We start from the raw sequence: 120,000 nt of genomic DNA, 5'->3' as shown, positions 1-120,000 counted from the left end.
TATTTGTTGTGTTGATTGTTAATTAGACAATTAAATGCAGTTACGGACTGAAATATAATTAGCCGGTTTTCAGATTAAACAACAGAGTACAGAATATTGACAATATGTGGAAACAGCATTTACATTTTACATACTTTTATATGTTTTGCCCCCTAAAAACATTGTATTGGGCAAAGTAAGAGGCTGTGTGTGTGTGTGTGTGTGTGTGTGTGTGTGTGTGTGTGTGTGTGTGTGTGTGTGTGTGTGTGTGTGTGTTGGTAGGTAGACCTCACCCTTTCTCACCCCTCTCTGCCATCTCCCTGTGTTGACGTCAGAGCCCTTTGATCCCACACTCCACTACACACACACACACACACACACACACAAACACACACACACACACACACACACACACACACACACACACACACACACACACACACACACACACACACACACACACACACACACACACACACACACACACACACACACACACACACACACCACACAGATGGTCTGTAATTTGTGTCTGTGGTTTAATAAACTGCTGACGGATGGATGAACTGATCCGCTGGTTGGACACAATCTTTACACATAAAACAACTTCAGATACCTCATGCTGTATAAGCATATATGTGCTGTATGTAGCAGGTCATATTATATTCTATCATTTGTTATAACACCTAATCATTAAAACGACATTGTCATACCATTGAACTACAGTAACATGCCAAACAACTGCATAATCATACGACTGATCTAGTACTGCATTGTAATACCATATACCTCCATTATCATACCATTGAACTCAATTTGAATACCGTAAAGCCAAATTGTCAAACCATGTAACAATGTATATATAAGAGCGTCTTGATGAAAGCTGAACAAACGGCATCTGCTTTATGGTCAAAACCTCAGGAAAAAGCGAGTGTGTGGATCTGGAGTTTTCCGATTTTTTCCGAAGTTAAGAATAAACTTAAACAACCAACTAATTACACTGCCTGGCACCACTTTTCGTAATGCTCTCTTATGTAGTACAGGCGATGTTCTGACACCTGAGAGGAGGTTCATCTCTGTTGATCAGAACACATTTGGAAATGGATTAAACATTCACTTCACAACCGGAGGCTTGTTGAGAGAAGCTGTTTATTTGTGTAAAAGGTGTCATATTCTTATTAGACTCTAATAAACCATTTTCCACTCAGATGAGCAGCACTGACAATTGTTCTCTAAATTCAGTGTACCCAAATCAAGGGGGAATACATAGTTCCCAGATAGAGATCAAACCAACCGTTTTGTATTCCTCATGATCTTCAGATTTTCATGCATCTCTTCCTCTCTTGTTGGGTTTTCTTTTCTCACCTCGCTCGCTCATCAGAGGTGAAAATGTAACCAAAGGGAGTCTCTCTCTCGTCTTCACACCTTCCTCATCAGTTCTGCCAAGTTTCCCCCAAAGGTGTGCTGCGGCTCGCTGACTCGCTGCAGGAAATAATAACGAGATGACGATAACGAAGACGATTTTATCACCTGTTTCCAACTGTTTATTTTCCAACTCGGAGGCTAAGCGGGTTTGTTTAAGGAAAATAAACCCACGTATTGCTTTCATTGTTGCATTTCTTTTCTTCTTTTTAAAGGTCCCCTATTATAATGTTTTTCATCAATATTACAGGTCTCAGAAATATACAAAACATGTCTCTGAAGTGTTTGGCTCCAAACACCAAACAGATCATTGCAGCATTACCCATAATCCCCTCTGTTTCAGCCCTGTTTCAAAAGTGCTGATTCTCTGGCCGTTTCTCAATCGCGAGGATACTGGCTTGGGAGTCTCATACTTCCAAGTCACTTCCTTCAGAAACGAAGCAAGTAATCTTCCAAGCCACGGGTTCGGAAAACAAAGGAGAATGGAACAGGCTAACAAGTGTGCCATTCTTTCTAACGGTTTCAACATAAACTGTACCGAAAATAAATACCTCACGATGTCTATCTAATTATGAACTTGCTTTACTTTCACGGAACACATTTTTGGTGATAACAAATGTAAGAAAGTAACATATTTAACACATGTTCTACGCCACTACATACTTACATTTAAATGTGTGGTGCGTCGGTTCAGCCACTCTCCGCAAGGGTTTTTGAAATTGGTCCGTGCGCAAAGCATTGTGGGGATTTGAAGGACGCAAAGTCTACCCATGTGCTGCCTCGAAATTTCCCTCAAACTAAGGACACGGCCTCGGTGGAATTCCAAGTATGCTGGAGATTGGAACAGTCCTTCAGCGGCACTCGATGACGTAGTATCCTTGAAATATTGGCTTGGAAGCCAGTTTCCTCGAGATTGAGAAACGGCCTCTGTCTGTTACACAATTCAACCTCATATTCTAATTGGCAGACTTTTAGAACAATTTGAAATAAGCAATAATCTTATGGGCTGGATTCTTGATTTTTTAACCAATAGGACACAAAGAGTGAGGGTGAATGGGACCTTATCTGATCAAGTCAGCTCCTCCACTGGCTCCCCACAAGGATGTGTCCTTTCACCACTATTATTTATACTTTACACTAATATGTGTCAAAGTAGGTGGGAAAATAGGATTATTTTAAAGTATGCAGACGACTCTGTAATTGTTAGTAGGCTCCAGGACAATGAGAACAGCCACGACCCTGTCATTGACGACTTTGTCAGGTGGCGTGAGGAGTCCTATCTACAACTGAACATAAGCAAAACCAAGGACATGATCATTGATTTTAGAAGACATCCCCAGATACATGAAGTCTTAACAATCCAGAATCAGAAAATTTGTGCAATCATACAAATATCTCGGGATAATTATTGACTCAAAATGGAGCTCTGATCCAAACTGTGAAGCTGTGTGCAAAAGGGGGCACCAGCGTTTGTACTGTCTTAGGAAATGTTCCTATTTTAACATTGACAAAACCATGACGATTATGTTTTATCGTGCTTTTATTGAGTCAATTCTGTCTTTTTCACTAATGTCATGGTAACCTGACTTTAAAGAGCAGAAACTCTCTGAGTCAGATCATAAAGTGGTCCAGCAGACTGATTGGTGAGCCACAGCTAAACCTGGAGACCCTGTATCTCAGGCAGTTACAGTGGTTATCCACGATGACTCCCCACCCTCTGCACTCAGAATTCAAGCTTCTTCCTTCGGGCCGGAGGTTACTCGTCCCAAGGAGTAGAACGAAGCGGTATAAAAACAGTTTTATCCCAGCAGCTATTGCACAAATTAACACATCATAGGAGTGTCACACAGATGCCTATTTTTATTTATTTATTTATTTAATTTTGAATTTTGAATGTCCATGTTTTTACTAGTGTTTTCCTTCTTAAAATGTTTTTTAAATATTTTGAGATTTGGTTGAGCAGGGTATACAAATAAATAACCTGAACCTGAACCTGAACCTGTTACTTTAGATGAAAATAAGGAGCCCCTCCCCACGCCCCTCTGACAGAATTTGGTTACAAAGAACTCAATGGTGCTCTAGGAGGAGATTCAGGTGATAGGGGGGGGGGGGGGGGGGGTCACACAAGCCAAAACATCGTTATGACATCACAAAGTGGCCAAAATCTGATCAGCTCATTTTCAGACAGGTTTTTATAGAAATGGATCAGGACAAAAAGAGAGAGAATCTTTGTTCCTGAAACTTTCAGAGTCTCTTTCCACAGAGGGGACAAATGTTGATGTAGAAGAGACATGAAGAAGAGGGGACACATGTTGTTGTAGAAGAGACATGGAGAAGAGGATTTTGCATAATAGGTGACCTTTAACACTATAGTTGTTTGAATGGTTATTGAATCATACATTTAAAGGTGGGGTAGGTAAGTTTGAGAAACCAGCTCGAGTGCGCTAGAATTTGAAAATACACAACCGGAAAAAATAAGCCACTTCCTTACAGAGCCCCTCCTCCAACACACACGAACGCGCACATGACCAATGAGGGCACGAGATAAGTTTGTGCACAGATGGAAGGCTGACAGGCAGGTAGGCCATCCAGTTACTTTAGCCGGGTCGGCTCAGATGATTGGTCGTGCTTTTTACAGCGCCACGGCTTCCACAGATGACATTTTGTTATGGATTTGTTGTCAAAGCACTTCAGATATTCATTGCTATCGGGATGTTAAGAGCATTATATAACAAAAAGTGTATCTCGAGCCGGTTTCTCAAACTTACCTACCCCACCTTTAAGTATCTCCAAAGGCAAGCTTTCGAAATCTATATTTCAAGTTTCTATAGCTTTCTACTCTGCTACCCTGACTTTAAAGAACTGATTGAATCATCCATAGAGTTCGGGATGATCATTTTGAAGTTTGAACGACTGCTAAACGTTTGATTTTTTTGTTTTGTTAGAAAGAGGCTGTTAAATCCTCACTTTCACAGCTTTTGTCTTCTTGCTACTCATCCTCTCATGCTGCTGTCGCTCCTTGCTGTCGTTAATGTAATTAATATGTCAGTGGGAGTTCATCCGAGCCTCCCAAGTTAGAATGTGTTTTCTATACTTCTCTGTGAATTGGATTGTTCCTGTAATTACCTATTATGCTCTTGGGTGTGTTAGTGTGCTGTGTGAGTGTGTCAAAGGACTTAATGAAATGGAATTGAATCACAGCTAAGTAAAATAGTTTAGGGTGAGGAGCAAGAACGAGGATACGGAGGCTAACGGCTGGCTGTGTTCTCGATGGGAAGCCTTTTTCGTATAGTTGCAGGTGTCAGAATCAGGACGAGATTGAATCACAAGCAGAATTCTTTATTTATCTCGAGGGAAATTAGGTTTCGTATCAGACTTTTGCGAGACCCAGTAACAAGACATATAATCATTCTGGTGTAGATGTTTTGGTCTGTTGTGGTCCTAAAAGTGCCTTTAGTGATGTCACTTGGGTCAGCGTTGGTAGGGTCCAAGCGCTTCAAGTGTAAAACTGATATAAACCTGGGGTTGTTACAAAGAAGTCAGTTAATCCGATTATTGTATAACGCTCTGCATACAGTATGACGCAAGCTAGTTGGTCGCGTCGTCAACATTAGCTGCGACCAACATAAGCTGCGAACAACATAACACCAAACATTTCAACTGAATAGCCACTGGTATATTTGCATTGTGGGTAATGACTAAAAGATAAAAGAAGATATTTCTGGTTTTGCTGCATCAAATCTGACAATGTAACGGGACTGCAAATCTACATGGGTGGTTACTCTTTTAACCACACCATAATTGCCACACAGGGAATATTGGAGAAGTAAATTATATAAAGAAGTAAAATATATAAACTCACATGTAAAGTGTCATTTCCCGCAGGGCAGAAAAAATGCACTGTGTTGTACCCCCCCCCCCCCTCCTCCCTTTCTCCCTGACAGAAGCAGCTCTGTGAACGCACACCTCAAAATAGGTCTTAATTGCCTGTGTTGACTTTTAATTACACTGCTTTGTTCCCTGCTGAAAGCTGGAGTGTGAAAGGAGACATACATGTCTACACAGAGGAGGTGTGTGTGTGTGTGTGTGTGTGTGTGTGTGTGTGTGTGTGTGTGTGTGTGTGTGTGTGTGTGTGTGTGTGTGTGTGTGTGTGTGTGTGTGTGTGTGTGTGTGTGTGTGTGTGTGTGTGTGTGTGTGTGTGTGTGTGTGTGTGTGTGTGTGTGTGTGTGTGTGTGTGTGTGTACGATTCCAAGAGATGCTCATTACCTGTTTCCTGACAAGGAGTCTTGTGTACTCTGAGAAAAGGCTACCATTTAACAAGGTCACTAATAAAAACAACTGATGTAAGTGAATCCCGTATCAACAAAACATCGCTACACAAAGCTCCATTGTTGCCTTCATCCATCATTTCTCTGTTTTCATTATCCCTGTGTTTATTTAGGGATACAGTTGTTCTTTGTTGTGTAGTTCTGTCTATCTTTCATCCAACTTACTGTAACCTTTGGTCATTTTCTTTCATTTCAGTATTAAAAGTTTTTTTTTTTTCATAGAATGTTCCTTCCAGTTCTTTAATGTGTGGGTCAGTGGGCCAGCAAATAGGGAAATTTCAGTTTTATGATATTTCGTGTGTGTGTGTGTGTTATTTTGTGTGTGTGTGCGTGCGTGTGCGTGTGTGTGTGCGTGTGTGCGTCCAGGCTGAAGCAGGTTGAAGGAATCTGCATTTCATTAACTACTTTAGCTTCGTACCCAGCGTTCCTCTCACCCTGTTTTTGGTGCACTGATGCTTACAACCTGCCACACAGCCACATCTGCTTGTTCAAAGGACCCAGTGTGTGTGTGTGTGAGTGTGTGCGTCTGTGCGTGTGTTTGTGTGCGCGCTAGCTAAGGTATTTTCCCAGCAGCTGTCTGCAATCTCTGCAAAGTGCTTTGGTGTCTCTCTCTTACACACCAACACCAACAAACACCACAACATTATTAAAACCATTAGTCGCTGTGATACAAGGCTTTTCTTAGGCCCTACAGCAGTAATATATGTGTATATACAGTAAAGTGTGTGTGTGTGTGTGGGGGGGGGGGGGATGCACATGCTAACCTATAAAAGTTAAAGGTTAATGAGGAGCAGACATTTTTGCCATGTTCTGTTGCACATTTGCAGTAAAACAACTTGGTATTTAAGGTATTAAAACTTAATCTACGCCTTTTAAGTAAGTCCAAAATATGTACTGTTGCTTTTAAGACATGCTCAAAGCGTGGCTCTATTAGGGCAAAACTTCCAACGGATCCACACAGTTAATGGGGAAAACATTTAGAAACCTTGGGGAGAGCAACAGAGGAGGGATCCCTCTCCTAGGACGGACAGTTATTGGAGTTTTGTTATTATTATTTCTATATAATCCCCATATAATTGTTGCTTTATAACTTTGAGGATGGCTTGACTTCTAGCACCACAATCAGGTGAAAACATCAAGAGACAGAACACAGGTGTGTGTGTGTGTGTGTGTGTGTGTGTGTGTGTGTGTGTGTGTGTGTGTGTGTGTGTGTGTGTGTGTGTGTGTGTGTGTGTGTGTGTGTGTGTGTGTGTGTGTGTGTGTGTGTGTGTACAGAGTATTTGTGTGACCAAGAGACTTAACGTGTGTGTCTGTCAGAAGGTCAGTAGTGTTTTTTTTATAAAGAAAGATAATTGGTAAGAGTTCAGTTTCAGCGTGAACCAGGGCGACAGGGTTTGGTGGTTTACCTCTTGTCCTTGTGAGGACCAATTAGAGCTATACACTTTGATAGTGAGGAAATTTTGGCTGTTGCTCACTCAATGGGGCTGTCAGAGGCTTTAAGGGTCAGTTCTCCCAAATGTCTAAAACATTTATCTCACCTACCTCTAGTGGTTTCTAGTCATACTGAGTATTTTGGCTTTATTTGTCCAGATTTGAGATATCTATCTTGATTAAACCCTTTATTTACTGGAAACCATTTCGATTTGGATTATATCTCTTACATACATTCATGAATTCTGTCATTTGGATAACGCCTTGAAGGCCTCATCATATGGTATGAATTATTTCCTAAGGTGATTCAAAAATGCAGAGTCTTTGGTTTATTGGTTCTGAGCAAGCCCCCAGGAAGTGCGCCGGACTCAGAGGAAAATATTCGTTGTGGCCAAACGGCGGTACTACACTTCCATATCAGTTGCTGGACCCAGAAACACTTTTCCCCATTGACTTACATTGGGAAAGAGACGTCTGTAAATCGTTGGATAATTTTTTTTAAAGTAAATAAACTACCCAGTATGAACATTTGTATTGCCCTTATTATAAACATTCGGTCCTCAAGTAGTAAAATCTGCTAATAACGTTATTCTGAGAGTTATTTCCCTCGGCATTATGAACGCGCACCTAACCCACGGGACCGCGCCGCCCGGCACGTTCATGTGACGTGTTTAGTACAACATGAGTTTTACCTTTACCCATGGACGCACAATAAGAACGGATTATATGATTATATTAATACTTTCGTGACGTTTCGCTCTCTCAAAAATTGGGCCATTTTGTCTTCACGCGCCAATGAGCAAGGCAAGGCAAGGCAAGTTTATTTATATAGCACCTTTCAACACAAGGCAATTCAAAGTGCTTTACAAAAAATGAAAGACATTAAGAAAATGGCATTTAAAATCAGTAATTAAAAAGAAAAGATAATAAAAGAAACATTAAAAGAAAAAATACATGGATAAAAGTTACAGTGCAGTTTAGGATGTGAATAGTCCAATTAAAAGCAGCGACAAAAAGAAAAGTCTTCAGCCTGGATTTAAAAGTAGTAAGAGTTGCAGCAGACCTGCAGGTTTCTGGGATTTTGTTCCAGATATTTGGAGCATAATAACTGAACGCTGCTTTACCATGTTTAGTTCTGACTCTGGGGACAGAAAGCTGACCAGTCCCTGAAGACCTGAGAGACTTGTATGGTTCATAATTTAGCAGGAGGTCAGAAATGTATTTAGGGCCTAAACCATTCAGTGCTTTATAAACCAGCAGCAGTATTTTGAAATCTATTCTTTGACACACAGGAAGCCAGTGTAAAGACTTCAGAACAGGAGTGATGTGATCCACTTTCTTAGTGTTAGTGAGGAACCAGTGTAAAGACTTCAGAACTGGAGCGATGTGATCCACTTTCTTAGTGTTAGTGAGGACTCGAGCAGCGGCGTTCTGAATCAGCTGAAGCTTTCTGCAGTAGTCCAGTCTACTGAAGATAAAAGCCTGGACAAGTTCTTCCAAATCCTGCTGTGACATTAGTCTTTTAATCCTAGATATGTTCTTTAGGTGATAGTAAGCTGATTTAGTAACTGTTTTAATGTGACTGTTGAAACTCAGGTCAGAGTCCATGACTACACCTAGATTTCTGGCTTTATCTGTTGTTTTGAACATTGCAGACTGAAGCTCAGCGCTAACTTTTATACGTTCTGCCTTGGCTCCAAAAACCATTACCTCAGTTTTGTCTTTGTTTAATTGGAGAAAGTTCTGACACATCCAGTCATTGATTTGTTCAATGCACTTACTCAGTGTTTTAACTGGAGAATAGTCTCCTGGTGAAATGGTTATGTAATTGTGTGTGTCATCCATAACTATGGTAACTTATTTTGTTGTTTTTCATTATCTGAGCCAGCGGTAGCATGTAGACGTTAAAGAGAAGAGCCCCCAAGATGGAGCCTTGAGGAACCCCACATGTCATATTTGTCAACTCAGATTTGTATTTACCTATAGAAACAAAGTTGTTTCTGTCCTTTAAGTAGGATTCAAACCAATTTAGAACTGTTGATGAAAGTCCCACCCGGTTTTCCAGTCGGTCTAGTAATATGTTGTGGTCAACAGTGTCAAACGCAGCACTGAGATCTAATAATACTAACACTGAAGTTCTGCCACTGTCTGTGTTTAACTGGACATTTTCAAGAGCAGTCTCAGTACTATGGTTTGGACAAAAGCCTGACTGGAACACATCGAAACAGTTATTTAAATACAAGAAATGACTCAACTGTTGAAAAACAACTTTTTCTATGATTTTACCTAGAAATGGCAGGTTTGATATGGGCCCGTAATTGTTCATTACTGAAGCGACTCTAGATTATGCTTTTTTAAGAGCGGTTTAACGACTGCAGTTTTCAGGGCCTGTGGAAAGACACCAGAGTGAAGAGACTTGTTTACTATATGATGTAGATCTGAGACCATGCAATGAAAAACATTTTTCTAAGAACCCTGTTGGAATAATATCAAGGCAGCAGGAGGAGGATTTCAGAAGTTGAATAATGTCCTCTAGGTTTTTATCATTAATCTGATGGAATTGTGTCATCGTGTTTGAATTGATTTTAAGTGGACACAGAGACAAAACATTTGCTGTACCTGATGCAGAGGCACTGACTGCTTGTCTGATTATCTGAATTTTGTCAGTGAAGAAGGCAAAGTCATTGCACGCCCTGGTGGATAGAAATTCAGAGGCTACTGACACTCGGGGGTTAGTTAGTCTGTCGACGGTAGCAAACAAGGCACGTAAGTTGTTTTTGTTTTTGGCAATGATATCAGAGAAGAAAGACTGTCGGGCAATTTTCTCCAGAAAACCTCATGTTCTACTGATAAGCGACAATATATTATATCAATATAATGAGGATATACAGGAGCATAACACTACTTGAACTAGAAAGAAAATGCTACCTGTGAACACAATTGTCATAACATAAATAAGTGATTATAATTTCACCCAAGCCATGTAGGAGATAACACACTTCGAGCCTCGAGGTAATTAAGAACCCGATAACCCTATCTGGATTGCTTTCGCTAAAATGTCCGGCTTGCAGCATAATATCCCACTATTTACATTGCTACTTACTAAATAAATAAATAAATTGAAACAATATATTGTTTGAAAATGATTTTATTGATGATGATTCGCTAAGAAAAGTAGTCTGTTTCACTGCGGTTGGAACTGCGGCGATAGCAATGTTACTTTTCTGCCTGACTCTTTTTCTATTCTTTACTGGGAAGATTGAGTATTCAAAAAATATAAAAATTGAGTATTCAGAAAAAAACTCTTAGGTTTTCTGATGAAATTAAGCCTGACCCAACTAATTGTTTTTTTTGGACACAGCTGACATTAAATTGACCAGACTTTTTTCTGAGGATTGATATGGTCAATGATCAGAGCGGCCTTGAGCCTGCAATCAAAAAAGGGCAGACCCATTGAACGTCCAAATTGACCAATCGAAATCAAGTATTTAACTAGGTTGTTTTAAAAATGGCTTAAACGTGAATGTTAAAGACGGATCCATAAGTGATACTGGTTGTAGTCAGAAGTCTGCTTTTTGTTTTGGTGTTATGTTACTCTTAAGGTTAGCATTATGTTTGGGTTTAGGCTAAGGTGGTGGGGGGGCTAAGGACACATTTTATCAAGTGCAAGCTATGTTGGGGTTTCTGACTTTGAAGAAAATAAAGGAAAGGAAGGAAAAGAGTGGACGAGTTGATCTCCACTTGCAATCCAATATTACATAACATAATGGTATTAACTTTAAAGTGGCTTTGCTTTTCTTATTTCACATAATTTTACAGTGCACATTCAGCCGGATGAAGCTGAGCGACCCTGATAATTACGAAAAAGTCTAAATGTAATTAATGAGAATTATTTCAGTGTGGGAACTGATGGTCAGAAAAAAGGATCAACAGGAGATTATACTGCAATCTGCTCAATGAGGACACACACACACACACACACACACACACACACACACACACACACACACACACACACACACACACACACAAATATTCTGATTAGATTTTGGAAGCTGAGCTTTCCAACAATAAATGACCTTTTGTTTAAATATCAGCTCACAGAAGGTGCTCAGGCTCACAGCTGCCCCATAATTTGGAGTTTGTTCATTAAGATGGGTGTTCAATATAAGAGAGACGAAATTAAGTAATATATACATATTTCCTTTGATGGTCCAACAGTGGTAGGTTCAAACAAACTGCCTATTGCCTTACACAACACAGCTGCTGTGATCATTTATTACAGTGTGGCACTTAAATATAGCGTAATTGTAACAAACATGAAAGTGAAAGGCAGAAAAAAGGAAAGCAGTTCATTAAAATACTAACAATTCAAAGACCTTCACTTTGTTTGTTCACCAAAGTTGAACTTGAGATAAAACATCTGTGTGGATTTATCGCTGCAAGTCCATTGGACATTGGATGAAACATAGTTCAAAACAGTGAGTAGACCCAAAGGACAGCAGTGTGTGTGTACTTGTGATACGCCTTTAAAAACACACTACTTGCATTTGAGCCTGAGCATCGTGACTGAAGTGGTTCTGTTCTTTTTATACAGCATCTGAGCAGACCACAGCGCCACACACACACACACACACACACACACACACACACACACACACACACACACACACACACACACACACACACACACACACACACACACACACACACACACACACACACACACACACACACGCAAACACGCACGCACGCACACACACACACACTCACCCTCAGATGGATGAAGAGAGGCTGCTTCATTTTGCCAACACATGCAACCAAGCAACGGGTGCCGCTGATGTCTGCTTTTTATGGTGACTGTGTGTGTGTGTGTGAGTGTGTGTGTGTGTGTGTGTGTGTGTGTGTGTGTGTGTGTGTGTGTGTGTGTGTGTGTGTGTGTGTGTGTGTGTGTGTGTGTGTGTGTGTGTGTGTGACTGTGTTGATTTGAGTTTGGTAGAAAACCAACAAATCCCCGGTTTAGCCCGATCCCCATCTTACTCCCTTAACCCTCCCTCTTCTTCTTCTTCTTCTTCTTCTTCTTCTTCTTCTTCTTCTTCTTCTTCTTCTTCTTCTTCTTCTTCTTCTTCTTCTTCTTCTCTATTTTTACTTTTCTTCCTTCCTCCCTCCCCCCCTCTCTCTCTCTCTCTTTCTGTAGGTCAATCTTTTACTCGCTCTCTCCCAGAATATCTCTCAACTTTACCCTCTCTCTCCTTGCTTTTTGCTGACTCTGCAACTCTGCCTTCCTTTTAAACCTCTCAACACAACCACACACGCACGCACGCACGCACAAACACACACACACACACACACACACACACACACACACACACACACAACCACACACACATACACACACACACACACACACAACCACACCCACACCCACACCCACACCCACACACATACTCCCCTTAACACTGCACTTAAGCACAATAGTAATATTCAGATGTGGTCCCACACGGCGGCTGTGAGTCGTCAGCAGAAGTTGAAGTCGAACACGGCAACCTACATTTGTGGTTAATAAATCAAAAGAAGGTAAAAATAATAAACCGTTACGTTTGTTAAGATCATATTTAGGATATATTTTATGGTTATACCTGCTTTATAGGAGTGGACTCAGCAGATAGGAATGTTTGGAGAGGCATCTTTTTATTTAATAATTCATATGAACAATGGTATACAGTGATCATCGTGATGTTGTTGATGATGATGATGATGATGATGATGATGATGATGATGATGATGATGATGATGATATGAAAGTTGAGTGACATTAAGCAATATCCATCTTATTGCACAGAAATAAATTAAACCGGTAACTTGACTTCATACATTAAGTGCATTTTGCTGATATACCTACTTCTACTTAAATACACTTTTTTGTTTAGAACTTTAAATGTAATGGAATATTTTATGACAATTGTATCTTTACTTTTACTTAAGTATCAGCAACGGTTGATTAAATTCATCGACTTATAATCGGGCCGTCAAAGTAAGAAGATTTATTTTGTATGATCTATAAAGGTTTTGAAGTACTGAAAATTACGTTTTATTGGCAAAGTCAACATGCACATAAGCTGAACCGAGAACAGCTTTTCCTTTAAACTTTACTATAAACAGAAGGACGTGGCCTGAACCTGACCCTAGCTGCCTCCCTCTGCCCCTCACACACACACACGCACGCGCACACACACACACATACATACACGCACACGCACACACACGCACACGCAAACACACACACAGACACCTGTGTAAACCAGCTGCTTGGCACCCGCCTCCTTATCCCAAAAAACAGCCAGGCCAGGGATAACACACACACACACAAACATCCACCCTGCACCAACCGAGAATTTAGCAAAGGAGAAGCTTACAGGCGTGAGATTTGACACCTGCTGAGCTTCGCCGGCTGAGAAGAACTTCAGTTACTGCTCAGGTCTTCAACTGTTAATAATCCTCACTTTACCTGAGTGAACAGGTGGGGTAGCCGTGCCACACGCCACTCAGATCTGGAGCCTGGAAATGTGTAGTTCACTGCTAAAAATTGTGTAGAACTGCGTCAACTGTATTAATTCAACTTCATAGAAGAAGAATGGCTGCCACTTAGACCATTGAAATGCATGTATTACTGTTCACCATGTTAGGGTTAGCGTCAGTGGTGTTTTAGAGTTGAAATAATAAAAAAATACTTTGTTTGCAAGTAAAAGTCCTACATTCAAAATATTATCTGTGTAAAAGTTCTTAAGTAAGTCATGCCATTAAACTATACTTAAAATACCAATAGGAAAAGTACTTATTGTGCATGATAGCCCTGTTTACAATCATATAATTATTGGATCATGAAGTACCCAATATTGTACTTATATACAGTACTTGAGTACATTTACTTGACTGAATTACACCAGTGGTTGTGTTTATGTTGACAAACTTAGCAATAGGCGCTTTCTGTTTTTATTTCTTCATTTTGTGCATCCTGCCAGGTCTTAATAGAGTGAATGTTCCTAACGTGCAGAAAGACTCAGGGGAAGCTGTCAGAACTGCTGAACTGTAGAAGTTGCTGTGCCAAAATATGCCAATAAAAATCACAAGGTCTAAGGTCTCGCTAGTGACCTATCCGACCGGCCCACATCGTCCGACCGGCCCACTTCAGTACCGGCCCATCGGGATTCGTCCCGGGTGTAAATAGCATTGTTAGCTAAGGACACCCGGGTGTAAATAGTATTGTTAGCTACGGACACCCGGGTGTAAATAGCATTGTTAGCTACGGACACCCGGGTGTAAATAGCATTGTTAGCTACGGACACCCGGTTGTAAATAGCATTGTTAGCTACAGACACCCGGGTGTAAATAGCATTGTTAGCTACGGACACCCGGTTGTAAATAGCATTGTTAGCTACAGACACCCGGGTGTAAATAGCATTGTTAGCTACAGACACCCGGGTGTAAATAGCATTGTTAGCTACGGACACCCGGGTGTAAATAGCATTGTTAGCTACGGACACCCGGTTGTAAATAGCATTGTTAGCTACAGACACCCGGGTGTAAATAGCATTGTTAGCTACGGACACCCGGTTGTAAATAGCATTGTTAGCTACAGACACCCGGGTGTAAATAGCATTGTTAGCTACAGACACCCGGGTGTAAATAGCATTGTTAGCTACGGACACCCGGGTGTAAATAGCATTGTTAGCTACGGACACCCGGTTGTAAATAGCATTGTTAGCTACAGACACCCGGGTGTAAATAGCATTGTTAGCTACGGACACCCGGTTGTAAATAGCATTGTTAGCTACAGACACCCGGGTGTAAATAGCATTGTTAGCTACGGACACCCGGTTGTAAATAGCATTGTTAGCTACAGACACCCGGGTGTAAATAGCATTGTTAGCTACGGACACCCGGGTGTAAATAGCATTGTTAGCTACAGACACCCGGGTGTAAATAGCATTGTTAGCTACGGACACCCGGGTGTAAATAGCATTGTTAGCTACAGACACCCGGGTGTAAATAGCATTGTTAGCTACGGACACCCGGGTGTAAATAGCATTGTTAGCTACGGACACCCGGTTGTAAATAGCATTGTTAGCTACAGACACCCGGGTGTAAATAGCATTGTTAGCTACGGACACCCGGGTGTAAATAGCATTGTTAGCTACGGACACCCGGGTGTAAATAGCATTGTTAGCTACGGACACCCGGGTGTAAATAGCATTGTTAGCTACGGACACCCGGGTGTAAATAGCATCTGCCTTTTTTTATTTACTGCATTATTTATGCAGCGCTTTTAGTAAATACTGCGCACGTTTCATCAAGTCGGTTTTCTTAATTTGCATGTCTTTTAGCTCCTTTGTTTTTTCATATTTGCAGCATGTTTTTTCCTAATGGCCACCGTAGTTCATGGCTAAAAACAAACACAAAGTGAAAGCAGCTTCTTCCTCTGCGGTGGATGGTTTGACAGTTTTTAGGAAGAGGGCGCTCGATGGGTTCAGCTGGGGGAGGATACAGGAATTTTCCGGAATGCCGATACCGAGGACAGATTATACACAACACACACACACGCATCCACGCACACATCGCAAAAAAACACAAAACAAACTTCAGCCAGCTCTCATCCACTCTCTCGCTCTTCTTCCCTCCCTCTCTTTCTCTCCAATCTCCAAGAGCACTCACACTGTTACACACTCACACACACTTATACACACACAAACACACACTCAGTGATCCGGGTGGAATCAAAGGGTATTAGCTGTGCAGTGCTCAGTTCCCCCGGTCCTTTCCCAGCATTCTCCACAGCTGTACGATTACACAGGTGTTTGGCAAAAACACACTGTTTGAGACCGCAGAGGGCTGAGTGTGTGTGTTTGTGTGTGTGTGTGTGTGTGTGTGTGTGTGTGTGTGTGTGTGTGTGTGTGTGTGTGTGTGTGTGTGAGACAGAAAAAAAATGAATATGTAAGTGTGGTTGAATGTGTTGAGTGTGTGTGTGTGTGTGTGCTTGCACAGCTTCCCTGCAGGAGTGTGTGTATATGTGTGTGTTTATAGCATTAATTCCTCCCAGTGAGTCAGTCCTGCCATTTCCTTGACCGCAACCATCACATTCTAAATTCTCTCTCCGCCGTTCTCTGTCTTTATTCATTCACATGTCTTGTGACAAATCATTAGGGTCTAGGTTTTTACATAACTTCATAAATCTAATACTTAAAGGTCCCATGTCATGCTTTTCTGGTTATTACCTGTCCCTTTCTGTGTTATGAAGGTTTTTATGCATGTAAACGGTCTGCAGAGTCACAAACCCTCAAAGTACACCCTGTAGCGAGTTAAACTCTAACACAGAAAATACCTGTCTATGCTGCCCCAGAACGCCTCGTTGGACATTTCTCTTTTTCCATTTGCTCCCGAACCAAAATGGACCAATCCGCGGAGCTCCTCACACACCAGGACCCCTTGGCGTCATTATCAAACGCAGTGGGGGGACCTTTAGCGTACATTTTCAACTAACAGGGAGTCCCATTGACTTGCATAGAGCTCCCTGGTTGGTAATAGACGAGTTGGGATCGCGGAGAAATGCTCTCTGCAGACCCATTCTCACAGGTTATAAACCTTTTTCTTACTCAATATCAAGCCACACTTATTGTTTTTACTTCGGCTGTGAGTGTTTGTGTGTGCTGAGGATGAGTTTTGCGCTGTCTCGCTGTATCGCCAACCCGGAAACCACACCAGTAAGCCAGCTCACTGAGCGGCGGGCCTCGCAACATCCCGACCAATCAGAGCACATTGGGCTCACAGGGTGGGTGGGGGGCAGGAGCTCCAACAAGCCGTTTAGGACAGAGAGTGAATACACATACTATACAGAGATGCTGTATGAGAAACCAATGTGAGTTTGGAAAATTGCACAATATACATTTATTTTAGTAGACCTCAACAATGGAATTATGATCAGTGGAAATGGCCATGACATGGGACCTTTAAGTAAACTGCTTCTAGAAAAGTTGCCAGAAGTTGTGAGATCTTACTGTCTTTAAGAGACTTTTATTTTGAAGGGCGACTTGGTTGTTCAGTGGTGTAAGGTTGAAATCAGGCGTTATAAATAACAGGTAGAATGTTCACCATATCAACATTTTAGTTTTTATCAAGAGCAAAACACACTGTATAGCTGAGGCTGATGGAATGTCATTTTTTCGGAGTGATTTGTTCATAAAACCAAATAGTTGGACGCTTTTAAGTTTAACCTAATGGTGTTTCTAGAAAGGTGAGGAGATCACCAAAGTTATATCAATAAGTCATGAAGATAGAGAACAAATCTCAATGCAATTTAAGAATAACACAAACAGTAAACAGAAGTTGTTCAGGCCTCTAGTGGGGGCTTTAATGCGAACAGCCCGACTTGAGTAACTTGAGTCCTGGTGCTCCAAGTGCTGACTATATTTTTAAATAAGCCAAGCTACAATATTGAACTTATCATATCAGAACTAAACATAGAGATGCAGCGTTCAGTTATAATGCTCCAAATATCTGGAACAAACTCTCAGAAACCTGCAGATCCGCTGCAACTCGTACTACTTTTAAATCCAGCCAGAAAACTTTAATTTTTGCCGCTGCTTTTAATGGATATATTCATATCTTAAACTGAACTGTAACTTTCGTTATATTTGCTTTTTAATGCAATTTCCTTAATATCTTTCATTTTTGTAAAGCACTTTGAATTGCCTTGAGTCCCCTCAAAGGTAGTTAAAGTCAATATTGGGGTTAAAGTCCCCTACGTGTGCCATTTTGGGTTTAAGACCCTGGTTCGCGGAGGACACCAAAAAGGTCCTAGAAAAGACAACTTAAACTTAAAGGTGACCTATCATGCAAAATGCACTTTTGTACGTCTTGTATACATGAATATGTGTCCCCGGTGTTCCAGGGAACTCACCAAGTGTCAGAAAACACAACCCTCTCTATTTCCCTCCATACCCAAATATCTTAAAAAGGGGCTGCAACGGATCTGACACAGACTGATCCAGATTTGAACACTTCTATGACGTCACAGAAGTGGCGCTACGGCTATTGGGCCAACTCCACCAATCAGGAGGAGACAGCCACGGACATTGCCGTTGGAAAGCGATGGAGACGCTGTAGTACATATGCCAGGCCTGTAGATGGTGCTGTTCTCACAGAATCAGCCCATGATGCAAAGACAGTGTTCAATTAAGCGAAATGAGGAATGGCTAAAATACATGATCTGTTTGGTATTTTGAAAAATAAAAAAGTATAAATATGCCTTATATAGGTATGGTCCTACACTATATTATTCAAATATAGCATGATAGGTCCACTTTAACTAATGTGCATTTAAAGAAAAGAGGAATAGTTTTGGCGAAAAGAAAAAAAGGCACCATGGGAATTAGTTTTGGTTTCAAGACCCTGGTTCACGGAGGAAACCAAAAAAGTCCTAGAAAGACAAGGTAAACTTAACATTTAAAAATAAAAAAGAGGAATAGTTTCGGCGAAAACTAAAAGGTACCATGGGGTCAGATCATAGTTTTCCAAAGGGGGGTTCGTTCAGATGTGTGTATCTCACACTGCACTGTAACTGCAATTCATGTATCTTTGCTTTTTAAATTAGTGTTTTTAAATGCCATTTTATAATATGGTTCTTAATGCTATTAATGTCCTTCATTTTTGTAAATCACTTTGAATTGCCTTGTGTTGAAATGTGCTATATAAATAAACTTGCCTTGCCTATCATTTGCATTGCATTGTCTCATAGAAACTCAACATTCACTGTCTTTCCCTTTGCCCACTTCGTATTTAAGACCTCTGACCTAAAGCAATACAATTTCCTTAAAATGTAATTGTTAGTTTAAATGCTATATACATCTATATTTAAGTTTTACAGTGTTACATTTTAATCCAAATGTGACAAACGGTGTCCTCTAAGTAAGCATTTTTACAATTCACCTGGTATGTACTTATGTTTAAGTATTTTTTCTTGTGATATGTATTCTTGCTGGTGCTTTCAAATGATCCATTTATTCCAATACCTGAGTCACACCAGGGAAAATTGACCCCCCTCCCCCTCCCCCTCTCCTGCTCATCATGTAATAACCTCTACATGTATCTGTGGAGGATGAGTTTTGCAGCTCAGGTTTGACCCAGATGTGACAGACGTTCTGTGTCGGAGCGTTACTGTGCATTCCTGCTCCGTTTCAAGGTGAGATCACTCAGACTAAACCAGGATGTGTTGTTGGAATCTTATACTCTTTCCTGAGTTCACATGGTGATAATGAAAGAAACAAAGTGACAGCTCAGCTTGGCTTCTTGTTGAATCAAAGATGAGTTAAGGTCATACAGTCCCAGGAGAAAGTGAGGAATACTAAAAAAGAGAAATGCTTGTAATAATATTCATATATTTAATTAGCCACAGAGAAAATAACTCAAGGCATGACAACATGTTTGAAGTTATTCCAAAACTTTATCATTGTTGAGATGTCATAAGTTTAATAATCAAAGTGACCTCTCAATGACCAGTAGGGAACATATTAAGTGGCTTGACCAAACTAAATAAGTGCTCACTAAGATGGACACAGAGTACAATGCAAATGACTAAGCCTAAATCCCCCCCCCCCCCCCCCCCCTTGACATGGGCACCAAATGGTTTGGCCCAATTTGCTGCTTCTAGGCTTTACGAGTTCTCAGGCTATGGCCACACCTGTTGCTCAACCAGGAAGTAACCGCCCCAAACAATAAGGTAACTCAAAGGTTGCGTTTGAATAGTCCATTTAGCTTAGGAACCTTCCTAACCGAGTGAAATGACCCGGAAGTCCCTCAGTGGCAGCCATGATAAGTGCCGTTCCAATTCTCTAGAATGATAGGAAAGGATCTCAAACTTCCTTTATAACCTCCTTTAGCTTAGGAACCACTGGACCTCCCTTACCGAAAGGAGAGGAGAAAATGCTGCCCCACAATGCCTTGCAGCCGCAGCATTTGACGTCACACAACAGTCGGCCGTTCACGGAAACAAACGATTATGACGGAGAAATGATATCATGAAAGTTACGGTGCTTATTAAGCATTTTAAAACGTATGTGGTAAGTTGCCAAAGTGCTTTTCTTTTTAACGTTCATCAGTATTATAATCAAAAAGAGAAATATGAACGTTAGTTTTTACTGAAATGATCAAATAAAGTCAACATTTCACTGAGCTGTGTGGGGTTTGTTCAACTTTTAAAAGATGTTTGAATGGTGATATACGTAGTGATAGGTGTTAAAGACTAACGTTTATAATAAATACATTTGTATTGATTTTAAGATATGTTCATAGTTCATACAATCATACGTATTGCGATCATTTGTATTAATGTGGACCGGAGGGAGAGGGTGATGAGCATAAGTTTCACTTTTTTATTTCAATTCCAACTTTGGTCATGAAGAATATGTTTCTCTGTTGTTCATAAAGCATAAAGCAACAGCATCAGAGCACGGTGCAGAGTCTCTCGATGAGTCCCTCATTCTTATTAAACATCCATGTTGTAGTCCGTTGTATAGAAAACTGTAGTTTCCATAGTTTCCCCACAGCAGCAGACGCACATTCAGGACGTCCGCTGGCGCATCATAAACACGTCAGATAGTGAAAGTGCATTCGGATTCTCTAAAGTACCGCAGTCTCTTCTCCTAAGTCCTTTTGAATTCTCCTATTCACTATCCCTTAACCCCGTGACGTTTCACTCAGAGGTCAAGGAATAGGAGATAGGGTCAGAACTATAGGAGCTCATTTTTAAACTATCCGAACGCAACCAAAGACTTAGAACAAATAATTAAGACAGTAAATGGGGTTTGCAGCTCTAACTACTCATTAACTTTAAGAATTTAATTTTGGTTTCTTTTAACTGTGAAAATGTGTTGAATCCAAGTAGTTTTAGTTGCATAAACTCTAAAACAGTGCTGGTCTACTTCATCTCAGGTCTTCTAATGATTTCAGTGATGTTTGCATGTTGTCCATTAACTTTGTTGTATGTCTAACCTTTGTATTACTTTACAAAAGGACATTTTAGATTGATCTCCTTTCAGACAGCTAATGGTTTCAATCGTTCGTCAAATACCGACTTTTGTCAAGTGCCTTGGTGTCTGATCCAACTCACAAGGCACTCTTTAGCATTGAAATGAGTCGCATCGGGAATTTAACTCAAACCCAAACAATTGTCAACAATATTGTAAGCTCAGAGGTGTCGATGAATGGTTGGATTGGACCACAGGACTTTCACTCAGAGAAATGCAGCTTGTGTTCCTTGTAAAGTTGACTTGCATTTGGAGGGTTGATTTTTAGACAGTTGATTTATATTAATTTACGAACGCAAGTTACCTATATAGTGTTTTAAAGTTGCGCATGTAACAAACAAACTTATTTTAAGCCCAAACCTTCATTTATTCCTAAAATGAATCAAGCTGTTCTGTTGCATGTACTCGAGTGAGACCAAAGCGTCATGACCAATCATCTGTACCTGACTAGTTTTTGATTTAAAGTTTTTTGTTATTGTGTTCTAACAACCTTCAGAATGAGGTACAACCAAAACAAACCATTTATTTTAACCGAATCCATGTGTTTATTTTTCTTGTTTTGACATGACAACCTAGCCTAGCTATTTTTTTTTTGTTTGGTTGGTTTGTGACTCACACTGACAATTTTGACAATATTCCCTCAGTTTATATCTTTTGTCATTGGAAACAATGTGTGGTGTGATGGGTTTTTTGTGGGAAATAAAAGGCTTGGGCTGGCAAGACTGTCAAAAAAGTGTTGTTGGACATTTGGACAAGACAGGGCCACAGTATACGCTACACAGGACCTGCTTTAGTTTACATTATGCATTTCAAATGAATTTAATTGACTGAATAAACAATTTAAACAAATGATTGAGATAAATAAATCTTAGTATTTTGGGGCTTGTAACTGGTAAAAAATAAACACATTACAGAGAGTCGTGGTGTGTTTACTGTCCTACATGTCTGACGATATCAACGCTTTTAACATGGACCGTTGATAAAATACTCTGGTGTAAAGTAACTAAGTACATTTAATCAAGTACTTTACTTAAGACACATTTTGAGGGACTTGTACTTGACGTGAGTATTTCCATTTGATGCTTTGTACTTCTACTTCACTGCAATTCAGAGGTCAATGGTGTACTTTTTACTCCAGTGTATTTAATACCTTTATTTACTTTACAGATGTGGATGAATGATGTGAAATATAATCAAGTGTTAAATCAGACTTTAGTTCCACCTGGAGTAAATTCACAAGCTACCCTGCAGTATACAAAGTCATTCAAACTACTGTGGCTGCACCTGCAGAATAAAACTGTTAAACACCTGAACTTTTGAAACAACATCCATAACATTAATCTGGCTGCAATTTAGAAATTATGTATCTAATATCATATTCCAATAACTTGTATATAGACTCTTATTGCACTATTTCACTATTCTACCATTTTCTTTTGTATTTACTTACACCATTTTTTCTGTTTTTCTGTTTTATTGTGTATTGTGTTGGAGGAGCCTGTGACCTAAGATTTTCATCGACATAACTACACTGTAGCTATGCACGTATGACTAATAAAAGTCTTGAATCTTGATAATACTTTAATGCATCAATAATTATAAAACATATCTTATTCTGAAATGGACCAATCTGCACAATGACTACTTTTACTTTGGTACTTTAAAGGTCGTGTAGGTAAGTTTGAGAAACCGGCTTGAGATACATTTTTTGTTATATTCCATGGAATGCTCTTAACACCCGATAGCAATGAATTAAATAATGTCATCTGTGGAAGCCGTGGCGCTGTAAAAAGCACGACCAATCATCTGAGCCGGCCCGGCTAAAATAACTGGATGGCCTACCTGCCTGTCAGCCTTCCATCTGTGCACAAACTGATCTCGTGCCCTCATTGGTCATGTGCGCGTTCGTGTGTGTTGGAGGAGGGGCTCTGTAAGGAAGTGGCAGATTTTTTCCGGTTGTGTATTTTCTAATTCTAGCGCACTCGAGCTGGTTTCAACAAAATTACCTACCCCACCTTTAAGTTGTATTGACGCTAATACTTTTATTCGAGTAACATTTTGAATGCAGGACTTGTACTCGTAACAGAATATTCCTACACTCTAGTAGGCTACTTCTACTTTTACTCAAGTACAATATCTGAGTAGGCCTACTTCTCTGAAATCCACCTCAGCAGGAACAGATTTAAACATGCTTGCACGTGTGTGTTTTTAACAACAACGAGTGGGTCTGTGCTGTTCTTTATGAGCTGTTACACGGCTTTTAGTTAGTTTGAGAGGGAGAGGCATGAAGGGCCAGCAGGCAGGACCACTTTACACGGCAACAAATAAGCCTTTATGTCGTCCCTGCACCTGTGTGTGTTCTCTCACAGAAACCTGCACACACTGGTTGTAATTTGCAGAAATAGGCCAGTCATTTCATACCTGCAGGCACAGGGGGGAAAGCAAAAAAATAGGTGCTGCAAAGTATTTCCAGAGGTGGGTTTTGGTGCTGTTGTGGTTTAAGTGGTGAGGTGACCCATAGGGGGGGGGGGGGGGGGGGGGAGGTGGTACCATGCAGGTTGAACACTTGTTTAGTGCACTTGTTGTCTAACCAATACAAAAGCAATAGCTGAAATGCATATTGAGAGAGAGAGAGATGCATCGATACATAGGAAACATAGGAAAAAAGGCATGAAAAATCTATCGTAAATATGAAATGAACACATTCAAAAAAAGTTGTATTTAATGTATTTTTAAGCCTAATAATGATTCTCTGCATTCCAGAGGGGAAACAGAATCACCTTTCCCTGCCCCAATTAACCCGATCCAAAATGAAAGCAGCCAATCACCGCACCAATCATCCAATCAATCCAACCAACAATTTTTCTTTAAAATCTATTTCATTTTTCTACAGATTTCCGTGTGTTTGCTGTGTGAGCGGCGGTGCTGGGTGAGAGTATAAGCTAGGTGGCCGCACGAACACATTTATTACGCCGAGGCTGTGCCAGACGCACATGGGATCCGTGCTGCGTACCGGGGATCTTCAGCAACCCGCAGCCGAGCGGAGGGGACCTGAGCCCGGCGTGGAGCAGCACTCAACCTTCCTGGACTCTTCCTCTGACCCCACACTGGAGAACATCTCCACATTTCCGAGGTGATCTTTCCTCTCGGCGTGTTATTTATTTATATCCGGACCCTGACAGTCATCCGCGGCGGACGAACTGCGCCTTAACGCGGAGAGGTCGGACTTGTTTGGCTGGGGAACACACACCAACACACACGCGGAAACACTCCGGTCCTGTCGCCTCTCTTTCTTTTTTATTTCCTGCCAGCTTTTTTCTCGACATTTCTATCGAACCAGGAGCTCGGAGGATGAACTAGAATCGCGATCGCTTGTGTTTCACTGGATTTATTTCGCTGTGGAGGAAAAAAGAGATCCCGGAGAGGAGCGGTGCGCAAAAAGCCGAGGTGTTCCTCTTCTCTCCTCTCCCTCTTTATCTCCATCTATCAATCTGTCTACCTGTCCTCTCCTGTCCATCTGTCTCTTCATTTGTTTCCCCTGTTTGTAGGTCCGTGAGATTTTGCTAAAATGCATCATCAACAGCGGATGGCAGCTTTGGGAACGGACAAGGAACTGAGCGACTTATTGGATTTCAGCGCGGTAAGGACATGTTTTTACTTCTTGTTGATATGAGTATAACGAGTAGTATCGTGGCAGTACAAGCCGTAGAAGAGCATTCAACGGGTCCTTACAGCGACCACTGTTTACACTGTTAATATTGCACAGTAACCTGCATATTTCTAGCCCTTTAACTAAACATGTAAAGAGTAAAGTTGCAGAAAAGTCAGTGCATATTGTTGTTTTTTCATTTTTGTTTCTGTGTGTGTGTGTGCAGAGATTTGTGATGCTGCATTGGTAATTTTGTTGTCTTATAGATGCGAAACAGCGATTTGAAAATGTTCCCAACATCCATGGTAGTATATCTCATTTAAGTCCTTTTTTTCATTCATATGTCTACTGCTTTTTCTGCCCATGATTTAGAAAAGTGTTTGTATTTAAATCTGTTTGTGGGCTGCTCCATATACGCACCGGGAAGCTTAAGGCTCGACCATGAACCTGCAGGACAGAAAAGAGAGGAGAGTGTCACACGTTCTCTACGCAGTTTTAATGTGCAACTGCTTTTCAAAGTTTGTGTCTTTTTTAAAAAAGAAAGAAAAAGAGGTTAAAGGACAGTGTGTGTGGCGAACTTGACGGCAGGAAACAGTGTCCGGCTCTCGGCCATGTTTTCTGCGCGCCTCTCCTCCTCTGGGAGCAACTTTGGCCCGAAGAGGAGGAGGGGAAAAATGTAAAACATCCCAAAATGAGAAAAAAAAAACCCAGGCTGACATTAATATTGTTATTGAAAGAAAATATCACCACTACAGGAGTGATGCTGAATTAGAAATAGCAAATATAGGATTCAAAATCACCACATTTACGGCATTATTTTCATTCATAATGCAATAAATGCACAAGATCACAGCTGAGGCCTGCATGCACAATGTAACTGATCTAGGAGTTTCATTGTGGACACTGTTAACAATAAAAGGTTTTGATATAAGAGGAATCAGACTAGTGATGCTGCTCAAAATGCACATACATACGAAGTTAAAAACACATTTATGTAGCTTTCAATCTATACTCAATGGTAATGTGATAAACAGGTTTGATACGATCACAGCTGAGGCCTTCAGACACTGTACTGTAACTGACACTGAGAAGCATTGTAGAAATAAATCAAAGGAGATGTGAATTAAAAAGTTATTTAAACAACAAAACCTACACAATTACTTCCTATAGCTTTACTGTATTGATTTTGAATCAACCACTTCAGGTCATACAGTATTGATCAATTTAACATAAAACTTGATATTTCTGATTATCATGAGAATATTGTATGATTGTTTTATAATTATTTTTTTAATTGTCATGTTAAAATGTATAACCACAGGCACTTCATATTACTCTATGGCAATGTTTGTATTGTAATATGTGCTGTATTGGCTTTGTAGGCCTGTATATATCTTAAACACATTGTTTGATTACCCATAGAAATTAAAAAGCACAATTGTTTTCAACAAAATCCCTATTAACATCATTTAGTGGTACACTCATTATCTCCAGTAATTTAATACATAATTGAGAAGCAAAGAGACATATTAAATCTCTTTAGGAATATTGTAAATCTATTGATAGACTGGCAGCAATTATGTTTAAACAATAAATAATGTACAATGCTCTTTATTAATATTACTGGTAACAAAAATATCACTAAATCACCTTCAATCTTATTATGAGTGGAAGATTTATGTTCCAAAGATAATAATTATGGACAAAAGTTCAAAACAAAACCTCACAATATCATAATTTAGCAGCAGTAGAGCCGTTTGACACAAATATTAAACATTTAACCTGTGTTTGAATTTGAACAGATTTCCAAAAAATGTCAATCAGCCTGTCGTCAATTAAATGTCTTGAGAAAATATTCAAACAAAGGAGGGCAGCAGCAGCTAGAACGTGTCTCCTCTCATTATAAACGCAGGCCGGTCGCATTAATTTATGCGATCATCTGTCTCTGCACGCCCACAAGCTGACACCCGCAGCTCAGAGCGCTTCGGCTGGGATATCGATAGACCTGCTAATAATCCCAACTCCATCTTTTATCTCCCGAGCATTTTTTGTTCTCACGTTACCGCCGCGAGGGAGCAACCCCAGTATCCAACATACACATTACAGGCCCCGCATTAGGAACAATGACAGATCCAGCGTTTATTGTTGCAGTTTTAATTACCTATATTGTGTTTATTTCAAAAGACAAGAACAAATCCCGTAAATCCTGAAAAGGTTTTTTAACATCTGAAAGTGGGAGATCACTGAGATTTCACCATCAAACACGGCGACACACAGGCCTGGTGTTTTTTCCCCACAGAGGTTACCTAGCTGGGTCACATGTCTCACTTTGAACAGTTTGTTTTTGCTGTACAGTAGCTGGTACTTTAGAACAACAGGAATCAGTATGCAGTGTCCGTCGCAACGTGGGCTTATTTTCCTGTAGATGTGTAGAACAGATGGTAACGGATGATCTCATATGTTTAAGATATGAAGCAGATATGAAGGGTTTCAATCCAACCATCAGCCGTCCAACATTTGGCGAACGTTTGAATGACACAACATGTAGAGTAAAATTGAGCAGGTGATTTTAAAAGTGAGCCTGTTTTTATTTTTCACAGATGTTGAATGAGCAATTATAAAATGTTATTCTGCTCCCCCAACATTTTTCCCACAGTGTTTTGGACAAATGACTCTTCATATCTGTGTTCAACTCTGAGCTGAGTGATCATTAGGGCTTTTTGAGTACAGACAAAAAACGTGTTTATAGTGAATGAAAACAGTCTAGTATGGAAAGCTGGCTTCAAGAGGTGTGGACTCGAGTCAGGAGTCCGAATCAAGTTGTGAACCTTACTTAGGCCTTAACTGAAAATACAATGAAACACCTTGCAACTCAACCTTTACCGTCCCCCGATGACTACTGTTTGACTAAATATTGTTATCGAGCAAAATATGAAAATCTGAAATAAGTCAATCTTCATTTTTGGATACATTTCAAATCAACCCGACAGCAGACGATACATCTTCGTAAAGAAAGCTAAAGTCAATACAAGGAAAAACAACAGCTTATATTAAAAAATATATTTGGCTTAGAATTGAAAAACCATCACAGCAATAACTAACAATGTTTGATTAATCAGTGAAATATGACATTTGGTGATGTTTTAAAAACAGTCGTTGGATTATATATTTTGTCCCAAACTGACTGTTTCTTTTTTAAACATTTATATAGGATAAGATCGGTCAAATGGCACAAACTGACATGTTTAGGAAAGACAAATGAAAAGCAGTTGGACCTGGTTATGAACTTGTTGGTACTGACTCACCTCTTTTACCTGGATATCTTTTATGGTGTGGAGCCTTTCTCTGGATTCACCTGCACTGGGACCTGTCTCCTCACAGGAAATGGGATTGACCCGTTTCTCTCATGTTACAAAGGGGTCTTGCCTCTCTTGACTCTGGACTTGTTAGTCTTGATTTAGGACTTTTTGACATAGGACTTGATGCGTTATGTTTCCCTCTTGACCTGGGACTTGACGTTGGTTTCTTGACGTTGATTTACACCTTGAGTCTGGACTTGTTTGCCTTGATATGGGGCTTGATTTAGACCTTGTTGGACTTCTCTTAGGACTTTACTCTGGACTTAACACTGGACTTATTGATGTTGATCTGGGATATAAATTAGGGCCTTACTGTTCTTGATTGGTGACCTGACTTGTTGATCATGAGTTGGGACTTACCTGCGACTTGTAAACAAGTGACTGTCCCACCTCTTTAGGCAATAATTCCTTTGGTTATTCTTTGATCAGTAAGTCCCCATATATCAATCAAAAATGTGCCGACTCCAGATTACAGTATTCACTGATAATCTTGTGCTTAAAAAAACACTCACAAGTCGAAGAATTTGGCAATTTCTTTAATGGAAACGTTTTCAAATGATAGTTATATATAGGGGAGCAAAAACAATTTAGTATGAGTACCAAAACTTAAATATCTAGGGTTGCAGTGACACCCAGCCCGATTGATACTTAGCCCTTTGTGTTCTTGGTAAATATCCATGAAGAGTTTCTTTCCAAAACGAGATTGGGTTAAAAAGAGACATTAGTTCTTTATATTTAAGAGATTTCTTGGATTTTAAAGTGACGAGCAGCATCTTTCAACCAAATGCTGCCCTGTGTTTTGGAATGAAGCTTTTCATGGCTCTATGATAATGTGTAGAGATGTTTCTTTCTGTCAGTGCTCTCGGAGATAATGTGCGCTCTGTTTGTCTTGTAGATGTTTTCCCCTCCTGTTGGCAGTGGAAAGAACGGACCGCCGTCCCTGGGGAGCGGACATTTCTCCGGCTCAAGTACGTCAGCTTTTTCTTTATTCCTCTTTCAACCCTCCCTCAGCCCCCTCCCGTCCTTCCTCTTACACCTGCTCTCTGATGCTTCGCTTGCTGTTTGAATGTTCTTCTGAGGGTAACCATGTTCTGCACATGCAGATGCAGATTTGGGGTTTTTTGCTTTGTGGAGTACTTTTTATTTTTAGGAGACATTTTGTTTAATATACCGTTTGCTCATGTTTTCTTTGAATACTCTGTTCTTGTTGAGCTGGTGGTTTTCTGTACTAAAGTTTTAGCCAAAATGTTACGTCACTCAAACAATGAGTTGGCCTGATCTGATTAAATGGCTTGATTATTGGAAAGCCTATCAGTTAATACTTACCTGTCCGTGGCACCCAATCCCAACACCAATTGATTCCCAATGAAATCTCTAAAGACAGAATACAAATTGATGGTTTTATTTCAAACAAGTGTCAGTCATTTCCTAAAAAAGCAATCGCTGCTCAACTAAATTCTGTTGAAATCCCTTGGAATATTCCTGGGTGACGTGTACTTTTTCTACTAGTTTGTACGTGTTAGTTCCTGCTTCATGACGCAGTAACTGATGTAATGTTGGCGTGTACAATACAGCCATAAGACGATGATGTCATGTTTATTTACTTTTGGGCAACAATTATGTTATCAGCTTCTAAAAGTCAACCCCGAAGGAGACTTCCTGTTTTTCAAAGTTCACTGCCCTGATTAGTGTGTGTGTGTGTGTGTGTGTGTGTGTGTGTGTGTGTGTGTGTGTGTGTGTGTGTGTGTGTGTGTGTGTGTGTGTGTGTGTGTGTGTGTGTGTGTGTGTGTGTGTGTGTGTGTGTGTGTGTGTGTGTGTGTGTGTGTGTGTGTGTGTGTGTGTGTGTGTGTGTGTGTGTGTGTGTGTGTGTGTGTGTGTGTGTGTGTGTGTGTGTGTGTGTGTGTGTGTGTGTGTGTGTGTGTGTGTGTGTGTGTGTGTGTGTGTGTGTGTGTGTGTGTGTGTGTGTGTGTGTGTCTACACGGTGGTGTTGTTGGGGTCAAAAAGTCAGTTCGGTGTAAACGATGGACGAACATGATGGCTTTCTATTTGACATGCTAGTTTGATCAAACTAATATTGGGGGAGGGAGTTGCTAAAGTTGCTTCATGCTAGTGAACCATTATTTTACTAAAACCCCAAGGCTTTTATTTAATTGATTCATTCGTCCAGTCAGGCTGTAACTAATCAGTGTGTCAGAGCCTGAACTAAACAAATGACTGGCTGGCTTTATCACACATCCATTTGAATGAGGCCAGTTTAAAAATGGCATCTCGGTTCAGCGTCAGAAAGACTGAATGAGACATCTAGCGGAAAGGTTGTGTTTCAGCTAAAAAGTGCAAGCTTACATTTCTTTGTCAATGACTTAATAATGATATTGCTACAGTTGGGTTGATTAACGGTTTTCCTGGTTCCAGCATTTGTCATTATGATGCGATCTGGCAGTTAAAAGTAGCTTCCCCAACCTGACGAATGCCTCACTCTGCTCAATCCATCCGGGGTTGCATCAGTTGTGGTATCAAAACGTATTTGAAATAATGTCTTTCTGTAAAAGGATGAACTTTATTAGTATTAGTGTTGAGGCATTCTACCACCACTTTAGGACAGCAACAAGTGGGAGAAAACTGAACAGTACAGGGGAGATGAAGAAGATGAGTTCGTTGTGTTTGTTTACTTAAAAGTTATTTTGTCTTTTGGGTCTTAAAGAATATGGCACCAAAATGGAAACACTTTCAAATTTGAAGATGCTGAAAGAAGTGAGCCAAGGCATAGTCGACGTACATATTAGAGAAAGCAGGAAGTTGACAATCATATCTCCGTGTCATCTGCAGTTCTATACTGTAGATTACCTCTTTGCAGTGATTGTACATCAGGTTGTAGACCATGATGCATTTCCCTCATTTATTATCAAGCATTTTAATATACTATATGTATTTTATATTTCACGACATCTTCAGTCTGTATGCAACCATCTGGAGCACTGAGTGATTCCGTCTTAAAATCTTTTCCGGAAGCTCTTCCCATTGTCAGCCGGGTCATTTCTGATTCTCCCGCTCGTGTCGTTTTCCTCTAAACGCCGTCGGGAAGCCATTTTGTTTGTTGGCTGTAAAACAGAGAGATGCCACAGACGTCTCCTTTGTTTACTGCTCCGTTGTGCTGTTGTTGTTGTTTGTTCTCTGCGACTTCGGTGCTGTTGTTTGCTCCCTTGCCTTGCATACAAATGGGAGGAAGGACAACAAATGTCCCGATGTGGAACACAAAAAAAAGGCCCAGTCTTTGTGGAACCAGTAGCGGTTGTTGGGCCCTCAGTTTACGGTTGCGATGTGTATCTCTATTTTGTGATTGTTTTTTTTGGTGTGATCTTTAGATGCAGCAACTCACACTGGTGTCACATGCACTCGTCCCTGTGCACAAATCACACACACACACACACACACACACACACACACACACACACACACACACACACACACACACACACACACACACACACACACACACACACACACACACACACACACACACACACACACACACACACACACACACACACACACACACACACACACACACACACACACACACACACACACACACACACACACACACACACACACACACACTCACAAACACTCTCCTCACCCCTGCTGTGGCTTTCTGCAGGCCTCGGCATTTTGATGAGCCCGGCGCTGTTTGTGAATGCAGCTAATTAGAACTCTATAGACCTACACAACCATGAGAGCAGCGGCTTCCAAAGGCAGGGGCGAGGAGAGAGGCTGGGACATGCCGACACTGAGCCACACACACATGCACATGCACACACACACACTGAGCTCTGCAACAGTCATGACTTTGGGTTAGAGAAGGTACCAAAAAACATATTCACCCGTTTAGTGATTTTTTTCTATCCTTTTTGTTCAATATCTTAATTTCCTGCATGGGATTCATTTATTGTAACGTGTCTCATCAGTCAATACCAAATGATGTAGGATTTTCAAAACTTAAAACAAAGCAGCGTTGGTTCAATCCATAAACAGAGTTAGCATCTGCTCAGGGGCCACCACGGGACGAAAAGGGGAATAAACCATTTATGACCTTAAGGGTTCAAAAAGTGTCTTGAATTGAGAAGCGACTCTGGAACTCATGATGATGGGTGTTACATGCAGGTGATGCAATTCAAGAACTATAATAACTCTTCTTAAACTAAGGTTGGGAAAGATTCACGAGCTGCCACTTTAACTTCATTCATTAATGGGTGCGTCGAGGTGGCTACTCTTTTTTTTAAAACCGTTTCCAACATTTTTTTTATTAACCAATCCTTCTAACACATTTCCTTTCATTACCATGTTTTTAAAGTTATTTGCTACTTTTTTTTTTAAACCATTCCTTTTTCTTTTGTATGAAGTTAATGTCATATTTTGGACATTACTGTCAGTTCGACCTGATATGCAGTATTTGAATAGGTGAGCTGCAGCCTCACCGTGGGACAGGACGTGGCTTTTTCTTTGTTACCTGATTGGAAGACTTTTCGTTTAATTGGAAAAGTAAACATTAATTTCTGATTGTTAATTATTGGGCCATTCAATCCCCAAAGTTCGGCCTTATTCTAATGAATCGATTAAACAATATGATTGGAATTGATGGTCCACCACGTTTAGCGGTTACAGCTCAAGAGGCAATAAAGTGCATTTCCATTCACCAGTTTTTAGTCCATTTGAAATTAGTATATAACAACACTTGAGTTTTTGCTTGGGTAAGATTAAAAAGTCAACGTTTTGATTTATTAAATCAATATAGTGAGACATTTTTGAGCGTACTTGTATGATTCTTGTGTTTTGGTCCGGATGACAAAACAATAAAGTTTTTAAGACTTTGAAACTGATCAAAAATTAAGTATGTAGGTTTTCTACCCAGCCCTTCTCTACTACACAGAGATTTACATTTTATCAACAACTCTTTTGCCACAACGCAGAAATGTTGTTAACAGAAAAAATGTAGATTTTTGCCAAACAAACACAACATCAAATCAAAATTCGAACACAAAGGAGACACGAGCATGAAACCGTGTGTAAAAATAACATGTCACTCAGAATAAAAACAGGTTTTAGGATTTGCTTCATCTGATGCTTTTGAGGATAGGTAGTGACATTCCTCCAAACATGTCGAATTTGAAAATGACATCCTTCGCACAATGCTGTGAATAAATTCAGGTTTTTTTTCTTCTTCTCAATCCTCATATTTTGGCCGATAAATTCACCTTCAAAACACAAAAGCGTCTAAAGCACAATCCCCACGAGTCCCGACTGACACGCTCAGCCCACGGTCATCATCACCAACCAGGAAGTGGATTAGGCGTTTTAATTATTGGGAGATTTCACCATTGTTTTTATTTTGGGATCATCCCTGGAAAGATAATGCACACTTCAAACTCTGTGTGTGTTTCTAATCTCCTGCTGGATGGAGCCGTTCAGATCCACTCTGCCTGTCAAACCCCACCGACACTCGTCTATTTCAGGCCTTGGCTGGTTGTGCGGATTTTCATTTTTTTTATTTAACGCATAACCTCTCAGATCTGCTGTTTGTCTCCCTGTCAATGGTGTTGGAAAGGGACGGAGGTAGGTGTGTGTGAGAGTGCGTGTTCTTAGGAGAATTTGTTGAGCTTGAAAATGTGTGTGTTTAGATTTGTGTGTGTGTGTGTGCGTGTGTGTGTGATTTGTATATATGTGTTCGAAAGACATGGGAGGGCTTTGGGGGCGGGAGGGCAAACCATCATCCTCGTTGCCATGGAACAAAAAGTTGGCAAAGAGAGGTGGAGGAAATGTTTCCTCACGTGTCAGCAGGAAGAAACAAAGAAAAGGATGGAGGAAAGAAAAAAGGAAACAGATAGGAGGTAAAAATTGAGGGTAAGGAATGAAGGAACTGAAGAAGAGAGGAAAGAAGGAAGGACAAGAAAAGAAGGAAAGATAAGAAGGGAACTGAAGACCAAAAGGAAAGGAGGAAGGAAAGGTTAGAAGGAAGAATTAAGGAAAGGAAAGAAGGAAAAGAAGGAAGGACTAGGGAAACAAAAATGTCCAAAAAGAGGAAATTAAGATGGAAGAAGAGAATGAAGGAGCTGTTAGATATTTATAAAGTGTTATCATGAAATATTTAAACAGATATTTGCAATATCTATCTCATAATATGTCACCCTTGTGTAACAGTAAGTATTTAAGTGCTGCTGGCAGTTTTCAGTCACGTTTCACCAAAGAAAGCACTGCTTTATTTTGAAGGGTCACAAGCTAAAACTACACTCCACTATCCTTTTTTTATTAGATTTTTGTTCCATCTTCCTTCCTTTCCTATTCCTCTTTTTCTTTACTGTCAGATCCGAACAGAGGAACTCAGCGGCGCTGCCAGCCAGCTTCACGCATTAGCAGAGAAATTTGGGCGAGGATAGATACAGCCCCGATGGCATGCCCGATTTTTGTTCCCCTAATTGGCATAGCTTATTAAGTCACAGTTCATAGCGGAGAAAAAAGGGGGTTGCTTTAATAATACCCTCTCTCCCGTTTGATTTGATGCACTTGTACCGAGACAGATAAGCGCTTCAACGCGGCGAACAACGCCCCCATCGACACCCTCTTGTCTCTATCCAGTCAAATCTGCCCGTGTTACGCCTGTCACTCAAGAACACTCTGGCTGATCGCTTTCAAAATAGAGATGGAGAGCAGGAGCCAGGCTCTTTATACCTCGCCCTCCCACCCCCTCTGCCTCTGAGGCTCTTAAATTGTTCCATTTCCTTGGAAAGAACATGCAGAACGACTCACAAAAACACGCAGCCATGCTCTTAATTGTGGTGCGGATTAGGGATTAATATGCGTTTTTAGCCATAATGGCAAATATTATTAGCCCCATTTGCTTTTCTAATGCTAATAATGACTCCGCTAATAATGGCAGTGATTTCAAGGTTAGTGTCTGTGAGAACTCGATGTGGGTTTGGGATTTTCTTTAAAGCTCAGGAGATTGACGTGCAGCTTGCTTCGGCGGGCCGAGTCGGAGCTCCATATGTTTTCCCCGAAGACAGTGCTGAGATGTGCTGAGTTGTTGAGTTTAAAATGGTTTATATTAAGTTCTCTTTGGTTGTTTTGACTTATAATTGTGTGAGTTGAGTTGTTAAGTTTGGCTTGTTAACTTTTGTAGTTGGTTTTGTGAGCAGGGCTGTGTTTTTCATTGAGTCGAGGAAGGTGTTGTCCCCCATTGACTTCTCGTTTTTGGTTATTTGGTCAAACATCATGGAAGCTTTGACACCGTGTGGCTCACTGTACGCAGGGCCGCCGCTTGCGGACAGGCAAGGCAGGCAACTGCTTGGGACCCCGGACCAGAAGGGGGCCCCCACAGAAGGTAGATCCACAGCAACGACAACATGAAAGCCCCTTTCATTTACTGCAACGACATTTCGGGAAACCCCTTCAAGGTTTGCCTAGGGCCCCCACAGACTCTAGAACCGGCACTGACTGTAAGACAGATATAGTCCACATGCCCTAATGCAGGACCAGTTTATATTACTTCCTTCTTTTATCCTCTGAAATCGAGGCTCCACCATTTTGAAAAAAACTACATAACCATCTTTGGAGAAACCAAAAAACTGCGAGGTCAGAATCCCGCCCCATCTGCCAATGTTAACATGCTAACACACTAACCTAAGGGGCTGAGAGGGGTAAACATTACACCTGCAAAACATCAGCAAGTGCTTTGTCATAGAGTTGTGCAGGAACGAGTCCTTAAACCCAGAAATGAGTTAGCATATTATCACTTTTGGTTCCCTTTTGGTTCCCTTGTCTTTTGGTTCCCTTTTGGTTCCCTAAAAGCATTAGCCGCCTTTAGCTTAGTGGTGGTGACACGCAGCCTGTGAACGTCATGGAGTTTGTTGATATCCTAGCATTAGCTTTTTACTTCTGGCACTTGTGATCTGTGCACTTATGCCTCAAAATCCATAAAGTAGTGTTGGTATGTGGCGATATTTCTAAACATGTGTTTGCCACGGAGCTTATTTTCTGCAATAATCTGAAATCCAAAAGATACATCCTATTGCTTTTTGTCGTTCAGTTCAAAAGTTCAAAGCCCCACTCTCTCGAAGTCTGTTATTAGTTGCATTCAAAAGTGTTTTTTCATTTCCTTTCGTCACACAATCTGCTAATTTCCTCTTTTCCAATCATTATAACCTGACTGAATACCTGCCTCCCCCCACCTGTAGTGAGCATGGTTTCATTCCTCGGTTTCTTTCGGTTAAACCTCATCGCCCCGGGCCGCCTCGTCACTTTTTAAACAGCTCTTCTTCTCTCGTCTCCGCGGTCGGTCTGTGACGTTGGCTAGGTGTCGTGTGTTTTGCCGCTCACTCCCACACCTGTTCGCTCGCACCGCGGCGATGGAAGCACCATCGCAACCACAGAGCCTAATTACCCAGTCCTTAAAAAATAAAGAGACGGGGAACGTCAACCAGCCTGCCTGGCAATTACAGCGGCGCTCAACACCTCTCTGCAACAAACACCACTCCAATTAGAGGCAGCCAACTTATTCTGGGAGGCGGCTGTGTGTATGTGTGTGTTTATGCCTGTAAGTGTGTTACAAGCTCAAATTGATTGGGGAGTTTAAGGTTGGCATCAAAACTTGTGTCTGCGGTGTGTGCGTGTGTGTGTGCGTCTGTGAGGAAAATGAGGGGTGAATTTGTGTTTGTTTAAGTGGCTAAAGTGAAGGCAGAAGTGGTGTGTTATGTGGAAATGGCGGCTGTTAATTGAGAAGAAGAAGGTCTGGGAATCAAATGTGACACAGCTGATTCCACCCACGTCTTCTTCCTCCTCTTTCTCCTCGTTGTTCTTACCCCATCACTACTCGTCGATCTGGCCTTCATGCTAATCCTTCTACCTTTCCCTTAAGCTTCCTACTAATTCCTTGTATTGTATGCATCTTCATCTTCATCTCAACGCTTCTCCTTACTTTTTGACACTTTCTTGCAAGGCACTGCTTTAATTTTCTTCCTCACTTATTCCATTTGCCCTTACGACCATATAGTGGCCTATGGAACTGGTCGAGGGCAGATAGCATTAGCAGCTAACGCTAGTGCTAGCTAACTAGTTTGCAGTACAGTAATTGTAATGTAACAGCTAATGCTATATTGCCAATCACAAACTGCCATTCTCTAAAGCATCAATCTGTACTGAATGATGCTTTAACCTAGCTAACTCATTAGAACATTTTAACTGAGGTTATAAATTAAGTGACAACTATGGTCATTTCCACATAAGGCGCTTTCACACCAAGTACTTTGCCGTACTTAGTTCATCAGAACGCGTTCACACCGGAATAAGTCCCTGAGGGAAGATTACGCAAATGAAGCCGCTGACGTCACTTCTTCTTCTTCTTCGGGTTTACTGGCAGGCCGCAAACAACTTCACGGCGTATACTGCCACCCGAAGTCCCCGGCCGGAAGTCCCCGGAGTTGGGGAAGGTCCCAGCAGCTTCTACTGAAGCCTTCCGAGTAAATCGCCAGAACGGCGACACCTCATCTTTTTTTTTGTGTTGCCATAAATTAGTCTCTCTCCGTTTGTGCGCTGGGCTAATGCTAATAATGCTAATGCCAGGAAATAAAATGGCGGCTTCACAAAACTTTTTGGGAGTTTTACGGGGCTCGGTTTGCAATCCGCCCAGCCAATCAGAAATGGGAACCTTTTTCTCCCATGAAAGTTCCTGCTCTCTAGCAGGGACTGAAAAGGGGGTGAAAAGGTTCTCATGAACTAAGTTCTAGTTCCGGATGTTTTTGGTGTGAACGCACATTTTCGGAACTAAATCGGAACTATACTGGGAAACGTACTCCGGTGTGACTTCCACACAATTGGCCTTCTTTCTGTAACCAGTGGAGTCGCCCCCTGCAGGCCAGTAGAGAGAAAGCAGGTTTAAAGCCCTTCCTCATCGGCTTCACCTTCCCAAAGCGGACGTTGCCCCTTGACTTTGGCATGTATTATGCAACTAAACACAAACTGCCAAGAGTTTAAAGGTTTTATTTTTCTTCTTCCTCTGAGAAATGGATTTGGAAAAGGAAAAGCCAATAAAGAGCAGGAAGAAATGGAGTGAGGATATGATGGAGATGGAGAGGAAGTCACACATGCTGGTCCCCAATGAAGACTGTTAAAAAAAAATGTAGTGTATCTTTCTTCCATTTCTTTTACCTCAAAAATCCAAAAAAGACATTTATATAATATAACACATTCTTCTCTATAAGAGTATTCCAAATGATCATTACATAATATAAATGTTTCCTTTTCTACCCTCCTCAAACTGAGATGGCACACATTTGCCAGCATACATTATCTTTGTATGTTGTCTGAATCTCTTTGTTAAAGGTGTTTAATGTAGGAATATGATGTGAGTTGACTTGCCAGAGACACACTGAACCTTCGCTCCGCAGAGATCAGCGGGTTAAACCATCTGTTTCAGAGTTAGGGGTGGGATAGAGAGGAGAGGAGTGCAATGGTTCATCCCAGCTTTTGTTTTATTCTCAGTCTTTGGCAGAGCTGGCACCAGAGTGGCACTGCCAAGTCTGTGTGTGTGTGTGTGTGTGTGTGTGTGTGTGTGTGTGTGTGTGTGTGTGTGTGTGTGTGTGTGTGTGTGTGTGTGTGTGTGTGTGTGTGTGTGTGTGTGTGTGTGTGTGTGTGTGTGTGTGTGTGTGTGTGTGTGTGTGTGTGTGTGTGTGTGTGTGTGTGTGTGTGTGTGTGTGTGTGTGTGTGTGTGTGTGTGTGTGTGTGTGTGTGTGTGTGTGTGTGTGTGTGTGTGTGTGTGTGTGTGTGTGTGTGTATTTTCCAACCATCCCCCCTTTACCTCGCACACAAATACTGACATACGTGCACTAACACACACATAGACTGTAAATTGCCTGGAACACCCCTAGTGCCATCTGCTCGTGTGACGGGCCAGACATAGTGTGTGTGTGTGTGTACGCGTGTCTTCATGGGGGGAGAAAATTGAGTGCAAAAGAGAGAAGTGTGCATGCATGTTAAGATTGTGTGTGTTTTTGTTCTTCCAAGTAAACCAAATGCAGAAAAATGCACTCTTTAAAAACACACACTTTCTCTCACACACAACACCATCAGCAGTATGCGACCGTCTCTGGCTGAGGTTTTGTTGATTTGGATCTTGTTCCCTGAAGTGTAATTGGTGTTTTAGTCCAGTGTGAAACTAGTTTGCCTTGATATGTTTCTAATGGAGTTATGCTGATAACGCCTGGCCCTACTGGAGTGCCCTTCAACAACACAACACACTTCATTAGTGCATCTCTGTAGCTGATCGTTTCAAACAGTTTTGTCACCAGATGATTCATTGGGATTGGCTGGAAGAAAGAGATTTGACAGGAAGTCACATTCACTTTATTTTCTTTGGTCTTTTGGTTTTCTTAATTAGTTTTTTTACATTGATTTCTTTAATCTGATGATTAACACACATACTGACACTTGGATGCTAACTTTTAGGTTAATATTTGTATTCTGTGTCTCTACTGGGACATGTCTCCATGCTTGAATGTTCAAAAACCTCTTTATCTCATACTGCCTGTGCTGCAGCACCTCTTTTCACCCTCTGTCTGAAACCAGAGCCCAGTCTGCTCTGATTGGTTAGCTGGCCGGCTCTGTTGTGATTGGCCAACCGCTTAGAGATGTCCCGGCCTTTATCACGTACAATGTGTTGGAGCGTAGGGCTGCTTGATTATGGCAAAAATCATTATCTCGATTATTTGGGTCAATAATTGTAATTGCGATTATTAAATGGAGAATGGATTTATTGGAGAATTTTTTTTTGAACAGTATGTTTTCGACAGTTGATTACCCTGAACTTTAAGTATAATTAAACTGAAAAACCCAAAAGAAGGGTAATAATAAAACAATTATCGTTTTATTTCGATTACGTTGTTTTCGTAATCGTTGCAAGCCATAATCGTAATCGCGATTTAAAATACAATTAAAATACGATTTAATTGAGCAGCCCTAGCGTTATCCTATAATACCGCGAGTGTTAGTGATGACATGTTACGGAAGTAAACAAAGTAGGGCTGTAGCGATACACTAATCTCACGATACGATACACGATATTTATCTCACGAAACGATATATATCACGATATTCAGCCAACGATACCATTCAATACGATTCGATATAATTCGATACACTTACATCATTTTCTGAAAGATTTTAAAGGGACAGTGTGATTTTGGTGACATCTTGTGAGTGTTCCATTGACTTGGATTGAATTAATTCAACTGAAAACTGAAAGCATCAATTATACAATATATGGCTCTGACTAGACAGAGAGTCTACAGCTTGCAAATGCTGGACGAAATGACTCAAAAGATGTGGTGAGAAAATTAGTTTCATTTATTGAAACAGTGCCAACTGTAGCTTACAAGCCTTTGAAACGTAAGTACATAAAGTGCAGTATCACAATGGACAATGGAGAATTAAAAGGTGCAGCAGGTGGCCTGTTCTGAACAGATTCTTTTACAGCATTTTTAGCTTAACACAGAATATGAGGTAGCCAATAATTCAAGTAACTAAGAACAACATTTAATGTAAAATGTACCTGCCAATAATTCAAGTCCAAAGGAGTAACATTTAAGCCAAAAACACTAAACAGAAAGGCTCCTCTCTACATAACTGCATCTACATTCTCTTCAGATTTTTGTTCAGGAATATAATCTGATCAACGTGGTCTGGGTGAAATGCTCTTCTCTGAGCAGTGACGATGGCCCATTCCCAAACCGCCCCCTACACCCTACCCCTCCGTTTGCGCGTTCACGCGGAGGGTCCGCCATATTGAGGGCTGTTGCAAAGCAACGAGTGTGGAGCGGTGTGGAGGGGGAGTGGGCTATCAAGCCCTCAAACAGCGAGTCTGCAGAGGTGCTAACTTGAGACCGGTCTCTACCTGACCGGAGTCACGCTGTGTGTGTCCGTCAGGAAACAAGCTGTTAACAAGTAGTTCCAGCAAACATCCACTGATAAACTGCGATGTTAACAACCTCATGATAACCTCATATGTTTTTAACTTAGGATCATAGCTGTGTTTAGTCTAGAAAAAGGTAAATGTGTGCATTTTACTATAAAGTTGTGTATATTTACAGACCGTTGCAAAAATTAAGAAGCTTATAAACATCAGGTTTAAAACTAAAAGAGCTTTGAAACACAATGAAAGATGTTAGGAGTTTTGTTTGAGTTATTAATTTAAACTTTTTGTCTAAGAGATGTTGATTTGAAACCGTTGTTACATACAGTTACGGCATTTCCTGTTTCTGCCGGAGAGAGGGGAGGCCGTCCCAAAGCTCGCTGCTGTATTTACTCCCTCCATCTGACAGGAGGGAGCCTCGTTGAGCTGCGAGTGTGGCTACAGACGGAGTGGTTTGGGATTGGGCCGATATCTCCGGCAGTAGAGAAGACCCTCTCCAGTGTGGTTAATGTTTGCCGCCATTCTCCTGAACCGCTTCGCACTCACTGCGAGAAGAAGACACCGGCGTCTGTGTATCTAGAAATGCTCTACAGCGACACACGGCTGGCTGACGTAACCGCTCTTCATGCAAAGCGAACGGGGGGGAATGGGCAGCAAGCAGAGTGCCAGGCGGAACACGGGGGATTTGAATGGGACTTAATGTATCGATACCCGCGGCTGAAATATCGATACTTTCTTGGGAAACAAAATATCGATATATATCGCAGGATCGATTAAATTGCAAAGCCCGAAAACAAAGAGTCCAATGGAGGCGTTTCAGGGGGGGGGGAGGGGAGTGAGGGAGAGAAACTCTTTGGAGGATTTGAACCCCTAACCATGGTGATGTTAGTGCCTTGTTCATGGTAATCAAACGTCTATCATAGTATGTGCCTTGCTCAGAGGGATTGAACCTCCACCTGTGGCAGGGATACTGACTAACACATGGGAACTGATCTCCAAACTGTGGACCTTTCATTGATAAAATGTAGGTTTTTGGCAAACATGCCCACAGTGAATGTACGAAGGAAGCCGAGGGGAGGACGACGGGCCTGATCTTGACTGTGTGTTTCTGTGTGTGACACATGTGGGTTGACCTGAGGAGACCAGACCGCTTCTTCCTCATTGGCTGGAGGACATCTGGCAGTCTCTGTGTGTGTGTGTATGTGTGTGTGTGTATATGTATGTGTGTGTGTGTATATGTATGTGTGTGTGTGTGTGTGTGTGTGTGTGTTCGTTCTTTGAGATACCGCATTGATCTCCCCCCTCACATTCCACACTGTCAGGGCTCTGAATAGCGAGAACTCCTCACTCCAAACATTTCTCTCCCTCCCGGACTTTCTCACTCCCTCACTTTTTCCTCTTTTCATTCTTAGTCGTGACTTTTCTCCCTCTCTTTTACTCCAAATTACACTTGATAACAAGCTGCCTTCTCTGTCACAATGGCACGTAGCTTATATCATGTTTACAATTAGAGTGAATATCAACATTAAGCAGTGGCGAACCGTGTCTATCACAACTGGACCTTCTGTAGACACCAGTGTTGGGACTAACGCGTTACAAAGTAACTCCGTTACACTTCCTGTGTCACATGCAGAGACGCGCTGTGTTTGTGTTTACTAACAAGACTATCATGGCGGAGGTGGAGCTCAAGTCGAGTTTCTCCGCCTGGAGATATTCTCACTATTTCACTTTTGTCGAGCACAAAGAAAAGAACGTTTTAGTTAAATGTAAGTTGTGTCTTGGCGGGTCAAAGATCCTATCTACTGCCCAAAACAGCAATTCAAATCTGTTGAAACATCTGCAGAAACAGCATGCTGGGACGAAGCTAGTAGCTAAGACCACAGACCCAGACTCATCCGACGCCACTCCACCTCCACCTGAGCAACAGCGGCTGGATTTTAACCGAGGGACTGCTAGCCAGGGAAAAGTTGATAAAGCCATTCCACGGTATGTTGTAGAATACATGCAGGCTATTTATACTATTGCTATTTCTTGATCAACAGATTGTATTATTCTCCAATGCAATAACATTACTGAAATGAAGGCTATAAGGGCATTAATGGGAGCCCTTTGTTTAAGTAACTAATGCGTTGCTGTTCACAGTAACGCATTACTTTTTGGTGTAAGTAATCAATAAAGTAACTGAGTTGCTTTTGAAATGAAATAACTAGTAATGGTAACTAGTTACTGGTTTTCAGTAACTAACACAACACTGATAGACACACACCCCCCCCGCCGCCGTTTGGTTGATCAAACTGTCAGTCCAAACGTATGCTCTCATTCAGTGCAACGGCCAGGGCATTCTATCAAGGATGTAGAATACCTTGGCTGAAGGATATTCTACGCAGAGACCCAGAACAAGATCTGATTGGTTGCTTTCTCTTCTAACACAAAACCACTGAAATACTTAAAGCATGGTCCGAGAAGGACAAACAAATCAACGTAACACTGTAATATTACAGATCAACAACACAGATACCATTCTCATTTATTCATTTATTACATTTTATTTATATAATTAAACCGTTTTTTTGTTTATTTGATCTGAGTGTTCCAGGGTTTTCTCTGAATACCTTGAAGGCCCCGACGGTTCGACACTGACATTAAGTGACCTTGAGACTGGACTTGAACTTCAGCCACAGAGTTTAGACATTGACCATCAAACCTTTGTCTCAGTGATGTAAAATAATAATTCAGCTTTTTAAGAATGGGATTTGACAAATATGTATTGGACAGCATATAAACACTGGAAAGGCTTGTATCATGGTGTCATTTATTCATGTAAACAAAGTACTTGACTTAGATTGCTCTTCAGGATTTGAGATATACTTGGAATTCCCTTTAAAAGTTGAAACCTTTGCTCTGATAAACACAAGCTGACTTTGATTTCTATAAGAATCTTTAGAGAATTGACTCAGACCTACCCAAAAAGACTTGCTAACTATAACTTGTCTAGAGTAACATTACAACTTACTTGACACTTGTTCTGACAAACAGGATACTTATTATACACACTTGTTTTGTGCAAATGTGCAAATACACATGGACTTCACTACCAACTGCACTAGGCATACTCTAAATGACTTTACTTGGACTGGTTTCACAATGACTTGACCTGAGGCTTGCTTTGTAAATGTCTTTAGACTTGAATTGTACTTACCTCAAAGAACTTCATCATCCTTGAACATTAAAGCATGGAAACATGTCACAGTAGAAGCGCAACATATAAATATGAACCTGAAACCCATCATATGTTCTCGTTGTATCGGACTAACCACATTTTCTTCGACGTGTCTTATATAATTTGAGACTTGACTTTGGCCCACCATGAGGTTTATAACTGAATATAACTTGTATGAAATAACTTGTAAGACATCACCTTACACTTGGTATCAAATCTCTTGGGACTTGACCTTTTTCTGACACACTTAAGACTTGACTTGGACTCGCTATTATATGCTTTGAAAAAACGTGTTATTGCTATAAAGAGACTGGCTTCAAAGTCAAAATAATGTGTTTTTTTAATCTTCTATACTGGCGGCATTTTGCTGAATTATCCATGCATCACAATGAATTGTTAATTGAAAAAGTAGAGAATTAGTGTTTTGTATTTTAGGCTGTTTCTCTTATTTGACAGCTTTGTGTCTGCAATAACTTCAGGGTGAAACCCTCTCTTCACCGTAGTGTGTTTAGCCTTTGGTTATGAGGATGTTAAAGAGGACATTAGTTTTTTTTCATTTTTCTTTCTCCCTCTAGTCTTTCCTCTTTTCTCCCATTTTCCGGCCTGCTGCCTGTTGGATGGCCATCCTCCGACAGCTTGAAGCCATTTGAAGGACCAATTATCCAATAAATGCGGCTTTATGAAGTTGTTTCCCTGCTGCTGTGTTCTTGGAAGGCAGAGGTGTATATCAAAAAGATTTACAACACTGGAGCTTTAAAAGAAATAACCACCATTTGGAAAAATGTGACACGTCCTTCTGCAAAACAAACATAAACAGATTTGCATTATTCTGCTTTATTGTCTTGGTTGCCAAATCAAAAGTCAGCGATTGGAAAAAGATGTAAACAAAGACTTGAGCTATAAAAACGCTAGAGAAATGTTCAATTGTATGAAGAGACCTTAACAATACCTCCATGTGTGATGATTAAACGTTTCATCCCAAAACCACAGACACGAATCTGCTGTCGTGAAGCCTTCCATCAGATGATAGCCCTGCTGCAGGGATTTATTTCAATAATGTTCCAAAAGTGGTGTTGCTTTTAAGGTCTGGCTCATAGTTGGTGTTTAAGTTCACTCCTAAGGACCAATAGCTTCTTTGTCTGGCAGGAAGGCGTTCTTAATATTTTTAACTTGAAGCGGTGGGAGCGGCCACAAAAAAAGCTTTTCTGAAAAGTTGAAATATTTTCAACTGCAACCGCACAGAGAGGGGATCGAAGCTGGCTGAAGTGATTTTTCTTGAAGCTGCCGCATGAGGAAGTATGTTCTCATTGGAATTAATTGAAAAAGTTGCTGGCGCTCAGAAAATGGCGCTATGTGCCTTAATGTGTTGGGTGGGGTTAAGTCAGAAAAAAAAAAACATCCAACACCTCCAGTGGTCGTCCATACTAGGGATGCCAGTGATTATTCGATTATTCGAATATTCGTTAAAGTCTCCATAATCGAATATTATTTTTAAAAATCGATTTTATTTATTTATATATATTTTTTTTTCTGGCTTAATTTCAACCAAAATATAGACTAATGCTAATAATAGTAATAGTATTAATAATTGTAAATGGCCATTGGTCACACCACCAGTTTGTTTTACTGTAAACTTGGAGGAAGCCTGCGTGCAGAGCAGACTGCTGCTGCAGCGCTACACACCGGCCCCGCCCCCACCCCCCCTCTCACTCACACGTGCGACTAAAGATGAACAAAACGGGAGGTAAAAAGAGTTCCTCCTCGTGGAACTACTTCGAACTTACAAGTCCAAAGGAAGTTAAATGAAACAAACAACGGACATCCTTTTGTCTGAGTTTTTTTTCTTTCTCTCCCGCGGGGGGGGGGGGCTCGGTGTCGGTCGGTCAAATAATCGATGATTATTCGCCAGGGCTGCCGAATAATCGATTTTGATCATGGTCAGTTTCTGGCAACCCTAGTCCATACTTGGAAAAACATGTCTTACTAAACCTGACTTTCTTTATTGGGACATTGTCATGTTACATAGTCGAAGCCAAGACTAACACCAGTCCTGTGTCGATGAACTGCAAGTAATATATACATATGAAACCACTTGTCTTATTCTCTTGGAAACATCAGCTGATAAAACATACTGTAGGACGTACATATAACTCAGGAGGATGTTCTTTTTTCCACTTGCGTAACTCTTTCAAACAGAAGGCCCTGGGTGCGGCCAGAGGTTTCAAATACTTCAGTCTTCACTGAGGAAGCAGAACTAATTGCTTCAGTGACTCTGTAAAGGGGAGAGCATGGATCTGTCACTTCAGCGCGCTTGTGTGTGTGTGTGTGTGTCAGATAATACATAGGAAAATCTGTGGGTGTAATCTGAGTCTATATCTGTGCGTTTTTTAATAGTGAAATTTAAATAAAACCACACTGTTGCGCTAAATGAATCAGTACTTCTAAAAAAAGGTATCATCTGAGACACATACTTGAACAGCACCACTTTCTGTAAACTGTTTCCTTGAACAAATGTTTAGGCTTTGAGAGGTGTGGAGTCTTTACCTTTTCTGGTGAACAGGATGTACCCTGAACTTCAGACATAACTGAGAACTTAACTTGTTGTTGAATTTGGACACAGTGAGGATGAAGACATTGGTAGCGTAACACAAAAACAGCACGCAACAACTATGATACTGTCTGATTTAGCTGTGCCATGTTTTATTCAGAGGTCTGTGTCTAGAAGAACTGCAAAAGGAAACAATTTGGTTTTAGCAGCAGTTAGCATTGAAGCTATCTCCTGACAAATATCAGAAATCCAGGGTGTCCACATACTTTTGGCCACCTGCTGTTATAACTTGAGGTGCATTCAAGTGCCAATGCAAAACCAAATATCCTTGTCAAGCTACTATGCTATGTAGACGTAGCGTGAGATCTGCATGAGCACAGACGGTCTCATTCGTCAGCCTGTCTGAAAAAATGTAACCTGAGACACACACACACACACACACACACACACACACACACACACACACACACACACACACACACACACACACACACACAGGCTTTTCCCACAGTACCTCTCCCTCCCTCCCTCCCTCCCTCAGATGTGAGCCTTTTGTCTGCCCTCCACCTTTTTTTCTTCTCCTCCTCCTCCCCACTCTTTGCAGGTGTTCATCATGAAGCAATAAAACAAGTAGTGACTGTTCTCCATCCCAAACCCAGGCGGCTGCAGACCCTCCACCCCAGCCCTGCTCCACACTCAGCTCTTTCTAATATGCAGCTCTGCATGTTTGAAATGTGTGTGTTAAATGGCTCATACACAGGTTAAATTAGCCTTACAGTATGTTGAGGTGACATGCTGTGTGTTGTGTCTGCACGGGACCAAACTGCCGCGAAGGAGCCGTGCAATAGGAACCTATAACTTTGCAGACCATGTACAGTACATGCACCAAAGCCTATAGAACACACTACAGCGAAGGGAAACTCCCTTTAAATCATTTTTTTGCGAGGAATCAGTATGAGTAATTTAACAGTTATTTTCCGATGACATTAAAGGCCAATGCCTCTGATTTGAGTGTGTGTGTGTGTGTGTGTGTGTGTGTGGGTAGGTAGGTAGGTAGGTAGGTAGGTAGGTAGGTAGGTAGGTAGGTAGGTAGGTAGGTAGGTAGGTACTGAACAGTCCTCTTAATAGTAATAATTTGAAATATAAAGCAGCAGGTTCTGGTCTCTGTTAACATAATGGCTGCAGTTATAGAGACACACACACACACTCTCACTCTCACTAAGACACATACATACCAGAGTTTACTGTCTATTATATAAACAGAAACGTCCTTTATCAACAGAAAGTAAAAGACATTTACAGTAGCAGAAGAATATTTCATAGCACCAGCACATGTTCCTACCCTTTACTTGCATTCTTAACTCATTTATGAAACCACAAAATAAAAATGTCTTGATAAATGAATCAATAGTATGCCAGAATAAAAACATAATGTCAAAAACTCAGTCATGCTTTATCAGGTCTGTCCTGAAAACCACTTAACGTATTAAGTGTATGTATCCATTTCTGATTGAACTACATCAGGAGGAAGGATATCTGACATTGCTTGTAAATGTTTCTTTAATAGTGGTCATTTATGGGGAAATCGCATTTTTTGGCAGAGTTCTTTCTTTTTTTTCTATTGTGTTGAGTGTGTCCTTTTATAATGGTCTGACCTTAGTGTCCTCACAGCCCTACTGTACATGTTATCTGTTTGTTTTGTTCAAGAGCTTAAGTTGAAAATCATCAGGAAGACCAGCGATCTGTTTACAACTTAATTCAGTTTTGTGTTTCGATGCCTGCTTTTGAACACACACACACACACACACACACACACACACACACACACACACACACACACACACACACACACACTTTAATGTGTTTAGAGCGTGCAGCAGAGCTCTCCGTCGTGCGTGCCCGGACATGTATTATGTGGTTTTCAAAGGGGAAGCCTTCACTTTAGTGTTTGTGTGTGTGTCTGTGTTTATGTCTGTGTTTCTGTGTGTGTTTGAAAATGGGTGAGGGTGTTTTCTTGAGATCAATAAAGTTATAGTGTGCAGCCGCTTCTGACTCCCCACACGCTCTCCAGCGAGGCCTGTTTTTAGTCAAGTGTCACGCTCTGCCCTCCTGACATCTGGTCCCCCAAACCTCTGGAGTCCCTGGGTTGTGTGTGTGTTTGTTACGAGTGTGTTGAAGTCTGTGTGCACGTCTGTGTTTGATTAACCAACCATTCCCTGTTGGTACAGACCCTGCCAATACACTTGTACTTATTGTAAACCGACCTCCATTGAGTGGTGCAGGAATGAGTCCTAAATCCCGGAAATGAATTAACATTTAAAACTTCCGGTTCTTTGTCTTGAAGTCAACGTGCTTTTATTTGGACGCCTGACTTAAGGTCTTTGGTTAACAAGAGCTGAAGAGATGTTCACGTTTTGTTCTGCGACAGAGAATATGTTAGTAAATACCCAGCGGTGAATGTCCAAAGTTGTTGTTTGTCATAAAAACGAGGCAAAGTGAGACTATAGATAGAAGTTACGCTTTGTACTTACTGTGAGTAACCTGATCATTCTATGCATTCACAAAGCAAATGTTGAGTTTTTGTAAATTAGGTAACGTCACATACCTAATTTATGTTGCGTACTGTATTCTGCCTACTAACAATATTTTTCTTCAATTAACAAAGTAGTTTCGTAGCGTAAGACTAAACAAATGTTTCCCTGTGAACACGTGTCTTTTTTTAAAACAATATTTTGAAATACTATTTTCCCAAAGTAAACGTTACTTTTTTGCGATTTTTTTTCTATTTCTATTAAAGGTGGGTTAGGTAAGTTTGAGAAACCGGTTCGAGATACATTTTTTGTTATATTCCATGGAATACTCTTAACATCCCGATAGCAATGAATATCTGAAGTGCTTTGAGAAAAAATCCATTAAAAAATCCCATCTGTGGAAGCCGTGGCGCTGTAAAAAGCACGACCAATCATCTGAGCCGGCCCGGCTAAAGTAACTGGATGGCCTACCTGCCTGTCAGCCTTCCATCTGTGCACAAACTTATCTCGTGCCCTCATTGGTCATGTGCGCGTTCGTGTGTGTTGGAGGAGGGGCTCTGTAAGGAAGTAGCAAATTATTTCCGGTTGTGTATTTTGAAATTCTCGCGCACTCGAGCTGGTTTCTCCAAAATTACCTACCCCAACTTTAAGTTACATTATATTCTCAAGTAAGATAACATAATAAACCTATGTGGCATACCAAAAGCAAATGTTGAACAAGGTAACGTACTGTAACAAACAACATGTATGTAGCGTACGTTAATTCCTTAAAGAAGAAAAAGCTATATTTTGATAATCAATAACCAAGTTATTTTGTTGAAACCAAATTGTTTCCTGTAAACACGAAAAGCTTACATTTAAAAGGCAAAGCACGCATATCACAAGCAGAGGAGGGTTTTCTGGCGCATTAGCAATATGGTATAATTGTAGACAATTATCTTGAGTCAAATATCTTCTGATAGTGGCCTTTTGTCTCAAATTGTATTTTATTTAAACTTTAAAGACCTTAAACACTGTTGAAGCAAGGACTATGGCTGTGTTTCACCTCATCGTTTAACCTGCAATCCCCCCCGAGGATTATCTCTGGCTGTTTTCTCCCTGTGGATATTTTTTGAAATCACTGCAGCCCAGTGAAATAGCAGCAGGCCCTCAGAGGGTGTAAAACTCTCACACATGTGTAGCATGTTAAGTGTGAATTAATTGGATTGCTGCTTTTGTCAGCCACACTTTATATAAGTCTCATTTGTGGTGGGATGTGGAGTTTGCAACAATTCAAATTGCCCTAATGGCAAACAAACTGGAGCGAATTAGCACTTCAAGTTTGTACCTGCTTCCTTAACAACCTTCAGAACACTCTGTGGGAGTGTTTCACCTATCACCGTAACAGCTTCTCATTGTGTGTGTGTGTGTGTGTGTGTGTGTGTGTGTGTGTGTGTGTGTGTGTGTGTGTGTGTGTGTGTGTGTGTGTGTGTGTGTGTGTGTGTGTGTGTGTGTGTGTTTTAAGGGACAACCGTTTTGTATGAATGGGAACAAATAATAAAAGCTGTTCTTGTCCATGCAGAATATATATTTATACTTGAACTGATACCACCTATCCATCCCCCTTAAGGCTGGCCGATTTATAGAAAATCATAAATTACAATATTTTTCCTTTATACCTCATTATTGATGTTGTGACGATTTCGGACCATTTCTGCTTTCCCAACATTTTTACAAAATGAGATTTTTCATAAATAATGATCTGTTATGTGGATTTAATGACTAAGTTTGCAGAGGCAAGCAATAGAAATGCTAGAACAGTCTGTTCAATAAAAAAAACAAATGTCATCACTTTACTTTAACACTGCCTCTTTGCATTATCCAAAAGCACAATATCTAATCTTGTATCAGGATATCAATTTAATAACGATGGTTTCCCAGCTAGAGCTACAGTATCAGTAGTACAGTCTTTTTGCTGTAACAATGTAAATAAAGGTTTTCCGTTATGTAAAAAGACCTGCATGACCTGGCACATATAGCATTGCCCAGTTTGTTCTAGTGTTGTCACGATACCAACATTTTGGTTTCGATACCAAGTCAAGAATTGCGATCCGATTATTTTTCGATACTTTTCTTAAAAAAAGGGAAACAGTCTTAAATGTAATTATTGTGCTTTATTTCACACCAGAACCATAGCCACATCGGTAAGTTAGCTAAAAAGATAGCCATATTAGACAGTTATCATTGCCATTAATTGCCTCGGCAAACTATGAAAATGTTCATTTGTCAATAAATTACACTGGTTTGACTTAGATTTGAGGGCATGGGCTTGAGCATGATGTAATTATGTTATCTATCACATTCGCTAACCTGTCTGGATGCCGGTCGGCGAGGTGCTTAGCAAAGTTTGATGTGTTGCCTCCCTTGGTTTGCAGGGATCTAAAACATGTTTCACAGACAGGCCTCGTGGTGTCCGGAGGCTTGCCCTCACTGTCAGAGATATAGCTAAAATACTTCCAAATGTCGCTTCTGGCTCTTTTTTTGTCAACAAGACGAGGCGCAGCGGCAGTTGCACTCCCACTTGCAGCCATGCTTCTCTTTTTCTCACATGCTCTGGCAGCTAGCGCGTGCACGAGAGAGGGGAGGGACTTAGAGCGTGCTTTAGAGGGGAGGGACTGCAGGCACGGCTGCAGTGCAGGGAGTGGAAGCAGAGCGCTGAACACACACGGCTCTTTCTCACCGGAGCACTTTTCCCGGTCATTCTTAAAGTACCGATACTAATGATACGGACGAATCGTAACGTTTTTAACGGCAGGGTATCGCGGTACCTTTCAAGTGTCGGTACAACGTGCAACACTAGTTGGTTCAAAGAACAACATTCCGGTACATCACCCATAGGTTTCTGTAATTTGTAATATTTGGCTATTTAAAAAAGGTGTATTGATTGATAGGCTTAAATAACCATGGTTAACTGTATGTTCACTTGTGCCATTTAGATTTTTTATGCATCACACCTTCCCAATGTGGCCTCTTCATTCTCCCCTCCTAAAATTCCTCGAACATCAACATCTTAAATTACGACCGGTTAGACCTTCTAAAGTATGCACTCTTTTCAAACATTAAAAAAAATTGTGTTATGATTAATGTAATACACTATCTATCACATTAGCTGTAGAAAGAATAAATACACTACCTGTGTGATTTATATATGTTTCTGACTTCTCTGATGGATGTCTTTTTCTGGCACTCAATGTGATCTCCCTTTGCACACAGTACATTATGTTCAGTGTCAGTCACATGGTTGTTTTCAGAGAAGCGGGGGGGTTTCGGGACGTCCCAGGGGCCCTTCAGATGTTTCCAAGGGACTTGCAGAATAAAATGAGGAACAAGATGAACAGAGAGCGAGAAACATGTTTGTGTATCTATTTTCAACACCGATTTATTTTTACATCCGTTAAAGAGAAATGCCTGATTTTTTTTTTTTTTTTTTTTAAACAGTCATCCAGTCCTCGGATGTTACTACTGAAAAGGGTAGAAGAGTGATGGAGGATGGAGAGATAAGAGGAGCAAGAAACAAATAGGGGAATGAATGAAGACGAGTACAGAAAAAGAAGAGAGGGAGGACATGTGTCACTGGGGGAGAAAGAGAGATCTCTCACTTTCTCTCCATTACATTCCACACATTAAAGCGGTATTATCTTGAAATATTTAAAGGTTAGATGAATGTCGATAATGGATCTCGACAGCCATTAAGCTGTAATTGCTCTCTAATGTAGTTAGTGAAAGACATGGGACACCATTTTTCAGCACACACAGAGGGTGGGGGGTGTAGAGAGACAGAGAGTGCAGAGAGAGATAGAGACTGATTATTTATGAATTACTATTATTATTAATTATCATTATAAGCTGACACACATTGTGTTCCATACACAATGTGTGTCTCCCTTTTTTAAGCGTCACATTTCAGCCTGAAACCGATGGACTGTCCACTCCAATTAGGGAATGAGTCCTTACCCCAAGTGAAGGAGTTCAAGTATCTCGGGGTCTTGTTCTCGAGTGAGGGAACAATGGAGCGTGAGATGGGTCGGAGCAGCGGGAGCGGTACTGCAGTCGCTTTACCGCACCGTTGTGACGAAAAGGGAGCTGAGCCAGACCCTCATCCTACCCTCACCTATGGTCATGAATGATGGGTCATGACCGAAAGAACGAGATCGCGGATACAAGCGGCCGAGATGGGTTTTCGCCGCAGGGTGGCTGGCGTCTCCCTTAGGGATAAGGTGAGAAGTTCAGTCATCCGGGAGGGACTCGGAGTTGAACCGCTCCTCCTTCGCGTTGAAAGGAGCCAGTTGAGGTGGTTCGGGCACCTAGTTAGGATGCCACCTGGGCGCCTTCCTAGGGATTTCAGATTAACCAGAGTATCCAGCATGGTGATTCTGTAAAATACTTACTCTACTTTTTCTAATTTGTTGTGCATGTAAATGGTCTGCAAAGGCTAACATCCCTGTGTACCCTCCAGAGAAGTGTCTCTCCCACACACCTGGTGCATTGTACTGAGAGGTGCTTCTTGGGTAGTGTCTTTGAGAAAAAGGCGCCAGACCCAGGGCTAAGTGTATCGATAGTTATATGCAGAAACTAAATGTCAAGGTCCTGTGGTTACGTTACTTGACAATTCTAATTAAAGAGGAATTCATATCCTCCATTACATGTCCATATTGACTCTACCCTGGTAAAAGGGGATGCCAAGGGGTCCGTATGTGAAAGGGTTTTCATAGTTTTACAAGTGAAGTACTCCCTTTGAATGCACAGTTCCCAGTAGAGTGGTCCCTACAGGAGGAATTTGTAACATGAGGAGGGTCCTCAGGCTGTGAGGTGTTCAGGTCAGAGCCTGGTTTCTGGGTTTCAGCCCCCTCAGCTTCTGGTGGGGGGTTAGGGTCCACAAGCAACCTGTTCATCCTGCTATGATTCTGTCTGTGTCGTGGGACGATACAGAAGACTGAATACATGTTTCTTTAATGTATTATTTATAAAATCTATCTTGAAATGTCCCTGAATACAACCTTCAGGTGTCGAGTTAATGAAGAACACACTCTTCTTCTGCTGAGATCTGATCAACAAGTGCTCCGAGACTGATGGAGTGTGTGTGTGTGTGTGTGTGTGTGTGTGTGTGTGTGTGTGTGTGTGTGTGTGTGTGTGTGTGTGTGTGTGTGTGTGTGTGTGTGTGTGTGTGTGTGTGTGTGTGTGTGTGTGTGTGTGTGTGTGTGTGTGTGTGTGTGTGTGTGTGTGTGTGTGTGTGTGTGTGTGTGTGTGTGTGTGTGTGTGTGTGTGTGTGTGTGTGTGTGTGTGTGTGTGTGTGTGTGTGTGTGTGTGTGTGTGTGTGTGTGTGTGTCCCTGCAGACTTGCACCCATGTAGCTCGTTAGCGGCTTCTCACTCCTTGTTTCCAGAAAAAGGAGGTGCCATCCAGGTGGCAATCCCACAATGCACCTCTCTCCCATCGGTGTTAACGGTCGCTGTTGGTAACAACCTCGTCAGGGGAGAAAACAGGGAATCTGCATTTTACAGAAAGGAAGGATTCATATACTCTCTATCTCTGTGTCACCTTTTAATAATCACTCACAAATACTAATCAGTATCTGTAATCATCTAAATTCTTGTCAGAATTCCCAACATTTTCCCAAATGCCAAATGTAACAAGCTGAATAGATTATATTTAAAAAATTCTATTTACCAAGTGCTTTCCAAATAAGATTGCAGGTGAATGCAATGATAACATGTCCGTTTTTATACAATAAAAAAAATAAGGGATGACTAAAAATACACTATTATACGTGCAGTTTCACATATTTGAATATTTTTCTCAGCAGGAAACCAGAAACAGGAAGTAGAGACAACATCATACAGTACAGTCATATTGTGAACATGTACACAGCAGTAAGGGCTTACTAATTGATGATCGTGCATGATATTTAATTAGGGATTTGATAACAGAATTACGTGCTGGTTTTTAGTGTTTGATAGAGGGAGAACATATGTTGTAAAGTTTTGGTTTAAATACGTTTGTTTGATAGGAAAAAGTTACAATTCACAAACACAATTTGAGGATTAAACTGAGATAATCTTCTGAAATATTGACACATGTTTCTGTCCTGAATATGTCAGTAAAAAGTCTAGTGGAAATCCTGAAACCAGAAGAAAAGAAGTCTGTAATTTCAGTCGATCATATCAATGGCTTGGAATGAGACAATATCAGAAGTGGTGTAATGTTTTGTTGTCCACATACATTTTGGCTATTTAGTGAATAAGAGGAGGAGGAGGTGCAGATTCTCTCTCATCACATCTGTGCTGACAGAGATTTAAATAATTACTGGAAGAGAGAAACAGACAAACACATTAGTTTCAGTCTCACTTATAATCACTGTGTGCGTGTGTCGTCAAAATGAGCATAGTTTATACTTTATTCAACCACAGAGTCTTTCTATCAAACTTTCATTCCTCCTGTCTTCATGTATTTGGTTTTATCTTTGATCAGTAACTGCTGAATCAATAAGTCAATAGTCAGTTTGTTTTTAGACTGGACCGTCAAATGTTATTTGGATCCAGCGTCTTAATTGTGTTGATCTTGGGCTTTTTTCTGATTTGTAAGGTTGAAGAACTGTTTGTTAGACAAATCACAACATTTAAAAAGGTTACTTAGGCATCAATACTTTGTAACATTCTATAGACTTATTGATTGACCCATTAATAAAACAATGCTTTGTCTAAATGCTCTGCTTGTTTTGCTTGTACAGACCCACCAAACCTCGCTGTGTTTCTGGCACAGGCTGGTGACCTGCTGGTAGATAAACTGTTCTGTAACTGGAAGGTCACCGGTTCGATCCCCGGCTGGTTCACTTTGTCCTTCAACATCCATCTTCTGTCTGTCAGTGTGTCGTTGAGCGGTAACACAAACGGGGGTGTATTGATGGGGCGAAATAACAAACCATGGTGCATTCTTGTGTAACGGTCACAAATAAAATCCCAGATTGAGGGAATCCATTTTTTCTGTATCAGCGCATACAAACTAGAGAGTTATGTTCACAGATAAAAGTGCTGGTCCGAGTTGTATGATATTTAGTGGAAGGGTCTAGCATGGGCCATAGACAAACTCATTTCATTTTGGAGCACATCCGAATCACGTTATCAAAATGTCTCTCGGGATGGAGATGGAGGGACGGAGATGTTGAACAGTTAGTTTGATGGTTTGTTGGTTCGGCATTGAAATATCTGATTTGTAATATTGGCCTATACAATTCAAGTTTAATTGATTGAGTGATTGAACAACTGCTGTACGGCTGCTACATAACTTTGTACATATATTCATGGTCCCCATATACTTTTTCTTTTAACATAAGAAAAAACTTCTCAGATTTGAATCACCCATGAATCTCTCGTCCCTAAGTTATTCCAGAATCCGACCAGATTTGAGCCAGATCGGTTGTTTCTTCATGTGCAGTTTGAGGGGGTCACCTGATCAAGTGGCTGAACAATCAACAATCTGGCTGTGGGACAATCGATTTGGTGGAGCTGTGTGCAGTTTGGGCCGCTCCACAGCCTGATGTCCCACATGTCTGCTGTTCAAATAATCTTATAACTGTAGAGAGCTTGTTTTGATACATTTGGAGAAGCTAGTATTTTTCGTGCTGTGGCTAGTGCAGTCTTAAAACTGCTGTGATATCAAACTGAACTCCACTGCCGAACAGACCGAGCAGACTGTCTGTATCTCTTGGCCATCTGCGGCCACATGGAGAACACAGCCATCTTGTTTGAATAAACTTTATTGGACTTGTTACTGGACAGACCGCCTAGCATTTTATATGCACCCATTCAGTGAGAGCAGCCAAGTCTAGGCTTGTGAATTGATCAAGAGTCACAGGTTCTGAAAATTAGAACATCAATGAGAGTCATCCATTTTCATATAATCATTTGTCTTACATCAACATCCAAATCACACTGATGTTTGTAAACTTTTCTGTCTTTTTCATTATGCACATTTGTTGTCTGTCAGTCAAGCGTTGCATGGACACCTTACACGGTGAACATGGAAAACACCTATACGCTATGAAATCTTAACACGTTTGCATTGCCACTTTAACCATGTTACTATTTAGCCAAGTACTTCTAAGTATAATAATTTATAATAAACACTTATCTTGAATTGGAGAACGTTCATGAATTATACAGAAACAGTGCTAGCTCAAAAACACCTAACACTTACACAATACCCTTGAGAACCAATCTAAAGCTAAGTACAGTATGAAATGGTCCTAAAACATCAGACACATGACAAGGTCAAATAATGATACTTCTTTAATGCATTTCAGATTTGGGGTACGTGTTTCTAAGTTCCTATCCATTTAGTGTAGTCATGAGGGGGGATGAAGTGCATGAAACAGTCTGAAGTAACTGCTTCTGGGTCCAGGGTGTGCAGGGTTGTTTCTCTCCACACACAGTGACTCTGTGACAGTGATTTTTCGGTAAGTGGCTGCTCCACTGTGTTGGTTTCAGTGGTCATCTGTTTTCATGGAATTCACCTGAGCCTCGCTCTCACTTCCCCTTCAGCGCCACAAACCAACTGCTACATAACTAATGCACAGGGCTCTTCCTGTACAGGTGCATGTGGTGTCCCTGTGTGTGTACGCATGTGTTGCTATTTATAACCCAATCCCCACCGCAAAGATTCACAAAAGCCAAATGTATCATGTCACATTGTGTTAGCCGCTGCACATTTTTCTGCACTTCTCAGTCTGAGATTAAATATTCTGAAACATGATGTTCTTTTCATGTTCCAATTGTATAAACTCTAGTGGAGGGTGTAGAGGTGTAGGACGAGTCGTTTAATGACGTGTGTGAAGTACGATTTTTAATCGCCTACAATTATTCCAGGGAACCTTAACTTACATTTGAAGCTGGTGCAATGTTCATTGAAAACCAACAGTGTCAGCACTAGACGTGTGTGTATGAGTGCGTATTATCATGACTTGCCCTTATCTATACTCAGTAATGTCATCTATTGTAAATATGTACAATGGTATAACAATGTTGTGGTATTTTTATTATTGCTTTTAGGATGTCTATCACCATCTGGCAAAGGGACTATCGATGAAAACAAGCCTTTTGGCTAGTTCGAGTACTTTTACATGTTTTTAATATTTTGATTAATGTACACTGTCCCTTGTTTTAAATAAATCAATTCAACAGACAGAACACACCACACACTGATGGTTAAGATACTTTTGGAGCCTATTTAATTCAGTTTTTTTTGTTCAGGTCTATCACCATTGAGTTGTTCAAAAGAGGCTCTGTCATGCTTTTTAAGGTTTCCCCTTTCTTGTAGTGTCTTATGGCTCGTTTCCACTGCAACGCGGAGCTCGCTTTAAGCGTGCCGAGCCGTGCGGGGCCCGTTTTTGGTTGCGTTTCCACTTGGCCTAGTACCGGCTAGCAGGTCCTAATTCACAGTTTTTCTGGCCCAATGAAATCGTGGTTCTAGGGCCAGGAACAACCAGGCTGAGTCGGGCTGAGTATGCTAAACTAGAGAGAGAATTGCTGGCAAGGGGGCTACATTTACAACAAGATGAACATATTTGACCGTGATTTAATTGTAATACACGTTTCAAAATGATGCCGAAGTAACAACATACTGATACCGTTTAGTAAAAACCATGAATTAATGCTTTGACAAGTCTGCAGACAGACGGCAGGCGAAAAACCTTTTAAAATGCGTGTTTTCTGAATGGAGTTCGGCTAAGCTAACGTTGTATATGCTCCGACCGTCCACACTCACAACAACGGCCTACAGACATAAATAAACCAGCGACTGTATTCTCCATGACACAGACAGTCTGTGGTTTGGACTTGTTTAACTTTTGTCTAGTTTCTGAACAGATATGAGGAGCTGTGAGCTCTGAGGGCTAACAGCTAACGGCTGTGTTGTTTTTCTGAGGCTCTCATTGAAGATGACGTCACGGCTTCGCCTACACTGTGTTACTATAGATACTACCCCAGTTCCTAAAATGTAATGGAAATGCGCCTTTAAGTGAGCCAGTCCTAACGAGGCCTGGCCATACCATCATAACAGACAGAACACACCACACACTGATGGTTAAGCTAATTTTGGAACCTATTTAATTCAGGTTTCTTTTTGTTCTACTATCACTAAATCTACTGTTCAAAAGAAGCTCTGTCATGCTTTTTAGGGTTTCCCCTTTCTTGTAGTGTCTTATAGGTTTTTGGTGAATGGTCTGCAAAGGCTAAAATCTCTGTTTTCCCTCCAGAGCGAGTTTCTCTCCCACACACTCTGAAACGCCTTCATTGGACCCATTTGTTTACTTTTGTAGATTATGACATCACTATGTAACATTCGCGCTTCTATCGGCTATCTCTCCAACACATTGTATGTGAAAGAGTAAGGGGCGGGACATCTGTAAGCGATTGACCTATCACAACAGAGCCGGCCAGAGCTAACCAATCAGAGCAGACTGGGCTCTGGTTTCAGACAGAGGGTGAAAAGAGGTGCAGCAGCACAGGCATTAATGGCACAGAATACAATTATGAAACAGAAAATTAGCATAAGAGGGTCTCTTTAAACCCTTTAACTAATATTAAAAACTTCTCGAAAACACAATTTGTGTTTTGTTGAGTGTAGTACAAGTTTGTCATTCCATTTCAAACCCTATATGAAAAAACAAGCTCAAAGAAGCATTACCATGAAGTATTCTAAAATCAAAGCAGAGTTTAAGGAGAGAGAGTTTTCCTAATATCCTTTTTAAAGCAGATTCTTTTATGGATTTCTCTTCGCTGTTTATTTTTTTTTAAAGTCGTTGTCACTTCTTCCAGTGTCTGATTTCGTATTTGTTGAGCTCGGTGGTATCAGCGGGAGGGGCGAGACTGGAGGAGTGGAGCAGAGGAAGAGCAGATAGGACTCGCACCCCTCTGGCTCGGCGCTTAGTTGTGTTTACACTTGACGACAGGACACCATGAAAGAGAGAGGAGAGGCGGGAGATAAAAGGGAAGAAGAAAGAAAGTAAAGAGAGGCAGTGAGAGATGAAGGGAGGGGGAGGAGGCAGGGATGAGAGGGGAGAAGAAAGGGGAGAGGAGGAATAAAAGAAGTGTTTTTAGTGTTAATGAAATCAGAAAAGGGTGTGATCCAGGAACACTTTCAGATGGATTAACCTTTAAGACTCATGCCAACGTTTCATTCGGGGCCTCAGGTGAACCAACCTGCTGCCCTTTGTAGTGTTAGTCCTCATAAGAAATATAAACATGAAATACGGGCACTTGAGGTGTTGGTGGAACTTGGGTCCCAGGTCATTTCATCGTTGTTCATAGTTCAATCAGTCGAATATATAAAAAGACTATCCAATAGAGGGTCTTGTAAGTGATGCTCCTGCTTGCTGATTGGCTGTGTGTCATGAACCTGTTTGAACTACTTGTCTCGTTTTCATTGAGTTAATTTTATCTGCCAATAAAAGTTTTTTTCGAGATGTCAGTATAGGTGGTAATATGTATGGCTGCATTTAGGAATGTCCCGATCACCTTTTTTTGCTGCCGATCCGATTCCGATCATTTGATTTTGACAATTCGCCGATACCGATTTTTCCCGATCTGATCTTTATGCAATGCATTAAGAGAAAAAAAAAGAAAAAAAGCATTCAAGTTGTCCCTTAAGGTTATTTTTTTATTTAAATTGGATATTCTATCCAACATGGATATAGCTTCTTTCTTTCACAGCAGCATTGGATCAGTTCAGTTGTGCAGCATTGGATCAAAACAAAATAAAGCTTTCAGTACTCGTTAGCTTACTGCTACAATTAGACACTGCGCCCTGCCCACTCTGTTGCCAGATTTGAGAGAAATAAGCAACCAGGTCTATGAAAACAAGCCCCAAAGAAGCAACACATACATGATGTTCTGTAATTTGAAACCAAAACTAAGGCCTCAGGATGACTTTAAGACTTGAACATGGTCATTTTTGTTTTGTAACATTGAATACAAAATTAAAAAAAAAGTATTTAAAAAAAAAAAAAAAAAAAAATCCCGATTACCGATTTTTTTTCTCCCAATTCCGATCTTTTGAAAATCACGTGATCGGCTCCGATCACCGATCACGTGATCGGATCGGGACATCTCTAGCTGCATTCAATATGTGCTATGATGGGAATGTCCAAAAATCGTATTTGAAGAAAGACCAATTTAAAAAGATAGGCTACTTGGGCATGGTGATATTTTGTGGCTGAAATGAAAAAAACTTCATATATATTGTCGTGTGAAAGATCAGGCCTCACTGTAACATTGGTAATAAATGGTTATTACAGTGACTTGCTATCGTCCAGTATACTTCATAGCTTTGGAAAATATTCATATCTGTTTTCCTGTCAAGTTGGTCGAGGAAGCTTATAACCTCTTTTATGTCTGTTGGTAAACTTTGGAGTTTTAGTCGAGATTAGTAGCTTTGCTCTCTTCAAAGGTTAGAGTTAGGGTTGACGTTTAATGATGATGTCGCTGATAAGTGTTTTTTAATAATTGGCAACCCATAATTTCCTGGATATTTCCGGAAGTAGGGCTGTCCCAAATAGTCTTTATTTGGGCTCCGGAGTTTCAGGAATCATCATTAAATAATTGAACTTTGAAAGCAATGAGCCAGAAAATGTACCATCCCTAGCTGAGATGGATCCGAAATGCAAAGAATTCAGTGAAATAAAATGTATTCATTAATAGCCTACATTGAGTTCCTCGAATAAAACACACCCATGGTGAAACTGTGTGTGCAGCAGGTGAATTCTGGGAACTATTATGTGTGAAAAAGTGAATCAGTGTTTGCTAAAACATCGCAGCATTATGGGTAGACCAGCGATCCACCAAACAGGAAACAAATTGGAATTCAGAATGATAAGTTCAATCTACTTTTAGTATCCATTTTCATCACCAGGGGCGGAGAAGACGGGAGGAACTAGCCATTATTTTACTTCTGATGGAGGAAAAGAGAAGGGAAACATATGAAAACAAGATGTAGCGCTGTCTTGTATTTTCCCTGCTAATTAAAAGCAGATGTTCAGGTACTTTCTGAGAGCTTGTTCACCGCAGCACAACTGTTTCCTGATTCACTTTCTAGGCTTCTCTGCACTTGTTGAGAGACCATTTGGTTTCTCCACATCCAACCCACTGGACCTCCTCCAGTTTCAAATATCTCTCTCTCTCTCTCTCTCTCTCTCTCTGCCTGCATTAGCTCTAAGCTGGCAGGTGTCAATGAGATAGAGTTTTATGAAGCCGACAAACACAGAACCCTCCGCAGAGAGGAAAGAGCCCTAATTGAATTGTCAAACACAAATCTACCCAGAGAGAAAAACTCATCCGAAACACTTCCTGTCTGAGCGTGACTGTTTCTCTGTCTGACTGGTGATTGTAGTTGTGTTCACTGAATTTATTTTGACGACTCTTTAGAAAAAGTAGCTTCACGTAGGTGTTCACTTAAAGCAGGGGTGGGGAACCTTTTTCCTCTCAAGGGTCATTTCAATTTTTACAACATCCTCCGAGGGCCGTACAAATTATTGACCTCAACGTCTGCTTAAAAAACTAAAATCACAGCCCATTCATTTCTCCTTTCTTTCATGCTGTGCAAAGAAAAAGCAACCTCTTAATCCAGATATTTGAACATGACCCGCGCATGCATGCACCGTGGCATGACAACCAAAACAGAAATATATGGACACAAGATGTGTACAAATTTATTTAGTTTCATATCCATGTGGACATGATTTAAGTGGGGGTTTTTAAAAATTTTTTTTTTAATAATAACTTTTTTTTACTGTCATATTAGTATTTTATACATGTTTACTCTATTCTCTTATTTTTTTTATAACTATAATGATCATATAAAGATGTGCCTTAACTCACTGGTTGGAGAAAAAGCTTCTTATATTCGTTAGCATAGCTAGCTAACCAAATGCTAATAACAACAAAGTTATTGACTGTATGATCAGTATGACAGATGAACAGATCGCCACTGGGCTTACAACTAAAGACACAGCCACGCAAAAACTGCGGCATGTGTACGGCTCCTTATGGGTACTGCAATTTGTGAAGTCCCGGCCCGGAGCCGCGTTCTGGTGCTCTCCGTTAGAACTACACCCCTGTCAGACGCATATCAGACGAGACATATACCACGTGATGACACGTTCGTGTTGTGTTCAAGGACCCTGACCTTGGCCAGGAAAAACAGGCACTCGCTTGTTTAATTATTTTGCAGTCTAGATTTCTTGAATTTTTTTCTTTTTTGCGTGTGTTTATAAATTACCTCGAGGGCCGTACCAAATGATCTCGCGGAGGCCGGAGGTTCCCCACCCCTGACTTAAAGGGAGTAGCTTAAAGGGGCCCTATCAAATATGTTCAGGTTCATGTTTGTATGTAGTGTGTTTGGTCAACCGCTAGAGATGTCCCGCCCCTTAGCCTATCACGTACAATGTGTTGGTGGCTAGCCAATAGAAGCACAATTGTTACATAGTGGCGTTTCAGGCAGAGGGAGATACACTTTTAGCCTTTGCACACCATTTACATGCACCAACAAATTAAATAACACACTACAAGAAAGGGGAAACCCTAAAAATATAATAAGGCCTTTGTAATGTAGGGAAATGACACATTTAATCTAGAAAATAGAAACTGTGTACTTTTTTTAGCTGCCAATAACTGAAATAGTCAAACACCATTACTGCTTTTCTGAGTTTATAAAGCTATCTAGCATTTTTTGTGATATATTTTGAGTCATAGCTGTTCAGTCTTATAACATGTATTTGTGATGAAGATAATATCAAGTTATTTGAATGAATTCATTGGATTGTAGTTTGTATATATTGAAGTTATAGCTTTAACGAGAAATGGCAACATCTAAAAACCTTTAGTAGAATTAGAAACACTGATTTCTGCTTTTCATAACTTCCGGCTACAGAAAACAAAGTCATTACTTCCCAAGCACTAGTCTCTATTAAATCAGTAACCACTCCAATAAAACAAAATGTTTTCATACTGCTTACAACTGGTTTCCAGCCAGCCCTTTGGCTCCGAGCCTTCATCTGCATTGTTCTCACTTCGTCTTTATAAAAGTTTTGCTAACTCTGCTGCTTTTTAGCTTCTGACCAGTTTGCACACAGATTTTTCCTTTTGGTGAGTTTCCTTTTGTTCCTCTGCTTGTGATGGTGTGGGGAGATCTAAGCCACAGTTGGCTCGGCTTCACATGTGCCTGTGTGGAGAGACGAGGGGGTTTGTCAAAGGAATTCTTCCTCCACCACAGAGATGGAGAAAAAATAATAAAAACAAAAAGGAACTGCCTTCTTATTATCAATATTAATCTCCCTTTTTGGAAGGCCCTCTGTAGGATCTGAGCTCGGCTGTCTTTTAAAACACACACGGCTGATTCAAGAAAAACCATGTTTGAACTTGCTTTTTTTTTTCTCTCCTCGTACTTTTTCGGCCCTCCCTCCCTTTCTCTCCGTCTACATGAGCTATTCTCTCCCTCACTCTTCATTTAGCGTGCCATTAGCTCGCCAAGCTGTTGTTTGTTTTCTTGCTTTAATGTGCTTTTTTTTAACAAATCTGAAAAAAAAAGAATAACAAAAGACACAATTGACTGCTACATAAAGCATGCACAGTTGTGTGTGTGTGTGTGTGTGTGTGTGTGTGTGTGTGTGTGTGTGTGTGTGTGTGTGTGTGTGTGTGTGTGTGTGTGTGTGTGTGTGTGTGTGTGTGTGTGTGTGTGTGTGTGTGTGTGTGTGTGTGTGTGTGTGTGTGTGTGTGTGTGTGTGTGTGTGTGTGTGTGTGTGTGTGTGTGTGTGTGTGTGTGTGTGTGTCTTGGACTGCGTGTGTATTCGTATGCAAACTGTTGCATGTCATTGTGTGTGTGTGTATGTGTGTGTGTGTGTGTGTGTGTGTGTGTGTCTTGGACTGCATGTGTATGGTATGCAAACTGTTGCATGTCATTGTGTGTGTGTGTGTGTGTGTGTGTGTGTGTGTGTGTGTGTGTGTGTGTGTGTGAGTGCACTGGCACTAAACTTACTTGTGTCCAGATGTTCTAATTATAGAACAGCTCTGCTGCCTAATGACAGGAAACGCTGGCCTGTGTGTGTGTTTGCAGAAATGAGTTTCTGACAGACACACCGACACATTGAGTGAGTGTGCGTGAGACAGACGCATGAATGGAATTCTTGTAATTAACCTCTTGAACCCTGATTTCCTCCTTAAATGTTCCTTTAAGTAGCTTTTGGGTTTTTATTTAACAAATTTGCCTTTTTTTTAAGGGGAAATAATTGCAGCGCAGATACGTTCACTGACGACCTCTGTGCACGTCCTGGAGAGGTGACACATAATACTTTTTCTGAATGAACATGGATTTAAACTCATTGCTGGGGGTTGTAGTATTTCATTTCAGTCATTTTACCATTTCATCTCAAGTATTGTATCATGAATACAAAGAACATTTTTCCTCCATCGCTTTTTTTATGTAACAATGGCTAGAGTTCTCAAATACAAGTCTTATATAAATATTGAAGTGAGTTAAAAACTGTCTCTGTGAACAATGCCAACTTTCTATTTTGGACAGAAACAGAAACACATTGTCTCCAACCTTTTCCAACACAATGTGTTAGGAACACATTTTGGTAACATTTATGTTAAACACTCCCAAGTCACTGCTTTTTTTAATCAAATATGTTTTCAAGTTATTGTTATGCCACCTAGATTAGGTTTTCACCACAGATGGAAACCAAATCTGCAGAGTTCTTTGAATAACTTTTTTTTTTTAGCTGTGATCCAGAATTAAAATCACAGAATGGGCCGTGTGTTTTCTCACTTGTAATGTGAGCATAGAATATTTGGATAACAATCTATGGCAGGCCTCAAGGAGGTGAACTGGGACCTCTCAAAGTACCAGTCCACTCTCCATTTTATAGGTCCGGTCGGGGACTTGAACAAGCAACCCTACGATTCCCAGTCAATGTCTAACTGATAAAAGTTAAACTATAAAGTGACCTTTTACGATGTTTGCATCTTTTCAGTGTTAAGGTCAACTGTAATCAATAATAGGCTAAATATTCCCGCCTGTATCCACGGAAACCTTTTATCATATACATTAGTAGCTTTGGTGATGCAGTGCTGTCCCCTCTCTTTTTTTGGTTTCTATGGTAACAAGATGTCAATCGATGTGACTTCTCCAACTGTCCCCTCCATCAGAGCTCCGTAACCACGGCGACAGAGTGAAAGAAGAGTTTTTTTACTCGCAGCTTTTTGGTACGGAGGTTCAGACGGAGCTGCTGCCTGATGCTGTGCCTTGCTCAAAGGCTGTACAATGAGAAAAAGAAAGGCAGTGACAGCAAAAGAGGGGAGGAGAGAGATGGAGGGATATATAAAGATGGGGAAATCATCAGAAGAAAGAAAATAATTTGAGGGAAAAAAGTGGGAAGGAGGCAAGGAAAGGTTTAAAGAGAGGAAGAAATGAGAAACAGTAACTCAAACACAAAAACAACTCTGCACAAGGGAGAGAAGGAAAAGTAATGTAAGGGTTGAAGTAATAAATAGAAATAAGGACAAAAAAGAGGAGAGGTCAGACGAAAAGGAAACTAAAAATGAAGGAGGGGAAAAAGAGGGATGAAAGAATGAGTAAAAGAAGGAGAAGGAAACAAGAATTAAAATAATGAAACAAAGAAGATGCAGATAGTAAAAAGGTGGTAAGAATGAAAGCAGAAGTTTAAATGAGAGAAAAGAGGGGAAGGAAGGAAGGAAAATGGGGAGTAAGAGGGAAAGTAGTGAGAAGTGTAAATGAGGGAGGAAGAGGGAAAGAGAGGAAGAAGGAAGGAAGGGAAGGAAAGAAGGGGGCGAGCTGAGAGAGCCGAATCATGTAACAAAACAGGACATGGGTGACTTCCTGATCGTTACATCACTTCCTGTGCTTGTCCAGTCACACACACACACACACACACACACACACACACACACACACACACACACACACACACACACACACACACATGCGCGCGCAGGGATTGAGGGTGTTACAGTTTAAGCCGCTTTAAAGGATAAGATACAGAGACGTAATCTGACTCTTAATTCTTACTGTCTCATCTCTCTGTGTGTGTGTGTGTGTGTGTGTGTGTGTGTGTGTGTGTGTGTGTGTGTGTGTGTGTGTGTGTGTGTGTGTGTGTGTGTGTGTGTGTGTGTGTGTGTGTGTGTGTGTGTGTGTGTGTGTGTGTGTGTGTGTGTGTGTGTGTGTGTGTGTGTGTGTGTGTGTGTGTGTGTGTGTGTGTGTGTGTGTGTGTGTGTGAGATTACCCAGGATAATAACATGAATGTGGTCCAGTGAGTACAAGCAGCTTCTCTTTGCATTTCATAAAATGGGTTGGATATTTGTGTCTCAGTTGTCCTCCCTGTATTATTGCACCCTTTGTTTTCAATGCATCACAATAAGAGGGATTTTGTTTACCTCTCCTTAGTTCATCTTGATCATTCTCTGCTTACCTTAGTTCCTCTCTCCTTTCCTTTTCTTTCTCCACTTTCCTTTTCTTCTGAACGTTTCCTTCCTCTCCTCATTTCCTTATTTCTGCTTTTTCACTTACGTACCTTGCCCCCTACTGCTTTACTTGAGGGATTCAACTCATCATTATAATATTATTATTAACAGTAGTGGATTGAAAGAAGTAATCAAGTTAAGTAATACAATTTTTTTTAATCAATTTATATTTTTGCACAAAATATCTCAAGCAATTTAAATGGGTCATTTCTATTTCTCAAATTTAAATTCACAAAGTTTCTACGATGTCAAGGACCCGCTGTGGCTAGCATCAGAGTTCTTCTTCTGTGGTTTTTCTTTCCATCCTGTAGAGTAGACCTTGTAAACATGGCCGTGGTGACTTTGAAATCAGCCACAGATTTGTGAATGGATGGTTTAAAATCTTCAATTTGGTTTAAAATATATGAACTAGTTTTGGTGTTTTTATGTATTTTTCATCCCATCGATATCTCTATTGGAAGATATTGGAACATTTGTTATACACGATTACTCCGAGTTGCAGTTGATACGTTAAACCTTAAAAGGATTAAAATGGAGTTTGAAAAGGATTTTTTTGACACAATGTTTACACATAGTCAAGGCCAATATGTCAATTTCTGATGATCATTTTTACTCGAAGAACAAAACAAGTGTGTTTTTAATCACACATTTCAGTAACATTTCAGTTACCATGACACGTTTGAGTGTTTAATTTGAAGAAATTAGAAATATACCCAAACAGGTCTGATGACAGAACCCTTTCTGATCACCACACACTGTTTGAACTGTGTGTGTGTGTGTGTGTGTTGGGGGATGGGGAAGGCCCACGGTTAATTATAGAGTTTGGTTGGGCACCAGATGAGAACAGTGGGACTATAGAGCTCTCACAGGTGCACACACACTGGCGCTTGATGTTCTCTCAGCATGACCACTGTCCTCATTTCTGTCAATCAGAGAGCCCATTTATTAACTTAATCAACATGTGTTTGTGTAATGCTCTCACCAACGTTTTGGTTGAACAAGGGACAGTCTTTATGGTGGATGTCTGTTGCAGGTCTCACCATTTCAGTAGTCAGTAGGAAAATACTAAGCAAATTATAATACAAAACCCCAGAGTTTCTTTAAACGTCATATCTTGTAGTTAGAGAAAATGCCTAGTGTTTTCGTAAGAAGGCTTTTGGGGAATGTTTCTTCTTAACGTATATTTTTCTATGTGCTGTCCTTTTCTCTACATGCAAATGCACGTTTTAGGTCACTGAAATGGACATTTGTAAAAAGCCTTTCAGGTTTTATCTTGTTTTCAGTTTAGACAGAGAAAACGGACGAAGTGAATCTCATTCGTGAGGAAAGACAAACTAGGCAGAATGTTTTGCAATCGAGACGTGTTGAAAATAGTTAACGGTTAATGGTTCTAACCGTAGTTTACTAACAGGATTCTACAAATGTCCACAAATACACAGTTACTCTTAAACTTTTTTAAGAAACAGTGGGGTCAATCAGCGTCCGGAGGTCACTTAGTTCTACATTACATTACACTACATGTTACACGCTTTTATCCAAAGCAACTTACATACTCAATACTGTGGACAATCCCCACAGGAGCAATTTGGGGTGAAGTGTCTTATCCCAGGGGCACAACGACATGCTGACTGCAGTGGGATTTGAACCTGTGACCATACTTGCCAACCTTTAGACCTCAGAAATCGGGAGCATTTCAAAATCTAAAATGGGGGGGGGGGGGGGGCGGTGCTAGTGGATCACCGGAGCTGTTAGATTAACATTAACATGCTTATTGTATTTGTAAGTGCACTGCCTTGCGGCCTGTAGCACCGTCCTTGATGGAGCATATGTGTGGGCTGGACCTGTATTTTACAGGAAAGGAGTGAGCAGAGAGTAGAGTAGTTGTCGATTCTTGTTCTGTTTTCTGTGAATATCTGCCTCACCCTCTCAGACTTTGAGTTGCGCGCGCTACTAAAGAGACGTGTTACCATGGAAACCAAACAATGGTGTCGCTGTATTAAAGTCCGAGTGGAAACAGTCGTGTGTAAATCTGATTTTGTCAGAAATCGGGAGAAATGCGGGAGAAATATGAGCCCGGGAGGAAACCGGGAGAGGGCAATGAAATCGGGAGTCTCCCGCGAAAATCGGGAGGGTTGACAAGTATGCCGTGTGACCCCCTGATCCCAACACCTACGCACAACCCACTGCGCCACACACCTTTAGTTCTACATCCAACAATCCCACGACACAGACGGGCCATTTTCGACATGGTATCTTTGTGTTACTACTGTTTCGTCAGGATTCAGAGGCTCAAAATCTGAATTGTCTACTTTGCGGCCAAAATGACCTTAATTTTAGAGTTCTATCGCCACCTATTGGTTTGGCAGGCATTGCAGGGCTTGCCAGTGCTTACAATTTTGAGGAGGAAAAACCCTGTCTTCAAAAAAACCTGTGTACCTGAGGATAAGGCCTGAAATGTGACTGTAGTTTCCAATGAACTCTAGTGATCTTGCCCATTGGCATGCAATTGTTTAGACTGCGGTTCTGACCAAACAAACCCATGACATCACTTTAAAGGTGGGGTTATAGCTCCAGTAAGACTGTTGGGCGGTTTGATGTTAAAGCAAAGCAGAACAACCACAGGATTTTGTGACAATATACATGTGATTTTAGCAATAATTCCAAAGACAAAGTACCATTGGGTCCTTATGCAGTTCATGGAAACATAAAATGATAGAAGCACATCTATCTATATATCGTGCAATGTGTTCAGCATTGTAATAACGACATGAATCAGCAGGAGAATGCGGGGATTGTCCTTTCTACTGTACATCAAAAACCGAACAATTTGGCATTATCTTGACACTTCCTTATTAAAATCTGAATGAATGGACAGATGTTTTTGTATTCCGTTTAACCTGTGTGTAGTTAATAGATGGTATTCTTGACTAACATTGCTCACAATCATCTTTGTCTTTCTACAAAATACAGAAACTTTCCAATGAATGCGTTATCTGTTGGTCCATACGACCATTTAAAATGTTACACAAAAAAGTGGCTCAATGGTCAGACAGGGCCTGTTTTTGTCCTGAGAACACACACACACACACACACACACACACACACACACACACACACACACACACACACACACACACACACACACACACACACACACACACACACACACACACACACACACAGAGGGTAACTGTATTAATAGGAGTCTGTTTTGTGTCGAGCAGGTCTTAATAGGATCAGTATGAGAGACATGGAGCTGTCTGTCAGTCTAAGTTCATTAACTGATGATAGATGACCCGCACCGCGTGTGTGTGTGTGTGTGTGTGTGTGTGTGTGTGTGTGTGTGTGTGACCACATGTGTGAGTGTGTGTGTGAGAGAGAGTGTGTATGTGTGCTTTTAAGAATGCATTTCCCTGCTTGTGTGTAAATACTCTCTGGTGTAATTTATAGCCCTCAATCGGAGGCCTTATCAGGTGCAGGACACATGGACGCCTCCTTCTCTCCTTCTCCTCTCCACCTCCTCCTCCACCTCTTTTAACTCCTGCACACCAAGTTGTTTTCTCTCTTCTCTTCTTCCTCTCCTCTCCTCCCTCTCTTCCAATCTCAATCCTCTTGCTTTTCAATACTCAATGATGTTTTCTTTAATTGCTGTCCACTTCATCCTCTCACTCCCCAACTTCACTTCCACTCCTCTGGACCCGCTATCAACCAACTCAACTTTTATTTAATGTCTCCCACTTTGGTCAACTCTTACTTTCCAAATAGTCTTAATTTGACAACATTTTTTAATTTAGGTTCACATAATGTAATGTTCAAAATGTGGTGTCTAGTAACCCTGTGACTGACTGACTGACATTGTAGGCTACCACCTGGGAACCAATGCTGTAGCATTAGCAGAATACAAAAAATTCAATCAATTATTTTTTCCTTAATCTTAATAACTTCTCAAGTGTGATGCACAAGTGTGAGTTCCCTGATTCTAGTTTTGTGTCAGTTATTTGCTTTGATAAATGCACATGGTCGATAAATGTCCATTTGTTCAATCCAAATGAATGTTGAATATGTCTGATTAAGTTTATACTCCCTAAATCCAATTGACCATCAATAGTTTTTGTGTAATCTTCACTAAACCTCCATACAATATATTCTAGTCTTTTCTACTCCACAAATATGTAGCCCAAAGGTGCTTTTGTTGAGGTAGTGACATTTGGTTTGACTCCAAAAGGCTACACACACACACACACACACACACACACACACACACACACACACACACACACACACACACACACACACACACACACACACACACACACACACACACACACACACACACACACACACACACACACACACACACACACACACACACACACACACACACACACACACACACACACTGGCAGATAAGCTGACATTCCAAATGACTTGACAATGAATGTAAGCTGCTCACTACACACTCCCTGACACAATGGAGAGCCTATTGTACACTACAATGCATGAGATGACAGTGAGTGCATGTGTGTGTGTGTGTGTACTGTCAGCGAGAGCTCCGTTTGCACATAGCGTTTGACCTGGATGAACTGATCTACCTGTCATATACAACCCCCCCCCCCTCCCCCTCCTCTTTCTCTCTGAGGATGTCATTGCCTCTTGACCTCTTCACGTCTGTCTAATCCAACAAGTCCTCATATTTAAATTACAAAACAGATTGTCAGTTTCAAATGGCTGTTGCAACACTGATAATTTCGATGTTTTCTGATCGATCACCACCTTGGTTATTGTTAGGTTGATTTTATAAACTAAAATGACTTGGTTCAGGGTGGACAGAACATGGTGATATGACAGATATAACAACATGGACGCAGTGTAACGACAACGGGGATTATTGTTCTGCACGAGGCTTAAAGGACCATTACATTTCACTAAGACACTTAAAAGGCACTGCAATCATAATCAATAATGTTTAATGACATGGAGAGAGAATGAAATACGCTTCACTAGTTTAACGTAGACACTGGACAGCGATATCATATCTGGTATTAATTGTTTGGTTGAAAGTGATGAACACACAAAGCGATTAAAATGTTGATCTGAGGACTGGGATGGAACCGTAGCACCAGAGAGTAAATGCTAACGGCTGAATTAAACGACTGTGATCTAAATCTCTGTTGTTCTTTCTTACAGATATGGAGGAGAGAACGAGTGCAGGGTCCTGGGCTAGTGGAAGTCGATCTTCAAAGGTAACAACAATACAACTACTATAATTGTTTTAATTACATTTTGCAATTAGTGCCATTAGAACTGCTACTCAATGCTGGAATTATCGCTACTATAATTACCCTCGGGATGTTCTAACATGTAAGTTACATTGTTTGACATACAGTGTAAGGGCACTTATACTCTAGGCTGACCCGGAAGTTAGCCTCTCAAGGGCTCCCTCGACAAAAAGCAACAATGTTTTTTTATTTCGTAGAACAAAACGTGAAAATCTCTTCAGCTTGACACGTTTAAAAACCATCGACCTTTCCGGGTTTTAGGACTCATTTCTGCACCACTCTATTAAATAAGCATACTGCGACGATAAATGCATTTACATATTTTCGACATCTGCTTAGAAAATTGAGCCGTGGGACTTCAATCCATGTCTATTATTATGCCTTTGTTGTGTTTACAATTGGCTTTTCCATATAAAAAAAACTGCCCGATATGCCTACAACTCATGAAGCAGCGCAGTGTTAATGGGGTAATGGCTTTATGTGTATTGTAACATGATAACAGAAACCTACCAATATATATCGACTGTATATATATCTTGTATGCCTCTGCCTTTAGCCATCACATCATCTCTACTGCTGGCACTACATTGTCTAGAGACTAATGTTGATATACTGTTGCATCTGCCATTCAAATGATTATTATCTCAATGATCTCTGCTGCTTATAGTGATCAAATGACTAAATATCATTATCGTCTGTGTCTTTCCAGAGTTATGCAGATGGTTCTCAGTACATGGCGTCACATGACAGCCTCTCGCCTCCGTACGCGAACTCCAGCAGGCTGTCAGGTACACAAAAACTGTGTGTGTGTGTGTGTTGTATGATTTAACGATGCTTTTTCTTTCTTTCCATCAACTCATGCATTGCCTGCTTTGTTGAGTTTAAAAGCTGCCGGTGTGTGTGTGCAGAGAGTTAGTGGAACACTATCGTACTCTGGAGGAGACAGGTCATCTGGCATGCAATTTCTCCTTCTCCCTCGGCCCAGTGTGTGGGAAAGCGCTAGGCAGTGTGTGCTCATTTACCCATGATGCTCTCTGCCTCTGGCTCTCTTCGATGTGGCGCCAGTTGTGAGCAAATGGCCACTGACACAGATAATCTTCCTCACTCTCACACACACACACACACACACACACACACACACACACACACACACACACACACACACACACACACACACACACACACACACACACACACACACACACACACACACACACACACACACACACACACACACACACGGAGCTTAATTACCTTTGACTGGATGCATCAAATATGGAAGATGTCGGCTCCACTTGCTCTCTTTCTGTCTCTGGCTCTTTCTCTCGTGTGTTGGTTTTAATCACTCTTTCTCTTATGACAGATACTGTATATTCAGATGTTTAACTTTCCATTCTGAAGCCTGAAAGAGTTCATACAAGTGTGTTGATGCCTTTGTTGTTGTGGGGTTTGTAAAGTACTGTTAAAAATACCAGCCAAATACCTATACTTGTGCCCCCAAAAGTATATGGACACCTCTTTCTGAAGGCATACATCGAGTCCTGATGTTAGGGATAGGAACTGGTTTAGTTTTCCAGTCATACATAGGGTGTTGGATGAGGTTAAAGTTGGTGCTTCCACTTCAAAGTCAGAAAACCATCTTTGACTTTTGTCTTCCCTGAACTGTCACTGCAAAGCTACCGTCATCATCAAAATATAATTTAATGGTTTTATTGGAATTCAGGATTCTACTGGAAATGAAGGACCAGGCAAAAATATTTGTGGTTCTTAAAAACGTCCTGTTTGACGTGTTAACATATATTATTACACAGCTTGGTTGAATACTCGATTCTGATTGGTCTATGGACACTTTGTAGAATTGTCTTTATTTTTCATTATGACTCTCTGTCATATAGGTAGAAGTTGTCAACTGAATAAAACACGGATTTGGAAGAAACAAATTCTATTTCTGCGTCTGCTTTCCCGATTAATCGTTGGTTAGGGTTGGGGTGTAGAACCATGCGCAGCTATATCAATCCACAGAAAGAAGTCCGGTCATTTAAGATCAGCTGTGGCGAATAAAAATATGAATCTTCCTTTTGGTTCTCTACCAAAGAAACCTAATGGAATACTTTTTGAAAATGAATTTCTATGATCTTGGTTGCATGCAACTTTTGACTCATAATGTCCCCGGTAAAGAAAATCCAAAGAATAGAAACTGCAGGGTGTCATTATGTCCCGGTTCATTATTGATTTTCTTGCATCACGTTTTCCCTTTTCAATTTTAGCAGCACTTCAAATGAAAAAGTATTATATTTTCCTACGCGTTGAATTAACTCCTGTATTTGCTTAGTTAGTTGTGAATGCAAACAGCAGATGATAGGAAAAATCTTGTATATAAATAAAAAAAGGGAAAGTAATGCCAAACTTCAGTATCATGGGCCTTTGCTGGGATGATCCAGTGTGTGTGCGATGTGTTGTGACAGTGTTGTGATCACGGCATGTAGCGGCAGAGTCAGAAATGGAAATATTGTATTCTTCATCTGGCACATGGGAGCTGCAATTTACTTTGATAATGATAACACTAAGAGACAGAGACAGCCACGGATATGGAACACACACACACACACACACACACACACACACACACACACACACACACACACACACACACACACACACACACACACACACACACACACACACACACACACACACACACACACACACACACACACACACACACACACATCCTCTACACATTCTGCCTGTGACTCCTCTGATCTGGGTAATACCAGATTGTCTTCTGAGCCCGTTGGCTTCTCTCATTTTTTTTTGCGTATCGTAATGGAAAATGTAACATTTCACAACCAATACTTAAACCTCAGAGCTTTCATCAATATCAGTGATGGTGTGTTCTTTGTCAAAGAGCCACTCTGCCTTTGTTCTTCCCAGAAATGTTCACACACCGAAATGGTGGAGGTGGAATGGTTTGTTACATTTGTATTTCATGCACAGACTTGACTGTCTCCAGTGTGGACAGCCTTAATATAAGCCATTGTGATATTCTAAAGAACATATGAAAAACTCTTCTGCGTGGGAGACGGTCCTTGTTGATTCCATTGAAAAGTTTCAGGACAAAGGTATGCAGCGCTCTTTAGATGCCCAATGAACAAACATATGAGTTATGTTGATGAGTCGTCCTTGAAGCACTTTCCTCAGTAAAAATGGAAACAAATTGAAAAATACGAATAAAATCCTCAAAGCAAACATCTCATCTTTGTGTAGGTTTCACAGCTATGTTTCTGACAACGTACTTTACTGGTACCTGATATCAGACCGAATTGTCCATCCATTACGAGCCATTTCCAGTTTTGGTGTGATATTGGGTCCGCTCTGATCCATGAGGTTGAGGAATGTGTTTCTCTAGGTTTCCAAGACAATGCAGTTGCAGCAATATCTGAACTACACAGGACAAACATGACGAAACAGTGCCCCAACCAGTCATTAGAGTCCACCTGAATCTGTCCTTTCAAGTCAACACTTTCTGTAGAAATAAAGACAGGTTCAATGACTGGTGATATACCACGTATTGAATGTTTAAGGCGCACAGCTTGACAATCCTTGACACATTTGTCCAGCTTTAGTGGCCCAGTTGTGCTCATTGGAAACATTTCTATTGAACCTTCTGTATCACATTAAAAGGACAGTGAACAGTCAGTTTGGTGGAGTGGGCAAATTAGACTTGGTCTTGCACTGCAGAAAACTTGAGTAGTGTATCCCAAACAGGCGGTTTCTTTGTGGTTTAATGGGGGGTTTAGTTATTGGAGCAAATGTGTATCATTAGCCGCGTTCACACCAAGTACTTTGCCGTACTTAGTTCCCAGAACTTAGTTCCCCTATGGAACTAAAGAGCCGATCGTGTTCACACCAGAATAAGTTCCCTGAGGGAAGATTACGCAAATGAGCCGCTGACGTCACTTCTTCTTCTTCTGCTTTGGGTTTACTGGCAGGCCGCAAACAACTTCACAGCGTATACTGCCACCCAAAGTCCCCGGCCGGAAGTCCCCGGAGTTGGGGACTGGCTTCCGAGTAAATCGCCAGAACGCCGGCACCTCCTCATCTCCACCGCTCCCATGTTTTCTTTTGTGTTGCCATAAGTTAGTCTCTCTGCGTTTGTGTGCTGGGCGAATGCTAATGCTAATAATGCTAATGCGAGGATAATAAAATGGCGGCTCTACAAAACATTTCAGAGTTTTACGGGGCGTGGTTTGCAATTCGCCCAGCCAATCAGAACTGGGGCACTTTTTCCCCCCAGGATAGTACCACCTCTCTAACAGACACAAAAAATGGGGCTAAAAGTTCCCGGCACTAAGTACCGTAATTTTCGGACTATAAGCCGCGCCTTTTTCCCCAATTTTCGACGCTGCGGCTTATATAACGGTGCGGCTAATCTATGGATTTTTACAGCTAACGGCCACTAGGGGACCTCCTAAATCTATGGATTTTACAGGTTACAGTCCACCACCTTTAACTCTATGGGCTCTATGGCCGGTCCGCGCCCCCCACCTTTAAGCGGCGGTCTCCAGCAGGAAAAGCTGGAGGCCGGAAAAGAGTAAGACAGGTAGCGCGCAAAAGTAAAAGTGGAACCGAGAGTGGTACGAGAGACAGAACAAGAGCAAGACAGACAGACATTACGAGAGCGAGACAGTTTGTCCCCGTACCACTGGTTGAAAACCACTGCTGTAGATCACTGCCGGTACGTGCGCTGGGAGCGCACCGTTTAAGTTTGAAAGTTGAAAAGTTTGTGTGTCTGAAACGCTATGTGATACAGTACAGTTTACACAGCACATGTTCTGTAGCTACTATTGCACTAAATGGTAACACTTGAATACGTTATGCAAATATGCAACTTGTTTGTTGAAATGTTAATAAATGGGAGCTTCCTCAAACAGCCATCTCTTTCCCGACAATCCCCTCTGTACACGAACCCTTACATATGGTAATTAAACATTAAAACACCTGCGGCTTATAGTCCAGTGCGGCTTATATATGTACACATCATTCAATTTAGCTGCTGCGGCTTATATTCAGGTACGCCTTATAGTCCGGAAATTACGGTACTCTTTTTGGTGTGAACGCGACATAAGGGGTACTAACGGAACTAAAGCGAAAAGTACTCCGGTGTGAACGCGCCTATTGATATCGTTTTTTAAGGGTTAAGATTTGATAAGGGTTAGAACATTGTGAGTCAATTATTGGTCATAAACCATATTCTAGGTGTTTTTTTCTAGTGTTGCTATATGGTGATTTGAAAAGGGTCACAACAGTTTAAGAATGATTAGATAAAGCATCAGCATCACATTGCAATAGAGTAGAAACAGAGCCTGTTTGTTGGAAGCACATTGCTCACAAGTGGACTAATGTCTGTAAAGTAGATCAGTATGTGGGGTTAATCTGTCATGAAGGCAGGAAGAATATCACCTGAACTCATATTATCCTCAGGGTTGAAACTGGTTATTTGTTACGATTCTCACCTGAAATGAACTCAAACTACAGAGTGAAGAACGACTGGAGAGTTTAATGAACGCAACCTGAACATGCCTCTCTCTCTCTCTCTCTCTCTCTCTCTCTCTCTCTCTCTCTCTCTCTCTCTCTCTCTCTCTAACCTTGTCTGTCTTTCTTACCCCCCCCCCCACCGACACCATCAGATTAGAGTGATGTTATGCTCTAGATAATCAGCGAAGGGATTAGTGTCATCTCAGCGACCCCACTAGATTAATCTGCCAACACACACACACACACACACACACACACACACACACACACACACACACACACACACACACACACACACACACACACACACACACACACACACACACACACACACACACACACACACACACACACACACACACACACACACACACACACACACACACACACACACACACACACACACACACACACACACACACACACACGCTTTAATGTGTTTTTATGTGCATCTTCATTCGAATGATTATTGGTTGTGTGTTTGAACTTGTGAAACCAGCTTCTGTGTGTGTTTTTGGTTTTGCGGTGTGTGTGTGTGTGTGTGTGTGTGTGTGTGTTTCTGTGAAAGTTGACAGGTTACTGTGTCAGTATTGAGTGTGTGATGTAAGCTTCTTTATGATACTGGTTGTATGTGGTTAGATGTAGGGCCGTGTGTGTCCATGTGTGTGTTTCTGTGTCTATAGTTTGTGACGCTGGCATTTATGGTCGTATGTGTGCATTTAGTTTTTTACATTCAGCGTGTGTGCTTGTGCTTTTCTTTTGTATGTGTACATTATTGCACACTTACTTGTAGTTGTGTGAGTGTGCATGTGTGTGTTTGTATTGAATATGTCTGTTGTTGTGTGCTTGCTTATGTGTTAATGTGTGTATGCATGAGTATACATGTATCTTGGTTGTGCATGTTGTGTGTCTTGTGGGAATGAGTTCTATGACTTGTGTGTTTTAGCTTTCATGTGTGTATATGCGGTCTTATAGCATGTGTGTGTGTGTCTACCTGTGTGCAGTTGCTTTGCAGAGCAGGTGCACCACCCTGAACCCCCCCCCCCCCCCCCCCCCTGTAACTGTCACCTACATAGTAAATGAGAGGCTCAGTGGTTTCGGCTTGTAAGCACATTCTGTTATAAATAAACAATCTGATGAGGCTCTGAAGCCCAGCAGCTTCTTTCCAACGCTTCTACTGCTTTCATTCTGTCATTTCAAAACTTGGGTTGCCAGAGAAAAGATGACAGAACACAGTTTGTACATGTGTTGAACTGCCAGTAAATGTACATTCATCATCCTCAAGCAGCCACTCGGACAATGTAGGGTTTAAAGCTCTAAAAGGGCAGGACGATCACAAATAATCCATATCATATTCTATAAAACCTCTTAAGCTGTCTGATTTGTATTGTGCATGTATATAAGATATCAAATATATACATATATATATATTCTGTGAAAAAAGATCAAACGCTGCAATTCTCTGCTTATGTCCGTACACGCGTTCAATACACATATATAAAATATACATATATATGTATTTTAAATTGTATCTATAAAGTTTGAATCCCAGAACACCCTCACAAAAGTCATAAACCGGCATGAAACACATACAGTATATAACCTGATGATCTTGGCTCCCTTGCTCTTGTTGTTTTGGTCTAAATGCAGTGAGTCAGCCGTCTGTCTCCCCTCTGTGTGACCTTATTAATGAGTGTTGAGCCACGAGGCTGGACCCCCTCTGAGGAGGTCACATCTGGACACTTTATATAGAAATAAATATCTGTCTACCTCCTTCTTTCCTTTTTTTCTTCTGCCTGTCTCTCCTATTGGTTCTTCTTCTCATGGAATCACAATTTCTGCTTTCGCTCCATCTCGCGTCTGAAATGCACAATGATATTTTACTCTCCTCACTTTTTCCTATTTTCTTTAATACATATTCCTCTCCTCCTTTCCTTCCCAGTATTTGCTTTTTAGTTTCCTTCCCTCTCCTTAGCATCCTCTCCTCTCCTCCAGGGAGTCCAGACCCTCCTGTCTCCCTCTGCTCCCCAGCAGCCCCTCACCTCAGCTGGGTGTGCTGCCAAGGTCGCCCCCCTGTCCCTCCCCGCTGGGTCTGGTTCTTTGTGCTCAGAATTTTTAAACATAGAGGAGATAAAGTGAGTTGAGGGATCAAGAGTCGTGGCTGAACCTGTCTCTGCGGTCCTGCCAGACTCTCATCATACTACTTCCCTGATGGCTCCCACAGGATTGCTGACATCCTCGTGGATTCATCTTCTTATTACAGACACATGCATTTCCAAACATTTGGTCTACCTATGTTGTAAAATGTATTATCTTTTCGACTTACACACGGCATCTATTGCACGTCTGTCCGTCCTGGGAGAGGGATCCCTCCTCTGTTGCTCTCCCTGAGGTTTCTCCCGTGTTCCCCTTTAAACTGTGGGGTTTCTCTGGAAGTGTTTCCTTGTACGATGTGAGGGTCTAAGGACAGAGGGTGTCGTATTGTCATACTGATATTCTGTACACACTGTGAAGTCCACTGAGACAAATGCAACATGTGTGATATTGGGCTATATAAATAAACATTGATTGATTGATTGATTGATTGAAGAGTAGAGGAGAGAAAACGTGGTGACAAAATCTAAAAAATGATCACTAGCAGATTGTGATCTTTCTTGTTTTACCATTTCTTGTTTTTGCACGATTTCTTATTTCCGAGAACCCAAACTGACAAACATAATTTTGTCTGACAGTCGAATATATTCACTTTAACAAAAAAAAAAAAACAAGGAATTGCAGGTAAATCCTCACATATGAGAATGTAAGCATCTATTTAGGCGTGTATGTGATTGCCTTGAACACATATAAAACCACCTGTTATCATAAGTTCAGGTCTCATGTTAAAAGCCAGTTCCATTAACTTCAAGAAGCCCTTTCTGCTTTTTGGGGTTTTCCTTTTCCTGTAGTGTTATCAAATCAAATCAAGTTTTATTTATATAGCACATTTTTAAAACGATTTTTGGTTGAGTCAAAGTGCTGTACATATAATAATGACCTTACAGTAAGGAAACTATACAGCAAATACAACAGCACAGTTTGTGCAGAATATCAGTATGAGAAAAGGACCCCCTCTGACCTGTTATATCTGTTGTATAGGTTTTAGTGCATGTAAATGGTCTGCAAAGCCTCAAATCCCCAAGTGCCCTCCAGAGGGAGTTTACTTCTGTAACATAGTAACCTACCTAACACTTAGCTATCTATTGGCTAGCGCTCCAACACTTTGTACATGATATGCTAAGGTTCGGGACATTTCCAGAGGTTGACCAATCACAACAGAGCCGCCAGCTAACCAATCAGAGCAGACTGGGCTCTGGTTTCAGACAGAGGGTGAACAGAGGTGCTGCAGCACAGGCAGAATGAGACAATTAAGAGCTTTCTGAACATTAAAGCATGGAGACATGTCACAGTAGAGACACTAAATATTAATATCAACCTGAAAGATAGCGTAACATGGCTTCTGACAGTTTCTAAAAATGCATTAAATGCTACATTATCAGCAACAAACATTGGATTACATTAAACGTCTTCTACCAATGTATATTCTTTTGAATACCATTTCATTCAAAGGTAATTTTAGAGCTCAAATACAACAATAAATAAAAACCAGGTCAATATGTGCAATGAATTAATAGAGATATATTTAAAATCCTCCATTCCCTGCTCCGCCCTCAGTGATTTCTCCTCTATTGTCCGTGCTGATTGAGACTGAAGAGCCAGCGACTCGTTCTCACAGTATTTAGAATGGATGTCATGCACTGATTAGTGCTGCATTGACTTCAGTGCATTAACAATGTAAGCCACTGTAGAGTATTTAGTATATTGCTGTTTTGAAGGGGCTGTGTATCACATGTAAATTGTCTGTGTAATTAGATCTGACATATTAATAATAGGTCTCGTCAAGGCGAGAGGGCGGAGGGTGGAGATGTAAAACGAACACTTTGAAAGCAGCGGTTCATCGGGGAGGGGGAAACATCTTGCCGTATTTTGAGAAAAAACGCTGTAAGGTTTGTTTAAGAAATGTCAGAGCTGATTATCACTGTTCGAAAAGGCTAATGGAGGTAATTGTGATGCACAAGAACAGCTATTCCATATGCGGGGGTTTGAACCTACATATCTGTGCGTGCAGGTGTTTTGTGTTAAAGAAAATCAGTACTCAATTGTGAATGCTGGCAAAATCTGTGAATGGAAAGCCTCAAATCTGTATAAACGTTGTTCATCAAGTATCAGAATCAGAATACCCAGAATCAGGAGGAGCTTTATGATCTCTACAGCTCCTGTACCACCCAATCATCGAAGGCTTTAAGCATCAAAGCATACCGGGAGTCTACATCCATACCATTGTGGATTGGCTGTATCAATATTCTAGCAATGCATCAAATCGTTTTTTCAGCCTCGAACCAAGTGATGACCGACAGACTGACACCTCTCTCTTCTCTAGAGCTTAGCATGGCCGTAGTTTCACAGTGTGAATCAGCGGTCAATATTTGTTAGGTAAATCTACTTCACAGTACGAACATCTGAATACCTGGTGCTTTTTCAGTCAGGCCAGTTTGGTTTCATGCGCCACTGAGCAACTTTCATTCAACCCTGGCTGTCATGGTCAGTGTTGACTTTCATTAAATGAATTCTCTCCACAAGTAGTTCTGTTTATTAAAAAAAAACCTTTGTGAGAAAATCTGTGTGTGTGTGTGTGTGTGTGTGTGTGTGTGTGTGTGTGTGTGTGTGTGTGTGTGTGTGTGTGTGTGTGTGTGTGTGTGTGTGTGTGTGTGTGTGTGTGTGTGTGTGTGTGTGTGTGTGTGTGTGTGTGTGTGTGTGTGTGTGTGTGTGTGTGTGTGTGTGTGTGTGTGTGTGTGTGTGTGTGTGTGTTGTGTGTGTGTGTTCTGTCTGTCTGTCTGTCTGTCTGTCTGTCTGTCTGTCTGTCTGTCTGTCTGTCTGTCTGTCTGTCTGTCTGTCTGTCTGTCTGTCTGTCTGTCTGTCTGTCCCTGTGTGTGTGTGTGTGTTGACTGTCTGTATGTCCCTCTGTCTGTCTGTGTGTGTGTGTGTGTGTTGTCTGTCTGTCTGTCTGTCTGTCTGTCTGTCTGTCTGTCTGTCTGTCTGTCCCTGTGTGTGTGTGTGTGTGTGTGTGTGTGTTGACTGTCTGTATGTCCCTCTGTCTGTCTGTCTGTCTGTCCCTCTGTCTGTCCCTGTGTGTGTGTGTGTGTGTGTGTGTGTGTGTGTGTGTGTGTGTGCGCGCCTTCTGTCTGCTGTCTGTCTGCCTGTCTGTCCCTCTGTCTGTCTGTCTTCACCATCTTCTGTCATCCATCCAGATGAGGTCTCTGGAGACCAGGCCCGGGTCATTCATGTTACACAGTGTGTGCGTGAGTGTGTGTGTGTGTGTGTGTGTCCTTTATCTTTCTATCTATATATGTCTCTGCTGCTATGTGTGTGTACAACTCGTGTGTGTGTTTGTATGTATGTGTGTGTATGTGTGACAGACTGTGAAATGGTGCGTAGTAGCACCTGGGCCCTTCAGTGTTGATTGATCGGCTTGGTCATGTGGAAGAGTCCCATCTGGCCAGCCACGCTACAGTGTGTGTGTGTGTCTCTGTGTGTTTGTGTGGCAAAGAGAGTGCTGGTTTGTGTGTAAGAGGTGAGAGAGAGAGATAGAGATGTGCAGCATGAAACAGTATGTTTATTGTGTGAGAGAGAGAGAGAGCTCTTCAGTTAGAACTGTGGCTCCCAGAGGCCAAAGATGAACTGTATTTTATCATCTGTGAGAGAGATGCTACATTTACAATCCAAGCCTTAAAGGACAGTCCCTCTGTTTTGTTAGAACCTAGAACCCCGTGCGTTGTGTTTGTCTAGACCATTTGTATGGTTTGGTGCTTTTGAGCAATGGTATTTTAGACAATAGTGGGCATCCTAGTTACGATAATGTCCTACCCTGCCCTTATATATTAAGCCAAGTCCACACCGAATTGTTGTTCCGAATTTGGTGAGGTAGAAGTTGATTGGTCTGCAGCGAACCCTTTCCTTAACCATCCCACACCTTAGATATAAGTGCTGGGTATCTGTATCTTGATTTAATAAAAATCGCAACCGTTAAACAATAACGGCTTTCAATAATTTAAGAACCCATATCTAGAAAATAATGATGATTGGTGTCGTTTTGCCTGCAGCCCGTCAGCGCAAGCGTTCTCCGATGTAATGCAATATCTCTGCAGTTGTCCCTCTACCACAGCAATCTATAAAGAAATATAAAAAACTAAAATACAACATTTTTAAAATGCAGTTTTGAAAACAAATAATTTTTGTAAAGGAGGGTAAATGGTATTTTAGGAACTGAGTGTTTCCATTCACATTGTTGTTATTGATTGAAGTAGAGAAATATGTATTGTATTGGTTTAAGGGTACGAGTAATTATACTGGTATTGTTTTTAATGATATTATTGTTCTGCCTGTTTACTCTCACTAGTCTCTTTAAATCTGTTTTATCTAATAATAAAAATAATAACACATTGAATTTATATAGTGCTTTTCAAGTCTCAAAGTCGCTTAATCTACTAGTTTAATATCAATATGGAGTACCTTGAATTAAAGAGGGACCATTGTGGAATTGTTTGTTTTTTAAATGTTGCTTTGTAGCAAACGTTGGCACCTCAATACAAAGAAGCAGCAAATGTTGGGAAAATATTTTGCAGATACAAGAACATGAAGACCTTCTTTTTCTGATTTTCTTCAGTTTGCAAACAATGTTGGCTTGCTGCTGCCATCACAAGAACCACTAGTCATTGCTGTGTAGTAACACAAGTGCTGGTTTCTAGCTAAACGGTTAAAAGTAACAGGTGGCTGCAAGGTTTCTTCATCAGTTTGTTGCTCAACAAAGGCTGATTAGCTGTTGTCTGTTGACAGATTCTCAATAACAAAATGTCAGTAGTGTTCTCTGCCTGCCCACACAGGGTCAAATGTATATTGTGGCTCTGAAGCATTAGTATGTTGATGTGCGTTGGACACCTTCAACGACAATCTCTGTCGAATGCCTTCAATATTATAAGTAACGTCGGCCTACAAATTCTAAAGCTTTCTCAAAGTCACATGAATCCAGATTGGACTGCTCACAAATCAGATTTAGACCCATGGCATGAAATGGTATAAATCTTTTTTTTTTTTTTATAATGAGACTCAGTTTGAACATGGAAAATAGAATAATAAAAAAAGACAAAATGAGAAAAACAGATGCAGAAATAAACTGAGAGAGAGAGAGAGAGAGAGAGAGAGAAAAGACAGACAGTGTGTGTTTTCTGAAACGAAGCCAACTGATAATTAATGCCTCTGACATCATGGTGCTCTAATTAAGCCTGGCATTCATTAAGCCAAGTTAGGGGGGGTGTTCGTTAGTGTCTTTTTTTTTTTTGGAGGGGGGATTTGTTAAGTCTTCATTGTTACTCTTCTTAGACAATAGAGAAAGCAAGATGGAAGAAAGAACAAAAAAAGATAGTTGAGGAGACTTGGACAGTGTAACAGGACGTCCAGGTGATGTAACATCTTCTGGCAGCCCTATTGGAGGTTTTCAGATGGTTTGCAACAGTAGCATGTCTGTCCAATTTTCAAATGTCTCCATCCAAACAGATCTGAAAGGAGGAAGCTCCCTTCTTACTAAAACCAGTTATCAAATCAGTGATCTATAATTGGTATTCTCCTCAGGTTTTGGCTACGTTATCAAGAGATAATCAGTTTTATGTTAGTATTTGAGTAGCTAACTGCAATGTTGACATGCTAGTTGTTATAAAATAAGCTAGCTGTCTTATACTTTGTACAGGTTGAGTTTGTGTTTGCTGAATTTCTAGTCTCAAAACTGATTTTCAGAGCATGTAAGCACTCAAAGGTTTCTCGTAATACATTCGTTTTGGAGTAGCCAAAGTACCAGGGTTAGTCAAATGGAGCTACACAATGAGGGCTTAATCTGTGTTAAGAGCAAAGGCTAAGACTATATTAAAAGACTTAATAAGGAAAATTGCTACCACAAATCGCTAATACCAATATTCTGGCCGAAATCAGCCAGACTTAAAGTACCCAGTGCTCCTTGATGCTTAGTTGGAAGGAAAAGGAGCTAGATCCAACATTTAGCTAAAGAAACAAGCCTAAATCACCCAAGAGTAATTTATTTGAGCTGCAGGGGAATCAGCTTGGAGCAAGAAATGAGAAAGGATTTCAAAAGTTAATACTAAGAAAGCCAGTGTTAACGGCAATAGACAATAAGCTAGATAAGATCTTTGGGCAAAAATACAGGTTATGGAGCTTCAACCAATGAAGGGACTACAAGAACCAGAGATTAGCTTTCCTTGCTAAAAGAGGTACTGCTAGAGCAGTGCTTCTCAAAGTGTGGTCTGCGGACCACTGGTGGTACGTGATCGCCCCCTAGTGGTCCGTGAGTATATTGGTAACATTTCACATTTGAAATAAATAAATACATTTAAGTTTTCCGCACTCTCGCGGGAATATCTCCGCAATGGAGCGGGCTTAAGTTTTGGTTTTGATTGCTTGATATAGCCCAGCGCAACACCTTCGAAACACATGTTTCCATCTGTTTATACCATCTTCAGGTGATTTGTAATCTGTTCTAGAAAAACAATGTGTGTTTGGATATTTGTGGAGTTAGGTGGTCCGCGAGTGTTTTTTTATTGGTTAAGTGGTCCTTGGTATGAAAAGGTTTAAGAAACACTGTGCTAGAGGATAACAGCTAAAGAAGCTAGCAATAGGAGGTATGGTTTAAGGTCAATTAACAGCAATGGACATATAACTGAAGTAAAAATCAAGCTAGACCAGATCTTTGGGACAAAATACAGGTTATGGCGCTTCAACACACAAAGCTTGTTTAGAATCAAGGACTACAAGAACCAGGGATTAGCTTTTTTGAACAAAATAGCTATTTCTTAAGGACAGAAGTTAGCAACAAGAGGTGCAGTTAAAGGTCAAAATAAACTACAAATCTTGCCATTGTTGAGAGAAACTTGGTGAAACCTCAGGATATCAATCCAAAACATTGGTCCTAGATTGGACTGTTGGAGGCGTCTCCTGAGGAAGAAGGAATCTGAAATAGGGAGAAATGGTAGAATATAATTAGCAGTAAAGAAAGAAAGTGTACAATTGTTGCTGGGAGGTTAGTAAACAGTGAGTGACCAAAAGAAAGTGTTAAATAACTTTTGGGATCCCCATCTATTTTTTTGATCGGAGGATTTTCTGATAGCTAATTAGGCATGGAGGGCCAGCCATCGACAGCTGCATTCATCATCATAAAACGTAATAATTAATGACATTCCAACAAAGAAAAATATGCAAATGAGCTCTCCTCATTAGCATTTTCATATTCAGCTCCCATAATGCTTTTGCTGACAAGGTTGTAATTAATGAAAATTCATGTCTCTTAGCCGAGATTGGATCGCATTCATTCGCAATCCCCCAAACGAGGAGTGAAAAAAAAAAAAAACCCACGACGGGGATCACTGCCAAGTTTTTAGGGAGACGAGAGGGAGGGGTGAGAAACGTAGAGAGACAGAAGAGGAGAATTAGAGAGGGAGAGGAAGAGAAAGAGAGGGAAATTGAGATGGAGGAAGGCAGATGGCGGGAGATGAAAGGAAGACAGGCAGAGAGAGAGAGAGACAGAAGAGTGAGGAGGAACAAAAAGAGAGAAAGTTCTGGAACAATACGCAAAGTGAGAGGAAATGAAAGGCAAAGAAATAAATGAATGAATGAATGGAGAAAGGGATGGAAAGAAAGAGAGGTAGAAACACGTTGAAACCAAAAGTATAAAAAGTACTTCTGATACTTCTTGAAGTATTTATTGTCCCTCGAAACAATTGGCTGTTTCTCAATAAAAGGGACATTACACACATTTCTAAATAAAGAAGGAAAAGTCTCTCAATATATTTTTTACACATCTGTGTACCGGCACCATCACTTGACATGTTCTCATGTGAAACGCAGCAGTGACTGACGGATACATCTGAGGTTTGCAACCGAGTGCACTTCTTTCTTTTTTTTTTACAAGTCTTTTTATTTCATTATAGTGTACAATAATCGATGCCATTTCATATATTGTAATATCACAGTACACTCACTACACTCCCCCCTCCCTCCCTCCGCCCGCACATGCCCACACTAACGAAACCAAAAACATTTATAAAAAAAAAAAAATGCTTCTCAATATAACTTAAACAACAGAGCCATGAAAAAAAAAAAAAAATAATAATAATGATAAGCCCACATCAAAGTGCACTTCGTGATGTTTCCTCTGGAGCAGATTGTTTTTGTCTTTGTGTCATTTAGGAATGTGGAGTCAGTTCTTACTGTAGTGCTGATCAAGATGTCCGAAAGGCAGTGGCGAAACGTGTCTATCACAACTGGACCTTCTGTAGACACACACTCTAATAACACTAATTTATTCATTTTATTCACATTTTATTTATATAATTAAATCGATTTTTTGTTTGTTTTATCTGAGTGTTCCAGGGTATTCTCGAATACCTTGAAGGCCCTGACGGTTCGCCACTGCCTAAAGGTTGGAATAATGTCGCTGTTGTGTCCATCACTTCTATGAGGTCAGGTTGATCAGGTTTACGGACCTGCTGCCCTTTGTGATTTATTTGGAACCTTTATTTATGCATTTTTCTGTTTCAGTAAGAGGTGTGCTTTGCTCAGGTGAAGGGGGCGGGGCTAATTGGAGGTGCGGTGTGTGACGGGAAAGCAGCAGGCAGCAGCAATACCATCATTGACACGCAGACGCAACCTTATACTTAGCAAAAGACAGATTATTAGGATCTGCTGTTTAAGTTGATGTTAAATATTTTTTTCCTATTTTGTTTATGTTTGCTCGAAATAAACTTTGAAAAGCAACCGAAACGTCCAGTGGGTTTTGTACTGCGAGTCTGACACTGCTTCCCAGGCCCAAGCTCTACATGAGGCCAAGAACATTAAGTTTTGAGGTGAAGGTTACAAGACAAACTTTTTGGGATTGTTGCCACCTTTACTTTATACTGAAGCATTGTTGAAGAACTAGGGGAAGTTTTCTGTGAAGTTTTTCCTTTCTGTGACTGTTTTCAGCGTAGACATTTAAACTACTAAGCAATTCAACATGATGACGAGTCTATATGTCCAAACAGACGCATGTTAAAGGTGATTATTATTCGGATATATTAGGATACATGTGCAACACATCCCAGAGGTATGAACTGGTCACATGTATTTAAGTTAGTTCTGGTAATGTAAATATCTGAATCATACGTTGTCTTTGAGTGTGTCTATTGACGGTAAACATTTCAGTCATTCATTCAGATGTTGTGACTTACTGATTATTTACTTCCATTTACTTTTACCTGTGCTTTTACTTTTTGATTATTATTTTTCATAATAATATGTATATACATTTTTTTTTTTTAACATTGTCATTATTTTCATTTTTTTACCTAATGACGTATTTTACGATTTAAAATACTCTAATTAAAAAAAAAATCTCAGAATGAATCATTATTTTATATATCTTGTGGTTCACCGTATTTACTGTTACATCTTTGTCTGTCTGTTTAATTAGTCACCACAAAGAGAAATATGAAACAGCAACGGTGTCCCTACAACCAGGTTTAGATCCAGCAGATGAAGGACAAAGAGAGGGAGAGTGCACATTAATCCATAGGAAGAATAAAATACAGATTAGATGATTTTGTTCAGGTTAAAGCAGGATACTCTCTGTAAAGTGCACAGAGTGTCTGAAGTTAAGTGAATAGTCAAACATACATTTAATACTCTGCCAAAACGAAGGCTCTGCAAAGTAAAAACACTAAATATAGCATCTTCTTTGATTGTTAATGCCATCAGCTGGTAACACACTTACAGACCTAAATATCTAAATAACAATAAACACTTTTTCCTGTAGATTATAGAATAATAAACATGTCATATGTGTTTGAATGCAGGTGTGTTTGAGATAGTACATTTAAATAAAACCATTTGAACATAGTTTCTGCAGAAAAAACATGCAGTGTGTCGAACAAGAAGCCACACAAAGCAGGCGGACGACGCTGGAATACTGAGTGTGTGTGTGTGTGTGTGTGTGTGTGTGTGTGTGTGTGTGTGTGTGTGTGTGTGTGTGTGTGTGTGTGTGTGTGTGTGTGTGTGTGTGTGTGTGTGTGTGTGTGTGTGTGTGTGTGTGTGTGTGTGTGTGTGTGTGTGTGTGTGTGTGTGTGTGTGTGTGTGTGTGTGTGTGTGTGTGTGTGTGGTGTTGGCACGAGATAGCAGTTGCCCCCTGGGCTTTGCCAACGTGGCACTGCCCCCTCTGCAGCAGCATGGCACAGACTCCGTCTTTGTTGTGGAACTGGCTCTGTGTGACTCTGTGTGTTGTGTGAGAGTGTGTTTTATTAAGTGTGTGTGTGTGTGTGTGTGTGCGCGTGTGCGTGCCCTGGAAAGAGGTATCCAAAAAGAAACAACAGAGGAATACAACAAAAAGTGGAATGTAGAAACAACTAGTCGTTTGTTCAGATGAACTCAACGTTTGCAAAGTGAAAACACAACGAGTCGTGTGTGTGTGTGTTTAAGTGTGTGTGTGTGTGTGTGTTTAAGTGTGTGTGTGTGTGTGTCTGTATGTCTGTCTGTCTGTCTGTGTGTGTGTTCGTGTGTGTGTGTGTGTGTCTGTATGTATGTCTGCCTGTCTGTGTGTGTGTGTGTGTGTGTGTGTGTTTGTGTGTGTGTGTGTGTGTGTCTGTCTGTCTGTCTGTCTGTCTGTCTGTGTGTGTGTGTGTGTGTGTGTGTGTGTGTGTGTGTGTGTGTGTGTGTGTGTGTGTGTGTGTGTGTGTGTGTGTGTGTGTGTGTGTGTGTGTGTGTGTGTGTGTGTGTGTGTGTGTGTGTGTGTGTGTGTGTGTGTGTGTGTGTGTGTGTGTGTGTGTGTGTGATTTTTGGCAGATCTTGGTTGTAGTGTTTTATGTATTAACTGGTGGTTTGGGTCACTTGTTTGGGACGTTGCATTTCCACACCCTTCAAACATTAAATATTAAATACTGGGCGGTGCTAACGTCTGAGGCTTTATTCTCTTTCCTCCCCCATCTTTATTGATCGTTTTATCCTTTGCTTTTCTCCTCCCCTTATTCCTCTCTTCCTTTGTTCACTTTCATTTCCCTTATCTTTATCCCCTATTTCCTTGTTCCTCTTCTCTCTTGCTTCCCCCCCCCCTCTCTACTAGTCCTTCTTTCCCATCTCTTTCCCTTCTCTCCTCGCAGTGGAAATGAAAAGTTAGCAGCTTTAGTTGTTAAAGATCTACCTGTCGTGCCTTTGACCCTGGCTCCTTCCCACCTGGAGGGGGCACTGCTCTGACCTTTGACCTCCACCCTTTGACGTCAGTGTTTAGAGGATGGAAAGGAGGAAGAATGAATACTGTAATGCAATGCTGCACTTCAGTATTACGTAGCGTCTGATCATTGAAGGGGTTTGAAAGCATCCTCTGGCGTCTGAGCGCACTCATGTTCTGATGAAAGTATTAACGTCAGATGCTTCATTTATTCTCACACGTGTTTTAATTTCATATAGTTGTTGTTGCATAAGAATTACATAAATGTAGTTGCTGTGTCTCACTTTACTTTATTTATATTGAGTACTGTAACTGTGTGTGTGTGTGTGTGTGTGTGTGTGTGTGTGTGTGTGTGTGTGCCCTCTTTGTGGTTTTGTCTAAACTGAATGTGTCTGTTTTGTCTGAACAGATGTTTCCTGTGGCAAGCCTTTAGGTAACAGCCTCAGTGTGTGTGTGTGTGTGTGTGTGTGTGTGTGTGTGTGTGTGTGTGTGTGTGTGTGTGTGTGTGTGTGTGTGTGTGTGTGTGTGTGTGTGTGTGTGTGTGTGTGTGTGTGTGTGTGTGTGTGTGTGTGTGTGTGTGTGTGTGTGTGTGTGTGTGTGTGTGTGTGTGTGTGTGTGTGTGTGTGTGTGTGTGTGTGTGGAAGAGTTGCAGTGACACCAGCAACCTACAGTATTTTGACTACATTTGACTATTTATTTGAATTTAGTGAACAACGACAAAAGAGAAATTGCACTTGTAGAGTGACGAACATTGTGTGTGGCGGGATATCTCTAAGCTCTTGACCAATCACGACGGAGCCAGCCAGCTAACCAATCAGAGCAGACTGGGCTCTGGTTTCAGACAGAGGGTGAAAAGAGGTGCTGCAGCACAGACAGTAACATTAAAGCAGGGAGACACAGTAGAGTCACTAAATACATATACAGTAGGATCCTAACAACTTGCATAATATGTCTGGTTTAAAAATAAAATAAAGACATTACCTTACATACTTTAATAGGCAATCATGTAGATATATATATTTCACAGGAAATATAAAGTTGGCTTTGGGGACAAGGTGGCATATGACATGACGGGGCTGAGTCTGAATTGATGGCTATTACAACAGAATGAACATTTTATTTAAATGGGGAAACTAAAGAGAAAAAGTACAAATGAAGGAATTTGAGTAACACATCAGTTGTTCATCAAAGAAATCCCTTCATCCATGCTCTGTTCTGCTGATTATATCTTAAACAGAGACTCTGATTGTAATGCGCTCCATCTTCCCTCCTTTCTTCTTCTTTTTTTTGGCTCTCCCTCGCTCTCTCTCTGGCTCAGCCTCTCTCCGCTTCACTTTGCTCTCTCTCTCTGTACCATATGGTGTACCATGGTACATTTAGCTTGTCAGTGATAATGGATGGCCATGGAAGCCCAGTTTTGCTTTAAGCACTAGCTTGCTGCTCGCTGTCTCAGTATGAGTGTGCGTGTGTGTTGGATGATGGCTGCGATGCTTTCGGCTGTGGGATGAGGGATCATGAAGCAAAATCAACACACACACACACACACACACACACACACACACACACACACACACACACACACACACACACACACACACACACACACACACACACACACACACACAAAGCTACGTGTATGGTGGTTGACGCTGAGGTCACTTCCTGGATGTTTCATTTGTGCATTTCTGATTGGTCCATCTGACGCTTACATGACAATCTACTTTACTGACGGACTCGTGCCCCGTGTGTTCTCACAAAGCAGCGTAGTTTGAAGATGTGAAGAGTCCCCGAGCCAACCAATCACATGTTTGGACCGTCATGAGCGTCCGCTGCATGAAGCAAGAGAGGCAGATGCACCCGGACTCGTTTTCTGGCAAAAGTACTTTATTTCTGCTGAGAGATGGCTGCCGAGTGTCAAGTGGCTGAGCTTCAATAAAGATTTACTGAGAACACACAGACTCTCAATGTTTTGCATATATTTTGGTGTTAAATAATGGAGTGTTTTTTTTAAACATTTAAACATTTCAAAATCAGCAATTGGAGATTTAAGGTTATGTTTACAGTATAACTTGATTTATTTTTTAACAAGCAGTACACAGAAAATATTCGATTGTCAACCAACTTGCAGAAGAAACAATCCCAAGTTTATTTAAAGTTTGTAGCTGATGGAAAACAAAAGCCCTAAAATAAACCTCATCTCAAATTGTTCCGTAATACATCCTTAAGACAATATCAGATATTTCTTCCAACTAACATGCAACATTTAAACCACTGTTGATGTCCTATTAATACATTTCAATGTCTAAACCTGCCTATGAGAGTAGTAAACCTCCACCTCCCTGCCAGCCAATCAGAGAACACACAAACGCTCGAGATTTTGCAAATGAATTTTTCATAGCCCTAAAGTAAACTTGATTTTAAATAATATTAGTTATTTCCAACATGTTAGATTTAAACCACTTTTGACTTCTTGTTTTTTTCTCCCCAGTCATTGACTCAGGTATTGATCATTTACATATTTCAATCAGACAACTCACGTGTTTCTTAATATGTTTATTAGAAGCAGCATATAGTTTGAGTTTGGCGTCTAGGCTCGGGCCTCATCACTCCACAGATTTACAAAGAACATTGAGTGATGATTAGATAACTATCCCCCGAGCCTACAGGTGGAAGCTGGGGTGGAGCTGGGGTGGTGGTGGGGTAGGCGAGCAGCAGCACCATGGAACACGCAGCAGGAACAAGAACGTAGCAGTAGCAAGTGAACACAGCAGTGGCAGCAGCAGCATGAAGCGAGGCAGAGGCAGGAAGACCTGGCAGCTTAAATAGAGCGGCATGTTTAGGAGAATGTGTTTGGTTGTTTGTAAGAGGGACGAGGTACGCCACGTGTTAATGTATCATTGGTGCTCGAGTTCACTGCCTGAACTAGCTCGCAGGCTTCGCCCCATTACAATGTCTAAACCTGCCTATCAGAGTAGTAAACCTCCACCTCCCTGCCAGCCAATCAGTGACCAGCGTCTCTTCCTGCTTCCACTCAGTCCTAACCCCCCTCTGTTATCCCTGGCACCGTCTCCACCATCGTCAACATCCTTATCAGAAACAAAACCACGAGCTGAACTGGGTTTCCAAGAAAAGAGAAGAACCCTGGAACAGGAAGTCTCCTCTTCCTCCTCTTGTCCTCTTCCTTCCTTTCCTTAGAGAAGTGAAGCGAATGAGAAACACGAACAAAGACACGGGACAAGAGACAGTGATTGTGTGTTAATACGAGGAGAGGCTGTTATTGTTCTGATGGGTATTCTGCTTTTTGTGGAGAAGGCTTAAGCAGTGACTGGCTTTGGTGTGATCAAGATAACATGAAACATATATTATTGAAGATGATGGCGACATATGGATAGTGCAACACGAGAGGTCATGTAAAAATAGATTTAGATTTGTTACTAATGGCATGTTAAAACCAAGATCATAAAAACCATGAGGACATTTTTAACAGGGTTTTTAGGATGAAGGATACTGTTGGTGGCATTTGACTGCCACCTATACATTAAAATGTAATCTGGATCGAGATAGAAACGTTTACTCAGTTTTATTGTGCATATATAGCATTTTTCAAAGCAACCTGAGTTAGGACTTGTTTTAAGGTTAGTTACTGTAGCAGTTTTTTTTCATACACGGCCTTTTCCTTTGATTGAAAGGACACACACACACACACACACACAAACACACACACACACACATATATACCATGTATACATTACTTCAGGGGACATTACATTGACTTACATGCATTTCCTGGAGACTTATCCTAACCTTAACCATAACCAACACATGCCTAACCCTAATCCTAAACCTAACCAAGTTTTCACCCTAAAATTAATGATAGCCTTTATGGGGACCTCCAATTTGTCCCCATAAGGGAGGCGGGTCCCCAATCGTGACTGTGTAAACAGATGTAGGTCCCCACAAGGATAGTAATGCTAGGACACACACACACACACACACACACGTGTTCATACCCAGCGTTATCTGTAGTGGGTTCCATGTCCTTGGAGTTATTATGTAGCAGTAATTGATCTCCTGGCTCCTTTTTCTCAAGGAGTGATTGTGCTTTTATGTTTCAACGTGTACAAAAGCTCGAACCAGCACTATTTTGCCTTTTCCTCTATTTAATTAAATGTTGCCGCCTTTAGTGGTGGAGATTGCAATGCTCTTGCTGACTTTACAAGACACATACTCTTCTTTTAATGTGTTTTCATTCACCTAAATCTCAGTTTGTGTGTGGCCAACAGGCACATGCTGTATGATGAGACAAACCATTGAATCCTGCCTTAGTACTTTTTAAAATACTTTTTCCAATAGTGAGTATCTTTATTTCCCCACAGCGATATGGCTCCTTTAACATCTACTGTTTTCCTAGTGACTGTCGCGATTCAAGATAACCCTGTCAATGTTATCTTTCAGAGTTATTGAGTCCCGTAACATAACATAGTGAATCACCGTGCCGTGATTTGACATCTCAAAAGTCACGTTATGGGATCTGCGTTATCTGGACTTCCAGGATCACCTTTTTTCTAAAAATAAAATACATGAATAAGACACTGCAGCTGATCTGAATTGAATAACATCAGCTGTGATTGCAGTGTATGGTATATATAATGCTGCTGAAGTCAGAGATGACATTGAGAAAATGTGATTCTCTCTGAACACTCTCCTGTCTCCTCCTCTCCTTACTTCCTCTCCTGTTTCCTCCTTTTCTCTCCTCTCCTGTCTCCATCCCGTATCTCCTTTCCCCTTGTCCTGTTTCCTTCTCTACGCTTACGTTTCCTCCTCTCATATTTCGTTGTGTCCACTCCTGTGTCTCCTTCTCTCCTCTCCTCTCCTCTATTGTTTCCTTCCTTCTCTTGCCTCTTGTTTCCTCCCCTCTTCTACTGGTTCGTTCTCTTCTGTCCTTTTTCCTTCTATCCTCTCTTCTTCTCCCCTCTCCTCTTTCCCTGCAGCTGTGTTCTCCTTTCTCTCGCCAGCTGTTGCCAACCAATCACCTGCTCCCCCCGCTACACACACACACACACACACACACACACACACACACACACACACACACACACACACACACACACACACACACACACACACACACACACACACACACACACACACACACACACACACACACTATAATTATAGGAGACGGGATGCTGGCTGGGGATCCATTCGAACACACAAATAAGCGAAAAGGAAACATCCAGAGAGCCCAAAGGGAGGTGACCAATCAGAAAACAGTTGATTATTAGATTGATTTTTCATAAATGTTGAAACATCAGCTTAATCAAAAGTATAAAACAAGTCCCTTGACATTAAGTTCATTATTACTGAATACAAATAATGTGTCTATTAAGCATCAACAGAAACAATGGTAACCATGGAGAACTGGGATGGATATTTTCTACCAATTTATTTTTATATTATTAAATTAATTCAAGAATAAAAAGGTTAACATTGAGTAAAATAATCCTAAATTAAAAGCAGAAGAAATAAATACGAGAAATAACGATTAAACCCGTGGGAACTAGCATTTAGATAATTTCCTGCTGTGTTCAAGATTCAAACGTTTAGCTTACGTTTCTTTATCAAGAAAATAAAAACAATCAGTATTAAAATAGTTCTTTATCAGTTATCCATCACCCAACTCACACTGACCTCCAGGAACCAGAGCGGGGTGCAAAACCGTTAAAAATACAGACACAACGTTTCCGTGCCTAACGCCTGACCGTTGGTGCGTTTCTATGGCAGCAGACGAGGGTAAAGTGGCACAATTTCCTTTTTTCTCTTTTCCCACGCTTCCAGGGCAGTGCCATGTGAATGCAGCGGGCACGGTCCCTGCTGGCACACGCTGAATGAAAACAGGGCCGACAAAGACCTGAAAAAACCTGCTGCAAGTGTTAAACCGCCCCGAAACTAACAGGGTGACAGGTTCAAATCCCACTCAGTACACGGAGCAAGGCAGTGGAAGTGATTTCACAGTCTTCAGATGTTCAGGTGTTGTTAAAATAGTTTGTTGACGTCTGAACTCTGAACGGCACTTTGTGGTGTTCACTCACACAGCTGCTGAGGCTACTGCCAGACCTTTTCTCTACATAATGTTGGCTTATGCACATCAATAACATTTTGTTTCATGTTGAATGGCATAGTTATTTTATTCAAAAAATTTAAGATATATACTTATTTTTTAATAATTCTATGGTTAAAAGCCTGTATTCTGAGCCGTAAAAGTCACATTACACTGCACACATATTTGAGAATAAAAGCCGTGTGGTAAAACATCAAGGGATTATGTCCACAGGAACACTAGGAGGCTTTTATTGGAGGTGTCTCTTAGAAAATGAGCTAAATCTCTAAACTGAGATTGTACCCAGTGTTGCCCGTAGCATGACATATTTATGAGGACTGAATGTGGTTTGAAGAAATGTGGAAATTGAGCCTAAACTAGCTGTTATTTTTAAGTAATTTATTCACAAGTGAGTCCTGATAAAAAGCAGCATTTAAAACACATTAGCTGACACATTTCTATTTGTAAGTAAATGCCAACAATGGTTCTGAAGGCATTCTGCCAATGGGTTGTCCTCACTTCTGCAGTGTTCATGGCCAACTGGGACATATATAAAAACACATATTTGAGAAACATTAGGGTTAGAACAAGAACGAGTTGAAAACGTTCTAATTCGGATGCTTGTAGATAACGTTTTTACTACTTGATTTGAGCATTGATGAAATATAGACTGAGGACTCAAAAGCTGGTCTCTTTGAGTGAGTATTCATTGTGTACTCTTCACATAGCCTATCTTGTGAATTGTTCATGGATATTTGAAAAGGTAAATGTATTTATTAGAGATTTTATCATTTGTATCCTCTTTTTTTTGCCTCGATCAGTCGACAACAAGATGAGATTGTGTCCAGGATTTGTAAGACGTTTGCTACCCATCTTTATTTCTGACGTGTAATGAGTGAGTTTTAACAAAGGGGTCATTTTTCAAGTTTGTATAGGTTTCCACTTTCTTTATCCCTAATTTGTAAAGAGAACAGGTGACTGCCATCTCTGAGTTCCTACGTAGGCAATCTGATCTCTTCTCCTTGTCCTTCCTCCTGCTGTCCGCACTCTTCCTCCCTCTCTCTTCTCCCTCGCTGCGTGGTGTCAGGTGGGGTCTGCCCTGCTGTGATGAAGCCGCTCTGATCGCGGCTCCTGAGCAGTGTGTGGGAGCAGATATGTCATTATTCTGCAGCCAGGTGGTCCGCTGAAAGCACACAGAGCACATCAGCTATACCCCTCACATTACAGCCGTCCAGGTGTTCAAACGCTGCCACATTTGTCTAAATACAGGCATTAAGTTGGGAGTCCGGGTGGAGGAGGGGGAGGAATAGCTCTGTCATTGATGGCTGTAGAAGGAACATTAGTGAAAAAAGAGGCAAATTGGGAGGAAAGTGAGAAAAATATACATAAAATCAACCAAAAGTACGGATCTAGGATTTTGGACCAGATGTGAAACACACGCATGGAAAACCTACCCAGACCAGACTAACAACTAGTCGCACTACAACTAACGTATCATATTATTATTATATCATATAAGTATATTTGTAATTGACGTCAAATGGTCATTAAAGTTCATGAATGGACAGCAAGTACTTTTTTAGAGAAGACATATTCTTCTCATTTTCAGATGCAAATGTATGTTTTATTCCTCTACTGGGACATGTCTCGATGCTTTAATGTTCAAAAAGCTCTTTATTTTTCTCATACTACCTCTTTTCACCCTCTGTCTGAAACCAGAGCCCAGTCCCGTTGCGATTGGTCAACCACTTAGATAGAGATTTGCCTGGAAGGAATAAGATTAAATGAGGAAAAGACTCCAGGTTCAAGGAAATAATTGTGGATAATATGAGTAAATGATCAGAGCCATGACAGTGACAGGAAAAAATCAGAGCGTGATTCTGGACCCCAGGATCCTTTGACCTTTGACCCTTCTAGTCTGACAGTATCTGACCCATCATCCATCTCTCAGGGGTCGCCCCTCCTCCTCCTATCCCCCAACAGAGAAAGACAGACAGGTTGAACGAACCAATGTCACAGTTTCTTCAACCATGAATGAGAAACATTGAACAAAATGAAGACTCTTGCTTTGTATCCTGTGTTGTTAGCACCATTACCTTCCTTACTGAGGGTCTGTTATTTTAATTTGAGTAAAAAACATGAAGAAACCAATGAAAAACTGTCTTGGACTCGCATTCTGTATAATAGCCAGCAGGGGGCGCCTCCACTTGATCGCAAAAAGAAGACTGTTTGTATAGAAGTCTATGAAAAGATTACCCTATTTCTCACTTGATTTATTTTCGTTGTAAACATTATCTTAATGAGTCATTGTCTCATGCTCTTTTATTCAAGGGGTACTCAAACTTTTTTATTAAAGGTCCACTTGTGAATTGTATACAAGGTCTCTGGTCCGGATCAAAACAGGGACTTTACTGGCATTGATTATTTCAGTTTAACGAAGCTGAAATTATGAAGCAGTTTCTTACGGTGCGCTATGCATGGGGCCCGCTTGAGGGGGTTCCCGATGTGTCGTTGCAGTAAATTAAAGAGTGTTTCATGTTGTCGTTGCTGTGGACCTTCTTAATCTACCTTCTTTGGGGGACAATGGTTCGGGAAACACTGGAATTCACTGTTCTTGTCTGTCACATAAGTTGCGCAAATTATTTGGACCGGAGAGATTTCGATTTGCCAGTCTTCGGCATATTTGACTGGAGTATGACCGTTACCGGCTAACGGAAACTCTGAACACCAGATATTTCAGACTGTCTGCAATCACATTAAACAAAACTGGAGCAAGTCTAAATAAAAGCACACATTTTCATTGAAGTGAAGGGGAACAAAATGCGTTGAATTACCTATCAGAGTAGTGACAGGTGCTTCTTCTCGTCTTTGCTTGGCGCCGAGTGACTCGTAGCAGTTCCTTGCCGTTCTAAATCTTTTGCGATCCCACAATGCAGCGTGGTTCACGTAATTTGTTGTGTTACCACAGAGGATGGTCTGAATATGTTGTGAAATCCTGGTAATAATGTATCCTGTACATTCACAGTTATTAACTGTGCCTGCATTGATTTCAGTGTGAAATTCAAAATTACAGTATTATATTGTGTACATTACAGGTAAAGACTGTAAAGTGGTACATTTATTGTAAAATATTACAGCTAAAATCATGGTAATATTTTACAGTGTAGGAAACAAAGGGTTAAGGACCACCTGTGAGGTTTTATGATACTTTAGTGTGAGAGGTTAAGAGTATTTTCTAGAACAAGGTCAGGCGACACATGCATAGTGTTGAAAATGAGCCACGTTGGTGTTCAACATTCTTTGTATCCCGGCCTGTTCCTACGTGGCACACGAACGCAGCGTCTTTATTTAGTCAGACAGTGTCAGTGAACAACACTGTGCCGCGCAGCTCATTGTGCGGCACTTCCATATTGTGCTGCTAATTCTGAATTTCACACCTTTTCTCTCGTTGCTACCTCTCTCTTTGTCTCCCTGTGTCGTTCGTCTTCCGCCTCAACCCTGCAGACAAGAGGAAACGTGTTAAATCCACCTCTAAGAACCTTTTTAATTCAACATTAGCAGTCGTCATCTGTCTGCACGAACAATACCCCAAACACAAATTACAACATCCCGCCTTTGTTTACTCTGCAGCTAAATATTGTGCCATCAATAATGGAGTCCAAACACAGAATCAGGCTTTTAGTTTCAGGTAATCCTGAATGTTGTACAGGAGATTTCTTTCTTTTCCTTTTGCTGTGTTTTATTGTCTCGGGAGTATAATTGGAGTATCATTTGTTTTAGGTTTTAGGAGGAACATGGGCTCAGTGCCTCATGGATGTAACTCCAGATGCTATTGTGTCTGCGTTTTTTTTGTGGAAGTGTTGCCCGAAATCCTCAAGACAAAGGCAGCAGATATGTTGAGGAAAACATAAACCCTGGAAGGAATGAAATCCTCCAGAATTCTCATTCTGCGACACTTACGGAAAAAAGGACGGGGGGTTAAACTGGAACGGGGCGATGTCCAAAAAAAAAAAGAAAGAAGAAGAAACATGTCAACGTGGCATTCTACCTAAACCTCCCGCGGTGTTTCAGGTGCCATGTTTTCTACTCCCCCCCCCCCCCCTCCCATCAGATCACAGCGAAATAAAGACATTGATAAATTCACGGATGGGTGTAAACGTTGCCAAATCGAGTCAGACCCCGACCAAAGTGAACGGCGTGCCACGGATCGAGAAAAGAGAAGGAGAAAAGAGATGGAGGGGGGAGAGAAGATTTGGGGCTCTAATGCCAGCCTTATGCGTCTTTTAGTCGTTTTCCGCCGTCGGGGCTTGGCACCGGCAAGCCGCTGTCAGCGAGCCAACAAAAATCTGCAGTGCCTGCCGCATTTCGGCAGCCCTGTTTTGTCTGAGACCAACACACACACACACACACACACACACACACGCACACACACACACACACACACACACACACACACACACACACACACACACACACGGTCGTCACACTAACGCCGTATACACACTCTATACTGCAAATCTGCAACGTTATTCGCCACAAAGTCTCCTTCGTTAAGGAAAATGTACACTGGAAAAACGTAAACTTTGACTTTTATTAAATGTTTAATGCTCACAAATTACACAGAATTGTATTAGGTTGGAAGTAATAACATTAAATCTTAAAAATATGAGATTCAACTTAATATAGTTGCTTTCAACATAATATATTTAATTAAAGTCAACGTTTCAGTTTTTCATTGTAGAAATTGGTCTTAAATTCCTAAATCAGGTGATACATATATTTAGTTCTTAATACAAATCAAGGTAACCCTTATTAAGAGTTATCCTTGTTATGCAGAGCCACAAACACACCATGCTGTTTCGGAATATGTCTTTGAAATCCAGCTTCCTGTTGGAGTCCTGCTGTTCGGAGGGTTTGGGGACGTCGCCTCTCCGTTGTTTGTGTTGTTTATCTATTGATTCCAGGGTGGAGGAGGGGTGAATGAGTGTGATGGGTTTGGGGGTGGGGGGGGGGTGTTGGATAATGAAGGCTGTTGGTAACGAGTAAGAGGGGGGGGGGCATTCGATGGGTCTCACTCACATGAACAGGGAACAAGTGTCATGGCTGCTGCTGCTAGATTTGAACCCATCTGCTTCACAAACACACGGGTAAACCAACTCTGACACATACAAATATAGTGTTTGATGTGAATATATCGTGTTAATTATATTATTTTAGTCAATGTCAGTGACCAGTACTCATCTGATTTAGGGTTAGGGTTAAATAGATTTCTACCAAACCTACAAAAATCAAGCGTTAGTTCCTAAAAGGTGGATATTTTTTGGATACATTTTGTATAGATATCTAACTATGCCTTAGAATGCTTACTAAAAGTATACCATGTTTAGCCTACTATATTTCCACTGTATTGTTTTAGTTTGTGTGAGCCTTTTCTCTCTGTAATATTCTAACATCAGATAAAGGAACACCTGTGGAATACCAATACATATTATCCTTCATAGCTTATTTGGTGAATATAGGCAGGGGTGCACATAGGAAAAAATCTGAAATGCGTACCGTCACTTGTGTCACTAAGCGCCTTTGCGTGCCGACGTTCTTGGGAAGCTTTTCCAGAAGGCGATTAGATCACTGGACAACAGTCGGTCTCCTTATTTACAGACGGGGCTGCTGTTAACGTCGGTCCGTACAGCGTAATTGTGCCAAAACTACGCCAACCGCCTGCGGAGGGAGACTCCCCTGGGCACATTCTGTGCTCCGTGCACACACTGGAGAACTGCGCAAAATCAGCTGATCACAACGTTCACTCCACTTGCGTTCGTGACACAGAGGGCTTCATCACATAACTTTGCGTGGGGCCAGAAGTACCAAATACTGACTCCTGGTACTCATCTAAGTACCTCATATATCACCATATATAGGTGAGAATGGAGAGTGAAAAGCTCAATGTGAATATATTCACCAACAGGAAGAGCAATGCTTGTCATGTTTTTACTTAGTCAGACGTGTGTCATCGTGTTAAAAACAACTTCTACTCATCTGATGTTGAGGAGAGGAGTTTTTTTTGTAATTGGCAAGTGTTTATAAGTTACAAATTGCGCATGTTTGCCGCTGTCTTCCATACCCATAACCTACAAGTGTGGAAAGAAATGTCTGTGTATTGCAATAATGTTGTATCAATAGCTTCTGATTACAACCAGGTTTGCTGCCAACATGTACTGCAGCATCTTCAGTGGACCACAATGCACTGCAGTTACAGGATAGCTCAGCGCGTTAACTTTACAAAAACAAAATTGACTTCCCCTAAATTCATGCCTCTCTTGGAGCCGACTTAAACTGAAATCCAGGTTACAATAGCATGCTGGGAAATGTAGTTGGAGTTAAGAGGCAACTGTTTGAACAGTTAAATATTACATTTAAGGTAGGGTTAGTACTACCTACAAAATAAAAACATTAAACACATGTTCAATTTAAAGATGGACACCAGGTCACAAAAGGTTTATGGATACTTAATGTCATTGTGTTTTGTATATTTGCAGAAAATAGCCGAATACATATCATATAGTATATATCGTATATATACTTATATACTTATGTATATACTTATATATATATATGTATATACTTATATACTTATTATACTTATACTTATACTTACTTACTTATATACTTCATATCGTAAGAAGACAATGCAAGATCATGATCGGTTTATTTACAATACTTTACTTATGCTTGTATATGTTCACTTTCTTTTAAAATAACGTTTGCATATAAGTTGGTTTTACTTATGTGTTTATATTCTTACTAACATGTGCCTATTTTTTATTTAATATCTAAATATGTTTGCCTTTTGTGTGCCTTTTATCTGTACCTTGATGGTCTAACGCCGTACATTTTCCAGATGTTGGACGAATAAAGGCTTTCTGATTCTGAGTAATCAGAATCATAGATACTTAGGCAATACACATTGAAATATATATCCAAGAAATCTAAACTTATAAGGGAATTTAAAGAGAATTTACATATTCCAAAAATACATTTTAGGTTTTGAAATGCATCGATTTCAGCCTCCGATTTATGGGCTCAAACTTTGCAAAAAAAGTAAAAAAAAAGACTTGTAGTTGTGGTCCAATCAGAACTGTGCGGTGATATGGCTGTAGGTAGGAGCGGACAGATGTGAGCGCGATGCTGCGTCTCTCGAGTCGTTCTCGTCGCTCGTATACGTTCATCTGTTGTTTGATGTATTCACTCGCTCCGGTGCCAAGAAATCGATGCCTGCTGGGAGTGAAGGATGGGGGGGGGGGGGCTGGTGGTGTGTGTGTGCGTGTGTGCGTGTGTCTGTGTCTGTTAGACGACGGTTACTCATCGACCATCGTCTGTTAAATTAATGTTGATCCCAAAAATGTTTAACGCTTTACACGGGAAGACAACGCCATGAATAAATATATAGATTATTTCAGATTCAGCGCTGGCAGGATCCTGTGTGTGTGTGTGTGTGTGTGTGTGTGTGTGTGTGTGTGTGTGTGTGTGTGTGTGTGTGTGTGTGTGTGTGTGTGTGTGTGTGTGTGTGTGTGTGTGTGTGTGTGTGTGTGTGTGTGTGTGTGTGTGTGTGTGTGTGTGTGTGTGTGTGTGTGTGTGTGTGTGTGTGTGTGTGTGTGTGTGTGTGGGTAATATGTGTGTGTCTGTTTGTGTGTGTGTTGGTACCTTTCAGACTTTGTAGAAACTTCTGGACCGGTGCCCAGCGGTGTCATGGAAACGCTTGAATCGCTCAGAATGATTCATGTCTGCACAGTCCAACCCTCCCCCCATTACACACACACACACACACACACACACACACACACACACACACACACACACACACACACACACACACACACACACACACACACACACACACACACACACACACACACACACACACACACACACACACACACACACACACACACACACACACACACACGCACAGCATGCAGGAAGAGGGAGTTTAACCCTTCTTCTATCCATCCTCCCCCCCTCCCCTCCTCTTTCTCTTCTCTTTCTTTCCTCTCGTCATCTCGCCATCCTCGTCAAATCGCACTATTAGTCACATAGTTTATTAAAATGGACTCATTATACGGATGTCAGAGGAGATCACGTCTTCTGAGCGTTTCCTTTCACGCAGACTCGACGCGACTCTTTCAGAGAAACGAGTCTAGACGTCGACATCGACTCCCAGAACAACTCCATCAGTGCCACAAGTGATGGTCCAAATCCATCAAATGCCAAAACATAGTCACATTTCAATATTGACTGAACGTTTTTGAGGATTATTCTGTATAAACACAATAACTGTCTAACAATCAAATGCAGTCAAGACGTGACATCACGACTCCTAGAACAACTGCATGTTTGGTTGTCTACATCTCAATTAATATGGATGGAAACAAATATTGAACAATTGGAAATGAATTAATAAAATATTTAATGAAATTCAGGGATGTCAAATACTGTCAGGATACATTCTTGTTTCCTTGTCTCCTTCCTCGTTGTCTTCTCTCCTCCTTTTATCCTCGTCTCTTGTCTCCTCTTCTCTCCTCCTCTCCTTCCTACTACTCTTTTTGTCGTTTCCTTCTTTTCTGTCCTCTCCTCTCCTCTCTTGTTTCCTCTTCTCTCTTCCTTCTCTTGGCTCTCCTGTGTTCTCCTTTCCTACGCTTCTCTCCTTTTTCTATCCACTTGTTTGTTTCCTCCTTTGTATCTAATTTCCTCCTCTCTCCCATTCTCTTATCTTCTTTTCCACCTGTTCCCTCCTCACTTGTTTCCTTCACTCTCCTGCCCTTGCACTGATGTATTGATAGAAGATAATATAATGATAAGCATCTTCACAAGTACATTTTTGGCCTAAACCCCAAGAACGAGGACACATTTGAAATGCGGTCGTACTGTAGCCACCTGTAAACATTGGATCTAGCGGTTGTTTTATTGACTTTGTTGACGAAGTTTCAGAGAAGGCAGTCGGCCATGTTCAGTCAATCTCTGCAGCCTCCGTAAAGGAGCTCTTGGCGTTGAAGCCTTGAGTCATTTACCAATTAGGATCCAAATCCAAAATGGAACAGCCCATCCAAATCCATCCCAAACACTGCTATGGCTAAAAAAAAAAAACACAAGTTACAAACGAATATCACCAAAAGGAGAGAAAAATCTGCAATGAAATTCTCACGTATCAACAGTGTAAAGACGAAAATAGTGGAAAAAAAATGACAAGACTAACACTCCAGGTTTGAGAGTCGTCGAGGAGGCAGACATGACCAGAATACAGAGTGCTGTTGCTTTGTGGGCTTCTGCTGTGTAGGCGAGTCCAACAAAATCCACTATTTATACACACACAATCAGCGTGTCTCTAGTTTTGGATCATGCGTTATGAGTGTTTGCTCTCCCTGCTTTCGCTTCATGCTGCGTCTTGTCCTTGCCATGATCTGTGAAACACTTTTCAATGAACACGCTGGTTAAAAAACCAAACAAAAGGTCAAACAAAAGCAATCTGAAGGTGTGACATGGGGCGAAGTGAGGAGATTGAGAAGCGGCTCTTTTGTGCTGACTGCTTAGGCCTGGCTTTAATTCAAACACAGACAGGGCTTTCTGTAGCTTGTCATTTGTCCAAAGTCAATTTGTTTTAAGAGTTTGTTTTGTGACATTCAAGGTCCAGTACAGGACAAAGAAAAGCGGTTCAAAAGGTCGATATGTGTCTATTGATTGTCCGTTGTTTAAAGGTTTAGACCAGCTTCACAAGGACAGAAGTACGCACTCGCAGTACTAAGATTATGTTTAGGGTCAGGGTAAATGTGTCTAAATGTTTTGTGATCTTTCGTCCTTGTTTGTGATGGTGCTGTTAAATATCATGTATTTACAACATGTCAACAAGCTGTAGTGAAACCGCATGTTTGTATCTACCCAATGGTTAATTCAGCCTTAATTCGACCATTTACTTAACTGACAAAGGAACATGATGTTGTTCAGATAATCTCACAAAATCATCGTATTCGTAGATACTTAAACCGTATTATGTGTTTGTGTCCGTAAAGATTATTTTTGTGATTGTTTGCAATTGAGATTTGAACATGGTTCTGACTGATGTTCCACGTTTCACCAGTGAATTATCCGAAAATCAAATGTTTAAGTATGTAAATGTTGAACGTGTGAATTGTTTATGAATTAGCATAATGTGAGAAATAAACTTGTCTAGTTTCAAGTGAGACATAATTCAACATTGACTTTTGACTCTAGAAAGTAGATCTTAACTTATTTTCAACTAAATATATAAATAAATATTTTTGAAAATGTCAAGAAGGTCATTATATCAGCCCATTGCATCTATATGAGTTCCCTTAACCCAGTGAAGATCTTATAAATATATAAATATGAACTTGTAATGGCTTAAAAATAATTCTTGTGATCTTGATAGGGTGCATTTCTCCTTTGCTGTCAAATCTGCTACACTAGGTTCGGTTTTGGTTCGGGATTATTTAAGGGTTAGGGTTACTCAGAGTAGGTTTGATCATATGCATGCAGTGTGATAAGCAGTAGCAGAGCGCTCTGGTTCTGTTAGCTCTCAGCTTGTAATGGAGCTTATTTGTGTTTCCTCTTTGTCTCTGAGCGTTGTGGATTAGCAGGGATTTGGTGCTCCTGCCTCAGCGCCTTCTCTATGGGCCGTATACAGAGGAAGGGGGCCGACCTCCCCTCCTCCACCTTTTGTACCTCTGCAGCCAGCACTCTCTAATGAGTGGCCGTTTGTCTGAGGGTCCTCCTCACAGCCAAATGTCCTCGTCCAGGAAAAACATGTCACTGCAGGCCGGTACTTCAGAGAAGCAGGGGTTTGCGGAAGTACATTCGAGGAAGATTTATTTTGAGTTTGAGACAGTCTGTTGTTTTGATCGGCTTTGTAGACTCCTGTGATATGGCTGGTTATAGATACACTTATCGTAAGGCTACTGCTTGCACCTACTTAATCAGAATGTGGATTGAAGCGTCAACCCGATAAATATTCCAAAATCCTGAAACTCTTCATCTAGTTATGATAGGAGATGGAAGTGTTTGGTATTTCTACTTACAATGAACTCTGTTTCAAAATTATTAGCATCTTTCTAATAATCCTACATGCAATCCCCTCATCTAAAATTAGCTTTGTCTATAATCTTAGAACACGTTCAAGATTCTTTAATCCTTGGAACCGCTTAAGGAACTTCCTATTTTAGAAGGCTAATTCAAGATTCCTGCACCATTAGGAAGTAGGTTTATTTAATATAGTCTGAGGATGCTGTGAGCCCCTTCTCATAAGTCTCAGTTATCCAGACCCTGTGATGAGTCACCTCAAGTATCATCAGATCAAATCAACCTCACTGAAAACAGGTCCGTCGATGAGTCTTTTGAGAAACGACAAGCTTTTTAAAAAGTGTTTGCACAAAGAGAACACCTGAACAATTGTTTACACTTCAGACATTTGGCAAACCCACCAGCAATTTCCTCAATCATCCACAAAGAAACCTGTAAGACATCTTTTTCATTTCATTTCAAACCTTTATTTAACGAGATTGGTCCCATTGAGATCATAGATTGCTTTTTCAAGGGAGACCTGCAGCATATAGGTTCCACATGAAACATAAAACTATAAAGGACATTATACATTATATTTACAGGATACATTTACATAGTTATAGATATTTACAAGTGCCCGTAGTATCAACAAGCATTTCATTTAGCCTAGCTTTAAAAACATGTAGAGGAATGAGATTGCTCAGTTTCAATTCTTGCTGAAGACCATACTTGCCAAGCTCGAGACCTCAGAAATCGGGAGCATTTCAAAATGAAAAATGGGGGGGGGCGGAGCTGTTAGATTAACATTAACAATGCTTATTGTAGTTCTAAGTGCACCATCCTCTTGATGGAGCATATGTGTGGGCTGGACCTGTATTTTACAGGAAAGGAGTGAGCAGAGAGTAGTTGTCGATTCTTGTTCTGTTTTCTGTGACTATCTGCCTCACCCCTCTCAGACTTTGAGTTGCGCGCGCTACTAAAGAGACGTGTTACCATAGAAACCAAACAATGGCTTAGCTGTATGAAAGTCCGAGTGGAAACAGTAAATCTGATTTTGTCAGAAATCGGGAGAAATGCGGGAGAAATATGACCCCGGGAGGAAACCGGGAGAGGGCAATGAAATCGGGAGTCTCCCGCGAAAATCGGGAGGGTTGACAAGTATGCTGAAGACTGTTCCAAGCAGGTGGAGCTGCGCATATAAAATCTGTCTTACCTAAGACAGTCCTTGCTCTTGGCACATATCTACGTGTGTTGAAGTTTTCTGAAACTGTCAGGGTTCTGGAAACAATACCAAAGGTTTCTGCGGAGCTCTATGAGAATAACAAATTCTGTATTTTGAATGTTCTTGCAGGCACTTTGGTTGTGAAGACTGTTTCCTGAGAACTCACAATTGTCAAAGGTTCCCCAAAGTTACATCAGGGCTGTACGATATTAAGTCTTATCTTTTTTTTAAAAAATAATGTTCCATGTCTTCAGCCCCCATGACATGAGAAACATCTTCAGATAAAATCCCTTTCTGAGGTCGGTTAGATTCCTTGAAGGAGCAACCTGGTATGTTAGTTTTTTGTGAAGCTGTTTGCAAAAATCATACCTTAACAAAACATCTATTGTTAGACTTTGCCAGATGATTTCCTTCCGTCTTTTGATGATTGTTGGTCGTCCTTTGAAGCTACAGTTTTTCAGGATGCCTGTTGTGAGTATAGATTGAAAAAATGTTTCTTGACGCTGCCCTCTATGATGCATTTTAATCTTTATATGAAGGTCTAGGATTACTGTGAAATGAACTATTTTCAAAAGAGGTTTCTGTGTTGATGGGTTCCTTGAAATATTTTCACATTTTGTAACCTTCTGGAAATAACGTTCTGCAAAAACCAAAGGAACCAAAAATGTTCGTAGAAATGCTTTTATTTTGGTGGCCATGGAGATTTATCGGGACATAGAGTAGAGACGAGAGGATAGAAGGTTCTGCTGGGATGTGTTCCAAAGTAGTCTGATGGGATCAGAGAACATGGTGTATGAAACAGACTGAGGAAAGAAATGCAGTTGGCAATGTGATGTGTCAGCTTGACTGCAACATTTATTTTGTAATTGTAAATTCGTTTCCATTTTTCTGGACGGAATCTGTCATCGAAGTAGAAGTTTTTTTCTGCGTCCTGCGACATTTGTTCTCGTGTGTCTGTGTGTGTGTGTGTGTGTGTGTGTGTGTGTGTGTGTGTGTGTGTGTGTGTGTGTGTGTGTGTGTGTGTGTGTGTGTGTGTGTGTGTGTGTGTGTGTGTGTGTGTGTGTGTGTGTGTGTGTGTGTGTGTGTGTGTGTGTGTGTGTGTGTGTGTGTGTGTGTGTGTGTGTGTGTGTGTGTGTGTGTGTGTGTGTGTGTGTGTGTGTGTGTGTGTGTGTGTGTGTGTGTGGACCTTGAAGGTATTTTAAAAGGTAAGTGAGTTAATCAGTGAATTACTTAATTAATGAACTAAATAAATATTTGCTGATGCCCTTTTCCAGTGAAAAAAGGTTATAAAGAACAATCAGTGAGTGAATGGTTAATCCGACCCTAGCATTTTATGCAATTTACATACTAAGTGCTTTGTTGGAATTTCAATTTAACAATACTTGCTAATAATGTATAATACCACTAATAGCACGTAATAAATGTGTCAGCCTTGTAAAAGATACACATTAATGACCAGATGCCTTAATGTTTAACAATTATATTTATTTAATGTATACATTCCTTAAAAACGATTGAGCTTCTATTACATTTAAAACACTGCTTTGCTTTGGACTTTCTGAAAGATCTAACATTTAAAAAGCATTATTTTAAACGTTTTCATTGTCCGTTTTGAAAGTTTGTAGGTGTGGGAAGACCTGTGTGTGTGTGTGTGTGTGTGTGTGTGTGTGTGTGTGTGTGTGTGTGTGTGTGTGTGTGTGTGTGTGTGTGTGTGTGTGTGTGTGTGTGTGTGTGTGTGTGTGTGTGTGTGTGTGTGTGTGTGTGTGTGTGTGTGTGTGTGTGTGTGTGTGTGTGTGTGTGTGTGTGTGTGAATTTTGAAATGCATGTGATTCTGTGTATGGTCATATTTCGGTACCATGCAAAATGACATTTGCATGTGTGTGTCTGTATACTGGGCTATATACACTGTATGTATGTTATGCACATTTACGTGTGTGTGTGTGTTTGTGTGTGTGTGTGTATATCTGTGCCAGTGACTTCCAGTACTGTGTGTGTGTGTGTGTGTGTGTGTGTGTGTGTGTGTGTGTGTGTGTGTGTGTGTGTGTGTGTGTGTGTGTGTGTGTGTGTGTGTGTGTGTGTGTGTGTGTGTGTGTGTGTGTGTGTGTGTGTGTGTGTGTGTGTGTGTGTGTGTGTGTGTGTGTGTGTGTAGGAGTCTTTGTATATCTGCCAAACCGGTCCAGCTGGCATCAGTCTTAGCTGAAGCCGAGGCCGCTGTATCGGACACACACACACACACACACACACACACACACACACACACACACACACACACACACACACACACACACACACACACACACACACACACACACACACACACACACACACACACACACACACACTCGACCACATTCCCATTCTGTACGGCTGCAATTATCAACCTCTTTTGCAACAACTACCATGTTGGCATGTATTCAGCGGCGGTCTATACACGCCTGATTCAGACCCTTCACCGCGTACACGCTTCATTTCCCTCACACACGCTCGCTACAAAACCCTCCATTTCATCTCGTGCGGCTGCACCGACCGCAGAATGTAATTACACACTAACCGCGGTTTGATATTTAGACTGGCTGAAGATTTAAGGTTTTATCCAAAAAGAATGTCTCTGTGGTAAAAATAGTCCCCAAGTGGTCCCGCAGCTCGGAGGAAAGCAAAGGCTGTTCAGAAATGAGGAAATGAGCTTTGTTGTCGACGCTAAGGCGACCACTGCTGTTTTCGGAAATTCATCAGGCACCTTATTCACAGCCAGACTGTTTGGTTGGTGTACTGGAGTGATGGTCGGTTACCTGCCAAGGACACTTCCTGCCTCCCTGTCATCTTCTGATCAGTCCTTGAACTACTGTTAGCAGATCTGGAGTCAGATTTCAATCATGGTTAAACACGAAGGAACAAAGAAATGTGGTTAATACAGTAGGGTAGGTGAGGATGTCTGCGCTCTTTTTTCTCGTGCCCATAACTTTCAAATCAGATGTTTATTAGGGCTTACGACACAAGTATTACAAATACATTAACCTCCAAAATGAATAGTCTGAAAACAGACTCATAGTTAATATAAACATGTGAAATACTTGAGTGAAGAAAGCATTTTTGTTTCTTGTCAACACTAAATTAGAAGGATTTAGAACTTGAACATTTTCCTCAAATAATTGAATGTATTTACAGGTTACCTAGGTTTTAGCTATTCATTAAATGTGGCATCACGTTTTTGAGTTGCCTGTCCATCAATCTATACATACTGTATGTCTCTAGCATTGTGAAAGTGATATCTTAGGAAAGCCTAGTTTTCACTTGGACCCCAGGATGAACAGTTGAGACGTTTGGCGTTAAAAGTCTGAGGTCAAGGTCAACTTTCTCATTTTCGTAAACCCAATTTTACCCTTTTTAACAAACTTATTATGACACAAAATCCTAGCAAAACTATGAGGTGATGACACTTCAGACAGCGGAGGCAGTGATCTGCTTTCCGGTAATCGTAATTATTATAGAAATGGTTGTAAGGGCATTGATAAAGGTTGACTTTTGCTTATTTCCAACCCTTTGTACCTCTTGGGGTTCATGTACCTCTGGTCTGGGATCAGTGTATAAGACCATGGTGGCACATGTTGGTAATGGAAAACTGTTCTTTGACCATATTGGATATCCAGATTAGGGATGTCCCGATCACCTTTTTTTGCTCCCGATCCGATTCCGATCATTTGATTTTGACAATTTGCCGATACCGATTTTTCCCGATCCGATCTTTATGCAATGCATTAAGGGGAAAAAAAGCATTCAAGTTGTCCCTTAAGGATATTTTTTTTATTTAAATTGGATATTCTATCCAACATGGATATAGCTTCTTTCTTTCACAGCAGCATTGGATCAGTTCAGTTGTGCAGCATTGGATCAAAACAAAATAAAGCTATCAGTACTCGTTAGCTTACTGCTACAATTAGACACTGCGCCCTGCCCACTCTGTTGCCAGATTTGAGAGAAATAAGCAACCAGGTCTATGAAGACAAGCCCCAAAGAAGCAACACATACATGATGTTCTGTAATTTGAAACCAAAACTAAGGCCTCAGGATGACTTTAAGACTTGAACATGGTCATTTTTGTTTTGAAACATTGAAAAAAAAAAAAAAAAAAAGTATTGAAAAAAAAAAAAAGAATCCCGATCCCCGATTTTTTTCTCCCGATTCCGATCTTTTGAAAATCACGTGATCGGCTCCGATCCCCGATCACGTGATTGGATCGGGACATCTCTAATCCAGATGATTGAGAAAATATGTCGTTTTGAGTACCGTACACTTCTTGGGTCTCGATTGACCTACATTGAAGACAATGAGGATGAACAGAACAGTAGCATAATTGGCAAACCTTCAGACGGTTGATAGAGCAGGGATGTCTTCGGGTAATGAGGGATGTTCTGCCATTTAACATTTCAAAAGCATTACAGAACTTCTACAGTGATTTGAGACACAATAACTTCTCTTGGTTCGTAGATGTTGCTAATTGCCACCTAAACTCTGTAAACATTATCTCGTAATTACTTAGTTTTTGCTCTATATGCAAAGAGAGTTAATCTCCACCTAAAAGTACGTGCTGTGTGAATGTTGCTTGTAGCATAAAGAGTTCCCTGTGCATTGCAGGCCCAGCAGATGTCTGGTTTGTTGTGCTGTGAGAGCAGAGAGCAGAGAACACACTTTGAACACTGTGATCATACAACATGGCTTTGGCTGTATGCTACTGAACATCTCTTACCTGGTGAACAAAGTGCAAATGAATGATCATTTGAAAATGAATAATAAGGCATTAAAGCAGGAAATGATCTGAAAGGTGTACGATGAATTAAATTATGTATTTGAATAAAGTATTGTATACGTGTTAATCTGCTCCATGACTGAAATCGGTAATGCTAAAGAAAGATTGACATTTACATTTGCTATGAATAAGTTTCTGTTGTATCTATCAACATGAATAATAATAATAATAATAATAATAATAATTATAATTATAATAATAATAATAATTATAATAATAGTGATAATAATAATAATTATAATTATAATAATATTAATAATAATAATAATAATAATAATAATAGTAATAATGATAATAATAATAGTGAAAATCATGTTTGTTTTTGTTATATTTTTCCTGGGAGGGAATGTGTATTTGTTGACTGGAAATCTATTCATTATTCAATATTAAAACACTCCATTGTCATGTTTTTTTCATTACTCAATGTATTATTTATTTTGCTGCTTCTTTTTATGAACTTAGCATTTGTAAGGCCTGTCACCCTAACTCTAACCGCTAACCCTGCTAACCCTAACATTTACATTTAATTGGCTTCACAGGTTAAATACTGAGTGTTTGATTCTTGAGTTTTCAGTAAAGATATGGATCCTTGTTGAAATGACGCAGATTGCTAACTGCTCCCTCTCTTCTCTTGTCGTCCTCAGGTGGGAAATCAGAGAGGAGTTCGTACTCGTACGGCAGAGAGTCCAACCCACACTGCCACCAGGTCAGTCCCACTCCGACTGTCTTCTTTTATACAAAACGTTTGACCTTTCAGATGTTGTTGTAGGGAGCCTCTGGTGCACAGTGGTGTAGTGGGGACTTTTTTACTGGGTGGACGGGGCGGGGAGACACTATGGACGCGCTCGTGAACTGTCAACGGGGGGTGGGGTACACTTTGGACCTCTGTGTCGCCTGTCAGCGCAACTTACATGATGCCGTCAGCGAACCCATCCGGACTTTCTGCGCGACTGTCACTCAAACGCGGGACATAGTCTCAATTTGTGGGACGCGGGACAAATAATAAAAAAGCATTGTGTGCAGTCCCGCACAAAGTGGGACACCTGGTCACCCTACACACACACATGGTGCTGCCCCTGACACACACACGCTTCAAATCAAGTTGCATAAATGCTTGAGCTACGTTTTTATTATAATTACTGTGAAATCTGCCTATTATGTTTGCGTCACTATTAGAACAAATACACACGTGCAACTGATAACACTGGCAATGAGTTTATATTTATTAGACTATTTAAAAAGCTGAGCCAGAAGGCAAAGCTCTCTGTCTACCGGGCCATTTTCGTTCTTACCCTCACCTATGGTCATGAAGGATGGGTCATGACCGAAAGAACGAGATCGGGGGTACAAGCGGCCGAGATGGGTTTTCTCCGCAGGGTGGCTGGTGTCTCCCTTAGGGATAAGGTGAGAAGTTCGGTCATCCGGGAGGGACTCGGAGTTGAACCGCTCCTCCTTCGCGTCGAAAGGAGCCAGTTGAGGTGGTTCGGGCACCTAGTTAGGATGCCACCTGGGCGCCTCCCTAGGGAGGTGTTCCAGGCACGTCCAGCTGGGAGGAGACCAAGGGGTAGACCTAGAACCAGATGGAGGGATTAGATCTCTTCGCTGGCCTGGGAGCGCCTTGGGATCCCCCAGTCAGAGCTGGTTGATGTGGCCAGGGAAAAGAAAGTTTGGGGCTCTCTGCTGGAACTGCTACCTCCGCGACCCGACTACGGATAAGCGGGAGAAGATGGATGGATGGATGGACTATTTAAAAAAAAAATCATGCTTCAAATAAGTGGGGGTACGGCGAGTTCTCAAATTGTTTACGTTTTTGTACATTTTTAGGGAAATGTTGTAATTAACGTTGGCCTTAGGTGGGAGCACAATTTCTGTATTTCTACTCACAATGTCTGAATACATATATTGGACAACTAAGGGTTAATTTGCAGGATTGATTGCTTACCTAGATCAGTATATAGCATGAATAATAATCACACATCAGTCACATTTACGACCCAATAGCATTGTGAGGCTGGACAAAAGGACCTTTTGACGATGTAAATGTCGTCTTTACGAAACATTTACTGACTATTTTAGGATAGCTTAAAGTGATGTTGTAAAATAACAACTGGGGGCCTTACAGGGTTAAAGCCTGTCGCTCAGCAGTAGAGCTTTATTTGATAAAGCTGTGAACGTACACAGGAGAGCAACCCTGTTTGGAGCTGATCTGAGGTCAGTGGTAGTGGATGTTCGGTTTAAAGGCGAGAGGACTTAAGCACCCGGGTCGTTATCCCTTACCAAAGTGGAAAGGGTTAAGGGAGAAATTACTGTAACATAGGGGGGAAATATCAGAACTTCTATTACTATTCATTTTACTCTATTAGTTAATAACCATCTCACAAAAATGAATTTTCCTCCCATTTAAGTCAAGTTTATGTGCATTTTATGGATTTAGGGTCAATATTTCATTAACACCTTAAGTATAACCGACTTGGCTGTGTTGATGAGATGATTCTGAAGTTAATTTGGTTATTATTTAAAAGTTATTGTCCAATATTTGTGAGTATGTGTCAAAACATCCCATTCATTTAATTAGGCGTTTCATCTTTTGTTGATAAGAAAAAAAGTTGATCAATGCAGTTTTAAAGTAGTCTTTGACTTATTGTTCCCTGCAACTTCTCCGCTGTGTTTAAATCATGCAGGTAGCAGCACAACAGGTGATTTGGTTTGTTTTATTGTCTAGCTTCCTATGTGTCAATCATCCTCACATCTACTAAAAACAACATCTGTTGCATGTTTTTTATATATTTTTATGTTTTCCTGAGAGATTCTCAACTTTACTACATTTCCCCAACTTCATAAAACAAATAATTACTCATTTTAACTTCAAGTATAATTATTTTTAAAGGAATATTTATCGTCGGTGGTGGCGCCAGGTGTTGTGGGCTTGGGTGATGGCGGAGTTTAGGGAAGCACTGTAATCTTCCCGCTCAGTTCTCACGGACCATATGCATCCACGAGAAGATGCACGTTGATAATTAGGAGGAAATACAGATGTTGGTGTTTGATTCTGCCGATGGAATATTAAACAGAGGAAGCTGGATGTGCTCGCTGTAATTTGATGACCTCCTTCTGGTTTTTGAAATGAAAAATCACATATGAGCACAGGCTGTTGGACGAGTTCTGATGATATTCATTCATTTTTGTTTTGGTATTGAACTTCTATAAATTAAAGCTTATCAAAGAAGCGGTTTTCGTGCTCATAAAAAATCAAAGATGTGCTAAAATCATGTTACAGATTATGGTTAATGAATGAAAGCTGTTACATTCCCACTAGTGAGGTCGGAGGTTTAACATCAGGGGAATTACATGTAGATTAGAATTAGGATATTGTTAAAAATAAAAATAAAAATAATTACACTTTTTTTTTTTTTTTCAATAATTCAAATATAAAGACGTTTGATTTTTACAGGTGAACGCCTTTCATTGTTGCAACTAAACTTTTCAAAATAATTACACTTTTTATGTTATGAATAAACTACTTTATAAAACGTACTAGTATGTGTACTTTGCATAAGGGTCACCAAATATTGGGCCCTTGTTTCAAAAGTGCATATTTTACGTCAATCTGCACTTCTCTGACTCATCCGTCTCTAACCCTCTCACAAGATCTTGCAACATAAGTCAAACTGTTTAAAAATATTTTGCAAATATCAACTAACATTCATGTTGGTCATTTATATCTTAAACATGTGTGTTATCTATTTAAATATGTATTGTCAGATGAGTAAAATCTAAATACAAAAAACCAAGGCCAGTTAGGAGACAGGAAGTGTATCCCATTTTATACCGTTGGCGCTAATTGTAATCTACTTCCTTTTCTGAGCTCCACCCTCTTCTGTCACTTTTTAGCCCCCAGGAAGTTAGATGGCGTTGAAGCAAATGTACGTAGTAGCCAAACAGCTGTACTGATACTTCTGTGTCAGTCACGGGACGTCATTGGGCCCAAACCTTTTCCAATTTCTGACTTTCATTTGGATAAAGACCTCTGTAAAGCGGCGTATCATATTTGTTTAGGTTTAGCAGTGTTTCCCACAGAATTTGATTCTATTTGTGGGGGCACCGCACCCCCCCCCCCCCCAACGTTCTTGTTGCTCTGTGATGCGTTGTTAATGAGTGAAACACACCGGAGTTGAGGATCTGTGGGGTTTATTCTCCCAAAAATATAATTTACAATTTAGGCATTTAGCAGACGCCTTATTCCAAAGCGAATTACCAATTACAGGGACATTCTCCCTGGAGTAACCGAGGGCTAAGTGCCTTGCTCAAGGGCACACTAGTAGTGGTGTTCCAGGCAGAATTTGAACTCGCAACCTTCCGATCATCAGCCCACCTCACTATCCATTAGACCACCAAAAAAAAAATTGCGGCCCGCCACAAATAAATCAATGTATGGGAAACACTGTTTTAGCAACTATCCAGTACAAATATTATAGACTTTATTTAAATCATTAGGTCCTTAAAGTCCAGAATCCAGAGTTACTTTCCCTCTTCCGTCATTTGACTGAGTGGAAACCAGACGTGACGGAGCA

At 40.8% G+C, this 120,000-nt stretch overlaps 2 protein-coding genes across 2 annotated transcripts in view; both read left to right on the top strand.

Annotated features, from left to right (window-relative positions):
• The first annotated feature begins 24,131 nt into the window (after positions 1–24,131).
• Positions 24,132–83,575, top strand: LOC307024656 (transcription factor 4-like). Its single transcript, XM_079658974.1, has 6 exons — positions 24,132–24,878; positions 25,154–25,192; positions 29,142–29,214; positions 73,253–73,308; positions 74,054–74,132; positions 80,825–83,575. The coding sequence occupies exons 1-6, from the start codon at positions 24,807–24,809 to the stop codon at positions 80,836–80,838; spliced, it is 333 nt and encodes a 110-aa protein (XP_079515100.1). The 5' UTR covers positions 24,132–24,806; the 3' UTR covers positions 80,839–83,575.
• Positions 83,576–116,080: 32,505 nt separating this feature from the next.
• Positions 116,081–120,000, top strand: part of LOC307024655 (transcription factor 4-like) — a 106,805-nt gene continuing 102,885 nt past the window's right edge. Inside the window, 1 exon segment of the mRNA XM_079658973.1 lies at positions 116,081–116,135. The gene's annotated coding sequence lies outside the window, so the exon portion shown is untranslated.

Source organism: Notothenia rossii (genome assembly GCF_949606895.1).
Source record: "Notothenia rossii genome assembly, chromosome: 11".
In the NCBI taxonomy this organism is placed as follows: domain Eukaryota; kingdom Metazoa; phylum Chordata; class Actinopteri; order Perciformes; family Nototheniidae; genus Notothenia; species Notothenia rossii.
The sequence above is the reverse complement of the archived record's forward strand: the minus strand, read 5'-3'. Positions and strand labels throughout refer to the sequence as shown.

What these genes read in the sequence shown, in the direction of transcription:
- LOC307024656 (XM_079658974.1), top strand. Translation starts at nt 24,807, where the DNA reads ATGCATCATCAACAGCGGATGGCAGCTTTGGGAACGGACAAGGAACTG. An exon ending in CGGACATTTCTCCGGCTCAA is followed by an intron (nt 29,215 to 73,252) that starts GTACGTCAGCTT and finishes TCTTTCTTACAG; the next exon opens with ATATGGAGGAGAGAACGAGT. An exon ending in GTGGAAGTCGATCTTCAAAG is followed by an intron (nt 73,309 to 74,053) that starts GTAACAACAATA and finishes GTGTCTTTCCAG; the next exon opens with AGTTATGCAGATGGTTCTCA.